The 144,179-nt window shown below is 42.4% G+C and overlaps 2 protein-coding genes and 2 long non-coding RNA genes across 4 annotated transcripts in view; 2 read left to right on the top strand and 2 right to left on the bottom strand.

Moving 5' to 3' along the window:
* The window catches only part of LOC124529290 (uncharacterized), a 7,680-nt gene extending 2,438 nt beyond the window's left edge, over positions 1–5,242 (bottom strand). Inside the window, exons 1-2 of the long non-coding RNA XR_006966306.1 lie at positions 5,150–5,242; positions 2,637–3,318 (exon numbers count right to left, since the gene is read on the bottom strand). This is a non-coding gene — a long non-coding RNA (uncharacterized LOC124529290). The remainder of the gene's footprint in view (positions 1–2,636; positions 3,319–5,149) is intronic.
* A 24,908-nt stretch (positions 5,243–30,150) lies between these two features.
* Positions 30,151–65,302, top strand: TBPL1 (TATA-box binding protein like 1). The gene is made up of 7 exons (XM_047101563.1): positions 30,151–30,423; positions 56,891–57,069; positions 59,116–59,198; positions 59,350–59,413; positions 61,853–61,956; positions 62,056–62,150; positions 64,152–65,302. The coding sequence occupies exons 2-7, from the start codon at positions 56,935–56,937 to the stop codon at positions 64,229–64,231; spliced, it is 561 nt and encodes a 186-aa protein (XP_046957519.1). The 5' UTR covers positions 30,151–30,423; positions 56,891–56,934; the 3' UTR covers positions 64,232–65,302.
* Positions 65,303–66,933: 1,631 nt separating this feature from the next.
* On the bottom strand, positions 66,934–126,374 carry SLC2A12 (solute carrier family 2 member 12). The gene is given in 6 exon segments (XM_047101564.1): positions 66,934–68,600; positions 68,602–68,680; positions 81,200–81,332; positions 85,364–85,486; positions 104,852–106,183; positions 126,238–126,374. Coding segments are annotated over 6 exon segments (1,857 nt in total). The 5' UTR covers positions 126,353–126,374; the 3' UTR covers positions 66,934–68,525.
* LOC124528155 (uncharacterized) lies at positions 106,845–114,184 on the top strand. The gene is made up of 3 exons (XR_006966106.1): positions 106,845–106,896; positions 111,321–111,825; positions 114,147–114,184. It is a non-coding gene; the product is annotated as an uncharacterized LOC124528155 (long non-coding RNA).
* Positions 126,375–144,179: the final 17,805 nt, after the last annotated feature.

Here is a 144,179-nt window from a genome sequence, read left to right as displayed (position 1 = left end):
GGAGCCTGCTTCGGATTCTGTGTCTCCCTCTCTCCCTGCCCCTCCCCAACTCATGTGCTCTCTCTCGCTCGCTCTCTCTCTCAAAAATAAAAAACAAAAACAAAAAACCCACAAATTATGATTGACAGCTGAAGCAAAAATTACTATATAACACTGTCAGATGTGGTTCTAAACATATGTAGAGGAAATATTTAAGTCTGACAATGAATTACAGATGGGAGAGGGTAAATGAACATAAAGAGATATAAGATTTCTATACCTCACTTGAACTGATTAAATAATGACACTGGTAGACTGTGTAATACATTATATATATACAAGGTAATGCTTAGAGAAACCACTAATAAAACTATACAAAGAAAGGCACTGAAAAACACTATACATAACAAAATGGAATTCTAAAAGTATTCAAATAACTCATAGTAACACAGGAGGAAAAAAACAGAAACAAAAACAGATAAAAATAAAATGGCAGACATAAGCCCAACATATCAATAATTACATTGAATGTGAATGATATAAATATATAAATTAAATATAGAGATTTCCAGAGTGGATTAAAAAAATGACCAAACTATATGTTGTCTACATGAATTCTCTTAAAGTATAACAATATAGGTAAATTGAAAGTAAAAGGATGGGGAAAAGATGTATCATGCAAACAATAAAAAAAAAAGGAGCAATTATATACACACCATAAAAAATAGATTTCAGAGCAAAGGAAATTACTAGTGACAAAGAGGGACATTAATATAATTATAAAATGGTCTGTCCATCAGAAGAACAACAACCTCAAATGTGTATGCACCAATAAACACAGGTGAAAAATATGTGAAGTGGAAATTAATGGAACTGAAAGGAGAAAGAGAGACAAATCCGCAATTATTGTTAGAGAATTCAACACCCTTCACTCAACATTTGGTAAAACAACTATACAGAAATTAATAAAGGATACAGAACTTCAACGGGTTCTTAAGAAGGCTTTCCTTACTCTAGGATTATTATTAAAATTTTCTAAAATCTTAGTTAAGCTTGGAATTAATTTCTGCATATTATATAAAGAAGTGATTTAATTTACTTTTTTCCAAGTGAAGAGTCATTTTTCCCCAAATAATCTATTAAATAATTCATTCACTGCCAATTAATTTGAAATGTCAACTTTATCACGTACACATTTTTTTAACTTAAAGGACAACCCAAAGTAGTATACTCTGTAAACTTCAGTTACTATAAACTACAAATATAGAGAATAGCCAGAAGCATATATAATCCATCCCAACTGTCAAATACCCTAAAACTTGCCCCCAGTTGTACTATGAAGCAGTAGAGAGCTGGTTGTGAGCCACTTTAAATGATCTGCGGGTATGGGGCGCCTGGGTGGCGCAGTCGGTTAAGCGTCCGACTTCAGCCAGGTCACGATCTCGCGGTCCGGGAGTTCGAGCCCCGCGTCAGGCTCTGGGCTGATGGCTCAGAGCCTGGAGCCTGTTTCCGATTCTGTGTCTCCCTCTCTCTCTCTGCCCCTCCCCCGTTCATGCTCTGTCTCTCTCTGTCCCAAAAATAAATAAAAACATTGAAAAAAAACTTAAAAAAAAAAATGATCTGTGGGTATGACTCCATTTACTCAACTGTGCTGCTTACACAGCACATATAATATATAAAACATATTATATAAAACATAACATATTCTATAAAACACATACAATATAAACTATTATATAAAATGGGGTTCTATCATTTGCTACTGTTTTCATTTTAAGGGTGTTCTTGAGAACCTAAAATGCTATGCTCACCGATTTTACTAATGTTCCAGAATGCCAGGCATGGCTATACTTCTCCTGTCAATTGGTTTGTTTCTCTTCTTAATACTGTGACTGAGGTAATATGTACAGATGCTTTGCACAGATGCTTAAAGGATCACAGACAAATCCTTGGTAGCAAAATCATAGCAAATATTCAGGGTCATGTAGCCAATTTGATGCACTGACTCCACCAGAGGAATCGTGTTTGTTTTCTTCGCTCTCATTGTCCCTTTGTCATATTCTCCTCTCTCACTTATTTTTCATTTTTATCCATAATCAGTTAACTTGAAGTATGAGAGATTGTCTGGATAATCTGGGTGGACCTGAGTCAATCAGTTGAAAGCCCTTAAAACCAGAGTAGAGGTTTTCCAGATGATGAAGAAATTCCATCTGCGGACAGAAGATTCAGTCTGTGCCCCAGAGTACACTTATAAGAATAAAGCCTTTATCCACTGTTGGGATTCCAAACAGCATTGCTTCTGATCAATGAACTCACTTCATAGCAAGTAAGTGTGGCAATAAGGGCCCATATTCATGGAAATCACTGGTCTTACCGTGTACCCTACTATCTTAAAGCAGCTAACTTCACAGGATGGTAGAATGGCCTTTTGAAGACAGTTGCAGCACTCGCTAAGTTAGCACTAACTCTGGCTGAGCTGGTACAATGTCCTCCAAGAGGTTGCACATGCTCTAACTCAGCACCCAATACACGCTGTGCCTCCCATAGCCAGGATTCCCAGGTCCAAGAACCAAAGGGTGGAAATGGGAATATTCCACTCACAATTAACCCTTGTGATTCACTACTGAAATTTTTGTTACTTGTCTACATGACCTTACACTCTGCTGGTCTAGAAGTCTTGGTCCCGAAGGGGAAGAACTGTTCCACCAGGAGACACAAAAACTATTCCACTGAACTGGAAACTGAAACTGCCATCCTCCCACTTTGGGGTCCCCATGACTCTGAAACAACAGGCCAAAAAAAAAAAAAAAGTGGTTACTATATTGGCTGGAATGATTTGACTTGATTAACAAAGAAATTGGGTTATGACTACACGATGGAAGTAGGAAGAATACACAGGAGGTATCCTAGGGCACCTGTTAGTACAATCAGTTCTCCTTATTTGTGGCGGTTATGTTCTACAAAGCCACTGCAAATAGAGTTAGGAAATACTGAACCATAGCTCCTATGGGAGATATGTATATATTTCATATATATATACACACACATTTCTAACATAAAGTGCAATTTTAAATCCTAGAACAATTCATCTTGGTAGATTCTATTTTCTTTGTTTTACAAAAGTGAAAATGCTACAGCCATCTCAAGATAAAATGTTTAATTTTTTTTTTAATGCAAATGAGGTTCAGAAGTGTTAAGCGACTTGCCTGAATCTGCTCCACTAGCAGATGCCAGATTTGGGATTCAAATCCCGCCCAAATGGCCCCAGAGTTGGAGTTTCTTGCACGACACTGCGCTATGCCTGACTGGCTTCATTCTCTGGTCATCTCTGTATAGGCGCTGAAACGAGAAGGCAGAGAGAGCATCATCTTGTTTGTAACCTCACCTAGAAATAAGCCCAGTGGGCATTCAAATTTTTCTCTGTGCGCTTCAAGAATGAACATAAAAGCCAGAAAGTATTGCTTTGGGGATTATAAATAAATTTTAGTATAGGTGTATTTGCAAATATGGAATCTTTCAAAAATGAGGGTTGACTGTCCTATCTTGCCCTCTGTATTAGTCAGACCTCTTCAGAAAAATAGACTAATACGATAGATAGATAGATACTGTAAGGAACTGGCTTATTTAGTTATAGAAGCTAAGATGTTTCACAGTCTGCCATCTGCAAGCTGGAGACCTAGGAAAGCCAGTGATATTCCAATCTGAATCCAAAGTCCTAAAAGCCAGGGTAGCCAATGTGTAAGTTCCAGTCCAAGTCCAAAGGCCTGGGAACAGGAGATTTAATGGTGTAAGTCAAAATTTGAGGACAGGAGAAGACCATCTCAGTTCAAGCAGTTAGACAGAGCGAGTCAATTTCCCTTCTTCTGCCATTTTCTTCTAACCCAGCGCCCTCAATGAATTGGATGGTACCCATCCACACTTAAGAGAGTGATCTGCTTCACTCAGTATACCAATTCAAATGCTACTCTCATTTGGAAACACCCCACAGACACACCCAGAAATGCTGTTTAGCCAACTATCTGGGCACCCTATGGCCCACTCAAGTTGACCCCCAAATTAAGCATCATTTGTAGTAAAGCAAATGGAAAATTGCAACAATCCAATTCAGCCAGGGTTACTAACAACCCAGAACTTTACAAACGAAAGTTTGGGTCACCCTACCATGTAAAGAACCAAAATCAATGAGGTGCTTGCTGAGGGCAAAGGGGATAGGGAAGGGGTAGTGGGAGAAGATGCCTACAAATACCAACTAAGACATGTAACCAGCTGCAGAAATTGGGGCTGCACCAGGTGTGAGTGTTTCTTCCTTGTTTTGTCATGAATATGTCTGTATGCATATTATTTTAACGAATTATTTTTGTTTTTCCCCCTCTTATCCCCTTATCATAGAACATAAGATGTATTATTTTTTTAATTTTTTTTGATGTTTATTTATTTTTGAGACAGAGAGAGACAGAGCATGAATGGGGGAGGGTCAGAGAGAGGGAGACACAGAATCCGAAGCAGGCTCCAGGCTCTGGGCTGTCAGCACAGAGACCGACGCGGGACTCGAACTCACAGACCGTGAGATCATGACCTGAGCTGAAGTCAGACACTCAACCCACTGAGCCACCCAGGCGCCCCTAAGATGTATGAATAAAGTTAACTTTGTATCATACCATTTAAGGTACACTCTGTCAAAGAGAAGAGTGAATATCACCCAAGCACTCTGCATCCTCTTGTGGAGAAAGGCTGGGTGTGTTTTGTTGCATGCAGGATGTGTGACGTCAGGTGGAAGTAGGACTTTGTTGTCGCCTTTATTTGGAGCATAAGTATCATTTATAGAGGTGTGCATAGGTGCCACGCTGACAAAGAGTGAACTGTAATGGCTTTTTTTTGACATGTCAGCTTGCCAAGGTTATAGTCCCAGTTATGAAACCAAAAGTCCACAATCAGTTAAAGTTGACTTTAAGTAAGAGTGAAGGTCTTGCATAATTTATAGGAGACTCATCCAATCATTTGAAAGGCCTTAAAAGCAGGGTTGAGGCTTCCTGGAAGAAAAAAAGAAACTCCACCTGTGGACAGCAATTTCAGCCCAAGCCCAAGATGCCCAGCTGCCTTCCTGACTTGCCTCGCCAGCACCCACAGTTCCCAGAAACCAACTCCTTGCAATAAATCTCTTAATACATACCTCCTACTGGTTCTGCTTCTCTGACTGAACTTCCTTGGTAGGCACGCCAAAAGAGAATTAAGGCTGCAGAGGGAGTTAAGGTTGCCGATCAGCTGAAGCTGACTGTGAGTTAGGGGGATGATTCTGCATGAATTGGGTGAACCTGATGCAATCACGGGGGAGTTAAATGTGGAAGAGGAGACAGTAGCATCAGGGGCAGAGTGACGCAAAGGGAGAAAGAACCAACTGCTGTTGCTGGCTTTGAAGATGGGGGCCACGAGCCAAAATACTGGCAGCCTTTAGAAGCTGGCAAAGACAAGGGAATGGAGTCTTCCCTAGATGCTGACACCTTGATTTTAGCCCAGTGAAACCAATTTCCAACTGCTGACCTCCCAAACTGTAAGATAACACATTAGTGTTGCTTCAAGCCACTGAATTTGTGATTTGTTACAGCAGCAATTGGAAACTAATATACCAAATCTCTAAATATATATGTAAATGTATTGATATCAGTGTGGACACAACAATTATAGCATTGACTTAATTTATCCTTTGTAAAAGAAATTCAGAAAAAAAAAATTACCATTGGGATTAGTATTATGTGAAAGATTGCTCAAATTAAAGTTTCTACTGAGACACTATAATGAAATCAATGTTGACATTCATGACAGGATCCCACTACGAAGAATTTATGAAGAAAACTGGCTAGGAAAATTGGTTTCATTACCCTTGAATCTCTCAACTACATCAAGAATACAAAAGGGGCAGGAAAGTGTAGGGAGAGTTGGAAGACAATATGGTGGCATGGGACTAAGCTATGAGCCCAATCCCACCCCAATTCCAAGAGGGAAAGGAGGAGCCAGCTATCTCGTGGGGTGGAGGGGGTTCCCCAGGGCTACTCAGATAAGCTCAGTGTTTTATTTTTATTTCTGTTCTGGGAAGGGATGCAGGAGGGTTGGCTTTTTCTAAGGCAAAACAAGGAGTGGGATACTGGGCAAGGATCTATACACCCAGAGCCTGTCCCCACAGGAGAGAGGGAATAGGCTTGGGGTCACAATGGGCCCAGTTTAAGCAGACCACCTGGAGGGGCAGAGGGACCCAAGGGTTAAAATCCACACGAAGAGCCTCAGGTGGCCTCCAAGAGTGGAGACGCATCTGTCTGGGACAAAGGACAATGCCCACAAGAGAAAGCTGGCTCTAAACATGTGCCAGGTCCAGACCCCATGGAGTCAGATTATAATGATACCCTGTTCTTATGACATCTTTCCCTTCCCCTTAAGAGTCTCTGGGACAACTCCTTCCTGTTTCAACTTTACAAGATGAGAAACTGGCAGGGTTGAGGGTAGAGGAAGGAACAAAAAGGGAGGAGAGATGGAGACGGGTTCAACTCTATGGCCCTTTGCCACTTGCGGCCCTAGGTTGGCCTGTGCTGGGGGAGTTGAGCCTTAACACATAAGATAGCCCAGAACTTCTCTTCAGATCTTGGGCTGGATATCCTACTTCCTGAATTGAAACTCCATGACACTTAGCACTGTCTACTGAGAATGAGCAGAAAAGTGAGAGGCCAAACTTTCATTTAAGGAAATAAGAACAAATTCCCCCACCGAACACTTTTTAAAAGAGGCAGTAGCAGAATGGATGCATAAGGAAGTAAATAAAGTATTTGAATTACATCAGTCTACCAGTTATATTTATTATACGGACTTTCCATTCCTCACAGTATATTCCACCTAGGTTAGAAAATCAGCACTAACTCTGTCTTCCTATGGTCCCCTGTTTCTGTAACACAGAAACCGGAGACCTAGAATCATCAAGATTTCCTCTCTTGTATCTGCCCATTCAGTCTCTAATGTATTCTTCCTTTATACGGTTTGTATACTTCCATTCCTTCCTTCCTTTCCATTTTCCCTCCTCTCCATTGTTCCATTATTAGGGTCCAGACTGCCTGATATCTTGGTTACTATGATAGCTTTCTCATTAGTGTCTTTGATCAGGTCTTAGAATCCCTTTCCAATTCAACTTAGTCTACACTGAAGCCAAATCTTCATGAAAATATAGTATCTCTCGGGGCGCCTGGGTGGCGCAGTCGGTTAAGCGGCCGACTTCAGCCAGGTCACGATCTCGCGGTCCGGGAGTTCGAGCCCCGCGTCGGGCTCTGGGCTGATGGCTCGGAGCCTGGAGCCTGTTTCCGATTCTGTGTCTCCCTCTCTCTCTGCCCCTCCCCCGTTCATGCTCTGTCTCTCTCTGTCCCAAAAATAAAATAAAAACGTTGAAGAAAAAAAAAAAAATTAAAAAAAAAGAAAATATAGTATCTCTCTATGCTTCTTTGCCTAGCATTCAAGGCCTTCCATGATCTGACTTTACCTTCTTCTCAACTCTAGGCCTACTTCTTCCCTATCCAATGTGTTTATTCCAGGTCAACAGGTATGCCCTGGATCTTTTACTTACGCTTGAAATAGCCTCGTGATTGCGGATACATTTCAGTTTTGTGAAATCCTATCCTTCCTTTAAAGTCGGACTCAAATGCCGCCCATCTCATGAAGCCTTTCCCAGCTGCCTCAGTTGGAAAGCTTAGTTGCCGTGTGAGTACGGTAGATTCCAGAAAAGTACACATCTGCCTAATTATAATTAAATCAAATAAGGACAGGAAGAAGCATAACCTTTGAAGGTGCCCACCAATATCGACTTGACCTTTTAACGAAATTTATACATCTGAGTCAAGGATGAATTGACAAAAGGGACGTGACTGACATCAAGAAACAAAAGTCTGCGTTCTATATTCAGAACTTTCCAGGAAGATATGAGGGACAGAGGAAGTTTTGTCACAAAACAGTTACTTCTATGGTGGAATAGAGTTAACTGGGTTTTCACAGAGGTTGGGTGAAGGACCCACTTTTATTGTCGGTGTGCAACCAGAAATCGTATAGTAATCTGAAGAAGAAAGTGTAATTTAAAGAGTTAACTACAAAAAAAGTAAAAATAAGGAAAATCAAAAATTAACTAGAGCAAAAGATTAACTAGAAATAGAGAACCATGGGGCTGAGAAAGTATACCCACAGAGGGAACAAACTTGGAAAAGAGGCCCCCCCTCCCAAGTCTAGGCCTCAGGCCTTATTAGAGAAGTCCACTGGACAGAAAAAATATCCCTGGATTATTCTGGGCCAGAAATGGCCCGTAGTGGATTGGAGCGCGGGCTGGCATGGGAGTAGGATGCAGGGAACACTCTTCTGGTGGGAGGCAGGCAGGGGCTGGTAAACTGGGAACCATGGCTCGGATTCACTGGAAATTTGCCCTCTGGGAAGTGTGCAGGGGAAAGCCATCCACGAGAGGTGCCACACCTCCAAAGTCATCGTAAAGCCACCAGAAGAGCTACTGGGTGGAGGTCCCCACAGGGAGGTGCTGTATTCTGCTGGCCACTGGCCCCTGCTGGCTGCCACTTGAGCTGGGGGAGCCTGGCCTGAAGAAGCTGGCCCATCAAAGGACCCTGCTGGGAAGGAACATAGTAAATGAATTTGAAAAAAAAGAGCCCCTTCCTCCTGCAGTGTCCCTCCAGCGCCCTCTACTGACAAAGTTTAACGTGCCAGCTGCAAAGGAGAGATGCTTATAAAATCCAGCGGCAAAAGAGTGGATTGGAGACTGAGAGGTGGTACGCTGATAACTGGAAGACTGCCCAAGCCATTCTCTTCCTGTGCTTTATTTTTCTATTCATCAGACAAAATGGATTTGTTAATCAACTTCCCAGGTACTTAAATCTCAGGATTTTTCCTGGCCATTACCATCGCCATCATCAAAGAATCCCAAGGGAACAAAAACATTTGTGGAGACTTGCTCTAGAATCGATGTTTACCTACGTTATCTCCCGAAGTAGCAAACTATAATAACAACCATATTAAACAATAAGCAGTATGTAAGTACATGCTATTAATCTTTCTATTTGAACCTATGGGAAACTAAAGTCCAAGAACACCTAGCCAGTAAATGATGGATCTAAGAATATGAACCTGGGACCATCTGATTAGAAAATCAGTACTCTTTTCACTAACAGCCTGAATTTCTCACCAAGGGACTATTTTTTTGGTGTGCTAAGAATTCCGGGTGCCAGGCTGAAAATGCAGTGCCTCGACTAAGGCCTTGTCTTTGAGAAAACCCGCTGGAAATCAGTTGTTCCTTTTTGTACCCACATCTCCACTGCTGGGTGATTCTAGCAGCCTAATGTTTATGGAGCACTGAGTGCTACGCTTTGAGCTAAGTGCTATGCCTGCCTTTTCCTGACGAATCCTTGCTACAATCCAGTGGGTAGGTATTACTCGCCCCATTTTCCAGACGAGAAACTAAAGGCTGGAGAGGTTCAATAACTGGACCAAAGTTATCACCCAAGTAGAGGAAGTAGGATTTGAACTCAAGCAGGTCTGACTCCAGAGCTCAAGTTCTTGACCATGCCATGAGGTCAGGGCCTTCTGTTGAACCCTTTATTTCGAGTATGACTGATACTGAAGTTTTAAAAATACAGAATAGGGTTAATGTATTTTTCAGCTTCATTGAGTTCAGAAAGGAAATTGCGACTCTGAGGTTATTAGGCTCCTGGAAGAATGTTAAGCTGTCTTACGGTGAGCGGTCCATTTCTCGGAGTTCTGGACCCGGTACCCCTTGTCCATTCTCATTAATTCCAGGTGAGGTAAGGCAGACCCGTGGGTACTTGACACAAGCAATTTGCAATAGTCTAGGATGAGGATAGCTGCTGATACAGCAAATACTTTTGGCAAATTCATGTTTCATGGCCTTGTCTCTCACCCTGTGTCTGCTTGCTGAAAGCATCACATCCACGGAAGCGACCTCTGGGCAACTCGGCTGGTGAGTCTCCCTTGGTCTCCACTTTAGGTGTGGCCCAAAATAGATCTCAGTGCACATTTCTGTGACACTCACACTAGAGCAACACTTATATAACCACTGAGAGCAAATTCATCAAAATGCATAATGTTTAAGTAATTGCCTCACTTAGACTTCATTAAATTCTACTTAATTATCTCATTTATACAACATGACTATCATGCCAAAAATATTTGTGATAAAAGGTAGGAACAAAGAGAATTTTAAGAATTTAATATCCTAGAAATATTATTTTACTTAATAGTTCTACAAAATAAAATGGGGCATATCTAGACCTACTTTTAAGATAAAAACGTATATATTCCTTCCGTAGACCTCTCAGTTGCAAACATTGATCAGTCAATTATAACATCTTGCCGGGACTTAAGACAACTCCTGGTCTAAAGACTTCCGGATGCAGTCTAAAAAGGATCTCACGTTCTTGTAAATCTCACTAAGTGAATCACAATAACAATTACAAGAGTGGGTCATTACTGTTCTAATTAATGAAAATTCACGGAGCATAATTTCCTCAATTCTCACAGTTCTCTGTATAAATCCCTCCTTGCTGTTCAAGTTCGCACCACACGGTGGCAGCCTTGTTTCTCGGTTCCAGGTCTGTATTTTCACAGCAGGAATCCCCCTTGTTACTGATTCGGTATCGGGTTTTCGGGAGCAAGGAGCTGATGCAGGACAATGTCCTGGAGGAAGCGAGCAGGAAACATAGCGTGGGCCTTTGTTTGCTTGCTTATAAAACCAAACTGATCTCCAAAGTCCCTTCTAGCTCTAACTTACGATTCCAAAGCTGACTGGAGACTGGCTTGAAATCCAAGATTGTGAGGAGAGGAAGGTGGCACAGAGCCCCTGCAGGAGCAAGCCCAACAAACCTGCGCCACATGAGGGACGTAGTGAGGGAGGGCACGAGTGAGAGTGTTCCCAGCATTTTCCAGAAGGAAAAGCAACAGGCTCAGCAAACCTCTTTGAACGGTTGAGAGTCCCCAGGACAAAAGGAATTAATGAAGATTCTGATGGAAGTTATAAATGAGCTAGAAAACACTAGTTACAAGTGTTGAATTTCCAGACCCTAGAAAATGTCCTAAGATCAATCCTAATGTGTAAAATTACCATCTCAGGGGGAAGTTAGAAAGAATCAATTCCTAATGGAAGTAACTCTAGAGGGGAGCTGCAAAACCACCCCAAGCCAATCAAGGCATAGTTTCAGGGGGGATAATCAATACCTGATCAATAATATTATTGTAACTCCTCTCAAGAAAAACCAAATTAATAGAAAGATAGCAATCTGCATGCTGTCTAAAAAGGGGGAAACGGAAGAATTTAAGATGTTTCTGCAGCACTGTGCGGGAGAGACAGTCTTGATCACATTGCATATATAGATTTGGTCCATCTGAGGCATATGTACTTTTTAAAGAGTTTTTTTTTTAACGTTTATTTATTATTGAGAGACAGAGAGACACAAAGCATGAGCAGGGTAGGGGCAGAGAGGGGGAGACACAGAATCTGAAGCAGGCTCCAGGCTCTGAGCTGTCAGCCCAGAGCCTGACACGGGGCTCGAACTCACCAACTGTGAGATCATGACCTGAGCTGAAGTCAGTTGCCCAACCAGCTGAGCCACCCAGGAGCCCCTGAGGCATATGTACTTTTAAGTAAGACATTTACTAGCCTAGTTTGAGAATGCTTGCCATTGAACAAATGTCCTGATCACTGGTTATTTCTGTTACAGAGAAACGATTTTATTTTCAGTATTTATTTGGAGACAATAGAGCAAAGTGTTTCAGAGCACAAGCTTTGGAATTAGCCCTTGCAAGTTCAAATTGTCCTCCCACCATGCACAAATAAAAATCATTAAAAACCATTTTACTCTGCCTTTATACAATTATTTTGTTTTCTCATCTCACTTCCTGGGCTAGAACTTCTAGAACAAAGGGGAGAACATAATGGTGATAAGAGGCATCCTTATCTTACTTTTATTTTAATGACTATGCTGCTAGTCTAGGCTTGACAAATCATATACATATGAAACACACTGAACATGTTCAAAGTTTGACTTTTCAGCGAGCCCAACCTTCCTCCCAGTAAGGTAAATGCTAGCCTGGATTTTTTTGCTTATAGTATCCTTACTTATAAAAATTGTTCTTGTTACTTTTTTTTTTTTTTTTTTACCCTTCCTTCACAAGCGATTTTTAAGTTTGTTTCATTTTGCCTGTCTTTGAGCTGGGTTCATACTCTATGCAGCCTTTGCAACTTGTTCATAGCACTCAATATTGAATTGATTAATCCCTGTGATTGCTTCTAATGTCAGTTTATTCATTTTTGCTGCCATATAGTATTCCCTCGTATAAACACACCGCAACTTGTCCCTTCTATTTTTTAAGAAAACTTTGGATTTGTTTACAAGTTTAGCTACTAGCAGTGTGGCCTTGAATATTTTTGTGTTTGTATCCCAAAGCAAGAGTTACTCTATCACTGCTAACAAGATGAGATTGAGCATCTTTCCCTATGTTTGACTCATATTTTTATTCGTATCATCATGTTTCTTCTATGAAATGCTCTTTATGTCTTTTGCATATTTTTCAACTGGGTTGTCTGACTTTTCCTTACCGATTTACAGAAGTTCGCTACTTCTCCATATTTTTTCATGCAGTAAAGACATTCATTTTATTTTGTTCATAAAAAAATTTAAGTTTATTTACTTTGAGAGAGACAGAGACAGACAGAGGGAGGGGGGAGAGAGAGAGAGAATCTCAAGCAGGCTCCACACTATCAGTGCAGAGCCCGATGTAGGGCTCAAACTCACAAACTGTGAGATCATGGGTTGAGCCAAAACCAAGTGTTGGACGCTTAACCAACTACACTCCACATAGGCGCCCAGGAGATTCATTTTAATATTCTAAACTTGAGCTGCTTTATGATTATTGCTTTCGTATCTTGTTTAAGAAATACTTCCCAGTCCTGAGATCATAAATCCAATATAACCATTTCATCTGCTTACGTGTTTTCTTTTTAAAGTCTTGAAACTTTACCCGTCACATTTAAGTCCTTCATCGGGCGGGAATTGATATTCCTGTATGGTGCGAAGGAGGGGTCCTATTTTATAACCCATTTTCCTAGCACTGATAAGTGATTAGCTCATTCTTTCCCCACTGAAATTGCAACATGACCTCTGACATATATCAGGTTTCCTTATATGAGTCTGACTTTGGCTCCTTATTCTGTTTCGCAACTCAATTGATCTAACCCTACACCAATAGTCCATCATTTAACTCTATAGCTGTTTAATAAATTCTGCCTGTTCTTCAGGATTGTTTGTCAAAGTTCCTCTAAAAAATCTAAATAAAATGGAATTCTATAGAATCTACAGCTCAGTTTAGGAAGAAATTACTTCTTTTAGATATTGAGTTTTCCTACCTATGAAAATGATTTATCTCTGCATTTATGTAAGTGTTCTTCAATTTAATTGAATAACATAATTTTTATATAAAGGTCTTGCATATCTTATTAGGAGCATTCCTAAATGCTTCATTTTGTGGATTCTATATATCTTACATTTTTTATTACATTCGTTCAATTTTTGTTGCTGGATGAAGTGGATATGGTTGACCCTCAGTTTTCATTCCTACTCTTTCCTAGTATCACTGTTGTATTGTCACTGCTCCTTCCAGCAGAGTCTGGAAGGCTAAAATCTACATTTTGCAGACTCTTCTGAAGCTAGTTTTATCTTTGTGAATTAGTTTCCACCAATCATGTAAATTTACAGGAAATTTGGAAGATGAAAGTAAGGCAGAGGTCATCTTTCTGACACTTCATCCGTTTTTGGCTAGTAAATAAGCACGGTCATTGAGATGGGGAGCTCGTCTGCGGCAGTGTTCTAGAATCCAGTCACATTTCACAGGCATTGAGTTGAGAGGCAGTTGGGAAGTGGCTTTCCGATTTCACATTCCTGAATCGCAGCACTGGCGGTGTGTTACTGAATGCGGTGACCTGATTCTCTAACTTGTTTATTGTGGTCTTTGGAGGATCATTCTGTGTCGTTCTGAGCGTCATATTTGGAAGCCCAAAACTTCCAATGATTTCATATTCCTCTAATTTCCTCTGTTAAACTTCTGTTTAAAGTACTTGGAGTGGCTTTAGTTCCCAGTTGCTAGCTGATTTGTAGAAGTGCAACTAATTTTTATATTTTATTTTGCATTTCACAACCTCGCTGAACTCCTTTTCTTATTCTAGTAACTAATAAATTCTTTTGAATTTTATTTTCATATAAATATTTCATCTGCTAGACATAACCATTATGTTTTTAAAAATCATTGTATCTTTGGGGCGCCTGGGTGGCTCAGTGGGTTAGGTGTCTGACTCTTCTGTTCAGGTCATGATCGCAGGGTTTGTGAGTTCCAGTCCCACAGCAGGCTCTCTGCGGGCAGCACAGAACCCACTTGGGATCCCCTCAACGATCCATTTGGGATACTCCCCCACTCTCTGTGCACACACGCTCTCTCGCTCTCAAAAATAAACATTTTTTTAAAAAGGGGGAAAAAATAAAAATCTTTCTATCTTTGGTATATTTTTCTTGCCATACTCACCTGGCTAAGACTCCAGTAGAGAGCTGGTTGAAACAAAATAAAAGTTTAACAGCAATGGTCCTTGTTTGAGTCTCATTCTTAAAGGGGAAGTGTTTGGTATTTCACCATTGGGTATGATATCTGCAGTAAAGATATTGTTGTTATTTGTAGATACTTTTTATCAGTTTAAGGAAATGTGGTTTTATTCCTGGCTTTATAAAAGTTATATTTTAAATCATAAATGTATATTGAAATACATCAAATGCTTTTTTTGTATCTATTGAAATATTCATCTACTTTTCTAGTCTTTTTTTTTAAAGTTTATTTATTTATTTTGAGACAGGGAGGAGAGAGAGGGAGAGAGAGAACAGGGGAGGGGCAGAGAGAGAGGAAGAGAGAATCCCAGGGAGGCTCTGCTTAGATTCAGGGCTTGAACCCATGAACTGTGAAATCATGCCCAGAGTCAAAACCAAGAGTCAGATGCTTACCGACTGAGCCACCAAAGGGCCCCTGATCCTCTAATCTATTCATTTAGTGGATTATATATATTTACTTTCTTATATGAAAGCAACCTTGCAATCCTGGGATGAACTCACTTGGTCATGGTGTATTTTTCCTTTTCATGTATCGGCTAGTAGCTTAAGCACTTTTTTTTTCAATGTTTCTTTCTTCATTTTTGAAAAAGAGAGAGAAAGGGACAAAGAGAGAATCCCAAGCAGGCTCCTCTCTGTCAGTGCAGAACCCAACCTGGGGCTCGATCTCACAAACCATGAGATCATGGCCTGAGTCGAAATCAAGAGTCAGGCACTTAACCAACAGAGCCACCCAGGTGCTTCCAGTATTTTTTTTTTTTTTAATTTTAAGCCATTTCAATAGCCGTGCCATGATATCTCATTGCGGTGTCTCTGCATTGCTTTAATAACTAATAATGTTGAACATCTTTACTTGTGCTTATTTGCCACCTGTATATATTCTTTTTTTTTTTAACTTAAATCCAAATTAGTTAGCATCTAGTGTAACAATGATTTCAGGAGTAGATTCCTTAGTGCCCCTTACCCATTTAGCCCATCCCCCCTCCCACACCCCCTCCAGTAACCCTCAGTTTGTTCTCCATGTTTATGAGTCTCTTCTGTTTTGTCCCCCTCCCTGTTTTTATATTATTTTTGTTTCCCTTCTATTATGCTCATCTGTTTTGTCTCTGAAAATCCTCATATGAGTGAAGTCATATGATTTTTGTCTTTCTCTGACTGACTGATGTCACTTAGCATAATACCCTCCAGTTCCATCCACATAGTTGCAAATGGCGAGATTCCATTCTTTTTGATTGCCGAGTAATACTCCATTGTGTATATATATACCACATCTTCTTTATCCATTCATCCAGCGATGGACATTTGGGCTGTTTCCATACTTTGGCTATTGTTGATAGTGCTGCTATGAACATGGGGGTGCATGTGTCCCTTTGAAACAGCACACCTGTATCCCGTGGATAAATGCCTAGTAGTGCAATTGCTGGGTCGTAGGGTAGTTCTATTTTTAGTTTTTTGAGGAACCTCCATACTGTTTTCCAGAGTGGCTGTACCAGCTTGCATTCCCAACCACCTGTATATATTCTTTAATGAAGTGTCTGTTAAAGTCTTTTGCTCTGTGTTTTATTGAGTTGTTTTGTCATAATTGTTTTCTTACAATATTTTTAGAGTTTTTATAAGGCATATGACTTGCTAATACTCTCTCCAAGTCTGTGGCTTACTTTTTCATTCTCTTCACATTTCTTTTGAGGAATAGAAGTTTTTCATTCTGATGAAATCCAATGTATTGGTTCTTTAATAGGTATTCTTTTGATGTCATACATAAGAAATATTTGCCTAATTTGAAGACATAAAGTTTTCCCTGTGTTTTCTTCCAGAAATTTCATGGCTTAGGCTACACCTTTAAGTATAGGATCCATTTTGAATTAATTTTTATATATGCTTCAAGATATGGATTGAAGTTCTTTTTTCTTTTTTTTTCCATTTGGCCACCAAATTATTCTAGCACCATTTACTGAGAAGATCATCATTTCTGAATTGTTTTGTTCAAGAATTTTGCCTAATGATTAAAACTGGCCAGTATTTTCATATCTCACACCCTCTTTGTAATGTTTGATAACAAGTCATCCTATGAAACTAGGAGTGTTTCCTATTTTTCCATTCTTTAGAACATTTTATATAAGCTTGGAACTATTTATCTTCTTTGAATGTTTGTTACCAGAGTGTTTGGTATCCTCAAAAGCCATCTGGGCCTGAAATTTTCTTTGTGGGAAAATTCTGGCTATTAAGTTCTTAGGTGTGGCAAAATATGTTTTCCTAGGAATGTGTCCTTTCTTCTGTATTGCGAAATCCTTTGCTGTATATATGAATGTTTATGATATCCTCTAATCATTTTTTAATGTCTACAGCATTTAAAATAATGATCCCTTTTTGTATTCCTGATAGTAACTGTTTGTACTTTCTCTCTTTCTTAACTAATCTCAACTAAACAAATATTTGTAAGTTTTATTAATCACATATATATATCAGCCATTAGCTCTTTGGATGTTACCTTTGCCTCTTTTCTCTCTCCTCTACTTCCTGGATTCTGATTAAATGTATGTTAATCATTTCTTTCCTGTCATTTACGTCAATACCTTTTCTTCTGTATTTTCTTTTTGTCTCTGTTTCATTTTAAAATATTTTTTCTAATTTATCTTCTAGTTCACCAATTCCCCTTTCAGCTGTGTTTGCTCTGCTATTAAAACCACTAATCAAGTTTTTAATTTCAGCTATTATATTGTTTTGGTTCTGGAAATTTCATCTTGACCTTTTTCAAACCTGCTTAGGTAATTTTTTTTCGTACAGGTATTTCAAATGTATCTTTTATTTTATTAAATAGTAAGCATAATTGTTTTATTACCTATTTGATAACTTTCTAAATCTAAATATTAAATATTTTTGACTCTATTTCTGTTATTTGTCGTTTCTTTCGGTTCTTGCTCATGTGGTCTTCTTTACGTGCCTATATAAGTCTAACTCTATATGCACTGGGAATAGCACTTGGAAACCTATTTATAGGAATAATTTGAAACCTAATAGAAATCTACCTTCTTACAGAGTGATCTGTGTTTCCACTGGGCACCCAGGGACACTATCAGTCTGAAATCAGTGTCTGGAAACAAGTACTACCTGACTTGTTTACTTCAGGTACATTCTTACCCTCAGGATATAGCCCTTTGGTGTCTCACTTTGATGTCAGGAAGATCTCCTATTCAACTTCCCAATTAGTGCAATCACTGGGCTATTGCTGTGCCCTTCACTTACAGAGGATGTCAACATTAAAGTTTCAGGTCTCAGGACTGGCCAATACTCACTGAGCAAAAACACCTTCTGATGACTATTGACCTCTCCAGGTTCTTCCTTTTTCTTAATTTTGGTCTCAGAGTCTCTTATTCTCTTTTCAGTATGTGCTTCTAAGAAAGGCTTCTGGATTTTTCTCCCAGGATTTTTAGTAGTTTTCTGCAAAAGAATTAGTCAGTTACCAGAATCCTGAGGTCCATTCCTTTCTTCCTGAGTCATTTTTGCTGTTCATACTTTAGGAAATTTCTCATTTCTTCAAAATGTTTAAATTTATTGGTAGAAAGTTGGTCTAGTGTTCTCTTTTTATCTTTTTAGTCTTTGGCATGTCTGAGGTTAAGACTCCCTTTTTCATTTCTAATTATTTTTATTTAAGCTTTATCTCTTATTTTTCTTGGTCAGACTCATACAACTGTTGTCTACTTTATTATTCTTTTTTAAAAATAAGTAGAATCCTCTGTATTTTCTTTGTGTTTTCTATTTCATTAATTTCTGTTATCTTTTTTTTTTCTATTTTCTTGGAGTTTCTTCAGCTTTTTATTCTTTAATTTCCTTTTCTTTTTATTTATTTTTATTGTTTATTTATTTTTAAGAGGGAGAGAGACAGAGGGCTAGTGCGGGGAGGGGCAGAGAGCGAGGGAAACACAGAATCTGAAGCAGGCTCCAGGCTCCAAGGTGTCAGCACAGAGTCTGATGCAGGGCTCAAACTCACGAAGTGTGGGATCATGACCTGAGCTGAAGTTGGATGATTAGCCGACTGAGCCACCCAGGTACCCCTCTTTCTCCAACTTCTTAAGTTGGATACTTAGCTCATGAATTTTCAGGCTTTTTTCTTTAACACAAATCAAAAGATTTTTGATTGTATTAATCTCTACTAATTTTTATCTGTGTTATCTATTAATAGCTCAGAGAGATTTATTGGCATATCTACTCTGATATAAATTTGTCAAATTTTAACTTTATATCTTCTAATTTTTGCTTTCATTTTGCTGATATTAATGTGGCTACTACATTTTTATGATTAGCATTTTTCTGGAATCTTTTTAACATTTAACTTTCATAATTTCTGCTATTCATATATAATAAATCTTTAGAGATCTTCTATTTCCTTTTCATTTGTTTATTTTTATTTTTTTAAGTCTTATTTATTTAAGTAATCTCTACACACAAGATGGGCCTCGAGCTCACAACCCCTAGATCAAGAGTCACATGCTCTACTTGTTATTTTTTTTAAGTTTATTTATTTATTTTGAGAGTCAGAGAAGGAGAGAGAGAGAGAGAGCACACAGGAGCAGGGAAGGGGCAGAGAGAGAGGGAGAGAGAGAATCCCAAGCATGCTGTGCATTGTCAGCGCAGAGACTGACTTGGGACTCAGTCCCACAAACTGTGAGACCATGACTTGAGCTGAAATCAAGAATCGAACGCTTTACTGAGCCACCCAGGCACCCCATGTCACATGTTCTTCTGACTGAGCCGGCCAGGTGCCCCCATTTGCTTATTTTTTTAATCCACCAAAACAATCTCTGTTTTTAAGCTGGCGAACTCAATATATTTACACACAGCATATAGTTGAATTACTTGTAATCTATTATGTTTTTTGTTTTTTGCATGTGAGTTTAATTTACATGTATTTTGTTTAGTAGAAATTTACAACTTTTTTCCACTCTCTTACTTTACATCATCTCTTTGTTCCACTTTTTCTATGTCTTTTTTCTCTCTTGACTTTATGTTTGTTTAGTTGTTTGTTTTATTATTTAATTTTTGCCTTCTATCACATGGGAATATATACACTATTTTTTATTCTCTTTATAGTAGTAGTCTTTTAGTAATCTTATTTAACAACTCAACAAGATCTAAAACCCATCATACTGTAACTTCTTTCAAACAATACAAATCTAAGGATACTTTTCCTGCACCAACCTCCACCCTGCTACCCCAAGTTAAGGAGTTGGTAAATGTACAGGGTAAAATTTCCAGAGTAAAAATTAAAAAGTTAATTTTCATACCACTAGAGGGCGAGATGCAGTTTTCAAAATGACTTGTTTGACACACTTCAAAATAATGTTATGGTAAAACCCTGGTTTGTGAGCATAATTCATTTTCAAAACATGCTTGTAATCCAAAGCACTTGTATATCAAAGTGAACTTCCCCATAAGAAATAACGGCAACTCAGATGATTCGTTCCACAACCCAAAAATATTCATATAAAAATGATTACAATACTATAATAGAATACAAAAAATAAGGAAAATACAAAATATAAAGAAAAATAAACAAATCAACCTGCACTTACCTTTGAAAAGCTTTATGGCCGGTGTGAGGGAGACAAGAGAGAGGAGGGTTATTGTGTAGGGCAGTTTTCACACTTTCAGTCTCACTAATGGAATCACTGCTGTCTATTGGCTCAATGAAATCTTTTTTCTTTTCATGCAACTTTAACAAGGAACCTGTCCAATGACACATGGCTTTTGCTTCCTTTTGAGAATTTCGTTGAAATGTGACATTGCATTGTTATTAAACAGATTCATTGCTCACAGTGTTCAGCCTTTTTTGAGTAGTCCTTTCCTACAAAATTGTGTACTCTTCCCCACGTTTTATACATCTCCCTAATCTCATTTGAAGTGAGGGATTCCTCCACCTTTGTCTCCTCCTCCTCTACAGACGAGATACAGACGTAGACTTCTTACAAAATTTTGCAGTTTTGGCCACTTGCAGACCTCGTTTGTACCTCTCGAAGATTTCCTTCTGAACTTCCATTGTGATCATTTCCTTCTCGTAACTGCCTTTCTTTTCAACCTTTTTCTGCATGGGGGCCATTGTATACACTCTCACGGGTGTTGACTACAGTACAGTTTTAATAAAATCTTTTTACCTATTGTATTTAATGTAACTGGCAATAAGGCAGCAGAGGAAAGGGTCTATATCTGCAGGCAGCCTGACCTAGAATGAGGCAAAGCATTCCTAAGCTTACTCTTGTATGGAAAAGCAAAAGGACTGTCCATAGGTGCTTTGAAGTGACAAAAAATCCACTAGTGCCAGTTGTGGGCAGCTTCCAATGTTCTGAAAAACCACTGATTTCTGCCAAACACCGTGGGCTGAGACGGAGCATCTGAACATTGAAGATGATCACCCACAATCCTGCAGCGAGCGAGAGAGAGAAGAACCATTGGCTCAATTACAGTCATGTGATATTCGACATCACGTACTACCCATATTATAAGACATCGCTTGTTTATCAAGTTAAAATGTATTAGAAATGTTTGCTTGTCTTGCGGACACTCACAGAACAAGTTACTCGCCACCCAAGGTTTTAACCGTATTTATATTAGTTGCAAATTGAATGATCTATCAAACGACCAAACAAACTTTTGTTTCAAGAATGTGGCCTAAAGATACATATACTCTAGTATTTTAAGATTCAATTAAATTAACGGAAGAAATATAAACATAAACATTAATTCAGAGCAGCACAAGAAATGAGTCTGAGGTGCCACCAGAATCACAGAACAGTGGAGAGTTTCTGAATCGTGTAAAGCAGGAGCCACACTAGAGCATTAAATCTGAGATGGGGGGGGGGGATGGCAGGAGAGGGACACAGGAGGCTCCATTTCGTGTATGTACATTTGTGTCGTCTGACTTTCTACAAAGAAAACATACTCGTGCATCATTTGTGTAGGAAAAAAAGGTTATTCCATAGTCATTTATAAATAAACTATATGGATAGAGATTTGATGATAAAAACCTAACAGAGCTGAGGATCTTTGAAGCTTGTACATTTGACCAATGTCGTAAGAACTCCTCCAAAAGGGGGCTAACATCAGAGACAGCCAGCGGAGGTCTTTAATTCACATGGAATGTATTTTTGTTATGAAATAAAGATCTGACTGCATATATATTTTTTCCAGTGGATAGTCAACTGTCTCAATACCATTTACTGATTAATTACCCTTTTCCAACAGAGTTGAAATGCACCTTTATCATTTAATAGATTCCTTTAAATACATAGATATGTTTTCTATTTTTATTTTTTTTTAATGTATATTTATTTTTGAGAGCAAGAGAGTGTGAGTGGTGGAGGGGCAGGGAGGGAGGGAGACACAGAATCTGAAGTAGGCTCCAGGCTCTGAGCTGTTAGCACAGAGCCTGACTTGGGGCTCGAACTCATAGACTGTGAGATCATGACCTGAAGTTGGACACTCAACTGACTGAGCCACCCAGGTGCCCCTGTTTTCTATTCTTTTCCACTCATATTCTGTCCGTCCCTGCCCCAATTCTATACTATATTAATTATTGTTGCTTTAAAAAAATATTTTTAGTGTTTATTTTTGAGAGAGACAGACAGACAGACAGACAGAGTGTGAGCTAGGGAGGGGCAGAGAGAGAGGGAGACACAGAATCCGAAACAGGCTCCAGGCTCTGAGCTGTCAGCACAGAACCCAACGTGGGGCTTGAACTCATGAGCCATGAGATCTTGACCTGATCTAAAGTCAGATGCTTAACCGACTGAGCCACCCAGGCCCTCCCATTACTGTTGCTTTTTTAATGTGTTTTTAGATCTGGCAGTTAAATACATGATTTTTTCTTTTGCAACACTATGTCATGCTCCTGCATTTTATTTTTCAGGTGAAATTTAGAATTTGATTAACTTTCTTAAAAATTATCATTAGCTATCGATTGGAATAACATTGAATATGTAGATACATTTGAGGAAGATCGACTTCTTTATACCACTGAGCCTTTCCACCCACGCAGTTTTACATTTGCTTGTCTTTTTTCTCCATCTTCTGTCTCCACTTCTCTTCCTATGTCACTTTGTTATCCGCTAGTGAACATTATTCTCTTCCTTACAGGATATATCAGCTCATTGTGTCAGTTCACACCTTACCCGATTTTATTGCCAGAAAAGAGGACTGTTCTTTTTCCCAGCTGCGCCTCAGTAAGTCCTAGAGTAGGACACTCTTTGGCCTTGCTTGGTCACTTACCCTCTTCCTCACCAATCACAGGAGCCAGGAAAGTGGAGTCGTGAGTGCAATCAGGAGAGGTAAACTGCACAGGGATTTGAGCAAAAACAGTATAACATAAAGAATTTTTAACTATCACAGGAAATTGGGAGTATTAACGGGCTGGCCAGCAAGAAACAAAGAAAACACAAAAGAATCTAGAAACCGCACATTTGAGGGGCAAGCACTATTCCAGGGGCTGGGTTGGAGATTCCAGGAACAGACTTGCGCACTCTCCCCTCGCCCCCAATACAGCTGAGTTCCAGGCCTTATTGGAAAGGGCACGGCCATGGCTCACTGAAATTTGGTAGGATGCTTTCCAGAGAGAAGTCATAAGAAATCCACCTTCTAACTGCTGCAGAAAGCATTTCACAGAAGATGTCTCCCGGGGGATGCTCTCCTACAAAACCTCACGATAGGGAGCAGGGGTGGTGGCTACCTGTGCTGTAGGAGGCAGACACTACAGAAGCTGCTGACGCTGTAGGAGCCCCATGAACTACAGAAACCTGCCTGACCGCTGGGCTCCATAAGCATCTCTACAACAGAACGATGCTGTATTTCTATGGAAGAAGACACTACTATCCTCCTTACCAGTAAAATGCTCACCCTTTTCCTAAAGAAGGAGACACAGGGTCCTCAGATTCATCACATCCATTGCTAGCTATATTACTTAGTCCTCAGGTTCAGTCACCGTTCCACTGAATATTGTTACTTAAAGACTAATTGTAAGGTTAACTTATGTAGCGAGTTGCATTGTGGCCTCAGGAGATAGGTCTACGTTCTAGTGGCCAGTTCCTGTGAATGTGTCCTTTTTTTGGAAACAGGGTCTTTGAAGACATCATTCAATTAGGGATCTTGAGATGAGGTCATCCTGGATTTACAGTGGGCCCTAAATCCAATGACTGGTGTCCTTATGAGAGAAAAAAAGGCAGGGGCGGGGGCAGATTTGAGCTACAGACACACACAGAGAAGACAATATGAAAACGGAGGCAGAGATTGGAGTGACGCATTCATAGGCCGAAGGATGCTAACGATTACCAGGCTGCCACCAGAAGCTAAGAGAAAGACATGGAACACATTCTCTCTCAGAGCCTCCAAAAGAAACCAACACTGCCCACACCTTGATTTTGGAATTCTGGCTTCCAGAACTGTAAGAGAACAAATTTCTGTTGTTTTAATCCATCAGATTTGTGGTACTTTATCACAACAGAACTAGGAAACCAACACGGCTTCCAATAACTTGAATGTCAAGTTAAAACAGGAAGGAGATAAAGGGATAAAATGATCAGTAAACACAAATGAACTCGTAAGGTATAATAAGCCAAGAGAAAACATGCAACGATACTGCATTTCTGTAATTGTTCACAAGGTCACAGTTAGTGACCTACAGCTTTCACTTCACTACCCATTCTGCATTTCCCTACTGTCAGCTGGGACCTCAGTCAGGTGGGATTCTTTGCTTGGTGGAGTGGCCCAAACCTTCATTTCCAAAGGATCTCAGTCTTCTAACGCCCTACCATTTATTTTTGGTTGCTATAAATTTTCACTCACTTTAATATCAGACACAGAAGTACGAAGAGGATTCCGGAGACTCTTCTGGGTTCTAGACTGTCTTTCTTGCCTCCACTGTGTGTAAGTAACCTAGTGTCCCAAACAGTGTCACCATTTAAGAATATCATCTCACTAACAGTTTACAGCTTTGGGTAGGGATTTTACTTGTTGTTGCTAATTTAGTAAATATAAGAGGGAGTTCAAAATGCCTCTAATTAGTTTGTGTGTGCCTTTTCTGTATACTTTATTTATATAAATAAATGTCATAATAGTTTCTTTGTATATTTATATGTTATTCATGCAGTAAACGTTTGGTAGAAGTCATATATATATGTATATATACATGTAGTGATATATATATATATATACATGTAGTGATATATATATATATATATATACATACACACACAATTAGTGTATGTGTACATACATACATATCTCTATGTACATACATACATACATACATACATATTACTCCAGCCAGTAAATTACCTGTTTTTGTTGCAGCGGTATAAGGAACCCAAAATGGCCAGATGGTAGTCTCGTCTTCCAATTTAGTGAAACCATTGATATATCTCATGAAAGAAGCATTCTCCCTTTGGGGACTAGGGTCTCTACTCCGGCAGCAAAGTTTCCAGGTAAGGGAGGGAAAATTTCTGAGGGAATTATAAGGTGAGGTTGTGAGAAGAGCCGCTCCCACTCCCATACCTTGATTCCAATGTATTATGGCTATGGAAGCAAGGGTACCATATGATGATCTCTGATGCAAAACATATCCTGTAAGACAGGCTTTCATTTCTTTCCAGGGTGTTGCCTCTCAGCTGGGCTATGGCTGAGGCTTCAGTAAGTCATTTCACTGTTCAGTTCAGCCGGCGACGGGGTATGTGGTAAGGCCTGTTAATTTCCTATGCATGGACGCATGGCTGCACTTCCTTTGCCGTGAAATGAGTTCCCCGATAGGATGCGGTGCCGTGTGGAATGCACTGCTGGTAGATGGCACACCATTTTGTGAGTCACAAACACTAGGTGCTGGCAGAAACATTATGAGCAGCAAAGACTATCCATTTTCAGGGTACAGGAGTACTCCAATAAGGATGAATCTTTGCCCCCTCAAAGGTGGAAGAGGTCCCGTATGATCAATCTGCCATCAGACAGCTGTTTTTAGTAGCCCAGGGAAAGGGGGCCGGATCAAGGACTCGGTGTTGTTTTCTGCTCTCTCTCTTGACAGCAGTGTCAGCAAGGGGAGCCTCGGTAAGGAGACATTCAGATTGTTGAGTGTATACATAGCCTGCATCCCCACCACCATGGCCACTTTGTTCAAGGGCCCACTGAGCAAGCCCTGGGTGGCTAAGCAAAGAGGCTGCCTGACATCCAGAGACAGTGCCATTTCACCCACCTGAGTATTAAAGTCTCCTCTGCAATGGGTACCTGTAGCGTGTATCCAAATGGTACACATGGATCTTCACAGTGTGTGCTCATGAAAAGAAACTTATCTATATACCTCTTCCCCACACTACCTTGTCACCAATCTTCCAATCTTATTCCTTTCCGAGTCCCTGTTCATCTAGAAGAAACCACTAGCAATTGCAACTCCCACTTGGACCCACATTAGATTGGAGGTAGGTAAAGAGCAAACATAGTTCTCCAAATAAGAGGTGTAAGTACTTTTCCCAAAAGAAGAGATGTGTTCTTGGCTGACAAACCAATAACTGTTCCCTACATGTTACCCTTTGGCTGTTCAGTGCATGCACACACACACACACATACACACTGGTTTTCACATAGCTGTAGTTTCTCTTAACATAAAGCAACTATCCCTTATGCAATTGACAATGTACTCAATCCCTACCCAATGCTAGAGGAAAACTCAATGTCACCTGCAGCCCAAATTCAGGATCTTTGAGTGTAGCCAATCTTGATAAGGACCAGATCTAGCTAAATGATAATGATAATGGATTTTTTCCCCAACGCACAAATATATAATAGAGAGGGGTGGGGAACAGGATAACAAAACCTAATAAGAAAGGGCAAAAAAGGAGACTCACTGTGCCATGGTTGAGCATATACCGTATAATGTAGTTAAGCGTAAGAAGGACTTCTCCAGGAGAAAACTGAGATCTCTTGTCAGTCACTCAAAGTGCCAAGATTTCCTTTATCTATTATCCTCAAAGGCTGTCCTTTAGAGAAGTAGTGAAAAGGAATTTCCTGGGACTTCCCTGGCAACTGAATTCATCTTTCTGCAGATCCCAGGACTGGGATGTTGTCTTTGAGACAGCACAGCAGTAGAGGCCTTTTGCAAGGCTAAAGGCTTTCTGGCAATCCCTTAAAATTTATTTGGCTGTCAGTCAATGTCATTTAGGGGAAATCCATTAGCTTGTTATCAGAAATCTCATTTAGACAGCAAGCTTTAAATAGGGACTTTGCCCTTCTTGTTTCCATCTCTTGGAAACTGGCCTGGCAACTCTACTCTGTCAATCACCCTAGATCTTAGTTCACTGTCTTTGCCACAGACTTTATCTGAGGGCAGGGAGGGAAGCAGGCTGGGATTGTAAAGCCAGGTTACAGCTTCAGACTGTCCCCTAAGTTGTACCTCACTCAACTGGCACAATGGGAGAAGTTATCTTTCAGTTGGTAAGGGGGCACAGCAGAAGATATTTGAGAAGAGCCCCGAGGAATGAGACATCCCTGACTCCATTGTCCTGCTGGGTCTCTGCAATCCTGTTTAGTGTTTTAACCTTATGAGGGATGAAGCGGGGGGGGGGGGGGGGGGGGGCAGAAAATCTAACTGTTTCAATTGGCAGAGTAGATATTATCTGATCACTATCAACACAAGATAACTAACCCACTGGCAGAAAGGACTCCTCTTACCAGCTACATAAGTACCACTTTATTATTGCCCATCTCCTTCTGAGTGGCCCTGCTGAACCAGTCTGTCTCTCTCAGAGCACCAAGGGAGTAAGAAGTAGCCAATATATTCCAATAGCTTGATTAAAAAAAAACAAAAACGAGTTTTCATAAAGCTAGAAGCCTTAGTGGACACAGATATCTGTTGTGAAGGATCACTTCTTGCTTGTTTGTTTTTAGTTATCAACTCAACACAGACAAATGTTTTCATAAATAGAAAACTGCATGCTTAGGGGCCACATTAATGTCAAATTACTAAAAGTTTCAAAATGCTCCTCTCAATTTCTATACCTATTTCATTGCTGATCAGTACAGTTTACAGACTGGCTTTGGTCCATACATCATATTTTAAGGAGCACTTATCTAACAGATAAATCTCACTAGGTTCCCAGCCTAGGTATCAATTTCTGTATTAATGGAGAGTCTTGGTTCAGAACATATACTGTATATTCTAACCTTACCTACCACCTGAATAATGAGTAATATTATAATCTTACCTGGCACCTAAATAATGGAGCACATTCTAAGACCAATGAAGCCCACTGACTCTATCTCATTGTTTTACATCTTCTGTGGTGAAGTGAATTTCTTGGTCAGAGGAAGGGTGTAAGGGCTAATGTGATAGGTCTATGGAGAATGGGACTTGCTTGCAGCAACATACATCCATTTCCCGGATAAGGCACTTGTAGTGAGACAAACTGTCGACTAATCTATGACAAAAGGGAGTCTGAAGTAATTGACTGGCTTCATACCAGGTATCTTGCTGGTCCCCTGAAAGAAAGCTGCCTCATGAAGACCTTAAAATTGGTCACCATTGATGTGAAATTGACTTTTCAGCCTTGGCACTAATCAGGGGATTAAAGCCTTTCCCTTGCCATTTCCTTGGCAAATCAGACCATGTTACACTACAGCTTAAAACCCATCACTTCCTCTAGCCTTTGGAAGAAAATGCAAACTCCCTTCTGTGTCTACAAGGCACTGAAGGTTTAAGGCCTGACTTTGTCTCCAATTTCATCTGATGTCACTCTTTCCCTTGATTAGATCAGGACGCTCCATCCACGCTAATGCTTCGGCATAGCAAACTCTTAGCATATCTTGTTCCCTCTGTCCGGAACACTCTCTGAACATCCCTTCCACTCCCATAGCTTTCAGTTAACAGCTGAAATGTTACCTCCTAAGAGTCATCACCCCAGTATGACACAGACATTACTTTCCAGTCAAGCCTCGTTTACTTTCTTCACTTACACCTAACCAAGCTACAATTATTTAATATTATTCGAAAATAAGTTAGTACAAATATTGCAGCAAAATGGAAATTCCATTCATCTACAGAGCTTTTTAAATGCTCAGATATTTTTTGAATACTTAGAGTAGGAAGCAAAAGATCAAGAGCCATCCTTAGAGACCCAATAGATAATAAAATACCCAAATGGTTGCATACTCCCAAATGCCCTGAAGTCAGCCCTTGCCTTCATTCTCAAACGGATAGTGGCATTATCATTTTTCATCCACGATTCACACCAATCAGAGACCAGATACCCATGATCCCGCCTTGTGGCCTTTTGTTAAATCAGAGCTGCCCGTCGGCCTCTTCTGTGGCCAGAGGCTTCTGGCTGCAGCTGAGCTCGGGAGCAGAGGCCCGTGCCAGCCTGAAGAGTGGGACTCCGGGGGCGCCGCGGGGTTCTGCGCTGCCTGGCGCTCCCCAGGCCGTTACCCGAGTCTCGCTCCCGCGGGCAGCGCCTCTCAGGCCACCCCCGAGAGCTCGTCGGACCCCAGCGCGGCCGTTCAAACTGGCGAGTGTGCGCCTCTCGGGGTCCCCGGATTCCAGGGCTACTTGGGCGCAGAGCCGTGAAAGAGTCTCAGTCCCCAGGCGCCCAGCTTTTGAGTGACCGCCCTCCTACGCCCGTCGGCCTGAGCCACCGTTTCTCCTGCTGGGCTCCCCAGCCCTAGCCTGCAGCCGCCCTCGCCCCGGTCCAACCTTCCAGGATCTGACTGCGCCGCGCATAAGCCTCTGAAGTGCTCGGGCTCCCAGGCGGAGTCCTGACCGCAAACCCAAGTTGAGTAAGGAATAGGGAAGGGAGAGGCGACAGAAGTGTGACCTAAGCTCCCTGCCTCTATCTGTCTATCTATCCATCCATCCATCCATCCACCCACCCACCCATCCACCCATCCTTCTATCGATCTGTCCATCCATCCTTCCGCTATCATCTCCTGTCGCTGTATTTTAGGACTAGAATTAGAATTCCTTAATGAGAGGTTTATCATGACGTCGTAAATTAACGCGTTTAACTGAAAAAAGCGAAAATAGGACTTTTTCAGACAGAAAATGTCTTAGAAAATAAATTTACTTGTTGAGAACTAGTTTTGCTAATTGCATTAAATGGTGGACCTTGAAGTTGAACGAGCTAACGAGAAAGTTCTAAGGTTCTGACAAAAAAATTAAAGTCCATTTATACTATACTGTATGCCAGGAACAACGAACTCCTGTTTAGAGATGAGCTAGAAAGGTACAAAGATCACGCAATCTTTTCAAAACCTTTTTAGGCGGTCCTCCAGCAAAAGAAGTCTAGCCCAGTAGCAGTCCCTGCCCCCAACACCCGGACGTCGCCAAGCCCAAGAGCGGGAGGGGCCTACCTTGGGGGACTAGGAAGGAGGAAGGGAAAGTGGGGAAAGGGGCGGGGGAAAGTGACGGGAGCAGTGAGAGCCGGAAATGAGTGGCTAGCGAGGAGCCCAGGGGCGCCCTGTCCGGCGGCGCTCTAGCCCCCGCGCACTGTCTCTATGTTCCCCCTGCGTCTGGTCTATTTATTGTCGCGGGGAAGAAGCGGCCGCCCAGTACCCGGAACAACAAAGCACGAAAGACGGAGCTCGAGCCTCGGGGGCTCCTAGCAACGGGTCGGGGCGGGAGTTCCATGGAGACTGGGGAGCGCGCCCGCCTCATCATCATCCTTGTCCTCCAGCTTATCCTCCGCGTCCGACGTAACCGGCAGCAGCGCTGCCGCCGCGTTCTCTGCCGCCGCCCCCTCTTCCCACGGTAACCCCGTAGGCGACCCTGGGCGGGGGGAGCGCGGGCGACCGGGCGGCCTGAGCGCCGGGTGCCGGGCATCTGGGCGCCGGGGCTGGCGTGTGCGAGCCGGGCCGTACGGTTGGTGGGGTGTGCGGGGGCGGACGACCCGAGGAGAGGAACTAAGGTGGGAGGAATTGGTCCGGGGGCCGAGGGAGGGTCTACTTCTTACGAGGACCGGGTGATATTTGGGGAGCTCATCAGGGATAACGGCGTGGGGGGCGGGGCGTCCCTGCCTGCGAGCTTAACCGAGCGGGGTGTAGCAGAAGAAAAGAGGTGTTTTATTTTTCCTGTTAGCCACCCCTGGGAAAGACAGAAGGGAGATTCCCCATCCGTTTCTGTGAAGCCCTCACCCTGGAGAAGAAGAATCGTGCAAAGATGCTAGGGGTCCATTGCTTCCCAGAAAACTTCCAGCGGCCTCTGCCGCGGCGGGAATGCTACCAAATAGCATCTTCCCCGGTTACTGGTGCCGGCGATGCCAACAGCCCCGCTTTATTATTATTATTATTATTATTACCCAAATTAGGTTTGATGAAGGGTCTGGAACTGAGGAAGATAAAATGAATTGTGGGCAGAGCTAAGCGAGGATCAGAATTGGGATAAGCGCTTAATGATAGACCGTAAGAGCCCTAAAAGTAATTTAATTGAGAATGACGGTTTTTAAGACTCCTTCAGCCGCGGTGTGCATCTGCGGGCTCTGTCAGTGTGCTCATTGCAATAAGACTCAGACTGCAGCCAGCCAGTTCACATCTGTGAGCTCTCTGGCTGCGTCTGTCACCTGCAGTTGCAAAGCGACACTGGCAGTTAACCAGCGTGGGCTTCTGTATTTTAGGGTTAAGAACAGTGCCTTAAAATTGGCTGAAGGTAAAAAAGAGAGAGAAACAAGCCTGGTGTGATTTTTGTGTGAAGAACCAATTACAGAATCCCTGAGAAAATTGAAAAATAGAAATACAAGGAAAAGATTTAGCAGTCAGAGCGTAGTCTGCTGTCTCTTTTAAAGTTTGAGAAAATGGCAGGCCATTCAAATGGAGAAGGGACTTGTATCGCTATCTGGTTTAAAGAATTATTTGCAGTTTGATACCTCCAGGTAAATATTTGTCAGCTTATATGATCTCTGTGCTTTACATCACTATTTAGTGGTTTTATACTTTCCCAAATCATTCCAGGTCAGTAAATGAGGTTTCCCTATGGCATACTGAAATGGCCACATATTCAAGAGAATATCATCTTCATGTCCAGTGAGAATAAAGCTCTTTATATAAAGTTGAGGACAACAATGAAAATAAAACTGATAAATCACAGAAGCAATTATGTCAACCACAGCTTCTGTTTGTCTCAAGCTTTTTTTTTGGCTAAGCTGCCTTGTCTTAAGCAAAATGTGTCATCCTTATTCTCAGCCCCCTCTTTTCATACTCTTTGCCTTCAAGATCAGAAACTAATGGTCTGCTAATAAGTGCTCTTGATTGGTTCACTATAGCCAGAATAGCGTTTTTAACACAGGCATTTTCATGGAGTTGGGGTTCAGTATCTCTTGTTAAAGGACTTTCATGGATGTGCAAAGAGGTGGGCAGTTATCTTTAATGGAAAGTATAAACATTGGGAGATTTAGAGTTGCGTTTTAAGATTCTAAGAGGAAAAACCCAAGATTGTCACCTTTAGGTTAATGAATCAAGGATTGTTTAATCTTTTCATAAAGCTCTTCTTCTATGAAGGATATCCTGGGGGAGGACCACACTTGAAGCTGTTGGATGTTGAGTCCCAAGATTTCCATAGTGCACATGAGACTTAAGTGAATTCCCTCAATCACAGGGTTGCCATCACATACTTCACCTAGACCTGTTTGTGGTTCCCTGTCTGTTCTGTGTTTGAGTGGGGGTCAGGCCCTAGCTTCCACCTTTAGTAGCAATCCAATTTCTGTGTTCCCTGCTCTCTACTGTAACATTCCCAGTGTTTGGTGTTGTTTTAGTTCCTATCCTTATTTAATCATGTAACAGTCCAAATGATTTTTTTGGGCTATTTGTATTGTTTGCTTCTTACGGAGTTTTCGGTATACATCCTTGGGCTATATATCCTTTTCATTAATGTTAACTTTGTTGTATTTTCCTTCTTCTGTATCCCTCCCCTTTATTTGTAGAATTGAAGTGGTCATGTCAGATGTTATGTATTCATTCTGTTTGTGCAGAACAGCAGGTTAAGAGCCTCATGCTGGGACTGTATTGAAATAAAGCGTGTAAAAAATATTGTCACTTTTCAGAATTAAAAGGTGTTTTACAAGTTCAAGTGGTAGTACTATAATTATAGACACAGTCACTTTTTTAAAGGTTAAAAGTATTGTAGAGCTCACTGTGTTTTTAATTGAACCTCAGATTTTCATAATTTTTATTCTGAAAACCTTCTTAGTATCAGTCTTTTCTGATCATTTTGCATCTGAATATTTAACTGAAATTACATTTTGCCAAGTTTGAGGGAACAATTTAAGTGATCCCCACAAATTTTTCTTTATGTGGATAATTTTTATATCAAAACTTTTGTGGATATACAGTAGTCCCCTCTTTATCTGTGGTTTTACTTCCTGTGGGTTCAGTTCCCCCTGGTCAGCCAGGGGCTGGAAGCAGACAACCTTCCTTCTGATGTATGGTCGGAATGTCAGTAGTAGCTTAATATTAGGTTATTAGGTCATAGGGCCTACATCATTCACCTCATTTCATCTCAACATCTATGCATTTTATCATCTCACATCACAAAAAGAAGGGCGAGTATAGTACAATAAGATATTTTGAGAAAGACCACATTCACATAACTTTTCTTATAGTACATTGTTATAATTGTTCTGTTTTATTACTATTGTTAATCTCTTACTGTGCCTTATTTAGAAATTACGCTTTAACATAGGTATGTATGTACAGAGAAAAACATAGTGTATATGGGGTTTGGTATTACCTGCAGTTTCAGGCATCCACTAGGGGTCTTGGAACATATACTCTACAAATGAGGGGAACTACTATATACGTGTGTAGAATGTGCAGAATTTGCTCTAAAGTAGAGCAAATACATATGAAATATGCAACCGAATGTTATTGGAGAATGTTATTTCTTATCATGGATGTGGCACATCACTTACAATAAATATTGTATGATCTAGTTGAATGGGTGTCAGCATTGTTTTTAGGCAAAGGGAGCCGGTAAGAATCTGGTGATTGATTTCCTTCCGTTGCATCATTGACCATGTGATGAAATTATTATTGCTTTGAAAAATAAAATTTAAATTGATTTTAGAAGAATTCATAGTAGAATGTTTCCCCCGTGTGTTTAACTGAAGACCTGTAGTGCTTTGAAAATTTAGCTGTGTTGTGACATTTGAATTAAAAAATAAGGATTTCCTGAAACGTACACTCAGATTTGTTACACCTTTTATATGCCTAATGCCGCATCGAGTATGTAAAGCTGGATGAAAGGTGTTTCTCTTCAGGTGCTTTTTGTGCTCTTGTAGATAGCAGAGAAATGGACATACCATGAATACCGAAACACGACACAAAAATTTGTATTTTAAATCCCTTGTTACACACTGCCCGGTGCTATTGATGTACAGATTTCATCATGCCTGATAAAATTAGGACTTTCTGGAGGATCAGGACTATGAGTTGCCATCCTATTGTATGCTAATGTCATGCAGGTGTGTGTACATATTTTGAAGATTAACATGTTAATAAAAGGGTATATTTATTTTCTTTGACTTCGGAGAGTAATCTGGTAGATGAGGGGAACCTTTAATTATCTAATCTAATTAGTAATCTAATTCTTGATGCCTACAATTTCAGTTATTTGGGGTTTTTTTGGTTTTTTGTTTTACTGGCTGCAAATTAGATGCAAAAACTTCTCTAACATGATTGGGGATTTTTTTTTTTTAAACCAGTTCAAACAGTAAAAATAATGATTTACTGCCTTGAGTAGCTCCAGTATTTGCTCGCATGAATACCACCTAGGGAAATTTCGAAAGGGTGAAAGAGTATATGCGTGTTGGTCTTGCCAGGCTACGTATACAAATTTGACTTTTGTGATACAACCTTTTATTAAGAAGAAAGATACGGAGTGTGTGTGTCTGTGTAGTTGTGGAAAAACCAAGATTCTAGAAATAGGTCATTAGTGAAAAAGAATCAGTTTGTATCAGAAGTTATATTCATCTGGTCTTATCTTGTGATTGGTGATAAAACTCAAAATTTGGCTTCGATGGCTTGTTTTGTATGGGACACCTGCTGCTAGGGATCCCATTAAATGTTAAACACACTAAAGTGAGTTCTGGGACAGTTCGGATGGGCCTTCGTGCAGGAATCAATAATGAAACTGTTTAAAATTTCACGAAAAAAAACCCAACACAGCACAAAAGTTTGGCTGGCAACTTCAAGCATGCGGTATTCATTCATCAAGCAAGAGTACTGAAAATCAGATTGTGTACTGAGGACGCTTTTGTCAGGACATGTGTGGATGAGGACTCTTACTGTTTTAATTGTATTTAGCACCATAGAGATCTGCTTATAAACATTGGTCCGTGGTATGTTTTTTTGTTTTGTTTTGTTTTATGTCTGTTTATTTTTGAGCGAGCGAGAGAGAGCAGAGCTTGAGCAGGGAAGGGGCAGAAAGAGAGAGAGGGAGAAACGGAATCGGAAGCAGGCTCCAGGCTCTGAGCTGTCAGCACAGAGCCTGATGCATGACTTGAACCCACAGATTGTGAGATCATGGCCTGAGCTGAAGTTGGATGCTTAACTGGCTGAGGCACCCAGGCGCCCCTGTTTTTGGTTTTTAACTCCCTTGATGAGAACGCATAAAATTTTAAAAGAAGTAAAAATTTGTTTTTGTTAATTAAATAGTTCCAAAGAATCAGGTGCGAGCCTTCTTTTGTTGATAAATTACAGGTATTTTCATTGTGAGGCAGAACAATTTCAGTCAAAATCAGTTATACTGTTTTCTTAGGATTAGTCTTAATATAGCACTTAACAGTATGGAATCAGGATACAGGCTGTCTGTGTTCAATACAGTGGCCGTGCTGCTTTTTGATGATATGGCCTGAGTAATTTATTTCACTGCCTTGATTCCCCAGTTGTTTCAACTACAGTATGGGACTAATCCCAGTACGACCCTGTAGGATTGCTGTGAGAATTAAGTGAAAAGCATTTGGAACAATGCTCAGCATAATTAGGTGAACAGATATTCCCTGATGCTGACAGCAGTGGTACTAGGCAGCACATTAAAGGTGAACCAGCTATATAGTTTGTGTCCTTCATATGGAGGCTTTCTGTTAAAGCACTGGAATTCTTGATGTGTGATTACCGACTTAGACTCATCCCTGCTGTTAGGTTCTGGGGGGAGGGAAGCACTTTTGTCTTAATTTTGAATTATCACACAGGCATCTGGTTAGCACTTACGGCAGATGGACTAAGTAAAAAGAGACATCTCTGTTTCTTGGGAAAGGAAGGCCAACAAAGCCTGATCTGGCACCACGTTGCAGCTATTGAAATGCTATTACCCTGTGGACTTGACCACTTGTTTTGCTGTATGGTGCTTCTGAATAAAAGCAATAGCCCCTGATGGTTTCATTTAGCAGAATTCCTCTTTCTTTAGAGGATACTATTTTTGCTTGTATAACCTTAAATGGTGATAAACTTGAAACTTGTTGGTGTCTTTGTCAGGCCATTTAACTTGTGTTTTCTGTTATCACTATAAATGTCCTACATTGTAGCTTTCTTGTAATTTTAGAAGTAGCTGAGACTGCTGCTCTGCTCCAGTAATTCAAGTGACTCAAGGATGACCGCATAGAACTGGAAAATTATTTGTTTATGGTAAGGCTAACACCAGATATCGAGGCTTACCTAATCAGGGGAATAGCTTGATAATTGTAGTTTTGTTTAGGCTGTTATTAAAATGGTTAACTTTTTAAAGCAAAGTACAAATGTTTTAGTTTAGTTAGAAGGACATTTGAAACTGCTGACTAGAAAATAAATATTTCTGCTTAAATACAGTGAATTGCAAACTGTTCTTTTCTGTTTTGGCTGACATCCAGGTCTTGGTTTTTAGTTGAAATAATGTTTTCATAAAAGGTATATTACAGAAGTTGATATGAAACGTGCTATTAAAAATATGTTTTGCTTTAAACGTACAGGAGTCGAGTTTTATAACCCTTCCATCTTGTGCTGTTTTGTTTAAGTTGGTTTTTATACTATTTCTCCCCTAAGAAGATTGGCGTATATGCTTGTATGTAGAGATGTGGCTTTTGTTTTCCTGTTTAAAGAGAGGGAAGTTTAGTTGATGTTCTTGATTTAGTTGAGTAGTCATTTCGTTGACTAGATTGATATAGTATTGATATAATATTGTTAACATTATTCCTATAGCCATCATGGATTCTGGATCTGAAAAATATTGAGATAAGCAAAGAAACGATCATGGCTATTTCACTGATATCTATATCCATATGTATCTATATATATCTCTGTAGATATCTATATCCATAGATGTATATCCATAGATACATCTATAGAGATATAGATATATAGTTTATACATACACACCTCCGTATATCCTCTTAGATATTCTAAGGACTATAGTGGGAGATTTTTACGAAAACAGGTCTCCAAGGTGTTAATATTGTCCAGAATAAAAGCCCGTTTTGAAATAAAGGTCTGACTGACACATAGTTAAATGTTCCCTAGTGTTCTTTCCACCACACTTTTTCAGGGACAGGTGTTGCTGACCTTGAGATATAAAGATAATAAAGCTAATTTGTAGTCTAAAAGCACAAATACGAAGATGGGAATTTGGTTTTTGACTACGGTCACCATTTATAGAACCCATCGTTGTTTGAACCTCAGCTAACGTTCCTGGTAAACCTGAACCTTCTGTGGAATAAGAACCACCCCAGTCCTTGTAAATTGCTGCAGAGCCTCTTTTAAGGTACAGAGCCTTTTCTTTTCCTTACCAGCTGATGGCTACAGTGAGCTTCTTGGCTGTCTCCAGTTATTCGTACGCATGTGTCACCCGGTGAAGTTGTGATGAGCATCCTTTAATTGCACGGCTTGACCGTATATATCCCAGAATCTCTGCTGGGGGCAGGTTAGGGTAGATGTGGATGGTACAGCCTTCTTGAAGGCATAGTCACCAGTTCATGAGACCTGCCTCAGCACAACGTTGGTATGCTAATCTCAAAGGTACACTAGATTTCTTAACCCAGTTCTTTCCTCCTTTTTTGGTGATGGTGGCAGTTAAGGTATGTGACACAGCTGAACAGTTTATGACTGACGAACAGCCATGCGAATAACTCTTTTATCATCTCAGCAGCATACTGCTAGTGTGAATCCTTAGGTTAGTAAAGCTGAGAAAACCTTTGGCTGGCCAGTGATCTTGAAAATTCTCCTTCAGTGCATAGTACAGTACCACTTGGATAATTGTTTAATTTGTGTGTCTATTAAGAATGTGTGTCTATTAAGAATGTGTGCGTTTTCATTTACTCTTTCTAGGCTTTTTGTTTGGGGCCGATTAAATTGGAAGAGTTTCAGATGTCTGAAGCTACATTCTTAATTCGTCTTGTGTTACATCCTCACTCTTACTTTGTAAAGAGTGGAATGATGGCTTTATTATCATACTCATTTAATCGCGCGACTGGTAGGCTGGAAGCAGCTGACCTGTTGGCTGGTCTGTGACCAGCTACCATGGAATGAACTTTGGGTATGGATGGTTTAGGGCTCATAGGACTCCTGGGGTTAAAATGGAGAACGTAACCCTTAGGAGAAAGGAAAGGGAATATATACATCAAAAACGTTAAGGATCTGTATGGGTGTTTTAATTAAAATAATTCTTTCTTTACATCAGAAACATACTTCTGTATTTGTAAAAGCTCCTGAAACACAGTTGCCCTTCAGGATTTGGGGGTCTAAACTGAAACCAATAATAACTTGTTAGGTGTGTGAACACTAAGCAGAACATACCAGTAAGTTAAATAAGGGACATAATAGATGCTGTTAGAGAACTTGAGTGGTTTGGGGCTACCAAGATTCTTACCTGTTACAGTGAAAAATGTCTGCCCTTCCTACTTACTCCCCAACCCCACAATTCGGTTTTTCACTTGTTCTTGAAGTATTCATCTAATTTAGCAACTATTTGTTGAGTTGATGACCAAGTGCCAGCTAAGCCAAATTCTAAAGTTTACACATTTATATTAAACAGCTCTCTTCAAGCAAGGCGTGTGTTGCCTATAGCACACGGTTATCATGCAGACGGTACCTCTGCGGTACCCTCTGCTCGGAGAGCTCCTCTTAGCGTTTCGTGACTGGTTCCTTCTTATCCTACAAGATCGCACGTTAAGAATAATTTTTCGTCTCTGAGGAACTTAAGAGGCCTGCCTGCATCATTCCTCCTAGAGTTTCTCCTGTGTCCTCTTATTCCCTCACAACATAGATCACATTTTCTTAATTATTTTAATTGCTTATCTGTTCATTGTCAGATTCTTCCACCGGAATACAGCTGCCGTGAAGTTTCCTTCTCTGACCGTTGTTCTGAGCTGTATTCCCAGTGTCCAGCTACAGTGCTTGGTTCGTATCAGTTGTGGATTCAATGAGTCTAACCACAAGTAAGAGTCTGTTAGTGAAGCAATGAGGAAAGGGCATCCTAGGCTAATTTAAAATTAAGAAAAGGTCTGCTGGAGGAGAAATAGTGAATAGTTGAGTTTGTTAAGGTGTGTTGGAAGTGGAAGAAGATTAGGTCACAAAAGGTAAATTGGAGGCTCGAAGCTCACTGCATTCCAAGCCGAGCAAGTTAGATTCCATGTGTCCGTGCAAGAGAGCCAGACTTTTCTTTAAGCAGGGGTGTGGCACAGTTAGGAAGAGAGCTTATTTGTTGGATGGAGTAGATTGTGGATACTGCAAGCAAAGTTCCATTAGAAGGCCGTGGTCATAAGGACATGTGAAAGCCTAAAATAAAATGTTGATGCTTCGGATGCAGAAAAGAAGCAAAGTGGAAAGTTAACTGGGTATAAGAGAAAGAGAAGAGCTGAAGGATGATTGATTCTGAAATTTCTGATTCAGGTGTTGAGTGAGTGTTGGAGGGTGGCTCCATCAACTGAAATTAAGAATTAAGAGACCACAAGTATTTCTGAGGGGATTAATTGATTTTGGATATGTTGGTTTAAGTTAGTGAACATACCGCACAGCCAGTGAAGAAAATGGATTCAGATCTCTGATAGGTTAGGATTGATGTAGGAGTCATAAACTCAGAGATAACAGTTGAAGCTTGGAAAGCTCATAGAAGAGAAGGTTTATAACCTTCAGGGCTCTTAAATTCATCGAGAACATGAAAAACAAATGGCCTCCTCAGGTACACATCCAAATTTGTGTGTGCACGATTTCAGGGGTTCCTCACCTCTGGAACCTATTGTTGAGCTTTTCAGGAACTGTCCTGGGATTCAGTGAGGAACTTCCAATTTGCGGAGCAGAAAAGTATTGGAGATGGGAGGAGAACCTAGGGAAAGGTGCCTCAGAAGCCAAAACTAGGGGTGGTGAGGGAGAATTTTGAGAGTCAGGAGTGCCCCGTGCTTTATGCTCTGGAGAGGTCCATCAGGAGGGAGTTTCAACTGTGACATCAGATTCAGCAGTGAGCCGCTCGTTCCTAAACATTTCATACCATGCAGAGGCACAGGGCAGAGTGTGACAGTTTCATGCATGAATCAAGTTAAGGAAACAATGCATGGTAAACAGACTACAGAAGTCTTGATGTTCTCTAATGATAAACAGGCCTAATATGAGAATAGAGTCCATTTTAAGGACCTGCCAAAAGGGAAATTCCATTATTTTGATGACCTGTTGTGGTGTTGCAGCCCAGTGGTTCTCAGCTGGCTGCCCACTAGAAACAACTTGGAAATGTTTTTAAAAATTGGGGCCCCCGATGAAGGTTAGTTAATCAATATCTCTGGGGGTTGAGGCTTTTTGTAGTTGTTATTTTGTTTTATCTTTTACTTAGTAGTTAAGAGCTAGTGTTGCAGTCAGAAAACTTCATTATCATTCTTGATTTATGTTCTATGTAAGAATACTTTCTTTTACTTGTATGTTATCTAATTACTCAGTTTACTGTTGTGCTGTTTTAAAATATTTTGTCTTTCTCACAGACCTTAATTTCCAGTTTAAAAAACGTGACTCAGCCCTCAGTCAATTAAAGATCTGACAGTTCTGAGTAAATTAAGACGTTCTTAATGGTGCTTACATGTGGAAAGATATTCATTCTGTAACCCTGTTTGCTTTTATTTAAGTATGTTACTTTTTTACTAAATAGTAAAAACTGCCTTTTACCTAGAAAAGTTTCAACTCTGTATTACTATTTTCCAACTAGCTAATTTATTTCATAATTCTACCTTCCTTTTCTTAAAATGGCACTCATACATGACATAGACCTTAAACAGGTTGTCTACACGAGAGCACACATTTTATACGAAGGGTAAGCCTGTAAAAGCAGTTGAAAGGAAACCATCAAAATAGAAAATTTCTCATGTTGTATTCTACCTTGGGGTGCTTTCTCTTGATTAAATTCTTGGTGAGCTGTCAGCATTCAAGTTTGAACCCTGCATTCACATCCCTGACATAAAAATCAGAATACAGAATACGGAGAACTTTGAACTTGATGGGTGTCAACCCTGACACCAACCAGCAGGTGAAAGAGGGGTTGTTCAGCTTACTAGCCACCTAGGGAGTTAGTATTTATACTACCAAGAAAATGATAATCTTTTTAAAATTATGTGGTTTTATTAGCTTATTAGTGGCTTAATTAGTTTCAAAAAAATGTGTGGTTACTTATGAGTAAGTTAGGACAAATATCAAGATTCTCTATAAAGTGACAGACGTAACTAGTTTTTGAAATGATGGCTCACAATATGGGAGAATACGACATATAAGACTGGGGAGAAAACCTATGCCATACACTTGAAATGAACACAGTAGATTTACACTTTAAGCGAGATGAACATGATACACGGTTTTGTTGCAGTTTAGTTTCCAAATCTGTTGTACCTCTAATTTTCCTGTGTTTGCAGGTACCTAGCTAAGTAAAAGCAAAATATATATCTTGCAATATGTAATAGACTTGGTCAGATTCTTTTTCCCTCTCTCTCCTTGTTCCCCTTCTCCCCTAACCCCAACCCCCCCCCCAAAAAAAAAACTCTGCATAATAAGCACTTGGTTTGAAATGGTTTTATTATTGGGGATTTTTTAAAAAATCACTGTTAAATCTATTTTTTTATAATACTAAACAGACACATCAAAATTATATTCTTTATTTTTCCACTTGCTTTTTTCTTTTTTTCTTTTTCCTTTTATTCTTTGTCTTTTTTAGAGTTTATTTATTTTGAGAGAGAGGGAGAGAGACAGAGAAAGAGAGAGAGAGAGAGAGAGAGAAATCCAGAGTAGGGGAGGGGCAGAGAAAGAGGAGGAGAGAGAGAGGATCCCAAGCAGGCTCTGCACTGTTAGTGCAGAGCCTGACTTGAGGCTCCAGCTCACAAACCACAAGATCATGATCTAGGCTGAAATTAAGAGTCAGACACTTAACCGACTGAGCCACCCAAGCACCCCCAACCCCACTTTTTTTTTTTTTTAAAGAGAGAGAAAGCAGAGGAGAGGGGCAGAGGAGCCTGACATGGGGCTCAATTCCATGACCCTGAGCTCATGACCTGAGCTGAAATCAAGAGCCTGATGCTCAGCTCACTGAACCACCCCGGTGCCCCTCTACCCCTTGCTTTTAGACTTGAAAGAACATGATTTGTTTTTGTTTTTGTTTTCCAAAGCTTGAGGACCACAGCAGATAACTGGAAGTCCTTTCCAGTTTTGAACACTTCTCTATTCATGGAAGATAAAGAAAGGAGATAATAATAGCAATGAGAATGGCTAAGTTTGAATGCTTACCAACTGTTAGTACTGCACTGTGTTTTGCATGAAATTTCAATTTTTGCAACACTCCAGGATAGGTCCTATTACCTGCCTTATTTAATAGATGAGGACATTTAGGCACAAAGGCATTAAATAACTTACCTAGGGTCACACAGCTGATAAATAAATGGTAGGGTCTTGATTTAACCCAAGTGATCTATTCCAGAGTCTGAGCTCTGAAACGTGTGTGTGTGTGTGTGTGTGTGTGTGTGTGTGTGTGTGTGTACTGCTTTTTAATCTCAAGCTAACAGTTAAGCTCTTCCAGACATTTTATTGAATGTGTTTAGTGTCTTGGGAACTATGCTAAGGTTTGGGTGTAAAAATAAGTAAGATTTGATTATGTGCTTGAGGAGTTTATTGTCTACCAGGGAGACATAAATAAATACGAAATTTTACTATAGTGTGGGGAAATCCTGTGATAGTGGTTTGCATAGCAACATGGTACTGGGACTCAGAATAGGGACACCCTGGCTCAGTCTTAGGGATCGGATGTCTCAGTTCCTTTGACTTCTTATTTTATCCATCGTGGTTTTAATTACCTTCTCTACTCGGGTTTTCAGATTTTTGCCTCTAATCTGGACCTGTCCTGAGTGATGGACTCTTACCTAATTGTCTGCTCTGTGCCTCCCTATGGATGTCTTCTAAGTTCCTTCAACTCAGCATTCCCCACACAGAATCCTCACCATCGCTCCTTGTCCTGTCTGCTCTGCAGCCTGCTCTCCTTCCAGTGTTTCTGTAAATAGTATGTTAGGCAACAAACCTGGAGTCATCCTCCACCCCCGTTTCCTCTTTCTGTATCAGCCACAAAGCTGTGTTCAGTCATCTCCTAGAAATGTCACTCTTCTGTCTACTTCTTTGCATCTTCATCCACCCTGTCTCCACTGCTTCCCTCTCTCACCAGGACTGCTGCACTGGACCCTGACTGAGTTTCCTGCCCGTTCTTATCATCCAGTCCATTCTTCCATTACAGAAGTGCCGGGGATATATTTTTAAAAAGCAAATACTTCATGTCATTTCTTGCTTCTCTTTTAGTTCATTGCTCTTGGGATGAATGTGAGAATGTGAAAATCCTTAACATAGTCTGGAAGGCATGACCCCTCCGTGCATCTCCAGCCTGGTCTTGCGCCACTCTTTCCACTTGAGCTGTGCTGGCCCTTCTTCAGGTCTGAATAGTTTGTACTCTTAACTCACCTTAGAGCTGAGAACACCTGCATTCCCTCTACCAGGTCTTGCTCAGGGGTGGATCCCCAACCCCCCCCCCCCCACCCAGCATGAGGCCTAATGCTTAGATTTCCAATTCATTTCTACAGAATTGATTGAATGAAGGGGATGCTGAGCTATAGAACAAATAGGAGTGAGACAGGTGAAGAATTTTAGCGAAGGAATAGCATAAGCCGGCAAAAGATTAATATTCTTTAACGTATAAGAGCTCGTACAAAGCAGTAAGAAATCTCAGAAGGAAAATGAACAAAGAATCGGAGACAGTTAACAGAATAAATACAAGTGGTAGTATTTTAAAAGTGCACTCTTATCAGTATTCAAGGAATTTCACCCTCACCAGTTAATTCACTATGGGTTTTTCTTGTATCTCAGATTGTCAAAGACCTTTTCAGAATACTTTGTTGGCGAGCTATGACAGAATATACATGTGATCTCAGTCTTGTTTAATATGCAGATAAATGTAAGGATTCAGCAGCCTAAAAACATGTGCCTTTTTGAGCATGGGGGAGGGGGGACCTTAGTAATTATAACTGTGGTGGGACTTGTTTTTCTTTGAGTATTTTGTATGTGATTGGAAAATGACGTGGTATCTTCCTTAAAATCCTGCATTAAGGCCATTTATTTGAAATACTAAGAAAGCTATCCAAAGTAAGTTTTGTTCTTCATAAGGAATTGGTACACTCAATTTCTCATCTTTTGAGTTTGAATCCGCAAATTTCAAGTTATATTCAGTAAAATATACTTATTTTCTTGTTATCCACAGTAACACATTAGTTGATGTTAGCATTGACTAATATGGCATTAATTGGGCACATTATGATTTGGGAGGTGTTCATTAATTTCTCAAAACAAATCATGTGATGAGTAAATGGTGTATGCATTTTGCAAATAAGTGTAGGAACGTTCAGAGCCAGCCCACTTTCACAAAGCTTCCACTAGGATCCAAGTTCTCTTATTTTATTTCTGAGAGAGAGAAAGAGAGCCTCTGCTCAAGCACTGGGGAGGGGCAGAGGGAGAGAGAGAATCTTAAGCAAGCTCCATGCTCAGCGTGGAGCCCAACCCGGGGCTTGATCTCAAAACCTTAGATCGTGACCTGAGCTGAAATCAAGAGTCAGACACTTAACCAACTGAGCCACCCAGGCACCCCCAAGTTCTCTTATTTTATAGATAGATTTTAGTACATGATGAAATAGTGAAATTCTTAAGTGGGCTACTATTGAAACATTATTAATATGAGGTAGATATTAGATTATTCTTAAATTGCAAAAATACTTTGTTTTAACTGGAACTTTTTCTTTGAGTGTAAACCATTGATTTGCCTTTCATTAAGTACACATTCAGAAAATCATCAAGTTAAATTAAATTTTCCTCCATTATTTTTTAGGCACCATCACAAATATTTTTACTGACTGAAACATAAAAATTTTCCTTACTATTTTTTTTAAATAGATAGTTGCTGGCAACCCACCACTTGTTAATTAATTTCCATAAAAACAGTATTTTTGTAGTTTTCTTAATACAGATTTAAAAAATCGTAACAGTTCATTTTGGTGCAAGGTATTTACATGAATGCTACCAGCTTGCTGGTCTTCAGAATTGTTATTTTTAGATTAAGTCATAGGTGGAGGCAAAAGTAATGAAGATACTTTAACTTTCTGTTTAACTCAATGTAATCATGGTTTGTGTATCAAGTACTTTTTGCTTTATACTTAAATACTTGTTGAATATTTTATGTAATATGGATGGCATAATATATAAGCTTTTCCTTTGGAAAGTACAAGGGTTTTTTTTAGGCCAGGAGTCCTGTTAGTAAAATTTTCTTTCTGTGGCTAGAATGCAAAAATGCCAGCCCTAAAGATGGGTCCCGGAAGTGCACCAGGTGACAGAATGGTAGAATGTCACCCTGCCACACGGGTTCAAGGTTTGCAGCTTCGTCCATGTGCCTGTGCTGTTGCCCTGTAGTGCTGCCAGTCTTCTCCCTCCGCTGCCCCTTTGAACATACACGCATGTTGAAGGCAAAGTGGGAAGTTGAGAATTGGGATGTTAATTTAACTAAACTGACACAGTAGCTCTAGAACTGAAATAAAAATTTAGTGTATAATGCCTAGTTTGTCAGTAGCCTGCCTTCATCTAAGATGTTGGAATCTGGGATTTGAGAATTAGGTGGGACCTTAGAAACCATCTAGTCTCATCTTATACTCAATCGAAGACTCATTCTATAACATTCTTAACTGTTGGTTAATTCTCTAGCCACACCTTCCCCCCTCCCCCCCCCCCCGCCTCCTTTTGTGACACTTCTCTTCTGTGGAATCCCCTGCTTTGCAGTGGTATTTGTTTATCGGTGTGGCTTCATGAGATCTGCTTCCATGTGACTTTAACTGGTTCTGTCAGTTTCCTTTTTATTCAGATATTTGAGAACAACTGCTATCTTTTCTTTCCTGCGCTAAATGTCCTGAGACTTCCCTCACACACTATTTTTATATCTCATACCATCCTACTTCCCTCTGGATATCTGGTTATCATTGCCCTCTTTAAATGGCAATGTTTGGATATTGAGATATTTTGGTAGCAAAAAAGGCTATAGGCGCTCCTTTGCTGTAGGTGCTCCTATCTAGCCTAGGTTCTGTTTGTTTTTTAAGTAATATAATCACAACTTCATGTTGTCTTAGTATGGCCTAGTGTGAAGTAAAGTCTTTTCTTAAACACTTTTTAAAATTATTGTGGAGAGGCACCTGGCTGGCTCAGCCGGTTAAGCATCGAACTTCGGCTCAGCTCATGATCTGACCTGGGTTCGAGTCCCACATCAGGCTCCGTGCTGACAGCCTGGAGCCTCCTTCGGATTCTGTGTGTCCCTCTCTCTCTGTCCCTCCCATGCTCGTACTCTGCCTCTCTCTCTCAAAGACAAATAAACATTAAAAAAATTATTATGGAAATTTTCAGAGAGAATTAAAGGGAGAATAGTATAATGAATACCCATCCGTATGTCTATCACGTACATTTAACAATTGTTAAGACATGCAACAGTAACGTGACATTTTTTTGGTCCTAAAATACAATTATATTTACTGTCCATATCTATTCTGTATCCCAGAATAGATTGTCCAAATTTGTTTGGTTCCTGTAGCAGGATTCCAGCATCTAGGGAGTCATCTGAAACTTTATCCAAATCTATTTGTTACTGAGTTCAGATAATGAACAACACTTGCATTTTAACGTAAATTATAAACACGACATGCCTCCCTGAATATTTTGGTAGTGTCTCTAAAAAATAAGCATATTGGTCTATGTAACTAGTCTGTCATTGCACATAACGAAATGAACAGTAACACCCCAATATATGTATCACTCAGATCCATACTGATGTCCCTCAGATATTTCCTACAACTGGTTTGTTCAAACCAGTGTTCAATCAAGGACCATGACAAACATATTTTATGTATTTTAATAAAAATGTAGGTGGGGGGCCTGGGTGGCTCAGTCGGTTAAGCATCCGACTTCAGCTCAGGTCATGATCTCACAGTCCATGAGTTCGAGCCCCGCGTCAGGCTCTGTGCTGACAGCTCGGAGCCTGGTGTCTGCTTCAGATTCTGTGTCTCCCTCTCTCTGACCCTCCTCCGTTCATGTTCTGTCTCTTTCTGTCTCAAAAAAAAAAAAAAAAAATAGGCTTTAAAATTTATCAGTGTTGCATTTTATTTTATTGATACAGCCTAATTGGGCCAGCCCCAGGAATTAACAGACTTTTTTTTTTTTCCTTAAAGACCGGATGGTAACTATTTTAGACTTGTGGGTCATCTGGTTTTTGTCATAGCTGCTCAGTTGTGCCACGTGGTCATTAGGTAACACTGGAGCATGGCATGTTCCAATAAAACTTTTTTTACAAAATGGCCACTGGCCCATTGTATAATTTGCTGACCCCTGCCTAATCTGTGGCGATCTCCCATTTTTTTCTCTCTGTTAATATGGCTTCTCAAGGTTTGCATCGGTTCATGAAATAATACTATTTGGTTATAAAATTCAACTACCTGTGAATCCATCAAGCAGTAATAGCTGTCATTTAATTAATGCATGCTGTGTGCTGTATGGACATAGATAACCGTACTTAATCCTTCACAGCACCTTGGTGGGGGGTTGCGGTGATACCACCAGTTTCCAGACGAGAAAGGGAAGAAGTAAGGTTTCTCCTGTCCCATGAAACAGATGTGAAAGAACGTTGGCTTTTTCAAAGGCACGACGTTAGCTGGGTTACAGGCGTGTGCTGAGGGACTGTCAAGTCATCTGTTGGAGTCAGGACACAACGTCTGTGTCCTGATGTGCTATTTTGAGAGCTTTATGAAGAATATGAGGTTACTTTGGATGGCATGCCTCACCTGTAGAAAAGAGCAATCTCCAGGAGACCGTGAGGGTTCATGTTGTGTGCAAATGGGTCTAAATCCAGTCTTCCCCTACTTTTGCCATTTCTCAAATCATGGAGGGTGATCTTGTGGTTAAAGCGTTGGAGGCCGCTCTCCCGGTGTCCTCAGATGCAACTTGAATATCCTCGGAGTAGCTAAGATGTTATTTTTCTGTGCTCTGTTTATTTCGTTTTGTTCTTCTGGCCTTTTATTAGGTTTTGGGGGTATTTTTGCCTTGTTTTTACGAAGAGTGTTTTTTGTGGCCTTTCAGTTTCAATATCTTTCCTGGTGTGGAAAGTATAAAATGTACTAGAGCTATTACTGGTCTTAATGCGCTCCACAGATACCGCGTTTTTGGCAGACCGGAGGTTTGTGACAACCTTGCACCAAGCAAATCTGTTGGCACCATCTTTCCAACAGTTAGATGATTCCCTCGGTGTTTCATACTTACTCATTATTACTGTGTTTGTTATGGTGATCAGTGATCTTTGCTGTTACTCTGTAGTTGTTTTGGGGCCCCGCGAAATGCTCCCGTTTAAGATGACAGACTTGAGACGTATCGGGTGTGTCTGCTCCACCAACTGGTCGTCCCTCTGTCTGTCTCCTCGCCCCCCCTCCCCCCCCCGTGCCCTGAAACACAACAGTATTGAAATTAGGTCAGTTTGTAGCCCTCTGATGACCTCTAAGTGTTCAAGTGAAAGGAAGAATTACACTCCCTTGAAATCAAAAGCCAGATACGATTACGCGTCGTGAGTGTCAAAAGCTGCAGTAGGCCAAAAGCTAGGTCTCTTGTGCCAGTTAGTCAAGTTGTGACCGCAAAGGAAACGTTCTTGAAGGAAATTAAGACTGCTACTCCAGTAAACACACTAATGGTACGAAAGTAAAACAGCTGTATTGCTGATACAGAGAAAATTGTAGTGGTCTGGATAGAAGGTCATACCAGCCCCGACATTCCCTTAAGCCAAAGCCTGATCCAGAGCAAGGCCCTAACTCTCTTCAATTCTGTGAAGGCTGAGAAAGATGAGGAAGCCGGAGAAGAAAGTTTGAAGCTCACAGAGGTTGGTGCATTTAAGGAAAGAAGCCATTTCCATGACCTAAAAGCAGGGTGAAGCAGCAAGCGGTGATGTAGAAGCTGAAGCACGTTATCCAGAAGATCTAGCTAAGATAAGGAAGGTGGTTACATTAAACAACAGATTTTAAATATACACAAAATAGCTTTTGATTGCAATGAAATGCTGTTTAAGGATTTCATAGCTAGAGAGAAGTCAGTGCTGGCTTCAAAGGATAGACTGGCTCTCCTGTTGGGGGCTGATATTGCTGGTGACTTTCAGTTGAAGCCAGTGCTCATGTACTATCCCAAAAATCCTAGGACCTTTAAGAGAATCTACTCTGCCTGTGCTCTATAAATGGAACAATAAAGTTTGGGTGAAAGCACATCTATTTGCAACATGGTTTATGAATGTTTTAAGCCCACTGTTGAGACCTACTGCTCAGAAAAAAAGATTCTTTTCAAAATATTACTGCTCATTGACAGTGCACCCGGTTACCCAAGAGCTCTGGTGGAGATGTGCAATGAAATTAATGTCGTTTTATGCCTGCTACCACAACATCCGTTCTGTAGCCCATGGATCAAGGAGTCAGTTCAACTTGCAAGTCTTATTGTTTAAGAAATACATTTCCATAAGGCTATAGAACTGCCCCAGATAGTGATTCCTCTGATGGATCTGGAAAAAGTACATTGAAAACCTTGTGTAAAGGATTCACCATTCTAGATGCCATTAAGAACATTCATGATTCATGGGAAGAGGTCACAGTATCAACATTAAGAGGAGTTTGGTAGAAGTTGGTTTCAGTCATCATGGATGACTTTAAGGGGCTCAGTACTAAAGTGGAGGAAGTAACTGCAGGTGTGGTGGAAACAGCAGGAGAACTAGAATTAGAAGTGGAGCCTGGGGGCGCCTGGGTGGCTCAGTCGCTTAAGTGTCCGACTTCGGCTCAGGTCATGATCTCGTGGTTCACAAGTTCAAGCCCCGCGTCGGGCTCTGTGCTGACAGCTCAGAGCCTGGAGCCTGCTTCCGATTCTGTGTCTCCCTCTCTCTCTGACCCTCCCCCCATTCATGCTCTGTCTCTCTCTGTCTCAAAAATAAATAAACATTAAAAAAAAAATTAAAAAGAAGTGGAGCCTGAAGATGGGACTGAATTGCTGCAATCTCATGGTCAATCTTGAATGGCTGACGAGTCGCTTCTTAGGGAAGAGCCAAGAAGGTGGTTTCCTGAGATGGAGTCTACTCTTGGTGAAGATGCCGTGAAGATTGTTGAAGTGACCAACAGAGGATTTAGAATATTACATGAATTTAGCTGATAATGCAGTAGGTTTAATGGATTGAGAGGACTGACTTCAATTTTGAAAGAAGTTCCACAGTGGCTACCTACTATAGGGAATGCATCACCTACTATAGGGAAATCGTTCATGAAAGGAAGATCCGATCCATGTGGCAAACTTTATTGTCTTAAAGAAATTGCCGCAGTCACCCCAATCTTCACCCCAACTGCTTGATTCTGATCAGTCAGCAGCCATCAACATGGAGGCAGAACCTTCCATGTTCTCCTTTTCCTTTCCGCCAGCAAAAAGATTGACTTGCTGAAAGCTCAGATGGTTAACATTTTTTAGCAATAAAGTACTTTTAAAATAAGGTTTATACGTTGATGATTTTAGATATAATGCTGTTGTATAAGTAATAGACTATAGTATGGTGTAAACATAACTTATATGCACTGAGAAACCAGAACGTTTATTTGACTTGCTTTATTGAGTTACCCGCTTCATCATGGTGGTCTAGAACCAAACCCACGCTATCACCTGTAGTCTTTGATGCAATTTGTCTTAAAAGCCAGGAGGTGGCGGTGTTTTCCAAGTAATGCCTTAAGGTTGCAGTTTGTGAGGGTTACTGAAGTAATGTTTTTGAATATACCACTGAAAAGTCAGAGAACCTAAAACACACAATGTGTTCTTATCCATAAAATCATTGAGTGAGGAAGAAGCTGCTTCAGCCTCTATGAGGAATTTTTTCTAAGACTATTTAAAAGTTTTTATTGAGATACAATTGACATATAATATGTTTCAGGTATACAACTTAATGATTTAAAATATATATATATATGTATATAGGTGTGTATATGTGTATATATATGTGTGTGTGTGCGTGTGTGTGTGTATATATATATATATATGAATTGCAAAATAACCACCACACTATGTCATTAGCATCTGTCACCACACATAGTTACACATTTATTTTCTTGTGATGAGATCTACTCTCTTAGCTTTCAAATATACCATATGGTAGTAATAACTCTAGTCGCCAAGCTGTACATTATCTCTCCAGGACTTACTGGTTTTATAACTGGAAGTTTGTGCTTTTGGCCACAACTGTAATGGACTTAATAAGAAGCTAGAAATATGATAGTTCCTGAAGGTAGGGCAAGGGCAGTTTTGAATTCTGCTTTTTATTAGGAGGAAATATTTGACAACTCATAGTAGGCATACTTGGAGCACAGGACGAAACACCTGATTAAACCATGCCTTAATGTTAGGCCCTGTGCAGTGAGAAAGTCATTGATAATTCTATTTAAATCAAAATAGAGTTAACTGTGCTTTTCATATATATGTTGTTTTTCTCTAATATATACGTTATTTTTCTATACTGTACAAAGATTCTAATATTTATGTTGTTTTTCTATACTATACAAAAAAATTGAAGAAATTAACTTTTTAATATTCCTATATGAAAAAACTATTGGAATCTTTTACATTTCAAAACTTGGAGTTGAATTTTTCTTTTATTTCTACCATGTTTGCTTTTTTAGTTATATTATTTCTACTTTCATTTACCATTTTCTTCCTTCTATTTTGTGGTTGTCATTTACTTGATTTCTTGGATCGAATGCTGAAGTCATTTATATTTGTCCTATACTTGATTTCTTGGATCGAATGCTTAAGTCGTTTATATTTGTTTTCTTTTTTATGGCTGAGAAGTATTCCATTTTGTATATATACCACATCTTTTTTTATCCATTCACCCATCAGTGGACGTTTAGGTTACTTCCATAGCTTGGCTATTGTAAATAATACTGTGATGAATGTAGGGGTGCATATATCTTTTCAAATTAATGTTTCCCCTTTCTTCAGATGACTGTCCAAAAGTGGAATTGTTGGATCGTTTTTAATTTTTTGAGGAGCCTCCATACTGTTTTCCACAGTAGCTGCACCAGTTTACATTCCCACCAACAGTGAACAAGCTTTCCCTTCTCTCCACATCCTCACCAGCGCCTGTTATTGTGTGTCTTTTTGTTAACAACCATTCTAACACATGTGCAGTGATCTCTCGTTGTGGTTTTGATTTGCTTTTCCCTGATGATTAGCGATGTTGATTGAGTATCTTTTCATGTGCCTGTTGGCTATCTGTATGCCTTCTTTGGGAAAATGTCTCTTCAGTTCCTCTACCCATTTTTTAATCAGATTGTTCGTTGTTTTTGCTATTGAGTTATAAGAGTTCTTTTTATTTTCTGGATATTTACATCTTACTGAGTATATGATTTGCAGCAATTTTCTCGCATTCAGTAGGCTGCCTTTCATGTTGTTTGCTGTGCAGAAGCTTTTTAGTTTGATGTATCGCTCGCTTGTTTTTGCTTTTGTTGCCTTTGCTTTTAAAGTTGGATCCAGAAATTCAGTGCGAAGACTGGTGGTATCATGGAGCTTACCACCCGTTTTCTTCTAGTTTTATAGTTCCAGGTTTTACATTCAAGTCTTTAATCCATTTTGTGTTATTTTTACGTGTGGTGCAAGATAGGAGTGTAGTTTTATTCTTTTGAATGTGGCTGCCCGGCTTTCTCAGCACCACTTCTTGAAGAGACTGTCTGTTCACCATTGTGTGTGCTTGCCTCCTTATTCATACATCGGTTGACTGAACGTGCATGGGTTTATTTTGAGCTCTCTATTCTGTTCTGATCTCTATTACTATAGCTTTGTAATATAGTTTGAAATCGGAGTCCAGCTTTGTTCTTTCTCAAGATTGCTCGTGTGGTTCCATACAAATTTTCGGATTGTTCTATTTCTGTGAAAATACCATTGGGATTTTGATAGGGATCGCATTGAATCTCTAGATTGCTTTGAGTGGTATGGACATTTTAACTATTAATTCTTTCAATCGATGAGCATGTAATATACATTTACTTGTTTTTCATTTTCTTTCATCAGTGTCTTACAGTTTTCAGTGTACAGGTCTTTCATCTCCTTGTTTAAATTTATTCCTAGGTATTTTGTTCTTTTTGATGCAATTATAAATTGAGTTTTTAAAATTTCTCTTTCTGATAGTTTGTTGTTAGTATATAGAAACAGAACAGATTTTATATATTGATTTTGTACTTTGCAGCTTTTCCTGAATTCATTTATTAGTTATAAAAGTGTTTTTGGTGGAGTCTTTAGGGTTTTCTATATATAAAATCATGCCATCCACAAAAAGTGACAATTTTACTTTTTCCCTTTCCAATTTGGATGCATTGTCTTTTTCTTGCCTAACTGTTCTGGCTAGGATTTCCAATATTGTGCTGAATGCAAGTGGTGAGAGTGGGCATCCTTGACTTGTTCCGGATCTCCGAGGAAAAGCTTTCAGCTTTTCACCATTGAGTATGATGTTAGCTGTGGGGTGAATCTTTATTAATATCCAGCACTGCTTTCTTGTTTTACAAGATAGCTAAATTGACTGCAAGTGGGTTTTTTGTTTGTTTGTAATGCTTCAGAAATGTGGAGTCTTTCGTGTAGGATGCCTCACTCTTTTTTTTTTAATGTTTTTTTTTTTTTTTAACATTTATTTATTTTTGAGACAGAGAGAGACAGAGCATGAACGGGGGAGGGGCAGAGAGAGGGAGACACAGAATCAGAAACAGGCTCCAGGCTCTGAGCTGTCAGCACAGAGCCCGACGCGGGGCTCGAACTAACGGACCGCGAGATCATGACCTGAGCCGAAGTGGGCCACTTAACCGACTGAGCCACCCAGGCGCCCCGCCTGATTCTTTTTTAAGTACTGACTCCATATTCTGTCCTTGATTTAAAACGTATTAAAGCAATAGTGTTTTCTGAGGCTGCTTGCCAGGTTCTATTCATCTAAAATATGAACATTGAGTAACTTAGGATGAACTGCGCCTGTGATCTCATTTTTAGAGTTTAAGTTACTAAAGTACAGGCACAATTGTATTAATTTCAAGTCTTCTTTGCAGTCACCGAGATTTGCTTTATACCTACTTTCTTGACTTATTTTTACCCTACATATTGTCCTGGTATTCTCGCCTTAATTTGTTTTAACTTGTTTTAATGTAAAAAACAAAATCTGTGTGAAACAGTAGATTTGACAGTTTCTTCACACGAGTTTCTTTTTAAGTAGTGCTTTCTGTAGCCTGTCTCTTGGGATGTGCATCCATTAGGATTAGGCTTGGCTGCACATGACAGAAATTCAGCAGGTGAGGGCCTTGAGATGGAAATAGATTTTTCTCCCACCTTCATCAAGTCTGGAATTAGGAAGTACAGGGGTAATAAGGAATTCCATTGGATTAGGGACTCGGGCTTGCTCTGTCTTACTGTTCCACTGCCCTTATCTCATAGTCTCATGATCAGATGGCTACTTGAGCTCCCAATTCTTACATCTAAAGTCCAGGCAATAAAAGTGAAGAAGGGTAGGAAGGCAAAAGGGGTCTTGGCTGGCTTAGTCTGGTCACTCTAAGCAATCTTTTCTTCGCAAAAGATACAAAACCATTTCATTTTACATTTCGTTAATCGTGACAGGATCGTGTGGCCCCTTGGCTCTACCTGTTCCCAGGGAGCCTTGAAAGTATGGATAGTATTTTATTTCTCCCAGACACCTGGGTTCTGTTCACTGTGCAGGAAGGGTGGAACGGATGTTGGGGTATGCAGCTAAGAGCCTCTTTACCTCAGTTATTTCATAGTTTTTACAGGAAAACAGAAAACCTGGTGAGGTCTATATGGCTCAGCATCTGGGCTATAATATAATCATGAGAAATGGTAGTAAGAGATCTCTGCTTATTGATTATTTTATCCATATTAACTGTCATTTTTGTGTTATTATTGCCAAATATGTATGCTAAGTACTTTGTATACACTCTGTATAATCCCCACAACACGTTCTAGTAGGACACTATATGCCATGCCACAAATGAGAAAACCGAGGCACAGATAGATTGCATACCTTTTTCAGGTTCTCGCACCTGGTGTGTGGTGAGTCAGGATATTGATCCTGCTGTTTAAGATCAGTGTTGATAAAACCGCCTCCATCCTCTTTAGTAATCCGTCTACTTGTATATGCACTGCTACTCCTGCCCCATCCCTTGTACGTAAAAATTACTTGAGTTGACTTAGAGATACACAGAAAACGACAAAACAAGGAGATAAGCAGATTGAAGGGAACATAAAAGTCAGAAATTGGTGAAGCGGAGATACAGGTGGTGCACAGAACCGAAGGCTCCATCGTCCTAGAGAGGTGCCACAGGTCTGGTCTGACTTGTGTTCTGTCAGATCCCAAACAGCAGGAAAACAAGCTTGAATTTTCTTTATCGGGACCCTTGGCATCTTCGTTGTTTTAGTCATACGATAATTTGAATCCTTACAAAGAATACTAGTTTATCACATTGTAGCTGCAAGGGATCCCCAAGATCATTACAATGGTATTGTTACTGTTTTCTGGTATTCTCTCTGTGTGTTAGGTGAACTAAATTACCATTACTTGTTTTTTTTTTTTTTTTAATTTTTTTTTTTTCAACATTTATTTATTTTTGGGACAGAGAGAGACAGAGCATGAACGGGGGAGAGGCAGAGAGAGAGAGGGAGACACAGAATCGGAAACAGGCTCCAGGCTCTGAGCCATCAGCCCAGAGCCCGACGCGGGGCTCGAACTCACGGACCGCGAGATCGTGACCTGGCTGAAGTCGGACACTTAACCGACTGCGCCACCCAGGCGCCCTACCATTACTTGTTTTTTAAGATGTGGAAACCTGGTCAGAATTTTCTAACTGGAAATGGGTCATATGCTTACTGGTAAAAACTGGGGCTCTTTTTTGTTGGTTCATTTATAGAAATGCTCGTATCATAGTTTTAAAAGGATACAGACCTTGAAAGGCTGTGATCCTGACGAAAATGGTGTGCTATTTGTGAGAGCTTCTTCCTACACTCATAGACTCGTGAGCTCCTTGATGACAAAAGATTTTGCCTTATTCATTTTTTTCCTGGTGTCCTCAGTGCATAGAAGGTATTCAGTAAGTGAATAATGAATGGCTGACTAGTAAATGAGAAAAATCTATTAATATTATAATTAATATTTCTGCTTCTTTAAACAGGTAAGTCAGTTACCTAAAACAGAGGAAAGACAGGTCATCCTTCTTTTCGCCCTGGCAAGTTGTATGAGGCGGGGTACAGTACCACTAATGATTGGACATTGGGACCACAAAGTCCCACCCTTAAACTTGGTGTGTTTGGAGAATTGCCCTAATTATGATACACCTGAAACATAGTGGTTGTAAAGGGAAGTAGCAGGAGAGAAGTCTGGTAGGCTCCTGGCACGTAAATGTTACTTATTAATTGTAAGGCATAAAAGGTCCGGATTTTGAAAGATTCTGTACGACATGTTTGTTATCTTTTTAAAAATGACATTTTTAGTGAGGAAAAGAAGGGACATGATTTGGTTTGAGTCACATTTGAAAACTAAATAGTGTAATTCATTTCTTATATTTGAATTTTCAAGACTATTTATGAAAAATAAATTAACAGGATATTTAAGTGTAATTACTTTATTTTGTTTTCTTTCTCAGGATGTGATCTTCGTGGTGGGAAGCTCAGTTTTTAAACTACCCCAATGGATGCAGACAGTGATGTTGCATTGGACATTCTAATTACAAATGTAGTCTGTGTTTTTAGAACAAGATGCCATTTGAACTTAAGGAAGATTGCTTTGGAGGGAGCAAATGTAATTTATAAGCGTGATGTTGGAGTAAGTATCTAAATTTTGGCGTGTGGGCTACATAGACTGGTTTTGTAGTGCTATAAATGATATACTAAAATATATTCACTTACCGATAGTTTAAGAGCACCTTACCATGTGCCGGCTGTACTCAGTACAATACGGAGCCCCCTCCTGCTCCCATGAAGCCCCCTCCTGCTCCCATGAAGTGCCAACTTTTGCATATACACATCTCGAAGTCTTAGCAAAGAATTCACAGGCTACTAGACATTTTTTTCTCTTAATGTCTTTTAACTGAAGAAGGGGACATCTGTACAGTGGTGTATACTTAATTCAAATATAATTTTTTAGTTGCATGAATGATGCATGATACGAATGAGGTCCTAATACATATGTTGTGATTTTTGTAGTATGTTGTCATACCCCTCTTTATTTAGCTAAAATAAAATAGTTGGTATTCTTAGTAACACATTGCTGAAAATAATATGATTCATATCCTAACCTGGATACTTTCAATTTTAGTTTTTGTTAGACCTCTACTCTTTAAAATAAAAGCATTGATAACTTGCCTTTAACCTTATTGAAGATTAACGTTAGAAGTGACAATACGTGTTCATTGGATTTTGTAAACCACATGATGTTGAGATGTGTATCTTATACATTTATTATGAAAATTATGAATGTATGTGAAGGCTCCAAGCTCTAAAAATTAGGTGCCAGTATACCTCAGTAAATTTAGTTCTTAGTACTACAAACTAAGGGGAATTGAATTCAATTAAAACTTAATAGTGACACAATTAAAGATTTTCAAGTTCATCAGCAATGCCATTGTCACCTAAATAAAGGAAGGAACATGTCCGCTGAAGAAGGTTAGCGAGTAAAAGGCCTCGTGCTGCTTTGGATCTTGTGTGCGCCATGGGACAGGGAAGTCATTTTTCCTAGGAAGATGAACTGAAAAGGCTGAGTTGATGGTAAGCAGGTGGTGAAAGGCACTTAAGTGCAGAATAAACTCAGTTTAGTGTTTCCCAGCCACTTGTGTGTGAAATTTTATACTATCTTTTAGTTCAGATTTTATTTTGACTCTTTGGGAAATTTTATCCTTCCAGATTTAATAGCTTTGATAATAGGTGGGTAATACGGCATATGACAGAGAAAGGGCAAAACTCAAAATGCCAACGGAAGTTTGAAGGAGAAACGTCTGATTCATATGCTATCGTAATCAGTATACATTTACTTCTCTTATGCACAATGGGCATATAATTAATATTTTCATAAATGAAAAACTACAATGAAAATTTAAATTTGTTGTTCTCTTGGACCTTCGTCCTTGACCGACTTATGCTCATTCTGTAGATAATTTCATTCAAACCCACAGCTTTAAATGGCTCTCATATCTAAGGAATCTAAAATTACATCTCCAGCTCCACCGTTTCCCCTGCATTCAAGATTTGTGTATTGAACTTGAACATGTAGTAGGCATCTCAACTGTAAGGTACAGAAAGTAGCGATGAGTACCATGAAGCAGAATAAAGCAAGGTAGGAGGTGGGGCGCGACAAAGGGACGGGTGCATTGATGGAGTGGTCAGGGAAGGCCTCTCTGACATCTGGTGAGAGACTTGAATGAAGTGAGAATATTGAGGGAAGAACATTCCGGATGACAGTAACAATTACTGCAAAACCCCTGAGGTGTGAACAGGTTTGGCATGTTTAAGGATCCATTTATGTGGATTGCGAATTGCAAATTCCAGTTATGTAACCGGCGGGGAATGAGAGTTGGAAAGTGTACAGACTCGTGGCGTATTGATTTCAAGTATATAGTAAGAGGTTTATGCAGACCTTGTATTTTTGATTAATTGAATGTCCTTTTGGATTAATATGTTCTTTGTGTTCGGTATGGAGCTCGATTTCCGAATGGATGATTTGGAGAACAGTTATTTATTTCAGATGTGGGTAAGCGTCGAGTAGTCAACTTGTATTAAAATGGCCACGTAGAGCAGCACCGTAAGTGAAAATTAATATTTAATGTGTAATCAGGTTTTGGGTTTTGTGTGTGTGTGTGTGTGTTGTTTTTTGCAGAAAGTATTAATGAAGCTTAGAAAACCTAGAATCACAGCTACAATTTGGTCCTCAGGAAAAATTATTTGCACTGGAGCAACAAGGTAAACTTTCCTTGGACTTTTTAATGTTTCCTTTGTACAAGGGGAGGACGTTTTCCTGGACTTAAAATCATGTGTGTAGTTTGTCATGTTTGTCAGTATAAAGTTTATTTCCTGTGTGACTGATAATCTTTTCGTTTCCTTAAAACCGTAGTGAAGAAGAAGCAAAATTTGGTGCCAGACGTTTAGCCCGCAGTCTGCAGAAACTAGGTTTTCAGGTAATGTTTTCAAAAAAACATCCAAACTGCAAATATGAAAGGATTTAGTTTGTAAAGGTAAACTTTTTAATTTAATAGACGGAAGAAATCACACAAAAACTTCCTCACGATTGGCCTTTTTCTTACCGTCCTTCAGTACAAAAATTACGCGGTGAGCTTACCCACGTGAGTCCTTGCAAGGATCCTGGCTTTTTCACTGCCCCCTTTCTCAGAGACGCTTGTTACCTTACACGTGACCTGCCTTTTCAGCTCTTCAGGTTGTTCACTCCTCACACACACACACCAAGTCATGTTTTTGATGACCCCAAGAGTAGTTTGTCAGGATGATGAGTAGGGAGTAGGGCCCCGCGTTCAAAAAGTTGAAGCGCATTTGTTTTTATTTGTAGATAGCTATCACATAAATTATAAAGAAGAAAAAAGATATTAGAATGGAACTTGCCTAGATCTATACATTTTATGGCTAAGAGTAAACAGTGTTCCTACATTTTATGGTTAGTGACAGCATTACCATTGTAACAGGAAATTGTGATTATTTAAAAATATGTAGAACTGACTGAATCTGTGCTTGAGAAATAACGGCATTTGCTGGTGTAAGCTGAAAAGGATTCACGTGAATAACTAATACTAAGTATACACCTGTGTATAAGAACTCAGAAAAGGCTGCATTTTGTAAAATCAATCAGCTGTATTAAAAATGACATGAATCCTGGGGCACCTGGGTGGCTCAGTCGGTTGAGCGTCCGGCTCTTGACTTCAGCTCAGCTCGTGGTTGATGAGTTTGAGCCCCACATCGTGCTCTCTGCTGTCAGTGTAGAGCCCGCTTCAGATCCTCTGTCTCCTGCCCCTCCCCGACTTGCGCTCTCTCAAAAATAAACATTTAAAAAAAAATAGCGTAAGTCCAAAACAAAATGCACAGTGTTTGAAAACGGACATTGTAAGATTGGCCTGCTGGGTTAGATCCACAGTTTAGTCCACAGAAAGTGCATACTGGTTGGTGGGTTCTTACTTGTAAAGTGACCATCACTGGGAGGTTAACTTTATCAAATACCATTTTATGGAGGCATACATTTGGTAAAATTGCTGTGTAGTATGGACTTGTTATGTCACTTGCAAATGATGAGTCAACGAAAGAAAAATAAAGATGTGCTGTGGTCCCTGAAGAGATGGGCCCAGGCTGTGTGGAATTCAAATGAGCAGTGGTGGGAAGTTGAGTTTCTCTGTGTCTTCCTCAGTCTTCCCTGAGGTGGAAGATACTAGAAAGGCGCCGGGGTACTGATGGTGGGAGAGGGGGAGGGTTGGTGCTTAAGAAAAGTGGCAGTATTGAGAGACGTGACTGATGGTGGGGCCACTTTGGACAGCGTAGTGACTTTCATCAGCTGCCTTGTGCAGGTACTCCGATGGAAGATAGTTAACCCAGAATTGTGGTTTTACTGGGAACGTTTCAAAAGATAATAAACTGCTCCATTTAAGTTATTGGTAGGAGTGGCTGAAGTTACTTTTCAGCCTTGGACCTTGTCTGATTATAACATTAGATGTGTTGAGAAAAATCCCAGTTAAAAACACCATTTTCTCACTCTACCCTCCCGGAAGAAAACGTCTAACTAAACTCGCAGAAAGGTCATTTTACCTTACTCCTATAAGCAAAAGTCTGACCTTTCAGAGCTCAGTGTACACGCAGTACTCAGTATTGACTCAGCGTATACTCAGTGTTTACTTATTTAAGTGGCAACTTCCATTTTGACTCTTGAGAAGGATAACTCTGCTTTAATTTTTATAATCACTATTCTTTCTCCTGTCCCAGCAGATTAAATATCCCACTTAAAGTTTAAAAAAATACAAGATAAGATTCAAAAGACCCAGATGTTTTAATCTTGCAAATCTCTCAAGTTTTTTTTTAATTTTTTGATGAAGTTTTTGACCTTTTTCTTTAATTACAGTGGGCCCTTGAACAACACAGGTTTGAACTGTGCGGATCCACTTATGTACAGATGTTTTTTGATAAATATAGTACAGTGCCATGTATGTATTCTCTCTACCTTATGACTTTCTTAATAACATTTTCTTTTCTCTAGCTTTATTGTCAGAATACAGTATATAATATGTATACAAAATACGTGTTAATCGACTGTTTATGTTATGGGTAAGGCTTCCAGTCAATCGTAGGCTATTAGTAGTTGAGTTTGAGGAGTCAGAAGTTATGCGTGGAATTTTGACTGGCAGGGGCACTAATCCCTGCATTGTTCAAGGGTCACCTGTATGGTAGTAAGAAGTCACTGAAAACTAAATCAGTTCGTCAGGTGTTGTTTTTCTTTCTAGTTTGTTCTTACTTTTAAGGATTGAAACAGTTGTTTATAGTTTCCCTGATGAACAATTTCTATTTTCTGCTGAGCAATTTTTTTGTTGCAAAATAATTCATTGAGTTGTACTTCTCTCCTGAAGGTAATATTTACAGATTTTAAGGTCGTTAACGTTTTGGCGGTGTGTAATATGCCATTTGAAATCCGTTTGCCAGAATTCACAAAGAACAATAGACCTCATGCCAGGTAGGTCTTCGAAGAATCAGGACAACTTACCAAATTTGTAATTGTTTGTCAGCCTATAAATATTTATATTAATTGTGCTTTTTTTTTTTTTTTGTACAGTTATGAACCTGAACTTCATCCTGCTGTGTGCTATCGGATAAAATCTCTAAGAGCTACGTTACAGATTTTTTCAACGGGAAGTATCACAGTAACAGGTATTTTATGATACTGAAAGCAAGCGTATGGCCAATTATGGTTTGAATGAAGTGCTTATATCCAAATATAAATATTGTCTCATTGTCCCCCTTCAGTCACTTCTGCCCTTCAAAGGGAACCAGTCTCCTGACTTTTAAAACTGTAGTTTAATTTTCCCTGCTTTTTCTACTAGTTTTAAGTCTTATACATACTATTTTGGGTCAGTGTTCTTTCATTCATTATTATCTAGTGAGATTCATTCGTATTATTCCATGTAGTTGTAGATTCATGACCTAAGCCAAAATCAAGAGTCAGACGCTTAACCCACTGAGCCACACAGGCACCCTAAGAGAAATCCACTTCATAAACTTCATAGAGGTTTTACCTAAGCAAAATACTCATATATCACTGGTGCCTATTTATCACGTCTTATGTGTATTTTGTTATGTATCTTCTGAGTCCTAAGTATTTAGAAGGGGTGGTTTCAAAGACCAGGCATAGATGTCAAAGGATCACATTAGCACACAGGATGGTTTTTAAAAGTACTGTGCGTATAAATTGTACGGAGACATCACTTGAGAGTTAGGCAAGTGATTCAGGAAATTTCTGACTAAATTGGATTCAGGAAAATTTCTTTGGTGTCCTTGAATTTTTCTTTTTATTCCTTTAGTCCTTAAGAGAAAATACACGTTACCAACACCTTTAGACTCTGAACAAGTAAGTTTTAGTTTTGACTCATTCTATGGGTTTTCACATCTTCCTTGGAGACTTTTAAAACCTACTGCCAGGGTCATGCCGAAATCTTAAAATGGAGTGTGGGGGAACAAATCCATGTGTTCCCTTCTTTCAACTGCCTCTTCCTACATTTTGGAGCCTAGGCCTCTGCAGAGCCCCAAAATCTGTTGAGAAGTCCCCATTAAGTGTAGAGTTTATGATGCATAGGTAAAATCTACATTTGAGTTAATAGGTAACTAAACAACATCACAAACTGAAGACAGTTAGGTTGATTAGTATACGTTATATATTTACATCTGGAACATCCTATGAAATGTTAACAATTCAGTGAACAGATACTGAGTGGTTCCCATAGGCAAAGCACTATCCTATGTGGGGGAAGGGAGAGGAATCAGGAAAGAGCAGACCCTGATAGCACGTGGTCAGTACCTTCAGAGAGTTCATAGTGGGTACAATATGTGTGTTTTTAAGATCTTTCAAAAGAGTTAAGCGTATGTTAGTGAAACCATTTTTATTAAAATGTTTTATGAAAATATTTGGTCTTTTTTTATGTTTCCTTTTATCTATTCAAATGGAATATTAAATTTTTTAAAAACTAGTTATTCCTAGCATTATATGGATTAATTCATATGTAGTGTTACCTCATTCCCGTGTGTGTGTGTGTGTGTGTGTGTGTGTGTGTGTGTGTGTTTGTGCGCGTGCGCACGTGTGCGTGCACGTGCACGCGCCCCTATTGACTGAGTGAACTGTGAGGATGAATGGCCATGTTAGTAATAAACGTGGGGGTGGGTAGTGAGTGCTAATCTGCGGGACGTTTTAGACCAGTTAGCTAGTCACAGCCCTCTGATTTCCCAGAACTTTGGAAGCAGGCTTGTTGTACTTCACTGGGTTCCTCAGCACTCCTGTGAGCGTCAGAGGCGGCCTAACCAAAGCCAGACTACAGCGACCAAGAGGATAGTGCCCAAAATGTCTACTCCCGTTTATCATTCCTTCCTTTAATCAGTATCTCACATCGCTTCTTATTCTCCTTCACGGCAGTCTGTGTGTGGTTTTTATGTACACTGTCTTCACCCTGGGGCCCGAAAACAAGACGAATCACATCATTGGTGTTTCAGATTGCCTTGAACTGTTCAGAAAGAATTTTATTCTCTTGGTTTTTGCTGTGACCGTCTGACTATGTAAAGTGTAGATCTTTTTAAAAACAACCCCATATATTTTCAGTTCTGGGAAATCCGCGTTCCTGGCGCTCTTCTCACCCCTTCCTCTCTCTGTTGTGTTTGGTACAGGGCCCAACGTAAAGGCTGTTGCTACTGCTGTGGAACAGATTTACCCGTTTGTGTTTGAAAGCAGGAAAGAAATTTTATAATTCATCGCTTAATTGGTTAGAATCCCTAACTGAGCACCTTTTAAAACCTGCTGCACATTGGACTCAAAACAAAAGGAAAACTGGACCAACAGTAATTGAGGAAATAGACTCTTTTATTCATTCACGGCTACAGTGTAAGCTCCAGGCCCTTTGGATTTTATTTCAGACCTTGCTGTAATATAAAAAGGAAGTTTACAAGACATGACATTGCTGCTTTTACAAAAGGACATTCTATTTATTTTCGCAGTAATTCTCATGTCCCCGAAAGCAGAGCTGTCACAGTGTGCACTACCTTAAATTGTTCTGTTGTTGTCATTAGTTTTTTCCAGTTTGAGCTAATGTGTTTTATTTGTGAATAGTCTTTTACATTTTTGTATGCTGAATATGGGCACCAAAGAACCTGTAAAAGTTATCTTTTTCAATTGAATGTGCACAAATAAAAGTTTGGAAAAGATCTCTCTTCATATCCATTCTGTAACTTTTATTCCCCATTTTCTATTTTAACAAAAATTGTATTCACAATTCTTTTTTCTTTTTGATCTATGCAAGCTTAGACTTTTGCTAAAAGTGTGTTGGCTTCTTTTTGAAGTGTATTTTGTAAACATATATATGCCACGTGTGTATAGTATCTTTTAATGCTCTGTTACCAAATATCAAATAGGCAATTTTTTCTTGCAGATTAGAAATAAAAATATGTGTATAAATTCTAGGGAATGAACCGGAGTAGAACTTTATAGATTAAGCATAATGTTTTATGTTGCTAATTTAATATGATAGAAAATGTTAAATATCTTTTAAAAGTTACAGAATTGTAGTTTTAAAAAGCAAAACCTCTTACCTATGAGATGGATGTGAGAAAGAAGCTGTGATGGGTTGTACCTCGTATGTACTTCTGTGATTCTGGTAAGACTCAACTCTAGTTGTAGGAAAATAGTAATCTGAGGTTGGTGTTCGAGGCTATACTAAGAGTCTTGTCAGAAGTTGATACGTTGTGCTGTTTTAACAAGAAGTGCCCACAAGCTGCCTCTGTGCCACAGTATAATTATAATACAGTTCAACTTGAACTTGAAAGCCATTTTGCAAGACATGTCTTTCCCCTTGCTGTGTCTTATTTAATGGAGCTGAAGAGTGACTGCCTATCCAGTATTTGGGATTGCTCCTCTTAAAATGACAATAAATGTGCATGTGTGAAACATTGGCTCTCTGGCTCACCCGCGTGAGCCCTGGGATGGTGGCGTGCGAATCAGGCTGCAGTTGTGCTCTACCCCTGGGGTGAGGAATTCGGTAGAACCAACAGTAATTTCAAATGGAAGTGAGGTTGAGTGGAGAGTGCAATTAGCTTCTCAGTAGAAACCTACTAGAGACAGTATTCCAACACAATCCTCCACGAAAACCTGAATTTCCAAAACGTTTTGAAAGCTTCATGAGAAATGGCCGCGTCCTAACCTGCATATTCGAGTCCATTTTCCTCACCATCTCATAAAGTCTCCCAAACCTCACTTACGTCCTGCACTGAACAACACACGTTATTTTAGATTTATTTTTATCTTCTTTCCTCTCGATGCCTTTCCCTACTGTGCCTCTCACTCTTAATGGCAGGGGGAGGGGGGGTGGGGCAAAGGCTAACTTTTATATTTTCTTTCTGGTGAAAGACTTGTGATTTTCAAACTTCTGTGTGCCCTCTCTCTTTCTCTCTCTCTCTCTCTCTCTCTTTTTTTTTTTTTTTTTTTTTTTTACAATGTGTTTATTTGCTTCACGTTAAGAGCCAATAGGATAGGTAGACCTCATAAAATACAGAGGATACCATTCCGTGAAGAAGTTACAGGTTCCGGGCAGACTATTTTAAAAATTGAGATTTTCCACTTAGCTTTAATTAACAGTAACAAGTGACCTGTTTTGTAACGTTCCCCCCAAAAAGAAATGTAGGGAAGGGGCGGGGGGAAACATGATTATATGGCCAATGTGCGGATACAGATGTTGTAATATTTTCAGCATTCGAGTGACGTGAAAAGTGGGTAGATCAGTAGCGCATCAAAACGCTTTCTCAGAAAAGAGGAAGAAAGACAATCTAACCAGTTTAGGTTTCAGGGCTGCTGTGTGAGCGTCACCTGGCAAAATGTCCTGGCTGACCCACTAAACTTAACAAAGCTGGGAAGAATGAGCGTGTCTGAGGTCTTCTGCTGGCTCTTCACAAGTGCTGTAAATTTTTTGATAAATAAAAACTGTGAATATATACATACACATTGTAAGTATTCCCCCTTTTTTATTTTTGAAAACCAAAAAAAGCTCTGATTGGGGACATGTTGGGTAAAAGTTGGTTCGAAGACAATTATTTAGTCACGGACTCAGGGTAATAAAAGAAACGTGTAAGAGTGTTTAAGATACCGAAGTTGAAATCACCAGTGATAAACCACCTAAGTTTATGAACAATTTCCTACCCATTTATGATGAATGGCTAAAACAAATTGCTAATGTATACGTAGCGCTCAGACTTTGAAGGGAACATGTAACAGTTTTGTTAAATATCTCACAATCTGGGACGCTTGGCAAAGAAAAATGTGTATCAATTCCCTGTCTTGATTAAAAAAAAAAAATCCCAGCATCTAATTCCACTGAAGATTCATAATAAATTTCTTAAATTGATCCTCTAGAACACACTTTTCCTTTTTCCAAAAAAAAAAAAAAAAAAAAACAACAACCACCCAACACATGCTCTAACTTGCATAGGAAATTTGCTGTGATAGAAGGAAGATCTCAAGTCTCCCTTCCTCATAACTTTCCCTGCCAATTTTCATTATGTAATTCGTTTCAGAATCAGGACTTTTAGTCATTCTCCTGAGTCTCTGCTAGTACAGTTTCCCTATTAATTATACAGATTTGTAGTCTTTCCATTTTGTTATAGGGAAATGACTAGGTCATATACCCTTCTGTCAAACTGGGGCAGTTTGTTTGGGGCCAGTAGGAAAATCCCAACCTAAATAACGAAGGGTTTTGGCTCTTAGGATTCTCTTTTCTTCAGGCCAAACGTAATTGGTTACTCTTTTTCAAGTTAGGTTATTCGTGCCTTAAGTCTTTGTGTGCCTCCCATAGCTTATAATAGTAACTTAATGGGTTACTCCTGAAGTGGGTCAAGATTCTTTATTGTAGGTTCTCTGTCGTCATATCCAAATTGGTAAAATGCCCCACCAAGTCCTAATATTCAACTGGAGAAATGCAGAGGAAAGCAATTCATTGTTGTGGTAAAAACTCAAGCTTCTGGTATAGCTGGTGACCTCTGTTTCATCATAGAGAAGAACATAGGGAAGGAGTTGTCCTGATGTCCTATGTCTGCAGTCATCTGAAAGTCAGCATCAATTATAGCCAGTATGCCATGACCTGAGGTAGTGATATTCCTGAGGAGTGCAAAGAATTGCAGGAAACTATGGATCGCTATTAAGTCATGAAAGCCTTACAAGGAGAGAGTTAAATAAGCTTGACTGCATAACTCAAACCTAATTGATTATAGAGATTTGGATAAATAACCTAATGGCCTGACTCCTTTTCTAATGTTTTACTAACAGCTACTACTAAGTATATATGGTCCCAGGATTTGGAAATTGCCTTTTCTATTCATATATATTTTTTTAAATGGATGGAAAAGTGTTTGTTTTTCTTAACTATGGCAGAATTGTTTCTTTTAATATGTGATAATACATAAAATTTATAAAGGGGTATTTTGCATTACACTGTTGTTTATAATTCATAGAATGAGCTGCATAATCTTTGTACTTGTTGAAATATAATTAGGAATTATCACTGAAAACCTAGCCAGGATCCTATCCTAATCTAAAACATAGGTGCAATTGTCCACGTTGTGTCCTGTTCTTTTTTACAGAAGACCCAGTGTAAGTACTGTCGTAGTGGGCAAAAAAAAAAAAAACCCCTGTAAGCTCGTGTCCAGGCCACTTACGTGTCCGGATAATAAAGCTGCGACTGGCCTCCGTACGTACATACCTTAAGGCAGAAGTTGATCGCATTACTAGTTCATAGTTTTTCAAAGGCTGCTATGTGAAAAGGGTGGGAAGTATTGAACCAGCCAGTATTTTTCACCTAGTATCCTACTCAGAGTAAGAGATCACTTGGGATCTTGCACCCCATTTACACTTTGACAGGTGGGCATGAAAGGTTGTCCTTATCATTTCAGGGTGTCCCTCTAAAACTAGCTCCGTGACCCTAAGAAAACATGGGAGTGGCCAATAGGTGTGGGTACAAAGACACCCTTCTAATTTGTCAACACTTGGAAGGTTTGAGGCCATTAGATCTCCGGAGAAAGCCGCCTTGCTCGTCCCCTACCACACCACTTTTTATACTCCAAGAGCTGCTCTTGGGGGTTTTCTTTTTTGAAGCTGTTTTGGCACTAATTCCTCTTGATGATGACTCATAAAACAAATGTTGTTTTTCACAAAGTTCCTGAAAGAGAAAGAGGCACGAATGAAAATGTCGTTCTTAATTTATAGTACCGGGGTAGGGGGGGAAGGGTGCAGGCTTTTTTTTTTTTTTTTTTTTTTTTTAAACCACCCTGGGCCTCTCATGTTTTAGCTAAGCAAAAAAGACATTTTCATTGTAAAGCCCTGACGTATCCTGACATTCAGTACCCCACAGAACTTGGGTCGATTTCATGCAAAGGGTAAAATGGGGAGGGTGACTTCTCCGAACACAATCAAGGCATTCCTACCAGCAGAGTCCAAGGACAGTATTACACAGAACTAATGGCGATAACGTCCCAGATCCTATTTTGTCTCCACTTCTCGAACCCAATTAACATGCCTGTTTGTATATCTACGTTGTCTGCCTTCTGCATTATCCCCTTGCTCCGGCATTAATAATTTCTTTTCCTACAGGATTATTCCCATGATGGGATTATTTCCCATAAAAATATGCCCTAGTATTTTACGTTCATTTAAAAGTGAAACAAAGGGATGCCTGGGTGGCTCAGTCGATTGAGCATCCGACTTCGGCTCAGGTCGCCATCTCACGGGTCGTGAGTTCAAGCCCTGCATCAGGCTCTCTCCTGTCAGCGCAGAGCCTGCTTTAGATCCTCTGTCTCCGCCCCTCCCCCTTCTCTCTCTCCAAAATCTACATTAAAAAATAATGATAAAAAAAAAAAATAAAGCCACCTTTGAACCTCCTCTTTCAAAGATCTTTTCCTGTAATTTAGCCAGTTACTTAAGTGGCTACTATGCACCTAGTACTACGCTAGGTACTGAAGATAGCGTGGATATAGAGTCCTGCTTTCAAGGAGCTTACATTTTAATAAAGGAGACAGGCACATAAGCACCTGATTTCAAGTAGTGAAAGTGCGAATGAGAAAAGTAAACGGAAAGAAAAAAAAGAAGGAAAGTAGTTGGGACAGAGGCGACTATATCCCGCTGGCATCGCTCCCAAGAGGTGACATGGGATCAGAAACTGTAACGAGAAGGTATAACCATGTGAAGCATTAGAAGCACTGTGTTTTCAGAAAGATCGGAGCATGGTGAGTACACGAACGACAAGACGGGGTCGGGGAGGTAGGTGGCAGCCGCAGTGAGAAGCTTGCATTTTATCTGAAATGTAATTTGCACCATAGCATTTTGAGCTGAGGAATGACATTTGTAAAAGATCAGGCTGACTGCCCCATGGGGGGCAGACTGTAGAGGGCCAGGGCTGGAAGACCAGTGTGGAGGTTAGTGTAGTCCAGGAACTCCGAATGGAACTGGCTCAAAGTGTCCGATTCATGTATGTCATGCCGACAGATTTAACGAGACCTAGTGACGGTATAGATGTGGAGCATAGTGATTATCGTGGATGAATCCTAAGCGTCTGGCCCGAGGAGCCCCTCCCCACTACCCCCAGGCAGAAGGCTTATGGAGGAGGGTGTGTGCATTTGGGTGAGTGGGTCTGAGAACCAAGAGTTCTGTGTAGGTCATGTCAAGCTAGAGACGCCTATTAGACATTCCAACCAAAGATGTTAAGTAAGCAGTTAGATTTGGAAATTTGAAAGTCAGGTAAAAGGTCAAAACCTGGAGATAGGAGACATTTGGGAGTCCTCACTTTTTGGATGGCTTATAATGCCTTAGGGATAGGTCTAAGAAGTAGACGTAGGTATAGATCTAAGGACTGAGTCCTGGGCACTCTGGGTTTTTTATTTTTTATTTTTTTTTTTTAAATTTTTTTTTTTTCAACGTTTATTTATTTTTGGGACAGAGAGAGACAGAGCATGAACGGGGGAGGGCAGAGAGAGAGGGAGACACAGAATCGGAAACAGGCTCCAGGCTCCGAGCCATCAGCCCAGAGCCTGACGCGGGGCTCGAACTCACGGACCGCGAGATCGTGACCTGGCTGAAGTCGGACGCTCAACCGACTGCGCCACCCAGGCGCCCCTATTTTTTATTTTTTTTAATCTTTATTTTTGAGAGAGAGGGAGACACAGAGTCTGAAGCAGGCTCTGGGCTCTGAGCTGTCAGCACAGAGCCTGATGTGGGGCTCAAACTCACAGTTCGTGAGTTCATGACCTGAGCCTGAAGTTGGACGCTCAACCGACTGAGCCACCCGGGTGCCCCTTGGGCACTACTGTTTTTAAAGGTATACAGGAGAAGGGGGAGAGGGAGGAAGCAAAGGAGACCACGAAGTGACTAATGAGGTAGGAGGAAAATCAGGGAAGGGTGGTATTCCGGAAGACAAGTGAAAACAAGTGTTTGCAGATAGGGAGCATGAGGAGCTGGGCAAGTGCTTCTGGGAAGTCGAGTAACGGGGACTGAGAACTGTCCCTACGTTTGATAACTTGGAAGTCCTAAGTAGCCTTTGGAGTAAGAACATGAGCAAGTCTGAGTGGAGTAAGTTCAAGAAAGAATGGAAGGTGAGGACACAAAGACAATACAGAGTACAGTAAAACCTTGGTTGGCGAGCATAATTTGTTCCAGAATGTGCTTGTAATACAAAGCACTTGCATATCAGTGCAAATTTCAAGAACCATTGGCTCAGTTGTGATCACGTGACATTCGGTGTCATGTACTACTCGTATTGCAAGACATCGCTTGGATATCGAGTTAAAATGTATTAGAAATGTTTGCTTGTCTTGCACAACTCTCGCAGAACAAGTCACTCGCCATATAAGGTTTTACTGTACTTGAGAACTGAAAAGTAGGCAGGGAAGGGGTGGGTTCCTGGAGGGAACTTGAAGTCTAGGGAGGTATATTGTTTATGACGGTAAATACTGCAGCTGTGTGTGTGTGTGTGTGTGTGTGTGTGTGTGTGTGTGATGATAACCTCCCAGAAGGGGGAAGTTGATGCACTCAGCGCATAAAGGGAAGAGCTGGCATAGATGGATATGGGCATAGATGTAGGTAGTTTAGTGGATGGCATGGAGGATGAGTTGGTCTCTCTATTTCTCTTTTGTCAGCGAACTGAAAAGGCAAGATCGTCGGCAGAGAGGAAGTGGGAAGGGTCCTCAAGGCTTGAGGAAAGAGTATAGAGTGTAAGGTAATCCTCTTGGAGAGGAGGAAAGTCAACTCTCTGGGCAACGTGGGTTGTAGGACTCGCCCGAAGACCTACTTGAGATTTGTGTTCATAAATCTAAAATCAGTCTTGTCAACACGGTTGTGTGTCTTCTTCGGCCACGCTGCGCCCCTTGGGTACAGGGATAACATAAGAAATGGTTTCATCAGAGTTGGGTTTTCCCGAAATGATGGAGGAAGCGAAGGCAGGGAAAAGGGAGCGGTGGTGGTCCATGAAGTCTGAGCAGGGGAAGCCGATGGCTACTCAGTGGATTCCAGGCCCTAGTGTGGCGCGGATTTGTTGCGGTGCTGGTGCTTGGGAAAGTGAGCTGGGACGCAGAGGGGTCACAGGCCGAGGGGCAATGACAGTCCGTGATACGACCATTCTGTTTGCTCCCCTTCCGAGCAAAATGACAGGAGGGCTGTAGCTGATTCCCTCACTTCGTGAACTGCTGTCCCATCTCAAGCCTCAAACCTTCCGTCCTGTCACTCCACTGAGACTGTGCCCGACAAGCCTGCGGTCCTCTTACTCTTTGTACTTGACCTCTCAGCAGCTTTTGGCACCATCTGGTCCCATCTTCCTAGAACACTTTTTTTTTTTTTGGCTTCAGTGATCCCATGGTCTCTTGGCTTTCCCCCAAACTCACTATCAGCTCCTTTTCAGTCTTTTTGGATACTCCGTCTCCTCTGTTGGATGTCTAAATGTCGGATTAACCTAGGGCTTGGTTCTGGACTTCCTTCCCTTCTCTCGGCTCTTTGACTAGATTTCATCCGGTTCCACAACTTAAATGCCATCTACAAACTACATAGCAGCCCAATCTGACCCTGTCCCTGAGTGTCTTTCAGACTTATTATATATCGCACAGCTGGCTAATAATATATCTCCCTGAAGCCTAATGGTCATCTCAAAATGAATATATCGAAAATAGTACTCTGGACTCTCTCCATCCCCGAAACCTAGTCCTCCTTGTGGCTACCCTATCTTACCACCCATGTAGTTTCTCAAGCTAAACATTTAGGTGTCATCCTGACTACTTCATTGCCTTACTCTTACATCTAATTCATTCATTCATTCATTCATTCATTCATTCAATAACTTTAGCTGAGATCAATTAGCCAGTGAGGCTGATAAAAAAGTTCTCTAAGAAATAAACCTTAGGGCACAAAAACTTTAAAATAGTGGGAAGATACAACGGAATCAGTAGAGGATGCTGACAGGAGACAACCAGGACGGGGGGGGGGTCCTCGAAGGCAGTGAAGCCAACTATTTCAGGAAGAAGGGCATGCTCACCTCGGTCCAATTCTGGGAATGGTCACCACGCTAGCCATTAAGATGAGGAAGGAGAACTGACCACTGGCTTTAGCACTGTAGGGGTAACTGGGATGCTCAAAACAGCAATTTCTGTAGAACGGTGGCCATAAAAGTCTTACTGGAGCAGGTTCATAAGAGAATGGGAAAAGAGGAACTGACAATGAATATGCTAGAATTTGCTATAAATGGTAGCAGAAAAACAGCAAAAGCCAAAGAGAAAAATGGAATCAAGGCCATTTTTTTTTTTTTTTTTAGATGGGGAAAAATTGCACAGGGTTTCCCTGCTGGTGAGCATTTGAGATAAAGGGAGAGGTAAAATGGGCATGATGCATGGGTGAGCAGAGAGAACTGTCAGAGAATGTCCTGGAAAAGGCATGGGGGGAGAACATGAAGTGATTGGCCTCAAACAGGAATGCTGAGGCTAACAGAGAAAACCCAGAGGGATGGTGGCGTATTTGGATACAAACACGTGCGGGTTGGTGTGCCAGGTTATGGAAGTGTCCATTTTTCTCAGTAGAGTCAGAGGGGCAAGGCCGTCAGTGGGAGTGAACAGGGCTAAGGAAGAAGGGAGGTTTCCAGACAGAGAAGGCAGTATGGAGCAGTTGTCTAGGAGACAAGCAGTTAATGGACCAGGGACACGTGCGATCGCCAGGCAGCAAGCACTGAGGGCCATTTGAGGTCAACGATCGTGATTCGAAATGAGAAAAACCCAACACCGCGCTTGTGTGCTTTCTCAGCCACGTTCCGCTGTGCGACTGCAGAGGCTTACTTGGCACACCTCAAAATGTAAATCAGATCATGTCACTCCCTGCTTAAAATATTTTAGTGGCTTCCTATTGTACTTAGAATGAAATCCAAACTCGCTGGGCCTGCAGAGTTCTGTACGCTCGTCTCTACCGACTTTCTGACTAATCTCACACAGATTTCAGCTTCCTGGGCTTCCTGCTGTTCCTGGAACAGGTCAAGTGTGTTTCGGATTAGCCTTTGCGCTGTTCTCTCTGCCCGAATTCTCCTTCGCCCTACCTTGGTTGGCTCCTTTATTATCACATAGATTTTATCTTAAATGTTGCCTCTCAGAATAACCTTCTCGGATCAGCGGATCAAAAATAGCCCCCTGGGGCACCTGGGTGGCTCAGTAGGTTGAGCATCTGACCCTTGACTCTTGATTTTGGCTCAGGTGATGATGTTGAGGTTCGTGAGATCGAGCCCCGTATTGGGCTCCACACTGACAACAGGGAGACTTGCTTGGGATTCTCTCTCTCCCTCTCTCTCTGCCCCTCCCCCACACTCACTCACTTCTCTCTCAAAATAAATAAACTTTAAAAAAAAAAACAAAAACAAAAAACCTAGGCCCTGATTAGGAGGCTCTCTTATTGCCATGTTTTAATACGGCCTTTTTGCTTGTTGAGTAATGTTGCCGTAGCACCTAGAACAGTGCCTGGCACGTATTAGATGCTCAGGAAATATTTATCGAATCAGTGAATTTGGGTGAATGAATGAAGCAATGACCACATACAATAAACTGCTGGAAGCGGAAAATAACCTAAGTCTCAGAGCCAAAATATTTCCAAAACGTTAGCTTGTTAATTTTCTCCATTTGTTCCCGCTTAAACTGAGGAAAAGCATCAAAGTCACAGCTGAAATAGCAAATATGGCAAACATCCCATTTGGAGTTTGTGGCTGGCAGGGCAGAAGTTCAAAACAAAATCCTTTCAAATTACATTCTTGCTGAAATCTTGTCCGACCTCTCAGCTGAGTCACTGCTTATTTTATAAGAAACTTAACAACCTTGGGAGAATATTTGTTTTCTCAGCCTCGCGGAGATGGAAGCCCAAACACCGAACTCCGGAGATGAGGAAAGAAAAGTGCTAAGCGGTATGCAGGCTCAACTTCGAAGCTAATTTGACATTATAAATTGCTTCCTTTCTTACTCCTTAGGAAGTCATCGGGAGATACATGTCAGGACTATCTCTTTCCATGGTGACAAAAAATGATTCACTTGTTTCATAGACTCCTAAATTTGCAAAGACTTGCTTGACATAGCAGCGTCCTTCCGCAATCTCTAAGCTCCCTTAAGCTTCCGCGTCCAAGCGAGCTCCCTGGGCTTTCTGCTGCCCTGCATTTACTTAGCTGGTTGGAGAACCATTATGTATTTTATCTTTTTATTTTTGTCGCCATTTCCCTCCAGGGAACCTTTTTTTTTTTTTTTTAAATATATGAAATTTATTGTCAAATTGGTTTCCATACAACACCCAGTGCTCATCCCAAAGGATGCCCTCTTCCATAGCCGTTACCTACCCTCCCCACCCTCCCACCCCCCCATCAGCCCTCAGTTTGTTCTCATTTTTTAAGAGTCTCTTAGGCTTTGGCTCTCTCCCACTCTTTTTTTTTTTTTTTTTTAATTTTTTTTTTCCAACGTTTTTTTATTTTATTTTTTTTGGGACAGAGAGAGACAGAGCATGAACGGGGGAGGGGCAGAGAGAGAGGGAGACACAGAAAGAGAGGGAGACACAGAATCGGAAACAGGCTCCAGGCTCTGAGCCATCAGCCCAGAGCCTGACGCGGGGCTCGAACTCCCGGACCGCGAGATCGTGACCTGGCTGAAGTCGGACGCTTAACCGACTGCGCCACCCAGGCGCCCCGGCTCTCTCCCACTCTAACCCCTCCAGGGAACCTTGTCTAATGTACAGACTTTGGCCAGTCTGCACAATTCGGGCTGCTTACATTTTCATTTGAAAAACCTTTGCCAACCTGCTTCTTCGAGCTCAGACGAACCGCAGGCTCTCTACTTCTAGATAAACAGGAGTTAGCCAAGGGTTCCCAGAGCAACTCTTTCCGCCCTCCGTACTGGGTTTCCGCACACCATACACCCTAGGAGATGCCTTCACTGCTGCTGTGAATTTCACGTGCAGGATTGGTTTGCCACCTCCTCTCTTATAATTCTCCGCATCAGAGCTCGCATCTATTTTTGGCCTCCAACACCTGGTACCCGTGTCGTCTTGTCTAGGGTTCACGGTGCTTTGGCTTCTGGATTCCTCTTACTCTGCCGTTTATCACTTGAGGTTCGGATTTAAGTGTGAATACCTTGCGTGACTCAACAGTAACAGAAATGTGATTCTTTCGAAAACCTTTCATAATCCAGAGCTTTACTGATTTAGACGGATTCCTTCCCCACCCTGACGCTGAATGAGTAAGTTTTGTTGCGTTTTAGACAGCCAAATCAGATACTGCTAGGGAATGTCTTATTCTGGAGGTCTATTAGATAGAAAGGTTGGCTTTTCTGAGGGTTTGTCCTCAAATTTTTATTTGGTTTGGAATTGGATACATTCTGACAGCCCCGTGTGAAAAATAGATCTGAAAGTTTCTTAACCTTAGCTCATCCAGAACGTTCCTTCCACTTCCAAGTTAGACTTAAAAAGTTAATTCCTAACTGCTTTCTCCCTGCCTCAATTCTGTAGTGTTGTTCACGAGAATTTTAACAAACCTTAATGTTTTAAAGGAATTTCACACCCCCAGCTAATAAAAGGGTAGTTAAAAATTGCTTACGCACACGGTGGACGGACTTACCATGAAGCCAATGACACATAAGCCCCAGGGTCCCTCCCTGCACAGCCTCTTCTAAGACCTACATAGTCACACCTAATTTCACATTCATAATTTGTATTTTTTTTTCCTTCGACAGGGCCCCTCAAAAGCTTAGGCTCCACGAAATGTGGATCAGCCCCCACTTACATCCCTATGCACTGATGTGTTGAGGACCGTCTTCTGACCGACACCGGTCTCTCCACTCCCCTGGTCCATTTGCATGTCCCAGAGGCACCTCACAGACAGTCCGTACAGACTGAGTTCAGTGTTGTCCCTGAGCCCCGCCAGGCTCCTGCCCCCCAAACCTGCTCCTCCTTCTCCTGGTCTTACAAGGGCACATGTCGCCATTGTGTATGGGGTTAGTTCTCTAAGCTTGAGGGAGATTTGCTCCTTTCCCTTGACCATCTTTTCCAATCCAGGTCTAAGTTGTCTGGTTCCATCCCGACACGCCATCCAGCCCCATAGTTTTCTGTCTGGTTTCGTCAACACACTCCCATTGGTCTCCCTCACTCAGCTGCCCCTCCACTTCCATTCTCTGTATTTGACCAGAGTCCTCCTTCAAAAATCGGTAACTCTTCCCTCCTGTCCGGTTACTTTATTTTTTCATTTTTATTTTTTGAATTTTTAATGTTTATTTTTGAGAGACAGAGCATGAGCATGGGAGGCGCAGAGAGAGGGGGAGACACAGACGCTGAAGCAGGCTCCAGGCTCCGAGCTGTCAGCACAGAGCCCGACGTGGGGCTCGAACCCACGAGCCGTGAGATGGTGACCTGAGCCGCAGTCGGATGCCCAAACGACTGAACCGCCCAGGTGCCCCTAAACATGCCCCACTGCCTTTAGCACCAACTCCAAACTCTTTACCAAGAAGGACGAGCCCCTTCCTGACTGTTCTCTGCCTTCTGCTCGGCACTCCCGTCTCAATCCTCTTGTCCTCTCCAGACTACTCCAGCGAGTATACTGGCCTCTGCGTGTGATCCCCCTGTGTCTCGCACATACACCTCTTTGCCCAGGCAACTCCTTCAGTATTCTGCTTCAGTATTATCTCTTTCAGGAAGATTTTATAGATGAGATCCTCCAATATAGGCGATCTTCCTTTGAGCCTGCCAACAACGCTAAATATTTGTAATAGTCTGTTTTCTTGCCTGCCTTCTAAAGAAACTATGGATTCTTTGTCTCCTGCGTCTTCAGTTCTTTCCTAGAATGGTGTCTGGTGGAGAGCAGATGGTCAAAAAAGAGTTGAATGAGTAAGATGAAACCGTAGGGAAGGGAGTGGTGTGGTATAGCCAGTGGTGTGGTATAGCCAGTCGGGCTCACTTATCTGAACACATACCTCTGCCTCTTCCCATTGCACAGGCTCCATTCAACTGTAGATGAAACCACACCCTACAAGCCACAGATCAACACCTATTGTGCTCCACACGGTCATCCAAGCTCTAATCCCCCCACACAATGAATTCAGCATTGGCCTTGTTCATAGGTTATCAAATTGAACAGCGGATACTTTTCCACCATCCTCTAGGAATCAAGATTATGCTAGGCACCACACAGAGGTTCCGGAAGAAAGACAATGGGCAGAGGCCACTCCTGGAAACCAAGACTTTACCACTTAGTTAAGGAGGGGGAACCCCTAGAGTCCTAGCTACGCCAGTAGAGAAGAAAATGGGACTCGAAAATGTGAAAAATCCAGGAGAGAGGAATGCTATCCAGGGCTGGGGTTATGCAGGGCTTCTAAGATGAGGCTTTGCATGGTCTCTCAAGGCATAAGGATGACCGGCTAAATCGGCAATGGTAACTATAATGTAGGAAGAGAAGGAGAGATAAAGAAATAAGTATCAGTGAGGCAGGAGGGAAGCCAGGAAAGAAAACTGTTTCACAGGCGCTAAAAGAGAATTTCAAAAAGAGTAGGTGTGGAAGAGTCAATGTGGTTAAAAACAGTTTTTTGTGTGCGTGTGTCCATCTCATCAAGAGATTAAGTCAATGTCTACAGCCCTTGATTCTGGGCTGGCCTTGGGACTTGTAAGATGCTAGAGAGTAATGCAGGTAATGCAGTGTGACTTCCAGAACGTATACCCCACAGGGCCTTATAGCTCCGGCTCCCACCGCCGTGGAATGCTGCCCAGAGTCTGCCGTGTGAGGAAGCCATGTTAGCCTGGAGGCTGAGGCCACGTGAAGGGCAATGGGAGCTCCCCACTGAGTCAGCACCCGCCGCCATCCTGTGGGTGAGGCTCCCTCACACTGTCCACTACGGCAGTCCCTCCTGCTGATGGAGACACATGAGTGCAGCCAGGCTAACCGAGCAGAGCAAGCAAGCCAAAGAATCCTGGGAAATGGGAAATGGTGTATCTTAAGCCACCACATTTGGGGATGGTGCGTTCCACCTGAACAGACAGCTGACGTGAAACAGGTGACAGGGAAGAATGAGAAGTGAAGAATGAACAGCAGATTTGGAAGTCTTTAGCGTCCTGGCATCTAAGTCCCCGAAAAAGGCCTTGAATCTGAATCAAGTATTCAGATGAATGCATAAAGTTACCAAGGTCTGAGGCTACTAGTTATTGGAATCAGGTATCTGTGACAGTCTTGTTGAGATTCTGTGCTCTCCAAGAAATCCAGTCAGTTGGTTTCAACTAGCATAGGGCCAGGCAATGTGCTGATCAGGCCAAGGGTACAGCCGGCTTTCCTGACAATTACATATCTTCGTAAATGAGTAACCTTCGTTTTCATTGTGTTTTTTTAAAAATGGGGGCCTTATCTGTATTAAAAAGTAATCCTACAATTTGATGTTTAACTTACAGCTTGAATCAAGAGAAAAGTCCTTCTGCTCACGTAAGTGAAATATTTACTTATGTATTTATTTATTTTTTAACGTTTATTTATTTTTGAGACAGAGAGAGACAGGGCATGAGTGGGGGAGGGTCAGAGAGAGAGGGAGACACAGAATGTGAAACAGGCTCCAGGCTCTGAGCTGTCAGCACGGAGCCCGACGCGGGGCTCAAACTCATGGACTGCGAGATCATGACCTGAGCCGAAGTTGGATGCTTAACCGACTGAGCCACCCAGGCGCCCCTTTAAGTGAAATATTTTAAATTTTTTTTTTCAACGTTTATTTATTTTTGGGACAGAGAGAGACAGAGCATGAACGGGGGAGGGGCAGAGAGAGAGGGAGACACAGAATCCGAAGCAGGCTCCGGGCTCTGAGCCATCAGCCCAGAGCCTGACGCGGGGCTCGAACTCCCGGACCGCGAGATCGTGACCTGGCTGAAGTCGGACGCTTAACCGACTGCGCCACCCAGGCGCCCCAAAGTGAAATATTTTAAAAAGGCAAACCACTCTCGGGGCTCCTGGGTGACTCAGTCCGTTAAGCGTCTGACTCTTGATTTTGGCTCAGGTCATGATTTCACAGTTGGTAAGATCGAGCCCCGGGTTGGGCTCCATGCTGACAGCATGGAGCTTGCTTGGGATGCTCTCTCCCTCTTTCTCTGCCCCTCCCCCCGTCTCTCTCTCTTTCTTTCTCTCTGTCTTTCTCTCTTTCTTCTCCCCCCTCAAAAATAAATAAATAAACATGGGGAAAAATGCAAACCATCTAAAAGTGTATAAAATACAAAGCGAAAGTTTTCCAAACCCTACTCTACATGAATATGTACATGTCCAGCTACCATCAAATCACCTATCAGGTATGTTCTTCCTTCAGGCAAAAGCTGAAGCATCACGGTGCCCACATTTCCTGTAGCAATCATACATTTTTCTCCAGCGCATTGAAAGACTTTCTGGAAGAAATTCCCAAACTGTAAATAAGTCGTGCCCTCCCCGTATATTGAAACCCAAGAGGAAGAATCTCTCCATGTTCAAGTGTAATGATTTAATCCGAGGAAGAACGAGTTCCCCTTCATTCCTGGCCCCTGTGCATCACCGCCTTGCCCTCAGTTGAGCAGTCAGAGCTGTGAGCTCTGTTACCAAAACCAAAGAGTTTTCTACGGCCCCTGTCTAAGTTAAATGGTCTAAACAATCTCTCTATGTGAGATGCGTTTCACCAGTTTTCTGAATGCTATCCCTGCGAGAAACTCTTTATCTTCTTAAACTCGTTTTGATTGTGCTGCATTTGGAATGGCTGCAGTCAGTGAAACTCGAGTGTTCCTGATAATCTTAGCCTTAACAGGTGTTTAGGGCTTAAAGACAACCTACAAGTGTAATAGGAATAGAAGCCTGTGGTTCTGGCACGGGATGAACATGGCATTCCAAGACTTACCTGAAACCCCAAACAAACAAACAAAAAACCCCTCGTGGGTGGGGGACCTAGGGAGACGAGAGAGGTTCTTCGAACATTTCTGAAAAGAGCTTTGAAAAGTTCACCTGTTACAAAGCACTGGTTATTCTAACTCCTTCGCTTAGTCACCCAGATTCAACACATGGCCCTAAAACCTGCAGTTGTGCTCTGAGATATGGCTTCACACTGTAGGGAATATCCTGAAATAATTTCATATGTTATCATTATTCAGTTGTACATAAAAGCTGCATTTTTTTGGACCAGAGTGTTGTGCAGAGAGCAATGCATAGAATACTTACCCTTTGGCCAGCTCCGCTGATATCTGTTCCAAAGAGCATCCCTTCGTCTCAGGTATAAACACAACAACAAAAACCAGGGATGCGAGGCTCATGACCGTGTATATAAAGCACACCCATGGCAAGCCAATGAGATCTACAAAGGACAAAAGAGACTGATTAAAAATGTGGGTTTTGCTTTTTGTTTTTTATTTTAGAGAGAGAGAGAGAGGGAAAGCAGGGGAGAGGGAGACAGAGAGAGAGAGAGAGAGAATCCTAAGCAGATTCCACCCTCAGTGTGGAGCCCAACACAGGACTCGATCCCAGGACCTTGGGATCATGATCTGAGCCGAAATCAAGAGTAGGACACTCAACTGACTAAGCCACCCAGGCATCCCTAAAAATGTGTTTTGTGTTGCTTTGACCCACTTTGTGGACAGCTGCTTCTTAGAGCATATAAAAAACATGTGTATTTCCAAACACGCTGGTAGGGTATATATCCAGGGAAACAGCAACTACAAATTAAAAATACAGTCAACCTCTGTAAGTTTCATGTTTACCAACTACCCCAGCTTGCCCTGTCAAAGTAAATAGAAGCCTTGTGGCTACCACCATTTAAATCCAATGCCATCGTGCCATCTTCCTGCTGAATATGCTCATTGCAAAAAAGAAAAAAGACCTCAAACAACACAGAAACAGAGAAAGCAGAAGGTAAAATATCTCCTCTCTCTCTCTCTCCTCACCCCACAGTCCCCCTCCTGGGAGTACTGGCTGTAGCAGTTTGGTTTCTATTTGGTGGGTATTTTAAAAGACATTTATACAGATGCACTTTTCTTGAAATGAGCTCACCCGTCTTTACCCTGACTCAAATACGTCACTCGTGTTGGCAATATTCATTTTAGTAGCTGGCAGCATTTTTGTGATGCCTCGTCCTGGATTCAGAGAAAAAAGTGATAACTCCTTTTTTTTTTTTTTTTAACGTTTATCTATTTTTGAGAGACAGGGTGCGAGCAGGGGAGGGACAGAGAGAGAGGGAGACACAGAATCCGAAGCAGGCTCCAGGCTCTGAGCCATCAGCTCCGAGCCCGACGCGGGGCTCGAACTCACGGACCGCGAGATCGTGACCTGAGCTGAAGTCGGACGCTCAACCGACTGAGCCACCTAGGCGCCCCTGGACAGTTTTAATTAAAGTCCGATCCCTTGTGCTTTCCTTGCTGCTGGCACAGGCTTTCGCCCCAGTGAGGGCTTAATAAAGTGCTTGTAGAATCGGTCATCCTTTCCTCTCTGGGACATAAAACCGGAATATAGACAGTGGGGAAAAAAAAAAAAGGTCACCTCATCGAACTCGCCCTCTGTTCTGTTTGAACACTTTCAGTAACATGGAGTTGATGAGTTGATGGCTTCAGAGATTCTCACCGCACAGTGGGCTGGCCCAACTGTTACAAAAGCCTTCCTCACTCATTCTGAAGTCCAAGTACTACCTTTCAAGAGCTCTGGCTCTGGTCCTGCTTTGCCCTCCGGGTCAGCTCTCCAGTCCCTTCGTCATGACAGCGTGACAGCCATGCAGGCACCCGAGCGAGCTCCCATCCATCCTTTCCCTGAGCATCTTCTCGCCCCAAACACCCAGGACTTTCGCAACTTTTCTGCACAGACCGCGGGTCACAATGCCCATCCAGGTGCCCTCCCGTGCTGGGTACACGGCAGCCCTCTTTTTTTATTTAAAAAAATTTTTTTAATGTTTATTTTTGAGAGAGAGAGAGAGAGAGAGAGAGAGAGACAGAGTGTGAGTGGGGCAGGGGCAGAGAGAGAGGGAGACACAGAATCCGAAGCAGGCTCCAGGCTCTGAGCTGTCAGTACAGAGCCCGACGCGGGGCTCGAACCCACGGACTCTGAGATCGTGACCTGAGCTGAAGTCGGACGCTCAACCGACTGAGCCACCCAGGGGCCCCTTGGGAAGTTGACTTTTGAAAGTAAGCACAGCCTTCCCTGTTCTCAGCAAATTCGTGTCCTGCCACTTTGCTTTTATGAGAGACCTACCTCGGTATCTGTTTTTGCTAACTGAGAAAAATCCAGAGAGGATTTTCGCTCTTAGGAAGTGCGAGTTGCTTTGCTTCAGGCCATTTTGGCTTCTGAGTGGTTTGGTAGACACACTCTACTTTCGAACAGCGGGAGAAACCTGTATCGAATTTCAAACGCAGCCCGGTGAAATGTCATCTACAGGTTCATTCCAGGATTTTTAAGTGAATGTGCTTTCCCAACGTTTGTTCTAAATGCAGGAGAACTTCTGAATGTGCATTAGCTCATCTTACACATTAGCTAGCCTTCCCAGAGACTTATGTCATCTTTTCCCATCCCTGATCGTTTCCATTCTTTCTTCTATTTTTTAATTACAATTTTAAGTATAGTTGACACACAATGTCACACTGGTTTCAGGTATCAGGTTAGTGATTGGACAAGTTGACACATTATGCCATGCTCACTCCATTTTTGCATTTATATTTCCTTTCTGCACATCAAGGGGCAGATAAGGGGTGTGTGTGTGTGTGTGTGTGTGTGTGTGTGTGTGAAGGTGAAAGGTACAGGCCTATGCACGTGATCTGAGAAGGACACGTATGATTGGTGCTAATGACCAGTTTCTTTGTTTCCTTTAATCTTAGGCTATTTCTAAAAAACGTGGGACGTTTGAAAATGTTATGTAAAAACCCAAACCATGGTTAATGAATAACTCCAAAACTGAATTTCCAAAAGTAGATGTACTCAAAAAAAAGTGGTTGACAAGTATTCAGAAGTATAGATATAGACCTTTTCGAGTACACACCCACTTTTCGAAATTCATATTTTATATGTATTTTTTAATATGTATATCAGATACACATATAATGGGAAAAGGAAAGGAAGAAAACAGCTCCTTAGTAATTTTGGAAGATGCTGGGGAACTGTGTCATTATTTTGAAAACTAGAAAATCAAGAGAAAACGTCAAGCATTTACCTTGCCTTTTTCCTACGATTCATACTTTAGGGCAGGCAAATAACTAATGAGAAGAAATTCCTCCTTAGAGAAACATCAATGACAAAAATACAGAAGGAGCGAGGCAATGAAAATAACGGATCTGGGGTGCCTGGGTGGCTGAGTCAGTTAAGCATCCGATTTCAGCTCAGGTCACGATCTCGCAGTTTGTGAGTTCGAGCCCCTGTGTGGGGCTCTGGGTTGATGGCTCAGAGCCTGGAACCTGCTTCAGATTCTGTGTCTCCCTCTCTCTCTGTCCCTCCCCTGTTCGTGTTCTGTCTTTCTCTCTCTCTCTCTCTCAAAAAAAAAACGAATAAAATATTAAAAAGCAAAACTTAAAAAAAAATAACGGATGTGGGTGATGATCCTCGAAGGGGCCTGCATGACAAAGTGGGACACAGACAGACAAGCAGACACACAGGGTGTGCCTTTGTGGCAGGACACCCTCCATCATCTGTGAAGGAGTTCATAGACAAACAAATGAGAAAATCTAAATCTGCTCTCAAGCCTCGAGATCTAAAGAGCAGTTCTCAGGAAACCCAAAAGACAGAAGGCCACGTGACATGACTATGATCAGCAAAACCCAGCGTGGGGAAAACTCTTTGAAACAAATGACCCAGTTTCTTCATTACAAATCCAAAGATGGGCAGGAAAAGGAGGAAATGGAGATGAAACCTACAAATTAGGAGCCATGTCAATCAACGGCAGATTGTGTTATTTGGATCGTGATTCAAACAAAGTATAAGAAAACATAAAACGTGTATAAAAGACATAAAAAATAACACAAAATATGAAAAATAACTATAAGACATGGAAGAATGTGGATACAGGCTCGATATTTGATACTAAGGGATTACTGTGAATATTTTTATTTCTGATAATGACCTTGCAGGTATAGGTTTTAAACGCCTGACCTTTTAGAGGTCCACGTGGAAATTTTATAGACAAAATGACGTCCTGTCTGGGATATGACCCAAAACAATTCGGGGAGAGAGAAGCTGGGGTTATAAACGAATTGAGAATGATAACTTTAAATTGGGTGGTCGGTACATCAGATACATCCTCTTTATGTTTGAATGTTTTAAAAATGTCCACAGTGAAATGTCTTCTAGGTGAGTGTGCTTCCCCAACATTTGTCCTATGAGCACAAAAGGTGTTAGAGGCAAACAGCAGGTCCTTACCGGTCACAGTCAAAAATGTCAGAGAGATGATGAGATTGATGCCCCAGTTCATGCTAGAAGTTAAAGCCATGGCTCGTCCTCTAATTCCAGCAGGAAAAATCTCGCTCAGTAGTAGCCAGGGCACTAGAAGAAAGGGAAGAGAGGGTGGGGAGCAGCGAAATTATCAAACACCCATTGAAACGGAGGGCCAGCCCCCTGACCTCCGACCTCGGCTCTGGCCCTGAGTGGTTTATGGTTGGAGAGCAGGGCTGGGTCCTTCCGTGGCAGGAGGGAAGAGGACAGGCTTCCTGCTCCTCTCCAGCCAAGTGAGAAAGGATTCAGGAGAAACACCAACAGAGCCTGACAATCCTGGAGGAGGGGTGGGGCAGGGGTGGGGGGCGGCAGGACAGAAAGCGCTGGTATGTGACACAGGACTGAGAAATGCAAATGGGAGGGGCAGTGGCTGGGGCCACCTGCCAGGGAGCAACCAGAGAGGCAGCTTGGGACCTCTGCCAAGCACAGAGCCTCAGGGCCAGACCAGCGCTCTACCTGCGCCATGTCTGGGCCCTTCCCTATAATTTCCTTTGCCCCTGACCTTGGAGAAATCCAACATCATAGCTAATGAGTGGGTAGGAAATGGAGCCACGAAGGCAGGAGGAAGGAGGCTCTCTTATTCCCCCTTCTCCCACTTGGTCTTCCTGACCTGGGCAAGCTGAGTGGACAGAAGGTCTGAATTCAACAGAGCTCTGAAATTTGATTATCATACTTGACTTAATGTTTGAGTGTCTGAAAGGAGACTCTGGTCGGCACAAAAACTGACCAGAGCACTTTTGATTCTCTGGGAGTGACGGGGAGCATTATAAGACCCTCCTGATGGGATCAGGAGGGGCGGCCGAGGAGCAAACGCACTTGTCTTCCGCTCACAGCCTTTCAAGTCCAATCTGCCCTCATAAAGGCGCTACGAGTTCGTACAAGGGGCGGAGCACGTCCCGAAACTTACTTCAAACGAGTCTCCTCAAATCTCACACGATAGGAACTATTACTATCCCTCTTCACAAGAGAAGAAACTCGGGCTGAAAGAGTTAATAATTTGCCAAGGTCACGGCGCTCACAAGTGGCACGGGTGCCACTGAGTCCTGGCGGTCAGTCTGTGAAACTCATGCTTTTTAATCATGGTGCTCTCTTGCTGGTGGCTCAATAAATATTTGTTAATGAATAAGTAAATGTGGAATCTAAGCCTTTGATTCTGAAGAAAGAAGGACGCAGGAGCTGCCCCAGCCCGGGCTCACTGCTGGCTAAGTCACCTTGTGTTGGAAAGCCATCAGTCACATACAGCCCAGATGTACCGTCCTAGCCCAGTGGAGGTGGGGGGTGGGGGCGGGGAGAAGCTTGAAGCCAGGGAGGGGCCCCCCTGCGGGCAACCACTGGGAGGGATCATGTGGGAACCAAGCTGTCAGCTGTGCCTCTAATTTAACAACTTGGCTCGCATGACAAGAGCAGGCTCTGGGCTGAAAACATCTGCTCATAGTAAATTTGCTGTTTCAAAGTAAGAAAAACAAATTAAATTATAGAAGAGAGCTGGAGAAACATTTTTTTTTCTTGATTACCTTTTCCACGTGACTCCCTATCGAGTTACCTTTAGGGCATGGAAGATACTTTTAACAAAAGGAACACGATGATCATTGTTTTAATTAACAGGGAATTCAAAGTCAACATTTTGTACCCCTCCCCTCCGCTTCCTACTTCCAAAAAAAAAAAAAAAAAAAAAAAAAACTTTATTGGGTTCTTGCAGATTACACCCGAGGTAGGATCACTTTGCTCTTAATGAGACCAAAGCAGTGCTCGGGTAACCTTGTCTGGGGCTTTGTTAAGACTGGGGATCTGGCTCTGACAGTTGTGTGATTCTAGCAAAGTCTTTGTAATGACCTGCCCTTGGACAAATGCAAGATGAATTTATGTATATGCAATTTCTTTGGAGCTAAATAATCTACACCACAGACCAATCCCCTCTGCCCCTTTCTGCCATGGTTTTTTGTCAAGGTAGAGCGGAGGGTCTCTTATCACCTTTTGCTCTAGCAGCCATAAGGAGGAGGTGGGGGATGGGTCACTCTTTCATTCTGTTTTCTGGAGGAGTTCGCACAAGTTTGCTTTATTTTTTTTAAAAACTTTTTAAATGTTTACTTATTTTTGAGAGGGAGAGACAGAGCATGAGCGAGGGAGGGGCAGAGAGAGGGAGACACAGAATCCGAAACAGACTCCAGGGTCCAGGCTCTGAGCTCTCCGCCCAGAGCCCCACTCGGGGCTCGAACTCACAAACCGTGAGATCATGATCTGAGCCGACGCTTAACCGGCTGCGCCACCCAGGCGCCCCTCACACAGGTTTTCTTGGTCTACTTTCATCCCCACTTCGTCACCTCTGAAACTCCCTCCTTCCCTCCCCAGTTTCATCATGACCTCCTCTGGGAATTATTTGGTGGGATTTTGGAAAATCATTGCTGGGGTCATCAGACCCATGCTGACATCGGATGAAAATGAGCTGATCTTTCTGTCGTAGAAAGTGGTAGAGCTCGCCAACAAGAAGATGGGACAGTTTCCTAAAGCCCTAGTTACAAGCACTCAATCTGAACTGTCAGAGGCTTCCTGAAAGGACCCACAGTCTACACTGAAAGCCTGGGTACTAGGTGTGCATTCAATTCAGCACCTGAGCCAGCTTCTCGGGCAGTTGAACCAGTCAGTGAGCAATGAACTGAATGTTGAGAGAGGGACTTTCCTTCGTCTCTGATAAGAGCTTGTCAGGCAAACCTTGCGCCTGACGTTTCCAAAAATAATGCATCGTTGTGGAAAGCTTCCACTTCTTTTTTGATCTAATAGAAAGAATTCAAGAATCGATACCTTGGCTTATCTAATATTGACAAACTGGGTGCTGTAGCAGTTGACAAGCATTTTGACAAGGATGGTTCAACCTCCCAATAAGAAGCCTGTTAAGTCAAAAATAAGGATTTGAATTGTTAAAACTATTGTTAAAATTGTTGATATTATTTTAACAATGAGTTCAGCACCCTAAAATCACAGACTTCCAAAATCAGAAAGTGAAATAAAGTTCTGAAGATGGTCCTTGCAGCAAGGGAAAACTTCCTGAAAGGATAAGAATCTTTCCATGGCAGCCTCAGGAGCAAGATGATGAAAAGCCTCCACGTTCCCTGGGAAGGGGCCACGAATACCCAAAGCGGAAAGAATGGAGAAGCTCTGTATCAGTTCACAAGGAAGGAGCGCGGAGATGTAAAATGTCACATGGGGATTTACTATGTTGATATTGGTAATGGCAAGTAGAAGTCTTCTGAAAATCACCAACGTTGCGTTCTCATGAGATGGCCTCATCGCCCTCCCAGGGAAAATTGAGCTATTGTCACATGGCACCGTGAGGAAGTGCTGGCTCTCTCTGGGAGTCCTTGTTCTCCCCTTCCCTGATGACAGAGCCAGAGGGGATGCTTTGTGCCCACTGCATAGCGAACTCTTCTACAATGAGTGCCACCGCTCCAGTTTAGCAGACCCTGAAACAGTCCTCCTTGATTTCTGTTATTCCACCTTTAACACTGACGTTCCAGGACTACCTTGGCAATTCGTGCCTCCATAAATGTCAGTCTGCACATGCCTTTTTTTTTAATGTTTATTTTTTTTAGTTTTTTTGTGTTTATTTTTGAAAGAGAGAGACAGAGTCTGAGTGTGTGTGTAGGGGGGGTGGGTGCAGAGAGAGAGAGGGAGACACAGAATCTGAAGCAGACTCCAGGCTCTGAGCTGTCAGCACAGAGCTTGACGCGGGGCTTGAACCCACGAGCTGCGAGATCACGACCTGAGCTGAAGTCGGCCACTTAACCAACTGAGCCACGCAGGCGCCCCAATGTTTATTTATTTTTGAGAGAGAGTGAGAGAGACAGAGCACGAGCAGGGGAGAGGCAGAGAGAGAGAGAGAGAGAGAGAGAGAGAGAATGTGAGGCAGGCTCCAGGCTCTGAGCTGTCACTACAGAGCCCAATGCAGGGCTCGAACTCATGGACCACGAGTGTGCAACCTGAGCCAAAGTCGCATGCTTAACTGAGCCACCCAGGTGACCCTCTGCACAGGTCTTCAAGGCCTTCTTTTGTGGCTGCGAGGATAGAGGAGATTTTGGACTTGCCAGGACACAATTTGTCCACAAGTATTGGAACTTGTATTCCACATGCTACTGAATCACCACGGCGGCCCGTCAGAACGCGGCTGATCCGGGTGAGATCTGCAGACAGTGTTGACGGCCGGACACAGTGTCAAAAAATATGTTGACGTATCTCCATGTGCCGTGGAGGACAAGGACTTGCATTGGTAGGGGCCATCAGTGGAGATGACCCAGCCCACCCAAAGGTAAACTGCCTGCTTATCTCCACCCCCTCCATATGAGCCACCAAGGCTATCACTTCTCAGACCCGGCGGCTCTCCAGGCACACCTTCCATTTGGCTTGAGCTTTTCCTGAACCTCCTGGCATGCCAGCTCCAGGTTTGAAAAGTTCGTGGAGGTCTTAAACTCTTACCAGAGAATTCCTGGCAACTTTGGAGGAAGTTCTACACTCAGGGTGCAGAATTTTCAACAACCTGACTTGCTGAGAAATCAGTGTCCCACACTCTGCAGAAGTAAAGCTAAATCCCATGACTTTTATTGCCTATGCAAACAGCACAGGGCACACCTAGCTCTCTGTCTGCCAAGAGGTCCTTTAAATATGAATGTGAGAGGGAAATAGGCCCATTTCCTCCCAACCAGATGTTTAAATCCTGGCTTCGGAAGTTCCCTAAATAGGATAAGTGTGCTCTTTAAAAGTACCCTGCACTGTAGAGCACCATTTCCAACATCAGTGATGACGCAATAGCTTTCGCTTATTTTTATTTTTATTCTTATATTCTCCTTTCTCTCAGTCTCTCTGAGTTTTGCTCATGCCTGGCCTCTTCTCAAATATTTTATTCAAGAATACTATTTTGTATTACTTAAACAAACCAAGAAAAGCAACAAAAGAAAGTCTCGATGTTCCCTAATCTTTCTATCTTCATGATCTCTAGCCAACACCAACTGATTTTTTGAAAATATTATAGGGGAAATTGGAATAAATCGAATAACCCTCCGTTTAAAAAATGCCAGAATTGATCATGGAACTCCTTTGTGAGCAGGAACCAGTTGGAAATAAGAGAAAGTTATTGGCAGTGGTCTTCAAACTTTCTTCTTGTGTAACCTTTAAAATAATTTGAAAAAACTAAGTACTTTCTTTCTTTATAAGCCAGCATCAAACTCCCTTTCACCATAAATTTAGCTGATAGCAAAGAATGCAACTTCTATGGTATTATTCACTCTAATATAAAATAGAACACTTATTCTATGAAATACCATACCTATCTGATATTCATCATCATCCATTTAAAAAATACAGGAATGAGGTACTTAACATCAATTTTATATAGTTTTTCACCTTGAACTTGGTATTTTATCTTTTTGTAATGCATTTTTAAACTTGAAAGTCTTTTGATCACTCCATCATAATTCTCTGGAAAAAAAATTACCTTAAATTGAAATTTTAGGGATTTTTTAAATTTCCCCTAAGAGATTTTGGTATTTTTTCCCTCAGGTATTAACACAATAATTAATACAAAATGGATGAAAATTATAGAAATATGTTACAAATCTTTAGAAATAACTATCAGATATGAAAAGTGAAATGTATTGAAAAAAAGCCTCCCTTAATTGACCGGGGAGTTTTTTCTTTATCATGTATGTGTGGGTGAATGTCACTTCTAGAATAATATGGTACATTTCTACTCTTTAGATGAAATTCATTGTTCTCAAGAATAATGAGAAAAGATGGGGAGTTGAAGAAATTTTATAACAGCAGTATCACTCAGTTCTTTGCATTAACAAAACAAGGTATTTGTAATGATATATCAGCTCATAACTTGGTTAGATCATTCTTTAATTTTGTTGAAAGTAAATTATTGGAAATATCTAGGTTTATGAAAAGATGATTATCTAGTCATTCTCACTTTTCCATACCATACCTACAGCAATATTTCCTTTTTTTTTTACTCAGTATATTAAATTTATTGTCAAATTGGTTTTCATACAACACCCAGTGCTCATCCCAAAAGGTGCCCTCCTCAATACAGCAATATTTCCAATTATTTTTTTGATTAGTGCTCCTGAGGTTTTTATAATTTGGGACATGTGTCATAATAAAAAGGTTTCCTGATGGGTAATGGGTGTGCTTTAACAACAGTTATTACAATGGAGATGAGGAAGAAGAAAATTTAGGGAACAGATTTTCCCTAAAGAATCAAGAAATTTATTTTCTTTGATGTACCATTGAAGGAGTACTCTGGAAAATGAACCTCTAGGAGTATGACTATCCCAATTTTCGGACCACTGAACTAGGATTCAAAACGAAAAATAAAAAAAGGAGTTACGAGAAATTAGTCTTTTCTTGTCTAAACTATAACTTGAATGTCATGCTTCAGAGGTAATACATTATGCGGTGCTTTTTTGATGATTGCTTTGGGCTTAATCAGAAAGGTATTCTGGTTTTTAAATGTTGCAAATATTCCTCGGAAAAATTCTTAACATTGTGCTCCGGAAAACATAAAGTAGCAAAGGAATGCTTGGGTTGATCAAGACAGTATTAAAACCTTAGTCTGTTTCTTTAACATCCTTACTGTGTGATATTCACAGGCTTCAAGGGCAGAGGACTACACTGTGGTGCCGACTGAGAGGGAAGTTCAGCACTTGTTTTACGGGAACAGTTGCCCATGGTAACGGAACTGATGGTGTCATTTCATTAAGTGTTGAGTTGTGCTCACGCTACAAAAATGCAATTTTTACACTGCTGCTGTTAGGTACTGGTTTCCTGCTTCATGTAACTCCAAAGAGGAAAATAGGATTTCACTGGGCAAGGACACTTATTTCTTTCAGCACAGAGCCCGACACGGGGCTCGAACTCACGGACCGTGAGATCATGACCTGAGCCGAAGTCAGAGGCTTAACCGACCGAGCCACCCAGGCGCCCCAAGGGCACATATTTCTTTAAGCCTTTCCTCTTTCGCTCAGATGCAAACTTAGTATAAAACTATGCAGATACCATTTTTTAATTTACTTTGCATTATTTTAATGACTCACATCAGAGCACCAAATAAATCACCATTTTCATCAATCAACATGGCCTTTAACTTCATTAATTGGAAAAAAGGAAGAGTACGGGTGGGAATATTGGTGATAACTAAAACCTAAGATTTAAAAGAAAAAAAATTTGGAAAGATCTTAAACTTACACACTTAACACACTTAACACAGACTGATGTGTGAGTATGATTGTTTAATGGCTACAGTTGATAATAAAACACCCACGTTTGTAGCATAATAATTTGGGGGACACCTCGTGGCTCAGTGAAGCATCTGACTTCAGCTCAGGTCATGAGTTCACGGTTTGAGAGTTTGAGCCCCGCATCAGGCTCTGTGCTGACAGCTCAGAGCCTCAGACCTGCTTCGGATTCTGTGTCTCCCTCTTTCTCTGCCCCTCCCCCACTCACACTCTGTCTCTCTCTCTCTCTCAAATGTAAACATTAAAAAATTAAATAAATGAAATAAAGCATAATAATGTAGCAGTATGCCTTTTCTCTAAAGGTATGTAACTATCCTATAAGAATTGGAGGGGAAAAAAGATGATCACTAAAACTGCCTTTAACAGTCATGATTCTGAATATTAAAGCCCTAGAGCCTAGGAGGCAATATGAAGAATACTGAAATCTTTTTTGAAACATTCAATGTACTCTGGTCTGTATGCTTCTGTGTTCTAAACCCAATATATCTTAGAGTGAAGCAGCTTCCAAATTAGAACCTGCTGTTTCACATCCCGGAACTATCAAAATCTTTAGCTATGCAAACATCACATGAACAATTGCTTTTTGAAGAACTAGAGTTATTTGGGTATAAAATCTAAATTTGAATGTTATGGCAGAGGAGTCTCATGCTTCCTACTGCTAACCCATCCTCCAAAAAGCTGGCTAGACTCCATAAAACTAAACCACACAAAAAGTTAGACTCTACAGTTTTTGCAACTTAAAAAAATTCTGGTTTCTTATTGAAAACATAAAATCAGCTTTTGGGGGTTACTTGACTCGAGAGACAATTCTCTGTGGCTCTCTCGCAGTTCTGCATATCTTCTGAGCAAAAGCGCTGACTGTCTTTGGTCTAGGCTCTTTCTAAGGATTTTTGTATAACAAACAGCCTTGGAAGACAGAGATAGGGTCTCCTCCGGAGCAAAGGTTTGTTTACAATCCAATAAACTAAAGATAATATCTTCCATGGAAGAAATCAGGCTGGCTTACTGTCTATTATAAAAGATTTGGGTTCCCTAGGTTTGGGGCTCCTCTTCTCAAAAATAACCCATAATATGTGCAGGGATTATCTCGTTCTCTTTGTGGTTAGCTTGTTTTCTGTTGTTAGCTTGCAAGTGGGCTAAAATATCAGCCAGTTTACAGTTCTTGAGAGTTTGATTACTTGTGGCAATGGCATGATTTTTCTACAAAGATCTTTTATTACTAACTGTGGACTGCCCATTTACATCTGATGGATTCAGTGGGATTGTTAAGCCTGAGATAATCCATTGAAATATTTCTGTAAACTCTAATATTAATTAAAAAGCAAAAACAAGTCTCAAATGCCAGGTTCAGATTTTCACATATTTCTCTTAGGAAAACTGTGAAGGAATTGACTCAAATCTTTTCTGTAGAGTCAAGTTTAAATACACCTAATTACTAAACCAAGGTATGGAACATTATTCCATGACATTGCTAATCTTAATCTTTGTTTTCAAAGGAAGGACTGGGTCTTGTATTTGGGGAAAACAATAGAAATCTGGAGATGAATATTTTGTATAACACTATAACTTTTTAATGGCTTTAATTTTAGGAAATTTAAAATGTAAAACTTCTTAGGTCATCAAATATTGGAGATGGCCTTGCATCCTGAATTGAGTAGCTTTATTCAGATATAATTTTTGGTGAAAGGTACACAGGGTTCTATACACCATACATGCATCTCTAATTCCCTATACACTGACTCATATACCAGAGGAGATCAGGACGTATCAACCCCAAACTAGACAGAGAGCTCCCCTTTAGTCCCAGAAGCTGAGAGAGTTCCAGAAACACTTTTTTGACTCCTACAACACATATTTATTGCACCCCCGCTGTGGGCCAGGCCCTAGGTTAAGCTGGAGGAAACAACAATGAGCAAGATAGAAGTTGTGTACACATAGGACATAGAGTCTGAATTAGTTGCACCAACATAGAAGAGTGGACAGGTGGGTGTTTCTCAGCCTACCTCACACCTTTCACCAAAGCTTCAGGACCTTCTCTAAGCCATGTCTGGTTTCCTAGGAAGCTCTCTTGACTGCAGGTAATCCAGAATTAAAAGATATTTTAAGGCCCAAATCTATTCATTTTAGTCTTGACCCAAGTGGAATAGTGTATAGAAGGGAGGTGACGAGGACCATGGCATCATAATTCAACATAGGGCCGTGAGGTACTTCCCGTGTGTCCTGACATGGCTTGAACAAAACGCCTGCTGCGGTCAGTGGTGGCATTATCAGAACTATTCACGTCTTGTCTGACATTTATTAGCATAATAACTAGCTGTATTGGGTCCACACTGGACGTCAGGCACTGAACTAGGAATGCTTGATATAGATTGCCTCACTTAACCCCACGGATTACACTGTGAGGCAGACAGTATTGCCCCATTTTCTAGATAAGGAAATTGAAACCTCGAGAGATGAACTGACTTGCCCAAAGTTCCATACCCTGGACCTGAGATTCGAGGCCAGGCAGTCAGATGTCAAAGCCTGGTCCGAATTCAAATACCCCGTGGTACAGCCTCAACAGGCTTTCTTGCTGTTCTGCCAAATCTTCAGTCAAGCTCATGTCCCCTCAAGGCCCCTTGACCTGCCATCACCCCTGATTCAAACTCCCTGCCCCCAGATTTTCACACCACTTTCTTCATACAAGCATTGGCCCAATGTCACCACACCAGGAAGGCTTTCTGTGACCTTTCGACCTCCTCCACACAGGTCCATTTATCCTTTCCATTATTTCCATTATTTCTTTACTACTCTTACCTAAAGCTAGATGTGAGCATTTCTCTCCTCTTGACGCTGTATCACGCATGTAGTCATTTTCTTGCTTATTGCCTGTCCCCATCACTGGGCTCACGAGGGCACATCGTGGGCCTCGCCCACCCGCCCTGAATCGCCACACCACTGAGCCCCGTATGTCGTGGGTGAGCAATACACATATGCCGCATAAGCGAGTGAACTGATGACCCCCCCTCCAATCGCTGCTTCCTCCCTCTCCCTCCTCCTCTGGGTCCCCGCAAGTCGCTTTCTTGCTGGAACTTCTGCCTATTTAATAGAAGGGCTCTGGGAGGCGCATTGGTGGCACCTGTCACTCAGCCTGCAGTGTAAGGTTGTGCTTGAATGGGTGAATACAAAGGTAGTTAAAAGATAACAGCCACAGTCTCATTACCGAACTTAGCATGTGACGTCGGACAAATTCCTTCCATCTGCTTTCATGAATAGAGACTAGTCATGAGATGGAAGAGGTTAATTCATTAATTTATGAACATAGTAAGGTTTGGATTTTAAAAAGCCTTAATTATTGTGAAAAGAACAGCCACACACATTTTTCTGTGTTACGGTGGCCACTTTAAGGAGGGCTGGTTTTCTACACAAATGTCACCTCAAACGAACTCATGAGTGAATAATTCCACGCCTCGGGTTCGGGCTCATCTGTGCTTTACTTTTGAACGTGAGTCAAAGGGAAATCTTCCTTTGGGTCTATGTCCTCACGGTGTAAGGAACCTCTGGTTCAACCCTGAAGTTTGAACCATGATGGACAAATATTCTGTAATTAGAAGGAGCTAAGTGACAATCGATCAGGACCACCCCAGAAGCACAGGCGAGGGCAAGATTCCGATTTTGAACGTATTTTAAAGTGAAAAACGAGGTATGGAAAGTAGAGTGTTAAATAAATGTCTCTAACAGAAGCAGTGGCATCTATATCCTGATTTCTTTTGATGGAAGAGTTTTTGGATGAGTAACAGAAAAACGGAAGGCAGAGACTTTAGGCCATGAGCCCTTCAGCAAGCGGATTAAGACTATGGATTCCTTCCCTGAATAGTATATTAGACGCATAAAATAAAATACATAAGATTACTTGGTACCGACCAAATTCATGCCCCCTCCTGAATTCAAATTCTAGGCCGAGCTTTATGATGTTACACGGAGGGAAACAGAGGGCCAGAAAACAAAATGATGTAGGGCATGTACTTTAACCTAAAAATAGAAACACTTTTTTTTTTGGCTGAAGAAACTATGCTGTGATCTAATGCAATTAAGGAATGTTGTTCTAAACCAATCCAGATTTAAGAAGACTTAATAAAAACAGTTTAATCTTGCTTTCAATTTTACTTTAGAAAAGCAGCTAACTCCCTTTATACACAAAGGATTTGCATCTATTACAAGCAATAAACTCTTTAAATGAAATACCTGGGCAATAATCACATCAGATTAGTAAGTTTTATTATGCATTCAAGATCTGGTATGAAAACCTTGCTCCTAATAAAAATCTTTAAACTCCAACTGGCTTGCACAGTTTACACTAATGCTCTAGAATACAATTTTGGTGACCAAATTGGAATTCCTAGGTTACGTTTTCTTTAAAAAGAAAAAAACTACAACATAATATACAGACATAAATGACTGACTCTTGGCAAGAAAAAAAAGGACAGTTACCAGATCCCTTCTGAAAACTCTAGAAGAATCAATAACCCAAACCACGTGTATGAAATAACCACTGGTTCTCACCAGAGGGGAAGATTTGGGATTCTGCCTCACACCGCGTGCCCCCGCAGATTCATGAGTGAATACCCAACTCTTTAGGCTTCTTTCTTTCTTTTTTTTTTTTTTTCCAAATAATGTTTAGTTTTGAGAGACAGAGAGAGACAGAGCATGAGTGGGGAAGGAGCAGAGAGAGAGGGAGACACAGAATCCGAAGCAGGCTCCAGGCTCTGAGCTGTCAGCACAGAGCCCTGTGGGGGCTCGAACTCACGAACTGCGAGATCATGACCTGAGCCGAAGTCCGACTGAGCCACCCAGGCACCCCTAAGCTTATTTATTTCTTTTACTCAACATGTACTTATATGGCACTCTGAGTGCCAGTCTTTAAGGACTTCATTATGAGCCGATTTAATCTTAACAAGGCTATGATTTAATTATTAATCATATCCATATTTACAAGTGATAAAAAATGAGGCACAGAGAAGTTAACTAACTTCCTCAAGGTTGCACAGCTAGCAGAGTGGAGATTCACCTCCAGGCAGCACCCTACTCCAAAATCCACACTTTTCCTTTTCTTAGTAATTGAACCCATATCTTGTTACCTACATGTCACCCAGCTCAGTCCTTGGAACTGCAATTATAAGCTGGGGAAACCATGAGACAAAGGGTCATTTCTTCTCCCACACCCAAACCTCCTTCAACCATGAGATTCTCTACCTCCTTAGCAGAAAGAACTCTCTTCTCTTTCTAGCAGCAAAAGGTAGAGACGTCCAAGAAAAACTGGGGCTACTTTTAGATACTCTGAGTCGGAAATTCCCCAATAATGCTTCACGACTTGACAAAGAAAAGCCCTAAGTGCCTCCCGGTACCTCTTTTCAAGGCCTCCTCACTTCCCTATATCGTATCTGACGGGCCAAACCAGAAAGAGATTTTTTGAAAATATGCCCAAGTGCTGGATTGTTCCGCAAAGAGCCTCGCGATGGTGGCCAGCAGGGATAGTTCATATGGTGCCTCGCCTGCCCTGGAAGGCTTGACACACGTAAAAAACCACACTTCGAGATCTTTCTTATGTTTGTATCTCATTTTAAAACTCCTTTTCCCCCAACTCCTCCTCTTAGAAACACACATGCCTTCCTTCGTGGTTTTCAAACAGACTTACGTAGTGCTCACTTGAAGGAGGAGAAGGAAAAAAAATAACATGAGATGTCATTTCTTTCCCCAAAGGCCTTATTCTAATAACGATGTTTGGTTAATAAGCCAAAACAAACATAACGAAGCAATACACTTCATCATTAAGGCCTCAGTGGTGTTATCACACATGTGACTTCCACTTACACCAGACTCGACAGCATCCCAAACAGTCGCACGTGCTTCAACTCACTTGGCACTCACTCTACCCTGTGAGATCGAGCAAGGGTCATTATGCACAATTCATAGATCAGAATCGGCTTCAGAGAAGATAAATGGCTTTAAGATCCCACGGCCCGTAGGTAGAAGAGCTGGAATTAGAAGAACCCAGCTTTTCTGATTTTTTAAATTTTTTTTTTCTTTTCTCAACGTTTTTATTTTATTTTTGGGACAGAGAGAGACAGAGCATGAACGGGGGAGGGGCAGAGAGAGAGGGAGACACAGAATCAGAAACAGGCTCCAGGCTCTGAGCCATCAGCCCAGAGCCTGACGCGGGGATCGAACTCACAAACTGCGAGATCGTGACCTGGCTGAAGTCGGACGCTTAACCGACTGTGCCACCCAGGCGCCCCTTAGCTTTTCTGATTTTACATTCAGGCTCTTCCGTGGCCCCGGACCAGACCGCTCTACACTAGAAATACTCCGTAGTGCATACAAACAAAGACCTCTAAGAAACCGAGTGAATTCCTAAAGGAGACGAGACTTATACTGAGCTCTAAAGACAGGAGGGATCTGGGAAGAGGGGAGGGGGAAGGAAAAGGAACCATAACAAGGTCGTGTGTCTCTCGACAGGGGTGTGGAGCCGTGGCGATATAGCAGCGCCGCCGAGAGGTAAAGCGTGACCTCGCTACCCGAGGGCAGGGCTGCCGCTCCCTTTGCCGTCCATTCGGAGTCTACACGTGCTTCCGTATGAGTGGTGGCACCGGAGCACAAGGCCACTGACTACAAAATGGAGCTGGGAAGATGATGGAGGGCCTTGGAAATCATACCATCTTTCCCTCAGAGATGGGTGAGGGAGTAATAGAAAGAGGATGGGTGAGGCTCCAGATGCCTGGGGATCTGGTCCCACGTCTGTGTGCTCTCAATCTCATGGCCTTCTTTCTTTTCTATAAAAGGACTACGTTGGACTAGGGAATGGCTAATCTTCGTTTCATCTTGAAAGGCATTGGACTTCTCTGATGTGGTAGAAAGCAGGAAACCATGGAAGATTTGTGAGCTGTAGTGATATGAGGAACATGGTGTTTAAGGGGGCCCCTATGTTGGACGGGAGGGCATGGGAAGGATCTGGCATGTAAGAGAATTACACGAAGCGTCTGCCGGGAATCAAAGAGCGAGCTCCTAAGGGGTCGACTACGATGGCAGAAACGGGAAGGAAAAGCTCAACACAGGAGGCATTTGTGAGCGGCAATGCAAGAGCGTTTGGTCATTGACTGGGTTGGGAAAAGGCATTAGGGCATCAGACTGAATGACAGACAGCGTGGAAAAGAAAGGGCCGTTCCCCCTGGTCTCAGGGAGAAAAGAATTCAGCACTGAGCTTGCATTGGGCTTACAGTGAAGCATCAAAGTGGAAAAATCCCGTACTCATTAGGAAAAAAAGGAGCTCGAAGTCATATGACACGACAGAACTAGAGATAAGTGAGAGTCATCAGCTGCAGGGAGATAATGAACATTCCTGAGAAAATAGACGTGGAGGCTTTTATAATGCATTAGCAAAAGAGTCTTTTTTGTTTGTTTGTTTTATAGCTAAAGAAACGAAAGCCAAGAGACATTAATTTAATGATCTCACCTCTTTTTTAGAAGTAGATGGAATGGAAGCTAGTCGTACATGTTAACAACTTAATAAATATCTATCACAGGAATAAGAGAGACAATATCTAACAGAAATAAATATCTATCATGGCATTTGAAGACAGCATTCAGGGCCCTTGACCTTCTGGAATGTTTTTGCCCACATTCACATCTATTCTTTCTTAGTCCGGAGTTCATTACTATGGTGGTTTTGTACTGCGTCCATTGAGCTGAGCTGGAACTATGTTTCCCAGAGTTCCCTCCCCTGGGTAGTTCTGGTGACGGTTGGCCAGAAGAGAAATTTGCACGAGGCTTGGAAGGCCAAAGTGACACATCAGAGCCTCTGCTGGGTCCTAGACGTCACTAGGGCTGTGACCGGCTGCCTTTCCCTGCTGGTCGTGAGGACTAGCCAATGGCACCCAGTCTCCTCCTCTGGCCTCTCCTGCTGCTGTCAGGGCTCTACGGAGAAGGACACCCGCTTTTCTGCGGGTGGCCAGCGTCATCAGAGTCGATGTGGTGGGAGACAGACGTGGGCTCCAGTTTCTTCTCGCGGATTCCAGTTTGTCGTGGCTTTGAGGCCATCCTTTCTTCCCCGGGGCCCTGTGTGAGGGGCAACCCTTGTGATAAGTTCCTTGTCCCCTATCACTTACAGTGGTCCTGCTTCCCCGACAGAGCTGCTCACAATCCCTCCTTACCCAGGCCTTCCTATGCCCCGCCTCCCTCTAATTGACTGTACTTGCGTCTTCCACTGATTCCCAAGGGCCCATTAGCCATCAGAAAAGGGTGATGAAATTTTAAAACACATCTTCGTATTTTTAAAGAGACAGCATGACGGACAGAGAACCAAGAAGGCAGTACTAGCTACAAGGAGGTTTGGGGGACACCATCTAGGGGCTTCTGGTACCTTACCGTGGAGGCCTCCACAGCACCCAGAACTGCCCAGTCACTAAGCGAGAGAGAAAGAAACTCCTATCTTATTGAATTCACTGTTATTTCAGTCTTTGTTAGGGCCGGGCTTGAAATCTAACCAAACAACCAGTAAACATTATCTTCGTCAACTTCAGTCATTCAAGTAAGTACACATCAGAAACTTCTGGGTTCTTATCATTACACTCCCTCTCTCTTATCCTGCAGCTCAGCCTTATAAATGTACATGCTCACTTACCCAGCAGAGCTTCCGAAAAAGAGAGACTGTCTCTATCTTGCATAAAATGCAGAGTGGTGCACTTAACAGCCTCATGTGATGGGCAATGACACACGATTTCCGTTCATTCTTGCCTCTACAGCGTCCTCATGGAGGACGGAACTAAAAGTAATTAACATTTATTTTCGAGACCAACAGAGACCTGCTTATTCTTGCCTGGGACGAGGATTAACACTGAATTTCAGAAGACGAGCCTTTTCAATTATTTGAGCAAGTCACTTCGTTGGCCTCTGTGAGACCCAGTACCGTCATTTGTAAAATTTGATGGCCATTCTTCCTTCACAGGCCTGTCCTGAAGGTAAAACGAAATACTTCAAAGTATGTAAAACCTTCCTAGCACAGTATTTGACCTAATAGGTGTCAATACGTATGAGTTGGATCTACAGCCTAAATTATATTTTGAAAGAATGAGTAGAGAACACTATTTCTTTTTTTTTTTTAATTTTTTTTTTCAACGTTTATTTATTTTTGGGACAGAGAGAGACAGAGCATGAACGGGGGAGGGGCAGAGAGAGAGGGAGACACAGAATCGGAAACAGGCTCCAGGCTCTGAGCCATCAGCCCAGAGCCCGACGCGGGGCTCGAACTCACGGACCGCGAGATCGTGACCTGGCTGAAGTCGGACGCTTAACCGACTGCGCCACCCAGGTGCCCCGAGAACACTATTTCAAGAATCCTAAAGGGTAAATAACAAACAGCTCCCAATAATTTCTTCCAAAATCAAACGGAGTTTGCTGAAAAGGGGAATTCTTGCTCTAATACAATAATGTATCAAATGGGAAGCTAGTGACGGAGAATTTGCTGCGTGTTTTCAAAGTTACCCAAAAACTAAAGACAGAAAGGGAGTAGGAGCTCATACCATGAGTATGTGGGTTCTGGAGGTTGATGATCAATGTCTGATATAATATGTACCATATCATCACCTCTGTTCACCTGAAAGTTTCTCTGACTTAAAGCAAGAAAAGCATCCTTTTCTTTTTGCTCACCTTTCCTTAGATTCTTAGTTGATTCTTGATATTGTAAAAGACTGGGTCAAGAAAATTGATGTCAAGAAGATTTTTAGTTATATGATGAACGTATAGGAAAAAAAGATGCTGGCAAAGGAAATCAACGAGACAATACCACCTGAAGTTTATCACATGAGCAAAACTTATTGTACTCCTTCATATGGAAAAGTTCACAAAGGAGCTTGAGTTGTTCCTTGGTACGAGACAACACTTATATGTTGCCCTTCTGGTGGAGTTCAAGGAGCTTCTGGGAATAAAAGCGTAAGATGCTCTCTCGAATTTCATTAGCTTTATGCATCAGAGTAACCACGTAAGTATTGTCTGCACCGCATGCATGTTTGTGTTCCCCATAAAATTCATATGTTGAAATCCTAATTCCCAATGGGATAGCATTTGCAGGTAGGGACTTTAGGAGGTAACTGGGTCATCAGGGTGGAGCCATGAGAAAGCTAGCTAGCTCTCTCTTGTCTGTCTCTGTTTCTGTCTCTCTCTCTGTCCCTCTGCCATGTGAGGACACACTAAGAAGGTAATGGCCAATCACAAACCAGGAGGGGGGCTCTCACCAACAACCAAGTCTGCCAGCACCTTGATCTTGGACTCGCCAGCCGCCAGACGATGAGAAATAAATGTTTGTTGTCTAAGCCATCCAGTCTTTGGTCTTTTGTTATAGCAACCCAAACTAACTAAGATAAGTGTCCCACAGATACACACCCAAGATGCCCGATTCCTGAAATAATAGTCGAAACCTGTTTTCAGGAAACTGTTCATTAATAATATTTGCCATTGCTAAGTCTTAACAAGGAGGGCCAGGGTTCAGAAACAAGTCAGAGAGGTCAGAGGCTGATGGTATTGTAGAATTGACTCGTATCTGCCCATGCACAGTCCCTTAGAAGGAAATCCATCAACTCACAGTGCCAGATGAAGGGCCAGCTCTGGTCGTCCATGGTTTGGACCATGTGGCCCAGAGGTGTCCTGAACAACCACTTATGACTGCGTCGCAAAGGACAGAGCCCATCAGATTCCTTCTCTTTCTCTGGAATTTGAAAGAATCAATATCTAGAGACTGATCTCAGTTAGATGTGGGAGTAGGCTGCAAGGTGAGGAAAGAGAGCAGCTGTAGAGGCCATATAAGTCATGTGCAAATCCAGGTATTAATTAACTGAGATTAAGGAGGCCAAATCTGCTTGTTGCTGACCAGAAAGAAGCAGACACAGGGAATATAGTTCAGTTAATTCAAGTATAATCTCCTTGAAGACAGGGATAGTGTCTGTCTTGTTCATTACGATTTCCTCAACATCTCGCATAGTTGTTTGTTATTAAAAAATTAGTCACTTGATACATATCACCTGAACGAATAGTTAATGACCTAACAGTAGATCACCAGAGCAAGCCCTAAAGTGACTTTCTTTCTAGGAACATTGTCAGGTCCTGGAACCAGAAACCTAAATTTGTCCATGAGATTCCCTCTCCTTCAACATAACCAATGTCTTCTCATGTTCTTAAGCTCCAATATTTCCTTTTATCTGAGCAGCTCTGCTTGGTCCCTGATCCTTGTAAACAACAACAGCAAAACTTTGTGGGAGAGAGGAAGGAAGAAAGGAAGAGGGAAAGAGGGAAAGAATGGGGGAGAGGGAGAGTTGCAGGAGTTGACTTATACTTCCCTAAAGAGAGGTTTGGATTTTGTGTGTGAGGCTAAAAGACGAGGAACTGCCACCAACAATCTGTTCTAGAAAACCGTAGAGAGTTTGCTCAAGAGAAGTGTTTGAACTTTGTCATCGGACTAGACCAGCTATATAAAATAAAACAACCGTGTAGCTATCTCCCTGTAAATTGTTTATATTGTATTGAATGGGAGTAACTTGACTCCCATTCTCCTGCTTAATGAGTAAAGTGCTCAGGGAGGTTACTCTGGTGATAAAACATACACTACTTACAGGAATAATCCACTCTCCTTCCCAGCTCATCGTTCCCTGTTCTTCATTATTACTGAATGCATCCACCAGTGTGTCTTTGAGAAAATCTAAAAGCTTGATTTTTTCCTTCCATTCACGAAGACACTCAGGAATGATATGGGAGAAAATGTTATTCCAGTAAACTGCTTTCATAAAACACAGATTTCTTGCACAATACTCATCTTTTGAGGTCTGGTTTATCCCCAATCAATTGCTGTTAAATTATCCTCCTGCGACAGATAATGGAAAACTAATCCTTCTGTTGAATACCAGCCCTGCACATCTCACAAGAGAGGTATGAGCCAAGCATACTTTCCACATGAGTAGAAATGTCAGGTGGCCAGTATTATCCCCATCTTACGTCTAGTAGGTTCATGTGCAAGGTACCATAGCCATAAGACGTTCTGATGGCCAAAGGCAACAAGTTAGCATTCATAAGGGCAAAGAGGGAAGGAATAAAAAAATAGGATACTTACTTGGTCCTAGACCAATGGAAAAAGCAGCAACATAAACAAGCAAGCTGGCTAAGGAAAGCCATTTCAAGAAAGCTGGGACGTCCGCGGGATCTGTGACTATCTGGTATTGAGCTTGGCTCAGTCCAGTATTTGGTAAGTGTGTCACTCCTTTCTTATCCATGTCATTTCTCATGGGCATTAGGGAGCTTTGGCTGCGGGCAGTGAGCTCCTTATAGAGCTCTCTAAGAGTGTCATCACTGGCTGACAGGTTTCCGGGCCCATAGAACACAGACTCATCCAATGATTGGTTGACAGGGCTATGGCTTCTGCAGATATTGGTGAAGTTCATGGGGATGTTGAGATTCACGATGCCCATGGTCATCAATGAAGCTGCCATCACAGAGGAGCCGATACAAAGGAAGGTTTTGCTCCCCACGTGGTCTACAAGAAGAGTGGCGGGGATGGTGCTGATGACCTTGACGACCCCAACCCCAGTGGAGGCGAGGCTCGCTGCCTCATTGCTTTGGAAGCCAACGGACTTCAAAACAGTTGACGCATAGAATAATATGTTTGGCTGACCAGTGACTTGCACAAAAAATACCAATGTTAGGCCTATCATTATCCGGGTCCTCATGTTGTCCTTTGATCGAAACAGATCCCAGAAACTATACTGATATTCATCTTTCAGGGAAGATTTGATCCCAGTGAGTTCCTCAGTTGTATCTGAGACGGCTCTCAACCTTCTGAGAACCTTGCTAGCAGCTTCCTCGTGTCCTTTCATCACCAGAAACCGGGGACTCGGAGGCAGAAAATACATTGCAATTGCCTGCAAAATTCCCAAGGGAATGACAAGGCCAAACATGTACTTCCAGCCATGGGAAACATTGGCAAACGCATAATTTGAGATGTAGGCAAAAAGTATGCCGATGACAATCATCAGCTCATTCAGTGACACAAGCAGGCCTCTTCTGTGTTGGGGAGCAATCTCTGCGATGTAAACACATGTGGCAATTGAAGAGAGTGAAATGGAAACCCCTAGAGCAACGCGTCCCGCTATGAGGACCGTGTAAGATGAACTGAGTATCAACACCAGGCTTCCGAGTCCAAGTAGGCAGGATGACAAGATGATGGCAGCCCTTCGTCCATATCTGTCAATCAGGACCCCTCCAGTGAGAGAGGCGAGCAAGGCCCCCATGAGGAGGGAGCTCACAACCATCTCCTGCTCGTGGCAGGTTAGGGCTAATAAGGTTCTTATCTGCAGAAGGGCTCCAGAGATGAGCCCCAGTTCATAACCCACCAGGAGGCCACTGACAGCAGCAGTGACGGACGACAGGAGAGTAAACATGCCGCAACCTACAGGCAGAGAGGAGAGACAGAGAGGTCAGTTCTGCACCATTAGTTTAAACATTTTATGTCTGAATGGAGACTGAAGCTTGTGTGCGTAAGCTTTTCGGGGCACTGAGTATACACACACACACATTAATATAGTAAAGTAATATATTAACAAAAATGATTAGATATAAATGGAAATATCCTTTTTCTTTCATTTTTGGAGGAGAGGGGTGAGGACATTTAGGAAGTCATTTCCTTCTATTTGTGGTGCCACTGTTGTTTTTCAGTGGCCAGCAGACAGCTACGCAAGATAAGCAGATGACAGATGATAAAGACTGAACAAACAAGAGCAACCCCGTTTGGTTCCTGCTTTGGTGTTGGATCAGAAATTCAGCCAGCCCAGTTCCTCGGGCCCCATGGTAGGCTTTTCTCTAAAGGCAAACCTCCAAGGCAGAGTAGAAAGGGTAGAAACCTCCATTCCCCTTGTGTAACCTGGGGAAAAATGAACCACAACCTCCAGGAAACCTGCCCTCATTTCTCCTTGGTCACATCTGGCCACAGTTGGCTCTTGCTGAAATATGAGGGTAGTGTGTGTGTGTGTGTGTGTGTGTGTGTGTGTGTGCGCGCGTGCGCGCGCACGCGCGCGTATGCCTTAACAAAGTTAAGGTTGTATCAGAAAGAAGGAAGAAGGAAATGGATGCAGGGGAGGGAACCTACAACATCCATTACTTGCTGTGAGTACGGAGGAAGGGGAATAGGACTTGGGGGAAGAAGGACAAAAGGGACTTCGTCTTGTTTTGTTATTTTAATGTTAACAACTGAGGAAAAATAGCAAAATGTTAACAGGCATTAATTTTCAGAAGTAGGTAGGAGGGTGTTTATTACATGTGTATATCTGTAGTTTGTCAAAACAGAAACAAAACGAAACAAAAAGTAACCGAGGGCAGCGCAGGGAAGAGCACTGCAGGCACAGGAAACAGTAGTTTGCAACTGAAAGGCATGACACAGGAAAGCAAATTCTGGAACTGCTGGGCAGCTAGTACATCACATGTGGGGTGCAACCCCAGCTTGGAGAAGTAAATAGGATCCAGTAAATCGGGGTAGACACAGAGGGCACACTTCAAACAGAGCCCTGCAAGTCACAGTGACACCTTTTATTTATTTTTTAAATACTTATTTCGGGGGAGAACGTAAGCAGGGGAGGGGCAGATAGAGGGGGACAGAGGATCTGAAATGGACTCTGTGCTGACAGGCTGACAGCTGCGAGCCTGATGCGGGGCTCGAACTCACAAACTGCAAGATCATGACCTGAATCGAAGTCGGATGCTAAACCGACTGAGCCACCCAGGTGTCCCACAGTGACACCTTCTATTGTTTTCCAAGTATAATGGGGCCAATGCACACTGAATAGCATGGGGGGACTGACACCAAGTTTCTTGCTGCTGGGTGCAGACTAGTTCTTCCAGAAGCAAGACTGGTAACAGAGAAAAGTGTGTTGCCTTAGAGTTGACAAGAGATGATAGTAGCTTGGATGTTCAGAGTAGACCTGGAGACACGTAGACAGATTCAAGAGTTAATTTGGAGGTAGGGTGCCTGGGTGGTTCAGTTGGTTGAGCATCCAATTCGTAATTTTGGCTCAGGTCATGATCCCAGGGTCATGGGCTCGAGACCTGCATCGGGCTCTGCACTGAGTGTGGAGCCTGCTTAAGATTCTCTCTCTCTCTCTTTCTTCCTCTAGTCCCCTTCCCCAGCTCACAAGTGCTCTCTCTCTCTCTAAAATTAAAATAAAAAAAAAAGTGAATTTGGAAGTAATAACAACTACATTTGCTTGTGAATTGGGAGTTAGAAGGAGAAGAGGTGGGTCAGAGCCCAAGATGGCTTCCTGGTTTGACCTGTTGGTTGAGTGATTTTATAATGTTCAATACCCTGTGGACAAATAGGTACGTGGAATTCAGCAGCATTTATTTGGGATTTAAAAGCAGGGGAATGAATGCAATCAGGTAGGGAGGTGAAGAGAAGGGCTGAAGAAGGAGGAGTAGTCCTGGGACCTGGGGAATGCCGACATCTAGAAGACAGACAACAGCAAAGGAGTTGGAGAAGGAACAGAACTGAGATGTGTACAGAATAGACTAGAAATGTGCATGGGCACACAATTATCACAGGCTGAACAAGGGCTATTTAAGCCTGTCATTGTGGCGGGGGAGTTAAAAATGATGTTCAGCTCTAGGAAGTGAAGCAGGTCAAATAAAGTTGGTCTGAGTCTCTTCCCACCAGAAATACCCAAGGTATTTTACATCTCCAGGATCCTGGGACATAGGTGACTTCAAAAAATAAATCTAAAAAGGATTGAACATTTAGATGGAGGAGCAAATAAAAGTGCAAGAACCCACAATAAAATAAAAGTAATTCATGAGCATAGTGAACATAAACCATTAAAGTGAAATTAAATTAGCAATTTATCCAGCTAAGTAAAAAACAAATATTTAGCACCAGTACATGGAAGATATTTCTGTAGGTAGTGGGAAGTACACACACACACACACACACACACACACACACACACACAGAGAGGGAAATAAGGACAACCAGATGTAGTTATATAGTTGCCCCCAAGAAACCCAAAATTCTGGTGATATCTCTATTATCTATTATTTATTATGCAGTGTTTTAGTTTTTACGTGCAAAATGGCTTTTTTTTAAATTTTTTTTTCAACGTTTATTTATTTTTGGGACAGAGAGAGACAGAGCATGAACGGGGGAGGGGCAGAGAGAGAGGGAGACACAGAATCGGAAACAGGCTCCAGGCTCTGAGCCATCAGCCCAGAGCCCGACGCAGGGCTCGAACTCACGGACTGCGAGATCGTGACCTGGCTGCAGTCGGACGCTTAACCGACTGCGCCACCCAGGCGCCCCCAAAATGGCTTTAAAGTAGTCTCTTATAGTGGCTCCTGGGTGACTCAGTTGGTTAAGCATCTGACTCTCAATTTCAGCTTAGTTCATGATCTCATGGTTCATGAGTTCCAGCCCCACATCAGGCTCTCCTCCTCCTCCTCCTCTGTCTCTGCTCCTGCCCCACTTTTTCCCTTTCTCTCAAAATAAATAAACAAATCAACAACAACAACAAAAAAGGTACTCTCTTATAAGATCATTCATGTGCTAAATTTCCACATATTTCCCCCCCATGTGATCTTGAAATCCTCAGCAACATATTTCTCTATGACAAGGAGAATCGGGTCAAATTCTCACATTTTGATAAGAATATTGTATTACTTCGTATCTCTATCTCCCACTGTTCATTTTATCTATTATTTTTTAAGTTTCTTATTTTATTTATTTTTGAGGTGGGGGAGGGACACAGAGAGAGAGAATCTCCAGCAAGTTCCACACTGTCAGCATGAAGCCCAGTGTAGGGCTTGAACCCACCAACTGTGAGATCACAACCTAAGCCGAAATCAAGAGTCAGATGCTTGACTGAGTGAGCCACCCAGGCCCCCCAATTTTATCTACTTTTGACATATTGATTAGCTTTTATATGTTTTGGCAATTGGCCTCTGCTATTCATATTAAAAAAATAAACGACATTGAAGAATGAAACGCTTGTAAGGCAGATTGAGGGAGGCACCCCAGGAGGGGATTTAGAGTGACACAGGGCAGCAATGAGGGGATACTGAGTCAGGGACATGGCAGAATAGATGCTGCAACTGCTTGAGTGGCAGAAGATTGCCCTTGCCACTTCGCCCTCTCCTTCCCCTCTTGTTTCCCCCCTTTGTTAGCTGGGAGATAGTGTTTTCCTACCAAAAGAAAGGCTTCTTGACATACCAGATTCCCTTCCTTTGCTGCTCTATCATGTTACTTCAGACAGAGTCTGAGGTGGGCAAGTCACAAAGCCTGCTCCTTATACTGTGGGGGAAATGCTCCTGACGGAAGAGAGATCCAGCTTCTTTGTCCGCTTTCTGGACTTAGCTTCATATGCTGATTCTTTTAGTCAGCGTTCACGGGACACGGACAAATTGGGATGTGTGCAAAGGGTCTGGAAACCATCCCAGTTTGTCAAGGTCCCTCTAGATACCCAGCAGCTAGCGCTGAGTATAATTCCTCAGAGTTACAATAAAATTATTTCCATATGAATTACTAAAAATTCTTTTTACAAAATTACAAGCGTATGGGGCGCCTGGGTGGCGCAGTCGGTTAAGCGTCCGACTTCAGCCAGGTCACGATCTCGCGGTCCGTGAGTTCGAGCCCCGCGTCAGGCTCTGGGCTGATGGCTCGGAGCCAGGAGCCTGTTTCCGATTCTGTGTCTCCCTCTCTCTCTGCCCCTCCCCCCGTTCATGCTCTGTCTCTCTCTGTCCCAAAAATAAATAAACGTTGAAAAAAAAAATTAAAAAAAAAAAAACAAAAAAAACAAAATTACAAGCGTAAAAGTTTTTTTAAATTAATTAATTAGTTTATTTATTTGAGAGCGAGACAGAGCATGAGCAGTGGAGGGGTAGAGCGAGAGGGAGACACAGAATCCGAAGGAGGCCCCAGGCTCTGAGCTGTCAGCACAGAGCCCAACATGGGGCTGGAACTAGTGAACCACGAGATCATGACCTGAGCTGAAGTTGTACGCTCAACCAACTGGGCCACCCAGGCGCCCTGAGTTTAAAAATTTTTTTATATATCACAACATTATCTATCTATCTATCTGTCTATCTATCTATATCTATTTTTCTGTCTATCTAGGGAGTTGGCCCTTAAAATCTTAAAGGGTGCAGAGGACATTCTATGACCCTATTCCCACACAGGGGGCATACCAACAGGGGTGATATGTCACAGAATTAAGCTAAGGGCTTAACTGTGTGTATTACATTTGAGGGGCGTGTCCTCCCTGAGATATGCTTTAAGGGATCCTGATCTAAACAAATTTCACTCATCTTGGTGCTGCTCCTTGTTACTGCTGAAGTTCCCTTACAGTCTCCAGCTGCCCACTTGGGATTTTGAATTCCAACGAGCCCGTGGAAGGTGAGTCCCTAATCACCCTAGATTGTAGTCCTGTGACACCTCAGGACTTCCACGACAGGGCATTTTCCTGGTGCTAATTTACCATAAAAAACAGTGAAGAGACATAAAAAGTGGACTTTCTTTTTTTTTTTTTTGATGATGATGATGATGATAAAAGCAAGACATTATTCTACGGATGCCAGAAGGTAGAAATAACTTTTTCAAGAAATCTGGCCATGAACAGGAGGAAGGAGTGCGTCGCAGGCAGGTGGGGTCTGCCTAAACGCAGATGAGAGAGATTGGGCAGCTCGCTGGACCCAGAAGCAGCAGCCGGTCCTGAAGGAGAGGGCAGGATGAGGAATTCTGATGAATGCCTTTTCAAAGAACACCCAGCCCTGAAGTCAAACACCCTGCACTTCACGTTCATGGTGACATTTAGCATTGCCATCCCATTTGCTCATGGCCTTGCTCAATGGGGGCCCTTTCCTTAACATTCAAGGACATGGCCCCAAAGGGGCCACAGGGAACTCCCAGCCTTTCGTGGACATCACAGAAATGGCAACTACGCGCGGACTCACACCCGGGACCCGCAGTGCTGCTGGGTCATGCCTACTTCTCTGTCTTGCTGCTTCGCTAGAAGTCCAGCAGCGTCCCTGTTGAAGCCACGACGCCTGTGCTACAAGGTAAGGAAGTAAAAGCACTTGCGGAAGATGCCATCACAGCCACGGGGCCTCACGTACGTGCACGGAGACCCACACGGAGGGCACAAAGGGCAGGAGCCTCCCCCGGCGAGGCGAGGCCACAATAGCTGCATTGTCCGCCGCTTGTGGTGACTCACATGAAACCACGCTGTCACTGGCTCGCACACGACACAATTTTGCATAATATTTGCGTTTCTGCCTGCTCTCTGCTTTCCTCTCTTGCCCCATATGTCTGTTCCAGCCTGGGTACATAATGGGCGCACCATGAACACTTGTCGGCTCACTAAATCCTACAACAGACGGCAAAACGTGCACACACAGGTTCCTCTGGCAGATAGCCAGGGAATTGGACGGCGTGCCCCGGTGCGAATGCCTCTGAGGTTTCAAAGACCCCCCCACTTCACGTTTTGCTCGGGGGGGGGAAACTTGCAGTGGCCCCCAAATGGCCTTGCAGATGTGGTCTCCCCTTTCTCCACTCCGCCTCCCTGAATATCTTCCATCCCAACTCATCTTTCAAGAGTCATCCCAAGCGCCACCTCCCCCAGGAAGGCCACGCTGCTCGGCCTTATTTTGCGAGCTTCACCCCTCACCCCCCTGGGCTCCTGCCGCCCAAAGAATGTGTTTCTAGTGCACCTGTCATCTTTCAAGGTGCTCACTTATTTACCCATTTGTCTCCACCTGTTAAACCGAACGTCTAAGAACTCTACTTTCCTTATGTCTGTATTCTCATCTGTGGTCTTTGGCGCAAGGTAAATACTCAGTAAATGTTTGCTGAGTGATGGAATAAATGAATGAATGATAAGAGCCCTCCAGAACACTGATCCTTGGTCCTCTCCTCCCCAAGGTTTTGTCGGCAGACTAAGATTAAGGCCCAGTATTATGGAATGGTTAGCATTTACAACTTTATATTTACATAAATGCTTAGCATTTGAACAGCATAGCATTAGCATTTCTATAAAGCTTTCAGCACTATTTTTAGCCTGTTAATATAGCACCACCGGAGACACCGTAAACCGTCTCGTTATCACTCATATATTTATTCTTTATGAAACGTGAGCCCCGTGTTCTCTGGCTGTTCAGACTCACTGTTTAGCAGCACCCGTCAGGGACTCGGGTTTTCAGCCCCCACAACAGTCTCCAGACACCGGTTCCTCCCAGCCCATCCGGACTACTTGCTGTTTCTGGAAAATGCCATGCACTTTCCCAGACTTGTGCTTCTCTTCCAGCTGTTCCCCCTCAGGGTATGTCTCTCCCCTAACTTCAGAGTCTAGGGGAAACCTGAGTCATCTCTGAAGATACAGTTTGAATATCGCCTTCTCTACAAAACCTTTCCAGACGCCCTCTGGTTAGCGTTAATCTCTCTCCTCTTCTGTCCATGACTTTACAGCACCCTGGATCGTATTTAGTTGCGCCCGTCTCCTGCCTTAGATTGGGAGCGCCTTGAGAGTAGGACTGTCGCCATCAAGGGACAAAACTCATCAAGGGACCCACACAGGGCCTGCCAGGAGGGCTCAGTACAGACTCCTGGTTGTCACGTGGGGGAAGGGCGCTGGCCCAGAGAGCTCCCCCAGGCCCAGAGGGTATGGCCCCTGGAGAGTTGAGGTGTGCTGTTTCCACCAGCTGTCAAAGGTCCCGGCTGCTGCCCCTGGGCCCTAGACCACGTGTGGGGCCCCTGGTGGTGGTAAATACTGGGCACTAGCTTGCATCTAGTCCCCCTGCCTGCCTCCCAATCCCCCTTAGCGTACAATGAAACTCAGCCCAACAGGAAATGTGGCCTCCCTCTCTACCTGCTGTTGTTTGGCCTTTCGAAAACAAAAAACGATAGGAACTTTGCTTTCTTTTTCATTTTTCAAATCTCAGGTTTGATTTAGCAGTACGTATACAGGCACACTTTTCGGAAACCAGGCTTCTCCAAATTCCCTGCGCTAGGGAGGTACCCAGAGGGGACGCTGCTTACACTGGCTTATTAGCCCTTCCCTTCATCTTGCCCTATTAACTCTCTTTTTCTGCCTGATTATTCACAAGACTTCCATTCTTTTCTTTCTTTCCTTTGCGCTTTTTTGCCTTTCCATCCTTCCTTCCCTCCTTCACTGTGAGACTTCCGCCGGGATAAGTCTGGCTACTTGTTTCTTTCACGCTTTTCTGCTTCCACTTGAGTTCTTCTACTCAGGAAAGATTTCTTCTAGTATTTTGGGTTTCCCCCTATTTGTTTAGTAATAATTATTTATGTGTTACTTATACATATTCATCTCATTTCCCACCTGTATCTTTTTTTTTTTTTAATGTTTATTTGTTTTTGACAGAAAGAGAGCACGGAACGGCGAGGGGCAGAGAGGGAGACCAAAGCACTGAGAGCAGAGACCCCTTCGTGGGGATCGAACTTACAAACCATGAGATCATGACCTGAGCCGAAGTCGGATGCTTAACAGACTGAGCCACCCAGGCGTCCCCACTCTCTGTCTTCTTGTCCTGCTTATGTGCACCTAGAATAGCCTCTCCTACGTCGCAGATCTCAGAATATAGTTCTGCTCCGGCGGCGTTAGTGTCCTCACGCTCATGACAGGTTCACAAAGGCCTGTCTGCACCTGTGTCCTCAGCTCTGTCTTCACCTGGATTTGTTCTCGTCGTCGGGCGTTGTCCTAATCTCTTTTTTCGGAGTCTACTCTTACAAAATGTATAGAGAACAGAAAACAGATGCTTTCCAAAAATGTATGTATGTTTCCTATAAAAAGAAATCTTAAAATGCATCCTTCGCCTTTGTATTTAGAACATACTTGCCAGTGGCCAGATTTGTTGCTTTCTCTGTATCCAGCCCCCAGATCAGTTATGATATTTTTGACCGTAGGAAACCAAAACCTAAAAAACGAGGCTTTAAAACATTGTGGCATTCGCTGTTTAATTGGTGAGAAGACCGAGTTGAGTTTGGTGTCTCCAAGGATTCATACTCTATCCATTCTTCTGTTCCTGCCTCCTCAGAGGGTTGGCTTTTGCCCCTGGTTTGTCACCATAGGTGCAAAGAGGCCGCCACAGCCCCAGGCTTAAGATTCTCTCGCAACCAAATTCAAAGGCAAGTGACGGTGGAAGAAGGCTTGCGGTAAGGCCTCTTTCTTTTTTTCATGGAGGGAACTTTCCAGAAGCACCCTGGAAGAGGATGGGCTTCAGAATACGCTAGCCCCGAAATGTGGTGCCTTGGCTTATTGAATGCTTTAAGCTGAAGGAGTTTGAGAAAATGGCAGAAGCAGGAGGGTCCCTCTGGCCTTCTCCCTGCCCTTTCCCCCTGAAGCAGGTGACACCCTTACATGGGAGATGCCCTCCCCACACCCACAGGAAGGGAACAATCTTATCTCTGAAGACAGAGAGAGACCACGAAGCATCCGAACAAACAGGCCTCGCCCAGTCTCCCCAGTTCACAACACTTACCTCACACACCTTGACCTGTCATATGCTCGGTGGCTGTCCACGCTTCATCAAACAGAGCATAACGACACTCAGGTTTAACCATTTCTTACTCTTTAGTTCCTGAGGGCTCCCGTGTCACGTAGAACTCACATTAAATTCACGTGGATACTTTTTCCCTCTTAATCTGTCTCTGTCAGTTTAATTTTCAGACCTAGCTGAAGACTTCCCGTCATGTCTCATTGGCCAGAAGCAGAGGGTTCCCTGGTCAGACTTGGCTGCAAGGGAGCCTGAGATGCGAGTCTCTGAATATTTCAGGTCCCCAGATAGGAAAGGCAGAACATGAGAAGGGAGTTGGAACAGCTGTTGGGTTTTCAGTGACTTACATACCTTATTCTAGCCACCCGGCTGCCGTCGAGAACTCCTCTTAGCGAGACCGGGGGGAGCACTTGGTGTGCAGAGCGACTGGCCAAATTTCTGATGCCTGGAAGTAATTTTTCTGGTGGGACGCCATTGGACGGAGGAAGGACTTGTATTGCTTCCGTGTTTTGGTCCCCTGACTAGGAAGAAGAGATACCATTCCTGCATGATTTAAAGCAGTCTGGAAAACCAGTACGGGCAAAGCTACAACTTCTGGAAGGCACCATTCCAGTGGCTCATCCAGGCTTTGTCCCTTCTTAACACTGATCTCATGTTCCAGAACTCGGTGAGCCGCTGTCTTTCCTATCTGCCCAGAGTTGCTGAAATCTTGGAAACTGTAGCCCCTGAGAGAGAAAGAGAAGTAACGGCAACGGGATGCCTGGGAAGATCGGACAGTGCAGCAAAGCTTCGACCCTCTGCCAGAGTGGCCCCAGGGGTCTGTGGCGATGTCTTCCCTATATCTGGCTCCCGAAAATCCTCTCCATTAGGGATGCGCAGTGGGAGTTTGTGCAAAGCTAAAATGTTACTGCCTTTTATACATCAGGACCATGTTTGTACCTAACTTTGGGTTAAATGCTAACCCATTGATGAGTATCTCTGGCTTTTATGCTTTTGTGACTTTACATCTCTTTCCATGTTTTTATGGATATTTTCAACAGTTAAGGGGGTGTGATCTGGAGAACAAACCAGCAGCCACGTCACCTGGAGACGTCTGAGGACTCCACCACGGAGATTCTCAGTGTGTGCGAGCGCGAGTGAGCTATGGACATGTGAGAATTCACAAAATCTTTAATTAGTGAACGTTGGAAAACATAGTAACACGTGTATCTGTACTCGAAGATTTCAAACGTATGCAGATGTGATGAAAAAATTATAAAAAAGTTCAAGTTCCGGTGATGGCACAGTAGCGTCCCTTCAGTCTATATTTTCTTTTTTTAAAAAATTTTTAAATGTTTTTATTTATTTTTGAGACAGAGAGAGACAGAGCATGAGCAGGGGAGGGGCAGACACAGAATCAGAAGCAGGCTCCAGGCTCTGGGCTGTCAGCACAGAGCCCAACAGGGGGCTCGAACTCACAGACCGTGAGATCAGGACCTGAGCTGAAGTTAGAAGCTTAACCGACTGAGCCACCCAGGCGCCCCCTGTCAGTCTATATTTTCTAATCAATAAATATAAGATGGCAGAAACTATTATGTGAGGATCTAAAGTTGTTTAAGGAGTTGTTAAAGGGGTCTACATACTTGAAAATGACTGAGAATCATCCTAGTGCATTTAAACATTTTAAATTGGGAAAATACAATGGGAAGAGAACAAATAATATTGTAAAGGCTGTGGATGTAAAGCTCTTAGGAAATGCACTTTATTTACTAAAAATAAATACCTGCATGGTCACCTGGATGTTAAGGGAGAAGTGCATGGGGCAAGTTGATAATATACAAGTGGACTATGGGAAAGAAAGAGAGAGAGAAAAAAAAAAAAAGGCCGAGATGTTTTATATAACATAAGGGAAGAATTTTGACCTGTGTGTGGATGTGTGTGTGTGTGTGTGTGTATGACAGAGAGAATTCAAGAAAGACTGGCCAAGAATGCCCAGAAATGGAAGAAATTGAAGAAAAATGGAGAAATGGAAGAAAAGGTCCAGACAGGTTATCAAGTTGTCGGGGAGAGGACGGGGATAAGGGGACAAAAGGGCCACAGGCCTACAGATTTTAGGAAAGTTGGTTTACAAGAAATTCCCTATGGTAGATTTGACAGGATAATTTTAAAAATGGGCTCACCAGGGGCGCCTGGGTGGCGCAGTCGGTTAAGCGTCCGACTTCAGCCAGGTCACGATCTCGCGGTCCGTGAGTTCGAGCCCCGCTCGGGCTCTGGGCTGATGGCTCAGAGCCTGGAGCCCGTTTCCGATTCTGTGTCTCCCTCTCTCTCTGCCCCTCCCCTGTTCATGCTCTGTCTCTCTCTGTCCCAAAAATAAATAAACGTTGAAAAAAAAAATTAAAAAAAAAAAAGGGCTCACCAAACATTTATTTGGATGATAGCTGTCTGCAAATCGTAGTAATGATCCACAAAGAGCTTATATGAATGGGATTTGAGAGTGTGAAGGAAAAAGGGCCATGATCTGCACATGGATCAAAGCAAAGATAAGAGAAAAAGACTAATTGTAGGAAGTGAAGGTTAAGAATCCAGTGGAGACAGGAAGTTGATCAGAAGAACAGCAAGGCTCCTCAGGTATTCTGTGTGTGCACAGCGAGGGCAGAGAGTAAGAAAACATGTGGACTTAGCCTCATGGGGGCTGGAACTGTGTTTATTTAAATATTAAAATAATGGTGGCCCCATGAAGCTGGAGGACTTTGACATGCAGATAAGGTTTTCTCGAACTCTCTAATTCTGTCCCCACTACCATCATTTTCAGAAACTTGCTTGGTTTCTCTAAACTGATAATGGTCTCTTCCTAAGAATGCTTCCTCTCATGGTACTTAGCACACAAAGGTTTTGTGATATGGTCCCTGCTTACATCTTCAGATTTCTTTGTCGTCCTCTGCCGTCCACCCTTCTTTGAACTCTGTGCTCTCGTCACACAGAAATAGCTGGAGGTCCCTGAATGTGCCATTTTGTCTTCTCAAAATTTGTACGCAAGCTATTTTCTCTGCTTATAATGCTCTCCGTAAATGCACTGACCTCATATACCTTCTTGACTCAACTTCACTCTACTATCTTCCAGAATCCATCAAAACCTGGCTGAGCTGCTCCATGGGCATTAGTATGGCATTATATCCCCGGCCACCTCCTCCATCCTGGGTTTCCTGAACTCGTGTCTCTCTCCACCAGTTGGTAATATGTATCGGCATTGCATGCATGTCTCTTAGTCACCCTGGATCCGGCTGTAGCACGTTTGCTAAACGATCATCTTATAATTATTTCGATTCTGGTAAAATCTGGTAAAATCTACAGACACGGATAATGTCCTACATATTGCTTTTCACTCTGAAGTATCCAGCACGGAGTAAGTGCTCAATATGTACTGCTGAATTCCCATGTTCTTTAGTTTAGCGGAACAAATGCTTAATTCATTTGCTCATTTAACAGCTCAGCATGTACTATGCGCCAGCACCATGTTGGGCACAGATGGTAACATGCTCATCTGGATGAACAGTGCAGTCAGCAGGATGGTCTTTATGAGCACTGTGTTGAGAGATTTCCCAGGATGCATCTGGATTTGGTAGCTCAAGATGGTGGTATTTGTCCCACGTGCACGTGATCCCTGATGGAAAAGGCATAGCTCCTACCTCTTAGGAACGGTATTTTCCAAGCCCACAGTGCTTGCGATCCTCTCAGAGCTCTGACAAATGTACAAGAATGTGTTTTTTTATCCAGGAGCTTATAACCTTATAGCAAAAGACGTGTTGCATGGAAAATCAGGGAGCTAGCTAAAATCGAATGCAATAAAGTTCTGAAACGAGTTTAACAGGTACCCCAAATCAAAGATCAGAAAACAGAACAGAGCAGGGAGTAGAGACATGGGTGCTGGATGGTATTACGGGTCAAGTGGGTAAAACCGTGGATTGGATCATAGGATACTGACACTCTGATATTATCCATGCTACCTGGAGTGAGTCCCTTTGGTTCTCTCCAGGAGGTACCCGGGCTTAAGGTGAAGGTACAGTCAGGAATCAGAGTGCCTGATTAGTTACCAGCTAGATTGTGACATGTCCCTTAACCTTTCTGTTCCTCTGTGTCCTCATTCCTAACATAGAGATATTAATATTACCTACTTCATAAAGTTGTTATGAGGATTAATGAGGCAGAAGAATGTGTTGGGCATGGTAGTAAGCATTTGGTTCTCCTGGCCTCAGTTTCCTTATCTGTGAACTGGGGATAGTAGTACCTCATTGCGTTATTGTAAAGATAAGAAGGAATAATAGTAATAGAAACATCTGACCCACAATAATCATTCAACAGAAATTTGTGTCGTCTGGATCAGTGGGGTAAAATCTCCATGACACGGAAACAAACCTTTGAAACAGTCTCTCTTACTGATAGCAAAGGAAGTAAAATGATACCTTGTTTCCAGCATAACAATTATGCCTTTTCATAAATTCTTGAATTCCTTTGTTTTTGGTAGTACCTACATAATTGGGTTTATACCATGAAAAATTCTTCCCCTGAGTTTGCCTGGGGTTTCAACAATCTTGTTTCCCAATGGAATTGAAACATTTTATTAGCTTGGGAATGCTCTCTCACCACAAACTGATCTTAATCACAATTTATTTCTCTGTCCTTAAAAGTCTTGCTGGGGCACCTGGGTGGCTCAGTCAGTTAAGCCTCTAACTTCAGCTCGGGTTATGATCTCCAGTTTGTGAGTTCGAGCCCCGCATCAGGCTGTCTGCTTTCAGCATGGAGACCACTTCAGATCTTGTCTCCCTCTCTCTTCTCCTCCCCCACCTGTCTCAAAAATAAATAAACATTAAAAAAAAAAAAAAGTCTTGCACCTCTGAGGCTGAGATGCCATTTCGGGCTGGTTTCTAAATTAACATTGCACACTGCTCCCAGCACCAACTTCCACAAAGTATGGAAGCAGGTGCATGTAGAACAAATTTTGGAGAAAATTATATGGACGTAGCCAACAGCCCCAGAGTCTGCCTAACTGTGCCAGGCAGACCTGAGTCATGAGTGTTCCGGAGAAACAATTACTTCCAAGGGGAGCACAATTTAACAGCTTAAAGGTGAATTACACTTGATTTACTCAAGGAAAAAAATACTCCTGTAAGTCAAACAAAGGACTGCATTTTTCTCCCTGGTATTTTGGCAGAACAATATAAAGTAAGGGATTGTTCGAAAAGAATGAAACCTACTGAAATTAAAAGGATGTAATAAATTATTTTAGTTTTATTATTACTCCTATACCTCAATTGTATAGAAAAATTAGTATATCACTGAAGTATAGCCATTTAGCAAATGTATAAATGAGTGTGCTGTGTTGTGTGTGTGGGGTTTTTTTGGTTTTCTTTTTTTTAATTTTTAATTAATTAATTTTTAGGATCCTATGGGATTAGCAGTGCTGTGACATAGGAAGCAAAACGGTACCAATGAGCCAAAAGAAAACAAAATTAAATTTTAAAGAACATGTATGATTTTATGATTTACTGTAAAGGTTATATAGCTGACTCTAAGTTTCAGCTGGGAACTATCTGGGGTGATTTCAAGTCCTTTGCCTTTAACGGAGATTAGGTACCTTCTGAGGGAAGACGGGATGAGAAATTATCCTTATTTGGTATTTGGTCAAACAGCCCCTTGAAATGAAGCCCATTCTAACCTTCCCCCCCTTTCTCACCGTATCTTGGTATCTTTTTACATGGCTTTTATTCTCTATTTTATTCAATAACTCATCTTCTTGGGGAAGACTGTGCCCGAGGAAACCATTGAACTAGGAAACCCAACTCTGCTCAATTTAAGAATCTTCTACAACGAGTTCTGGCTCACAGTCTGAGTCAGTAGGTGTTTTGCTGAGAAGCAGAAACTAATTGCACACTAACAGGGGGCGGGGGGCAACTGGGAGCTCTCAGAACTTTTTAAACCCTGAGGCTAATTATTACTTGGTTCCTGCTACTGAGAAAACGCTACCTACAAAACCAGACTCAACAACTATTATTGAACGAGAAGACAGTCCCACCTATCTACGGCAATTAAACATTGCATTTTCAGATTGGCTGACTCCCCTTGGATTTACACATTTAAATTGGAGTTTTCCTCGGGCAGCTACCGGGTGGGTTTATTTTGAGGTGTTTTTGGTTTTGTTTTCGTTTGTTTGTCTGTCTGGTTTTTTTACCTGCTCACATAAGATTTAGCCCACCAAAAAGTACCCCCTTGAAAATTCACAAACAGTAGAAGTTAAGGACTACCACTAGGCATGTTCCTGGGATCTCAGAGGCCTCAGCTCCTGCGAGCAATCCGACCAGACTGTGGGTGATATTACAAATATTTCACAACGGGGATGGGGCACTGACCCAGCAGAAGAGGCATTAGCTGTAAAACCAGCTCAGGCACCATGTGTCTGCTGACTGATTTCAGTCCTCCGGGTCAGTCGCAGCGCTTGAAGGCTTCATCCATGTCTGCCAGGCCCTGCCTCCTGCAGGCTCCCTCCAGTGCCTGTCCGAAGCTGTGGTGGCAGCCAGGGGGTAGCCTGGGGAAGCAGCAACCTCTCTGCCCTCTCTAGGGCACAGCCATTTCAAAGGGAAACAAGAGCCCTGGCTGTGTGAGCCCAACACTACCGGGAGTGTGTGGTGAAACAGCTTCCGCCATGTTGGCTCAGAGCCTTCTCTCTCCCTAGATCTCAGAGAAGCCATTTGCCTGGCCCTCACAGTCACAAGGAGCCTCAAACTGAGGCTTTTGATGTGATTTCCAAGTGAGGTTAAATGTACAGTCATAGAGATAAGCTGACCGAAGTGAAAAGGGAGATAATCATCTTTAAATCTGTTCTTATTTCCAGACAAAAGAGTCGACAGTCTCTCAGAGATTCACATGTCTATCAGTCCTGCCATTTCCTTGGCAATATCAAGCTGTATAGAATAGTTTTTTTTATTGTTATCAGTCATCAATTTGTTAAATGCCTGTGTTTTTAAAGCACAATAATCTGTGTCACAGGTTTTGCCACTTTTCAATGTAGGGAAAGCCTGGGAAAATGCTAATGGCTAAGACCTGGGTCTTCCCAAAATGACTGGTTTGCTGTTAGACTTGCCCTTCTCACAACCAAGGCTCTGTTAAGAGGTCGAGTTGATTGGCCTGACTTGCTCTTCCCTGGGGACAAGGTTCCTTCTAAAGTCTGCTCAACTCTCTTACAGGTAGACTGTCCATGGGGCTGCCCAAGGAAGCCTGAGAGAGCTGGGCCTGACTGAGTTTACGGGGGCCTGGTTCAGGCTAACCCTGGGAACCCAAGACTCAGTAGGAGCATAGTAAAAATGCCCCACCCTCAAAAACATTGCCTGCATGACCAGAGTAGTGACAGACCTGTGGTTTGCTAATGTGGTCCCACCCAGGACCCAGCTCAGGACTACAGGAGATGGGAAGGGATCAGGGAGCAGCCCACCTCAGGCTCTTCCTTTTCTTCACCCCCGTTTCCACTAAAGAGGTGCCATGATTACCTCTCTTACATGCTGACCACCTACTTCGGCTTTTCCTTTGTCGAAAGGAGTTTCACAGCTTTAAACAAGTTTGAAAACAACTGCCTTTGGATACTCATCTGATTAGCCCAAGTGTACATTTCTTAAATCTCAGCCTGCGGCATTTTGGATTTAGAAGGGTCTCAGGGGGGACGAAGCCCAGCCCCTTCAACTGGGCCAGTGAGTCCAGCCAGTTATACTGATCTGGGTTCCAGTGCATCGGGCAGCCGGGGCTCCATTGCTTGAGAACTTGCACTCATACAGTGAATATTGTTCTTGGTCTCTGATCCTTTGGGCAGGTGCTGGTGGGGTAAAAAGGGCCTCAAGGAAACTCCTCTTAGCCTGATCTGAAACACGAAATTGGAGGGGCGCCTGGCTGGCTCAGTCGGTTAAGTGTCAGACTTCGGCTCGGGTCATGATCTCACAGCTTGTGAGCTCGAGTCCCGCATCGGGCTCTGTGCTGACAGATTGGAGCCTGGCACCTGCTTCGGATTCTGTGTCTCCCTCTCTCTCTGCTTCCCCACTCATGCTCTGTCTCTCTCTCTCTCTCTCCCCTTCAAAAACAAATAAACATTAAAAAAAAAAAAGAAACATGAAATTGGAAGAGTCTGGAAGACCCATCTGCTGAGACAGAGGAACAGGCATCCAGCTCCCCAGGCCAGAGACCTCAGGGTGAGTTTTGCACCAGCCCTGCGAGAACCTGGGCCAACCACACATCCTCTCTCACTTGTGTGAGATGTTGTAGCACTATGCTTTTCTAATATCACCTACACAGTGGTCGGCTCTAGGCACCAGGATTACGAATTGAGCTTAACGCTGCCTATAAGGTCAGTTATAACATGCCCGTGAATACTAAAAAAAAAAATTACTAAAAACATACACGCTTTATGTTGTAACTGATTGAAAATGGACTTAAGTTCGTTAGCTTGTAGTCACTGGAACAAAGACTTCTTTCCAGTTTCAGAGGAGGTTCCCCGGGTGAGATCTGCCAACACTTTTATTGGGCGTAAGAGCGTTAGGAGGCGCTAACATGGAGTCTGGAAATTTTTGTGTGGATTTGTTTCTCAGTATCTCACATGATCTAATTACTTTGTCCTGGGTTGTATGACTCATTCGTCTTTGTGCTTTAATTTCCCCATCTAGGAATACAGAAAAACTTGTATCTTCAAATGCAGGACTAGGATGGTAATTATTGAGCATACGTAAATACTCTGGATTTCCTGGATGAAACTATGGGAATGTACAAAGAGGTCAAAAGAACGATTCGACACACATCATTTCATTAAAACCTCAACATTTTCATAAAACAGACTACAGTATAATCCCAAATCGTACAGCGAGCCTGCACTATGCCTTCCGTAGGTACAAGTCCATACACATAATTGCCTTGGATACCACGACGCGTCTGAGACAACTTACGAAAATTTGTACTAATAAATCTAAAATGTTTGTATCCATCTAAATATAAACTCTAGCACAAATCAAAGCTTTATTCATTTAAGATTTGGGGGAGACGTTTAGGCTTCCTTTCTTTTCTACGTAATAAAGGTTCATTTACAATTAAGTTAAAAAATAATTTACCGTGTTTATTCATTTTATCATTTCTTTGGAACACAGTTGCATTGTCGGTTGAATCTTGTGCCTTTCCAAACCCTAACACCTGTGACCTTCCTTCAGGATGACCGTGACCTTGCGCAATTTAACCTATTAAGAGTACGTGGTGCTTTCAAAGCCATATCAGAATTAAATAGTCCATATTTTTAATTGTTGCCGTGGAGGCCCCTTCAGGACAAAGTTTCTTTTCATCCTCTTTGTGACGTTCTCACGGGCTGTTTAGCGAACCCTTTTGTTGACATGGCCAACTGAGCAAGCTCGGCGGTTCAGTCTTTCAGGAACTCGGAGAGAACATTGCAACTCTTTCCTTTACCCTCAAATACAAGCTTCCCTGGCCTGCTTGGAGACGTGGGAGCCAGAGAACACCCTTGGAGAAAGGGGTAGTTCTGCTTAAGCGAGGGAGAGGCCGTCCTGAAGGATGACCTCAGGTACTCATTCTTTTTTTTTTTTTTTTTTCAACGTTTATTTATTTTTGGGACAGAGAGAGACAGAGCATGAACGAGGGAGGGGCAGAGAGAGAGGGAGACACAGAATCGGAAGCAGGCTCCAGGCTCTGAGCCATCAGCCCAGAGCCCGACGCGGGGCTCGAACTCACGCACCGCGAGATCGTGACCTGGCTGAAGTCGGACGCTTAACCGACTGCGCCACCCAGGCGCCCCTCAGGTACTCATTCTTGACCAGAAGCGGGGAAGTAGGAGGAAGCTGAGGGGGAACAGGGCAGGGAAGAATGACAGCCTCTCATTGTGGAAGAGCCAATCCATGCCTCCGTCAGAGGGGTCGTAGATTCAAGTCCAAGATCAGACAGACCCATGACGCAAACGTGATTTGATAGATCCACTGCAAGGTGAGAGGCACGTGCCTTTTGAATCAGTTAGTGTTCTGGATTGTTCATGAAAACTGGCCATTTTCACATTGGCCGTTCCCATAAACGGCCTGGGAATCTATGGTAGGCATGGTGAAGGGGCACAGAGCTGAGGAAAGCTTCAGAGAGACAATTATCTGTGTTCGATTTAATTTCCTATTACGATTAGTTTCCATTCCTTTGGGAACCAAGTAACAGAGTAGGAAAGGCTAGCCAAGAGCTTGCAGTGCGTTTGTGGGAACTGTAAATGTGGAAGTGAAGGAAAGCATTTGCTGTAGCAAAGATAACTGGAATGAATTAAAACTTTTTCCAGTTTCGCCTCCAGAAGGAAAAAGGATTCAAGGACCCTCAGTTTGAAAGGCCAGTTTGACAGTTAGGCAGGAGCAAACGGAGCACAGGTTTCAGGCTTCCCTAAGGCTCAAATGCTCAAATGCATTACCAACTAGAGGCTGGGAAGTTAAAAAAGAAAGTTGGTGTTCATTGATTACGTAACTAACAATTTTCCAGAGCCTACTTAAAATACTGACTTAAAACATGGTGGTTCTCCATGTTCCCTCGTTACAGATTGCCCATTTGTGGCAATCAATGAAAAAGTGTGTGCGCGCGCGCGTGTATGTGTGTGTGTGTGTGTGTGTGTGTGTGTGTGTTTACACATGTGACTCCCTTGCCAGTCACTCTTCCCCAAATGAAAAAGAGTTACACATTATGTCAACACAGTCCACGGACCCATCGTGCCAGCAGTGGGACTTCAATCTCCACGTTACAGCTCCTCCTTGCCTCTCCTCCTCCCGTTCCCTTCTCTCCACGCACCGTGCACGCTCACGTGTACACACACACACGCGCGCGCGCACACACACACACACACACACACACGCGCGCGCGCGCGCGCGAGCGCGAGCGAGACCCGAGCACAGCTTGCTCCTCCAGCCGGTCGGTGCCTCACTTTACCTCTGGCCCCGGGAGGATGCCGGCTGCCGCTGGCCGCGCCGCTGCCGTCTGTCTCGGCCGCTGTCCCCTTCGGGTTCAGCAGAGCGGGGCCCTCTCTGTTTTCAACAGGTACCATGGTCGCGGAGAAGTTACAGCCGCTCCCGCGGCCCCGAACCACCCTGGCTGCCCCCCGTGACAGCGGCGGTCACTGTCCCCATGGTAGCATGCTTAAAGAAGGGTGGAAAAAAAAAAAAGAAACTTCGGGCAAAGCCAATGTGATTTGTAACCAACTTTGTTTCTATTTCCGAAGGCTTTGCCCTTTTCGGTGACACAGGCTGTTGCTATTTGCAAGCAGCCTATCAGAGGCAGTGGGAGGGCCGTGTCTCCGAGGATTGTTTTTGCCTTCAGATGCGGAGTTGGAAGCAAGGGGTTAAAAGGCCGGGGCGCTCAGGGTTTGGCCACAAGCTGGGATGGGGGGGTGGGGAGCTCTTGTATGCCCCGCACCTTTGAAAAGAGGCAGAGAAGAGAAACCTGCAGATTTAAAGGGAAGCTGAGAGGGACGGCCCAGAATGTTCACAGATGGTATCACTTAATCTTGCAGAGAGGGGGACAATTTATGCAAAGACATACCAGAAGGAAAAGTGTGGCAGTTTTTCAGCAAGGCTGTTACTCCAAGAGTCGTGATACTCACCATTTAAACAAAGCATAAGACAGCTTTGCTGTTTCGGCCTGATTTTGCTCTGGGTGAGTGTGGTATGCACTCTTCCTCCACAAGGCCCGTCAGACGGATCCAGGCCCGAGACCAAGCGTGCATGAACTCATACGGCATAGATTCTTTCGACTTTTTATACCCTGGGATGATCGCAAAGTAATCCAGTTTATTTATGCATAGTTGTCTTTATGAGAGGAACCAACCCCCCCCCCCCAACCCCAATCTTCGTCAGGTTGTGTGATTGCCTGCTTGTGGGAGGAGGGTGTTTCCAATTCAGAGACGTCAGACCGATGACCCATTGTGTGAGTGTGGTGGCCATAGACTCGGAAACAAAATCAGGGAGTGAGAAGAAGATTTTGCCCCCCGATTGGTGAATATTATTTAGATAAAAAGGTCTTACAGAGTTGTGATGTTTTACCTTCGGCTGTATGTTTCAGCAAGTCGTGTTTCGCGAAAAATCTTAGGAAATTGGGATCGTTTTAGAAAATCATTAGGCGTGAAAACAAAAATTTACGGAGCACTTATGTGCCAGCAATTGTGCCGCGGGTATTAACTCAGATGATTCTTTTCTTTGGAGATGATTCTTTTGAGAAACGACAACAGCAACAACAACTTGTGAGGCAGGTACCCGTGTTACAGAAGAGGCAATGGACGCTGAGAAAGTTGCCTCAAGTGTCACAGCTACTTTAGTGGCGGGGCTGAGACTGCAAAGCCAGGCAGCCTAATGTACTCCTACATCCGAATTTCCCAGCCTTTCCTTCTCTGACTTTCTTGGCTTCCTTCCCTCATCAGCCTTTCTTGATTTTAGGAAGAGGCCGTGAAACATGCCTTTTTGACCTAGTCACTTCCCTGGACGGAGAGGCCGATCAGTGCTGTCGGCAGAAGCTGAACCACTCTGGACTCACTTTCGCCGCCTCGGCTGGATCATAACACAACTGTGAAGTAACTTATCATGTGTATCTTTCCTTCGCTCATCACCAGATCGCTTTATATTTGTCTTATCTGTCCAGGAATCACATAGCGAATGGAAACAAACCTGTAGGAACTCGACTAGTATTTACCGTGCACCTGTCATATGTATGCTGACCCTGCTGAAGCTCTCCAGATATCGCCCAGCCCCCTCCTGGTTCAGAGGTGAATAGACCCCCGGATCAGCTTGTCCCCACCGAAGGATGCGTAGTGCGATGATGCTTTAGTTTTAATTTGTTCCCAGAAGGTGTTATGATTGTAAGAGCTGTACTTTTTATCTGTGACACACATACATCTCTCATCAGCTCTCCATATTCTCTTTGCTTCTACCTTTAAAAGTTTTTTTTTTTAATGTTTATTTATTTTTGAGAAAGAGGGAGAGACGCAGCATGAATGGGAGAGGAGCAGAGAGAGAGGGAGACACAGAGTCCGAAGCAAGCTCCAGGCTCCAAGCTGTCAGCACAGAGCCCGAGGCGGGGCTCAAACTCACCAGCTGTGAGATCATGACCTGAGCCAAAGTCAGATACTTAACCGACTGAGCCGCCACCCGCGTGCCCTTGCTTCTCCCTTTTCTGCTCAGAACCAGTGACCTCAATTGGCGGGGAGTGGTGGAGGGGAGGACATATTCTTGCACTTGGTCAATCGCGTAATCGCCTTGTTTAATGATCCCGGGCCCTGCCTCCTGTCTCTCCTCCAGCGGCTTGTGGGCATCGTGAAAGTGTCAGGGTGTTTGCTGTAGTCTTTGATCAGAGAGAAGACAAACTTAATTCTAGAATTCTTTAAGTCTGGTTAAAAGCAATTCTCGCTTTACTTTCTACGGTCAAACTCTACTGGAATTCCTAAGGCATAATCCAACAAGAAACCAAAAGGAATGAGCAAACAATGTGACTGACTACCTCGCCTCCTGGTAGAACTAATTCTGTTTCTCATTCCGTTGTTGTCCTGATGTGAGCCGTGGCTATCCCGGTCTGTCCTGTGCTCGCCTCACTCTCTTAACTCCGAGAAAAGGGAGGAGATTCCTTTCACCTGGGCTACAGGGGACTATTCTTCTGCCTAAGTTTCCTGAAGTAACCTGTATTCCTTCATCATAGTTTGCACATTTATAATTTATAATGTATTTCTTGGTGTAGATTGATCAACTTCGCCTTTTCTGCTAGATAGCAAGCTCTACGAGAGTATGGAGCATGTTTCTTTCGTTCATTATGGTATTCCAAGTGAGTATTCAGTAAATATTCTCTGGCTAGCAGGCTGACCCTGTAAATGCAGCCAATGCTAGCACTGTTCGAATGCAGACTCCGAGAGAACACGTACCTACGTCTGGGTGTGCCCTCGTCCATCTCTGTCCCCCCAGGTCCTGGCACAATACCAGCCATGCTGTATAAATCCTTGATCAGTATATCTGAAATAAGCGAGTGCTCACAAATGAAGCTTTTAGTGAGCTGAAGACCTGTTTAGTTTTTATGTATCAAAACCCATTTGATGATTGCCTGTAACACTCTGGCCTTCCTCTCTCACTTCCGTTAATATCTTTGGAGCAAGGGTCACCATCGGCTTTCTGTCCCTCTTCCATGGAGTTGGAGCCACTGCTATCCTTAAAAGCTGTTCCCCGGGGCGCCTGGGTGGCGCAGTCGGTTAAGCGTCCGACTTCAGCCAGGTCACGATCTCGCGGTCTGTGAGTTCGAGCCCCGCGTCAGGCTCTGGGCTGATGGCTCAGAGCCTGGAGCCTGTTTCTGATTCTGTGTCTCCCTCTCTCTCTGCCCCTCCCCCGTTCATGCTCTGTCTCTCTCTGTCCCAAAAATAAATAAACGTTGAAAAAAAAAAAATTAAAAAAAAAAAAAAAGCTGTTCCCCACCCCCAAGAAATAGATCTTAGCAGACAGCACACAGTTTGTTCCTTATAACCCCAATAATTATGCCACACACCGTTTTAGACCCCCTGCTTGTAGATCATGCTGTGGAATCCTAAAAGACATATCATGGCTGATAAATTGGCAAGATAGGTAAGAGGGGACCTGAGACAAGGCCGGAAACATTGCCAGGCACGGAATGTCTCCTATATTCCAGGCCTATTTTTGTGGTGAGTTTTTTTTTCTAACATCACAACTTTGTGAAGTAAATACTATGACCCCCATTTGCGGAAGTTGAACTTGAGAAGTTTATGAGCATGCCCAAGATCAAAAAGTACTTTGCAATGTTTTATCATGAAAATTTGCAATAACACAGGAAAACCTAGATTCTCTAGTCAACATTTTACAACGTGCTTGCTCTTGGACTCGTATATCCATCCCTCTATCCATCCATCGATCCATCCTAGTTTTCATGAATTTTTTTTTAAATGTTTGTTTTTGAGACAGAGCGAGCCTGTGTATGCTCGCACAAGCAGGAGAGGGGCAGAGAGAGGGAAACAGAGGATCCAAAGCAGGTTCAGAGCTGACAGCAGAGAGACTGATGTAGGGCTCAAACTTGCGAATCTCAAGATCATGACCTGAGCCCAAGTCGGATGCTTAACCGACTGAGCCACCCAGGCGCCCCAGTATTTATGAATTTCAAAGTAAGTTGAAATACTTTGGGATGTGTATCATTCCCTAGAGTTCAATATGTATTTGTTTTAGTTCTTTTTTTTCCCCCTTTGAGACATTTTACATACAACAAAGTGCACAAATCCTAAGGGTACCATGACGTGATTTCATGTGCACAGTCCAAAGCTCTGTTAAGTTACAGAACATGCCCATCATCCCAGAAAGTTCTTTGTTATCTCTTCTGAGTAAATTCCCATTTCAGCCTCTGGAAACAACCAGTGCTGTGGGTTTTTCTCACATGGGTTACCTTTGCTGGTTCTGGCTTTTCATACCATGGAATCATAAAGTATGTACTCTCGTAGAAGGCTTGTTTCGCTGAGCGGAATTTTGAGATTCACCCATGTTTTTTATGTGTATTCTGTTCATTCTGTTCATTTCATGTGTATTATGTTCATTCTGTTATTGCTGAATAGGATTCCATGGGTGACGATGACACGGCTTATTTATCCATTTTCCTACTGATGTGTACCTGGACTGTTTCCAGTTTGAGCTGTTATAAATAAAGCTGTTATGAACATTCTTGTACAGGTCTTTTTGTGGAACATAAAATTTCAAAGCACAGCGGTCCAAGTCCATTTGATTCCAAAACCCACATGTTTTCCACTACACCCCGTTGCTTCTCCCCAGTGTATCCTACGGCACTATGTTTATGTGCGATGTACCTCTGGAGTTTTTTAATCCTAAAATGGTTCATTACAGTGTAAGCACAAATGGGGAAATATGATCTTTAGAAAAAAATTACCCAGATACAAAGTCAGCTCTTCCTTAGCCCTGGTCCAATCAACTACTCAGCTTGGTACGATTTTTTGGAAAGATAGTTATTATATTACCTGTTTATACTACCTAAATAACTTTTTTCTCTAAAAGTTTTCAGTATAACTTTTTTCTTATATGTAGAATCTTACCAATCATTACCTATGGATTCAAGTTCCTCACATTATAAGAGAAGCACGGTTGAATTTATTATACTATATTTTCTGGGTAGAAAATGATAAACCATTAAGACAGTTTAGCAATAAAATCATTAAGGACAGTATAGCAATAAAAACTGTTATTTTGTTATTGTGAATGAGAAAATCAGAGTAGAAAATTGCATGCCGATTACCATTCTAATAATTTTTAAATTTTTTTTTTTCAACGTTTATTTATTTTTGGGACAGAGAGAGACAGAGCATGAATGGGGGAGGGGCAGAGAGAGAAGGAGACACAGAATCGGAAACAGGCTCCAGGCTCTGAGCCATCAGCCCAGAGCCTGACGCGGGGCTCGAACTCACAGACCGCGAGATCGTGACCTGGCTGAAGTCGGACGCTTAACCGACTGCGCCACCCAGGCGCCCCTCTAATAATTTTTAAACACGTATGTGCATAGCGGTGGAGATTAGAAAGGAACTTGTAAAAATTGAAAGTAACTGACAATGTTGGAATGGTAATCTTAGGCCACGTTAAGAAATTTAGACCAGTCCTAATCATGTGTAAATCATGTGTAAAAAGTATTTTCAGAAGAAATGTTCTCTTAATGTTGTGATAACATTGTATAATAGATATACATGTATATACATATACAATATATATACAATATATAATATATAACATATAATATATAATATATAATATATAATATATAATATATAATATATAATATATAATAAAGTATACATCTAAAGAACCGTTCTTCAGATTTAGGGCTACTATATATTATTGTGCAATTTAGACATTGCACAATAGGCGGACCATTCCCATTCACAGCACAGGTTGGCTTTGTTTAATCGTAAAACAAATTTTCCAGAAATTGATACTTGAAAATGTCACGGTGGGGGGGGGTGCGTCTGGGCGACTCAGTTGGTTGGGCATCTTACTCTTGATATCGGCTCAGGTCACCATCAGGTCATGATCGAGCCCCGCGTCAGGCCCTGCCTTAAGAGCATGGAACCTGCTTGGGATTCTCTCTCTCCCTCTCCCTCTCTCTCTCTCTCTGCCGTTCCCATGCTCACGTGCTCGTGCTCTCTCAAAATAAATAAATACGCTTTAAAAAAATATCATGAGGAAGGGGCAGCTTTTTCTAATTTGCACAAAGATGTATCTGAGCAACTAAGAAGGCTGTTCAAATTATAGTCTTCCTTTAAATTTCCTTTTTGATTTGTCTGGCCTTCATCCGCTTTTTTCCCGCTTGGCTATACAAATGAGCGCCTTTCTTCATTCCGTCAGCTATTGTTCCTAATAAATTATTTCTAATTTTTAAATCTTCCTCAGTACTCTTACACGGTCTTGCAATGGATCCTTTTTCATTTGTGCAGAGGTAGGTCAAAAGTAAAATATTTACCTGCAACGAGTGAAGACTAACGAACTCTTTGCACCATGACTCTGACATCCTCTCTGTCACATTTTCTTTGCGTCAGGTGACATGGTGGCCCTCGAATATTTGGGATCCAGCTTAGGGGCAGTTAATTTGGAAAAATATTTGGTTTGAGTTTCAGTTAGATGGCTCCCAGGAGCTTTGGTGTATATAGTTAAGCTCTTGTTAGCTCTCTTTGTAAAAGAAGGACTTCCGGGAATTTTCCCATGTCACGCATATTCCACATTGTCACTCATGGATGGAAGGGACAGAGCTGGAGACTGCCTCTCAACATGAACCTGTCCTATGGCTCTCAGCGCAAGACGTGTGTGGACTGTGGAGGATGGCCATGCTAGGGGACACACTGGATTCTTTTGATTCTCTCTGTAGAAAATAACGTCACCAAAAACATGTGTACGGAGAGGAGAGGGAGAAAAAAGTACTGTCAGATGTATTAGGCGATTCTTGGATTGTGTGATGTTTGTAACAGTGGCAGCTTTTCAGTACAGTAAAACCTGGGATAGCGAGTAACTTGTTCTGTGAGTAGCGTTCCACAAGACGAGCAAACATGTCTGATAAATTTTAACTTGCTAAATGAACAACGTCTTGCGATACGAGTAGTACGTGATGTTGAACGTCACATGATCACAACTGAGCCAAAGGTTCCTGAAATTCGCTTTGATATACAAGTGCTTTGGATTATAAGCATGTTTCTAGAATGAATTATGTGTACACACCAAAGTTTTACTATATTTGGAATTTAGCTAAATAAATATTCGCGTTCATATGTAATTTTGAATTCTTATTTTATTTTTATTTATGTATTTATTTTAAGGTTTATTTATTTTGAGAGAGAGAGAGAGAGAGAACACAAGTGGGGGGAAGATACAGAGAGGGAGAGACAGAATCCCGAGCAGTCTCTGAGCTGTGAGAGCAGAGCCCGATGTGGGGCTTGATCCCATGGACAGTGAGGTCATGACCTGCACCAAAATCAAGAGTTGGACACTTAAATGACTGAGGCACCCAGGTGCCCCATTTTGTATTCTTATTTCTTAAAAGTAGGAGCCCTCAAATTTTTAAAACCTTCAGGCCCCACAAAACTTAGATCAAGAAGCACGAATATGTTTGGTAAATAGAGTTCTCTCCAGATGAGCATGCTTACTAAACATCTCTCAGATCCCTTCCCTTCTCCCCTTCTCCACTGCTGCTCCCTGAATCTAGGCTACCTGACCGCTGGCCCTGTGGGCAGCTGCAGCAGCCTCTAACGAGCCCCCCTGACTGTGTTCTTGCTCCTGGAGGCCATTTCCAAACTGCAGCCAGGAAGATTTTTTTCCTAACATCAAGACCCTTAAATGGATTCCAGGTATTTTAAACCTTTCGCCAGCTTCCTCTGTTCTTAGGATTGGTCTAAGTTTCTTAATGAGACTTGAGATGCCCTGCACAGTCTGGCTCAAGCTGGGATCTCCAGACCCGTCTCCTGGCCCTGCTGGACTTGAACTCTGAAGTCTCCTCCCATCTCAGACTCTACAGTGGGCCAGCCAATCAGTGCCTCTTTGACTGGATCCCCTCTCAGAAGGTCTCGTCTCACTCCTCACCGTGGTTGCTCTAATCCTACCCCAGCACGACTAACTAAACCAGGAATAGAATTCTTTTTTTCGCCCAGGGAGCAGACAGGATGGGCCAGGATCCCCTCTTTCACATCTTCTCTCTCTGAATTAAGTTAGAGACTGGTCATATCAGTCAGAGTTCAGTGCAGGAAGTTTAAGCAGGAAGGAACTTAACACAGGGAAATGAATGCTTATAAAATCATTAGAAGGCCTGAAAGATCAGATTCCAAGCACTCAGAAATGACTCCCAGAATGATACAGAGCTGACTTATCAGCTGAGCTCCTGTATCTAAGGCCAGCAAACAAAGCCGTGAGTTCAAGAATGTATTGCCCAAATTCAGACGGTAACTGCCCCCATAACTGCATTCTCCAGGAAGCTATCGATGCTGGAATGCTGTCTCTGGAAAATGTCACATCTGTCTGAACTCACAGGGCAGCACACACTCCCCAAAGAGCCAGAGAAAATAGCACCCCCTCCCCATCATACCTATCCCCATACAGATGCACAGAACTGACATCCAGAGCTGGTTGCAAGAGTCTGGGAACCGAGACTGAGTTTTCTCATCTCTAAAATGGGATAATAATAGCACCCATCTCATAGGATTCCTACAAGGATGAAATGAATTAATATACAGAAAGTATTTAGAACAGTATCTGACCTCAGTGATCCTCAGTAAGTCATAGCTGTTATTTGCATCCAAGGGACTCCATAGAAATATAGGGCAATAATAGAAAAAATACCGGTTCAAGAGTAAGGTAATATAGATTCTAATGTTGGATTTTTTGTTTATTATGCACACAACTTTGGCCAGTTCGAATCATCCCTCTAGGCTCAGTTTCCTTATCTTGAAGATAGGGACACATATACTTGCTTTGCCTAAAGCTGGTAATTTTTTTTTACCAAGCAGCTAAGCTCACTTCTGTTGGCAATATTCTTGAAATTTTCTTTTGGGACCTGCCAACGAGTGCACACCACCCTTAGCCAAGGGGTGAACTTGGACCTGCCCGCCATGACAATTAGATGTTCTGTCTTTGGAATGGAAGTCTTCCAAGGTGACACAAGGGACTATACCTGAATGGAGCAGTCAGTCATTCTCAATGGCAGAACTCCGAAAAGACCATCCATTAGTTCCTACTACCCATTTCTCTAGAACTTTCCTGATCCTTCCCAAGGCTTTGTTCTCAGTATTTTCTCCCTTCGTTCTTATAAACCACCCCAAAACCAAGCAACAGACTCACTTGTGGCTAATGTTGTGCAGAGTCCAAAATTCCTAACATAAACTCTTTAAAGGGATTTCAGTTACGATAAAATCAGATAAAGTATTTGAAAGCACTTTTAAAACCGTTCGGGTGCCATATAAATAGAATTTATTCGCCGATGCAATAGCAACAGTAAGTGTAAAAGAGAATCTGTTTGTTTATCCATCCAAATCATGCACTCCGTTTCTAAAAAGGACAGAAACAGCATATGACAGTAGACTGGCAATGGATACAGTGGTGATAAGCCAGAAAAGTCCACGTATCTCCAGCCTTTACAACGGCATGCCCTGACTCAACATTTCCCAGAGCCATGTACCCAACTGGAGGCCCCTGGTTAGATCTTTAACTTTCAGATGAAAATCTGGGGTCTGGCCTACCTTCCCAGGAGAGAAGGTGAGACAGGAAAGTGCCACGTAGAAAGGTTTGAAGGTGTATCTACATTTTTCAAGCTCCCTCTTGAGATAATTTACTCTATGAAATGGCAAGGGGCAACACTGTCGTCCTTTCCTCCCTGTCACCCAATAAATGTTCTCTTATCTTTAAAGCCGAGAGAATCAACCTCTGCTCAAGACAGTACGAATTTGCTAGGACAGCGCTTCCTAATTCGTCCTCTACAGAGTTCTGGTGTCGCATCTTCAGATGCGAATAGATGTTCTGAGAAATTAAAAAAACGAGGGGGCCCTTTCATTTTCCAGAAAGTTTGAGAAATTGTCTGCATGGTATGCTACTCTTAGGACACCAAAACTCTAAGAAATGTTTTCAGTGTAGACACCAAACCACTTTAATGTAGATTTCTCCCAACGTCCTTAATTTTAGATATTTAATTTTGCCACAAAACAAAACAAAACAAAACAAAACAAACATTACCTTGTAGGAGGACACAGCTTGGAAAATCTGCGTTGAGATATTGGTGGGAGTGGGGTGGCTTTGCTCGCAGGAGGCTGGAACCTGAATTTGCTTCTCTCTGCTGCCCCCTACTGATAGATAGAGGGAAGAGTGGGTTTCCGCTGCAAGGGCTGGGGAGATTGAGAGAGCACCCCACCAGTGATGGGAGTTGTGCTTTGTCAACCTTGTGGTTTCTGTGGGTCCAATTAGCTGTTTGTTCCTGCTGCATCTATGCCTTCCCAGGTGTCCTTGGGCCCTGGACTGAAGGCAATACGGGCAATCATTCAAAAACTCATTTATCCATCCGTACAAATGTTTGTGTGCTTACTAAAACAGCAGTGATAAACCAGTGCAAAGCGATGGGGATAGAACCATGAACGACGCGCTCCTGTGGACGAACCAGAGACGTTTCCCAACTGTGTGATTATATTCATTGCACCTGGACCTGGCCTTCCTTTGGACTGTAACATCCTTCCTTGCTCTCTGTGAATCTCAAAGACTGAAACTGCCGATCGAGACTTCTTTCTTCTTATCAAATACAACAGCCATCTTTTCAGTTTTCCAGATCCTGGATACCATTTAGTAGGGACATTTTGATGTTTAGTCATAAATGCCCACCTTAGGCTCATATCATTTTTGCTGCCTCCACAACTCGTACTTTATTCTGTTTTGTGCTGAGATTTGAGGCAGGACCTGGGTCACAGACTCTTCCTGAAGCTACCCTGGGTGTGGAAGGGTATTCACTTTGGGAAGAAACCCGAATGGAGTCCTTAAGGTATAAAAGTGTCATCATTTTCAGCATGGCTCACAACAAATGGAACATTAAAAAATATCTCCAGAAAGAAAAAATAAAGGAACATTGATGAGGCGGTTTCCAGCCCTTCCATCTCTTTCCTGGCTACCTCTATCCTCATGGAAACTTCTAAGTGACAGTGAAGAGCTTCCTGGCAAACTCCAGTTTTGCCCCACTGCAGAGCCTCACAGAGTAGCCCAGACCTTCTGAGACACTTTGTCATTTCAGTCTCATTACTGTATGGTATTTATGTCATTCATTGCCTGAAAGAAAACAGTTGCATCTTATTGTTCTAGAAACTTTTGCCAGACAGGTGCAAGCAGCATCTTTATCTGTCCTTGGAAAAAAGTGGAAGACCTAGGATGCATCTATTTTGAGGGGAGGACAGCAGGGGGACTGCCCATGCCAGATCTTGTCCCCAGCACCAAAATCACCAGCAACCAGAGATTGGCTTCTCTTCAAAACTCCACCCTATCACAACTCATCTTGAATCTTTCCACAACCCCCACAGTCTACCTAACCTACTCAAGGGTCTTTATTGGATAATAATTGGATCTCATGGAAACTGTACTTTTCTCTTTTCCCAATGGTCCCCTACCACTTAAGCAGACATTTGAGAATGAAAGAAAAGAAACTCAGGTTTGAAGATCTAGGTGTCTAAGAAACATGATAAAATTGAATTAGCAAATATGTTAGTTCAAAGAGTGAGTACCTTTCAGAAGCAGAGGCCTTTATTGATTTATTTCCAGAAGACAAAGAGATTGGCACCTTTTCTAGAAGATTCTACCCACAGTCTAACTTTTCTTGGGCTCAGGAGAGATCTGTTCTGATGCACAATCATTACTGAGTAATTACGCTGAGACCTGACCATTTCTTCTCTTCAGCTTTATAATGACATCACCCAACATGTAGAGACTAAAAGCGACCTCAGGTTGTCAAGTTCAGTGTTCCCTTTTGACAAGTAGAGAAATTGAGGCCTTAAATAATTAAGTAATTAACCATGTTGCAACCTACTCCTTTTAGTTTATAAAGGAAGCTGTTCATTATTATATGGTAGAATTATTAACTTCATGCCGTCTTTGATCTTGAAAACTATCAAAAAACATTAGTTACCTCCAAATCACCTTGGCTGCCGAGCCTGATGTGGGGATGCTATGCCGTGCGCCCTGCAGATACAACTCTTCCCTTGTCTCACCTCTGGGAAAGGACTGACAAGGAAAGAGTCTTGTCCAAGGTCAAGGGACAGGTGAGGAACAGGACAGAGATTAACATCAAGCCCTAGTAAATAGAACTTTCTCTGTCCTTATTCTCTCGGGTGCTTTTTTTCTCTTTCCTTCTCTACATGCCAAAACATTTCAACACCATGGAGGGCAATTGGATATCTAAAGAATGGCCAAATTTTCAGTGGTTAGGGAATTAGATGGTGAGTGAAGTTTTTGATGAATAGTCTGAGAGAGATATTACTTTAGTCACCGCTCTAATATGCATTACTTACTTCCCTGCCTGAGTTACCATAGGGTAGGAACTAGATGGAAAATTTTCTGGATTATTCTGGGTAATGACTATATTAAGTTGTCATGCAATGATGTCCTGAAGAGTAACTAATGTGAGAAATAAAAAGCCAACGTAACTCCTTCACTCAATTGCTTCTGGCTTGTGGGCCCTCAAACATTTTTGCTCAAGTACGCCATGAAAGTATTTGACAAACTCTTGAGAAATTCTGTACCTCTTCATGCATTTTTAAGCTGACATCTGAATGTTTTACCATAAATTTAAATAGTTGCAAAGTCTGTATTTTCCAGGGTACTGCATTATATATATATATATATATATATATATATATATATATATTCTTTGGATGTATTAATTAAAAGCAAAGAACTATAAAGATTCAAACTGTGGCTAACATCTGTCACACTTCCCGATAGGCCTGAGTGTCAAACCATACAGTCAAATAATACTTATTTTCCACCAGGAAATATTGAAACTCATTTTTAAGTTCAAATAGCCACACTGATGTGCATCTTTCTATGATGGCCTTCTCATTTCTGAATTTTTATTCTAAAATAGATTGATGATAGATGGAAAGAAAGAAAGACCTTTGCCACGAGTTGGGACTTGAGACCTGAAGTTTTCAGGAGGAACAGGAAGGCCCAACACCCATCTCCCAATGGAGATGTTGTTAAAAAGCAGCAAGGGTTGTCAAGTCATGACAAGACATGAAGGAACCCTAAAATCACTAAGTGGAAGAAGCCATATAAAAAGGCTTCATTCTGTATGATTTCAACCATAGAACACTGTAGAAGAGGGAATGTGGTGGAGACAGTCAAAATGATCAGTGGTTGCCAGGGGCCGAGGGGAGAGGGAATGAACAGGTGGAGCAAAGAGGAATTTTAAGACAGTGAAACGGCTCTGTATGATAATCTAATGATCGATACGTGTCGTTATACATTTGTCAAAATCCATAGAGTGTATAACACAAAGAATGAATCCTAATGTACATTATGGACTGTGGGGGATAATAATGAGTCACTGTAGATTTATCGGTTGTAACAAATGTACCATTCTAGTGGGGGATGTTGATAGTAAGGCCAGGGGGAATATAGGAAATCTTTATACCTCTGTTCAATTTTGCTGTGAACCTAAACTGACTCTAAAAAATAAAGTCTTTAGGGGCATCTGGGTGGCCCAGTTGGTTAAGTGTCTGACTTCGGCTCAGTTCATGATCTCACAGTTCGTGAGTTCGAGCCCTGCATCGGGCTCTGTGCTGATGGCTTGGAGCCTGGATCCTGCTTCGGATTCTGTGTCTCCCTCTCTCTCTGCCCCTCCCTTGCTCAAGCTCTGTCTCTCTCTCAAAAATAAATAAACATTCGGGGCGCCTGGGTGGCGCAGTCGGTTAAGCGTCCGACTTCAGCCAGGTCACGATCTCGCGGTCCGGGAGTTCGAGCCCCGCGTCAGGCTCTGGGCTGATGGCTCAGAGCCTGGAGCCTGTTTCCCTCTGTGTCTCCCTCTCTCTCTCTGCCCCTCCCCCGTTCATGCTCTGTCTCTCTCTGTCCCAAAAATAAATAAACGAAAATAAATAAATAAATAAATAAACATTAAAAATTTTTTTTTTTAGATAAAGTCTTTTTAAAAAGGCAAGTGGACTAGATTTGACCAAGCTTAGCCTGAACTGGGCCTTGGGTGTCTGGAAGGTGCTGTGACACCAGACTAAATCACTCTGGCCTGGAGAACTGTGCCGACACTGGTTGGCTATGCATGGATACCATGGTCTTGTCAGGGTCAAAGATGGCCAACCCCTCTGAACTGGGGATGCAATTCCAGGAAGCAAGTGGAAATTTCCACAGTCACCCTGAGAAGGAGCAGCTCTAAAAACCAAAAATGAAAATTCTGGGTCTGGGATGAGGTTGGGCTGGGAGGGAGGGTCAAGTTCTTTCTTTGGGGCTTTCAGGAAGAAGGGTCCAGGATGAGAGGCAAGGATGTGCCTGGGGAACCCCCGCTGAAGGCCCAGCAGGGAGAGTGTTGGCTCCCGAACCCGGAGGCAGCACATGTATGGCGGCAAAATTGACATCAGGCCATCCTTGAGCCCCTGAGCTGTTATTCTTAGTGTCTACATGGTCTACAGATTTGGCAAAAGATGGTGGCCAGTCTTAGCTACTTTGTCAGAAGTTGAGGCAATTGTCTGTGCACATACTTAGGACAGAGGCAGAGAGACGGGAGCAGTCGTTTCTGCTTCCTTATAAATTCTGCTTGCTGGGCAGCCTGCTGAGTTTCTGGAAGACCTACCAGGCTGTGGCTCTTCACCCCCTCTTTTCCCGTATCTCACCTGTCTACACCTCCACTCCCCACTTAGAACCTAGGAGGGAACTCCAGGCTAAAGGAAAACGGGTCCCCAAAAAACATTTATATGCTTTAATAGCCTCTGTGCCTGAGGAAGGAAGGCGTGACTCCACCTCTCTCTTGGTGAGTAATGTGCATGGACTTGTGATCTCTCTTTTGAGTAGCTGATGCCATTTTTGGGCGCTCATTTCTGAGTTTGAGCCCTCATGAGTGGGTGATGACACCCGATACGTGGGATCCAAGTATATCTGGAGATAGAAAACTACAGATCTAAAGATTCATCCAAGAGCAAATGATTCCCCCATCAACTTTCAAATATTGCATGAATTCTAAGAACACCCCAGTGTATTCCGATCTGGCCATGCCACATGAGTTACAGGCTAAGCTGTTGGGATTTAGGGCAGGGTGGGGGGTGGGGGTGGGGAAGCCCCTTGTTTTCAGTCAGAAAATAAATAAATTGCTCTAGCTACCAGTCTAAGAGAAGTGGGGATATTAACTAGATGGGCTGACAGTAACCGGTGTCCAAGGCCAGAAATGATATCACTTGATGAAATATCCCAGGAGCATTAGATTCCTAGGGTTGCTGTAACAAAGTATCACACCCTGAAGGGTAATGAAAATTTGTTGTCTCATAGTTCAAGAGGCTAGAAGTCTAAGATGAAGGCATCAGTAGGACCACACTCTCTTCGAAGTACTAGGAAAGGCTCTGTTCAGACCTCTTTGCCAGCTTTGGATCATTTCTTGGCACGTGGTGACACGATTCCGGTCCTCACGTGGTGGTCTCCCTGTGTGTGTCCATCTCCTTGTGAAAAGAAGACGTAAGTCATATTGGATTCGGAACCCACCCTACTCCAATGTGGCTTCTTCTTAACTAACTACATCTGTGAAGACTATTTCCAATAAGGTCACTTTCTGAGGTCCTGGGGGTTAGGATTTCAATATATTAATTGTGGTAGGGGGAGCACAACAGAAACTCTGCTCAGAGAACTCTTTCTTCGGATGTTGCATTAAAATGTCTAAGAAGTCGGGGCACCTGGGTGGCTCGGTCAGTTAAGCGTGGGGCTCTTGATTTAGGCTCAGATTATGATCTCATGGTTCATGATTTTGAGACCCACGACAGTTGTGCGCAAGCTCTTGCTCTCTCTCTCTCTTTCTTTCTCAAAAGAAATAAATAAACTTAAAGGGGAAAAAAAAACCCCAAAACGTCTAAGAACTTTGGAAGAGGATTTAGTGTCCACTAAAAACCAGAGGACAACCTGAGTCAGTTTCCTAAACACCCTCGTGAAGGCTGTTGGAAAGGCTGGGGTCTGTATTTGCACTGAGATTAGAGTTTCTGGTACAGAAGGCTTAGACACCTGTTGCTTGGAATCTGCTCATTTAAAACAGGGCGTGTACAAAGCACAGTGCCTCACCTTGCTGCATACAGCCTCAGCCTCCCTAGACCCTGTATACCCCCTCTCTCACCCCAGCTGCTCTCCTATGCACTGAAATAGGTGAAGGAAAGGGGAGAGGTGAGGAGTGAGGAAGTTGTTGCCCACTTACATAAGGGTAGGAACTGGCCCACTTACATAAGGGTAGGAACAAGGCATGGATAGGTCGACGTTAGTGGCCCATATCTTGCCTGTTGTGATAGATGGAAGTTCGCCAGGGCAACAAAAGCCCTGACTTCCCTGGGCAGGCTTTGGGAAACATGGTGTGGGCACCCTTTTGGGGAGCTGGGTGCTGAGGCATCCTACAGAGAGTACCCTCTGGTCTAGTAGGCCATCAAAGAGATATGGCTCTTACTTGGTCCTTGACACAGTGGCATGGGACCCAAGTAAGGTGACTAAACCATGGACTAGGCCCCAGTGGCTCCAGGGGAGACAAGAAGCCCTCCTTAGCCTTATGGTGGGAAGATCCAAGCGAGTCATTGAGGATTTAGGGAAGCCCAATGGGCTTGTGTTTGCTTTTCTTACAGTGGACTACACTCAGACATGAATGTGCAGCTGATAAAAGGAAACTAGGTATGTTTATGGCAACTGTGGGGAATCTGGGAGGGAGCAGGAAGTGGAGACATTGCAAACAATACGAAATTAGGCTCAGCTGGCTTCTTTAGTTTTCCCTTTTACTCCACACTACAGAGGTCCTAAAAATGGGGAAAGGAATAGTGAGGAAGAGGAGGGCACAACCCCCAGTTAGGAGACCAGATCTGGTTTTGTCAAAAATTGACTCTCTTCGTCTCTCGTTGCCAATAAGGCAAACATTACTCCCCCAAACCTGAGGTTTACTAGGGATTTCAGAACCTAAGAAAATTCTAGACCTCAGGCACATAATGGGTTGAGGAATTGCTTCTTGGTCCACTTGCCGGGAACCCAGATGGATGTGGGAAAGATCCCTCACCAACTGATAAGCTGCTTCAGGTCGGGGAGCTAACAGCCTGGGAAACCTAGGTCTGGTCTTCTTGGGGGAACCACAGGGTAGGGAAATGTTTTCTTTTCAGGGACTCCAAGATTATGTGGGGAGATGGGAGGCAGAGAAACGATATAAGATCATTTTTTGAAAATATCAGTTTGTGTTTTGGTCTTGCTGCTAGAGTGTGTTAACTCCCCCATCCCAGAAGATGCCAGGCCTTTGTGTTCCCAGCCAGCCTGAGTGCTTTTGTGTGGCACTCCGGGAAGTAGCCGTTGCCAGGCACCCAGAAGACTCCCGCCCCCCCTCCTGGCTTTTGTTTTGCCTAGGTCTGGGCTGCTGGAAGCAAATTATGCTGCCTAAAAGGGAAATCAAGAGAAGTGAGTAGTCAGGATTGAAAAGACTCAAGCAACTGTAGGCGAGGACTATTTTTCCAGAGCTCCCTTCCAGAACTGGAAAGGAAATGGGGGCTTTCGTGATTTCCACACCTAGAGAAGCAACATTGCCCCGTCCTGATACATCCACACTGTCTTGAGAATTTTAGAACAGGGCTGTCAGAAGTTCAGAGGTTCGCCAAGAGATGGCTCCGCCCCTCCCTA

Source organism: Lynx rufus, unplaced genomic scaffold (genome assembly GCF_022079265.1).
Source record: "Lynx rufus isolate CCGP_SWC_20201006 ecotype Redwood Valley unplaced genomic scaffold, mLynRuf1.p SCAF_6, whole genome shotgun sequence".
NCBI classification, from domain to species: Eukaryota; Metazoa; Chordata; class Mammalia; order Carnivora; family Felidae; genus Lynx; species Lynx rufus.
The sequence above is the reverse complement of the archived record's forward strand: the minus strand, read 5'-3'. Positions and strand labels throughout refer to the sequence as shown.

Coding starts and splice junctions, on each gene's coding strand:
- TBPL1 (XM_047101563.1), top strand. CDS start 56,935: ATGGATGCAGACAGTGATGTTGCATTGGACATTCTAATTACAAATGTA. Junction 59,199..59,349: donor ATTTGCACTGGAGCAACAAG/GTAAACTTTCCT, acceptor TTAAAACCGTAG/TGAAGAAGAAGCAAAATTTG. Junction 62,151..64,151: donor GGGAAGTATCACAGTAACAG/GTATTTTATGAT, acceptor TGTTTGGTACAG/GGCCCAACGTAAAGGCTGTT.